Source organism: Gymnogyps californianus, chromosome 8, assembly GCF_018139145.2.
Source record: "Gymnogyps californianus isolate 813 chromosome 8, ASM1813914v2, whole genome shotgun sequence".
Classification (NCBI taxonomy): Eukaryota; Metazoa; Chordata; class Aves; order Accipitriformes; family Cathartidae; genus Gymnogyps; species Gymnogyps californianus.
Genome location: NC_059478.1, coordinates 34,873,035 through 35,015,489, shown reverse-complemented (window position 1 = coordinate 35,015,489; position 142,455 = coordinate 34,873,035). Strand labels below are relative to the sequence as shown.

At 47.4% G+C, this 142,455-nt stretch overlaps 5 protein-coding genes across 6 annotated transcripts in view; 2 read left to right on the top strand and 3 right to left on the bottom strand.

Annotated features, from left to right (window-relative positions):
• Positions 1–39,786, bottom strand: part of MIER1 (MIER1 transcriptional regulator) — a 42,360-nt gene extending 2,574 nt beyond the window's left edge. The window contains exons 1-13 of one of the 2 annotated variants that reach the window (XM_050901470.1): positions 39,763–39,786; positions 22,018–22,042; positions 20,291–20,436; positions 14,880–15,047; positions 12,363–12,495; positions 10,114–10,178; positions 9,721–9,793; positions 6,243–6,394; positions 5,587–5,668; positions 4,129–4,223; positions 3,474–3,601; positions 1,649–1,788; positions 1–800 (exon numbers count right to left, since the gene is read on the bottom strand). The exon at positions 1–800 is cut by the window's left edge and continues 2,574 nt beyond it. In XM_050901470.1, coding sequence (XP_050757427.1) covers positions 475–800; positions 1,649–1,788; positions 3,474–3,601; positions 4,129–4,223; positions 5,587–5,668; positions 6,243–6,394; positions 9,721–9,793; positions 10,114–10,178; positions 12,363–12,495; positions 14,880–15,047; positions 20,291–20,389 — 1,461 coding nt within the window. In that variant the 5' untranslated portion in view covers positions 20,390–20,436; positions 22,018–22,042; positions 39,763–39,786 and the 3' untranslated portion in view covers positions 1–474. Of the gene's footprint in view, positions 801–1,648; positions 1,789–3,473; positions 3,602–4,128; positions 4,224–5,586; positions 5,669–6,242; positions 6,395–9,720; positions 9,794–10,113; positions 10,179–12,362; positions 12,496–14,879; positions 15,048–20,290; positions 20,437–22,017; positions 22,043–39,273; positions 39,344–39,762 lie in introns of those variants that run through there. The other variant, XM_050901469.1, reaches the window with a different exon arrangement.
• A 1,134-nt stretch (positions 39,787–40,920) lies between these two features.
• On the top strand, positions 40,921–61,897 carry DNAI4 (dynein axonemal intermediate chain 4). The gene is made up of 18 exons (XM_050901078.1): positions 40,921–40,967; positions 41,568–41,730; positions 42,607–42,730; positions 42,874–42,877; positions 45,690–45,787; positions 46,012–46,168; positions 47,637–47,776; positions 48,965–49,123; positions 50,209–50,400; positions 51,684–51,934; positions 53,310–53,396; positions 55,685–55,836; positions 56,912–57,069; positions 57,269–57,390; positions 58,097–58,195; positions 58,853–59,079; positions 59,875–60,028; positions 61,853–61,897. Exons 1-18 carry the CDS (start codon positions 40,921–40,923, stop codon positions 61,895–61,897), a joined length of 2,379 nt encoding a protein of 792 aa, XP_050757035.1.
• A 2,757-nt stretch (positions 61,898–64,654) lies between these two features.
• On the top strand, positions 64,655–66,505 carry INSL5 (insulin like 5). Its single transcript, XM_050901471.1, has 2 exons — positions 64,655–64,829; positions 66,198–66,505. Exons 1-2 carry the CDS (start codon positions 64,655–64,657, stop codon positions 66,434–66,436), a joined length of 414 nt encoding a protein of 137 aa, XP_050757428.1. The 3' UTR covers positions 66,437–66,505.
• DYNLT5 (dynein light chain Tctex-type family member 5) lies at positions 66,432–69,280 on the bottom strand. Its single transcript, XM_050901077.1, has 3 exons — positions 69,248–69,280; positions 68,991–69,116; positions 66,432–68,138 (listed from the first exon to the last, which is right to left on the bottom strand). The coding sequence occupies exons 1-3, from the start codon at positions 69,278–69,280 to the stop codon at positions 67,935–67,937; spliced, it is 363 nt and encodes a 120-aa protein (XP_050757034.1). The 3' UTR covers positions 66,432–67,934.
• Positions 69,281–76,068: 6,788 nt separating this feature from the next.
• Positions 76,069–133,239, bottom strand: SGIP1 (SH3GL interacting endocytic adaptor 1). Its single transcript, XM_050900650.1, has 26 exons — positions 133,149–133,239; positions 132,702–132,746; positions 113,854–113,917; positions 110,910–110,934; positions 108,180–108,236; positions 107,569–107,623; positions 106,474–106,649; positions 103,346–103,357; positions 102,602–102,613; positions 101,757–101,781; positions 101,268–101,319; positions 100,073–100,158; positions 97,972–98,064; positions 96,005–96,079; positions 93,487–93,942; positions 90,191–90,312; positions 89,166–89,292; positions 86,440–86,499; positions 85,526–85,585; positions 79,885–79,996; positions 79,311–79,466; positions 78,712–78,844; positions 78,217–78,419; positions 77,555–77,619; positions 76,802–76,966; positions 76,069–76,346 (listed from the first exon to the last, which is right to left on the bottom strand). Exons 2-26 carry the CDS (start codon positions 132,709–132,711, stop codon positions 76,324–76,326), a joined length of 2,424 nt encoding a protein of 807 aa, XP_050756607.1. The 5' UTR covers positions 132,712–132,746; positions 133,149–133,239; the 3' UTR covers positions 76,069–76,323.
• Between the last annotated feature and the right edge of the window lie 9,216 nt (positions 133,240–142,455).

Sequence of the window (142,455 nt, the reverse complement as noted above, 5' to 3'; positions counted from 1 at the left end):
TGACACTTTCCTCTCGCTAGCATGAGTGGAAGTCTCTGTGCCTACTCTGACGCGTGTCTTGGCATTCTGTATTTCATTTTAACTTCCTGCAACATTTGAACCAGCCCCCTGCGTCAAACAGGATGCTTTGTTCACTGGTACAATGCTTAAATAGTGTGTTACACGCAGAAGTTTCATTAATGTGTTAGGCTGGGAGTATTTTTGCAGAAACTCACTGATTTGTTTCTCAAATATTTTTAAGAGCCTTAGAGTTCCCAGAACTACAGTTGCCAGCTCTGAGAAACGGAATATTCTCCTACTGCTTTTCAGCACTGAAAAAAACAAATAATCAGATCTTAAGAGCCAACTAGAAAGTACTAGGAAAAAATCTCAGCAGATTGTTTTGCGGAACTGGATTTTGTAAGGTAACCCATCAACCCTGAAAATTTCAGACACCCAAAATTTACTCCAAGGAATAAAATCAGCTCCTAGTATTCAGTCATCCAAAGTTTCTAGTTCTTCAAGCTTCCCATGTGAGTTTGCTTCTTGGAAGAACTCTGAAGAACCTGGACTCTCTTTTCCATTGCTGTTAATTCTTCTTCTTTTTAGAGGTCTTTCATTTTTTTCTTCAAGATCATTTTCGTTTCTTGAAGCTGAATGAGCAAGTTTTGGGTCAATGGAAAGGTTTTCAGTTTCATACCCATTTGTATCCAGATCCGTGTGAGGTGTTTTCTTGCCACTGGTAGGTCCATTTACATGCAATCCTTCAATTTTTGCTTCATCTTTATTTGGTATCTCACCTGGCCCATTAGCAGACACCCCTGCGTTACAGAGACATACCATAAGAAAGAGACTAGAAGCGTCAGCAGTAACAGAACAATCTGTGATAGGTCAATAAAGCAGAAGTCTAACTAGTCCCATTGAACTAAAAAGCCAATATTGTTCTCCGTATCCTCACGGTGTGATGAACAAGTGATTTATTTGCATACAAATGACAGACTTACCACGACAGAGTTTATGGAAGCCCTTACAAGCAACAGCAGCCAAGAATATGTCCTGGAATCCCATAACTGTACAAGCTGCAGGTGGCCTGTCCTCACCTGGGCAGGTTCTGTAGCTTCCACTCGATTTTCACAACGGGATTCAGCCCCCAAGCTCCTCCCTCCTCTTGCTACTGCTTTCACTTCAGCTCCTTCGGAACGGCTGTCCCTTGCTTTTGAGGTTTTCTTCCTTCGTGAGTGATCGTGCCCTGGCTCTTCTACCATTCCTAATTGCCCTTCAATGCCCCACGTCTGGTAAGAATAGCTAATGGTGTTCCTGAGGCAAGCACCGGAGAAGCGCTAGCGTGCTACACAAGAGCCCAGTTCCCATCTCAGTTGTTTTAAATATCCTGCACGGGACACCTCACAAAGTTAGCATTACACATCTACACTAGCTTGGGGAAGACAAGAACAGATTAATTACATTTGAAAGGAAGATTCTAATGGAGATTTATCTTCAATATGTGACCACTGGCTAAATGCAAACGTAGCTTTTTAAAAAAACATTTTTAACTTAAAGCTGCTAACACCTTGGAAAATACTTAAAACTAAAAAAGATCTTTCTCATTTGGCTTGTCATCTGCAATGATTTGGCACCTCTCGTTAGGAGGGACAGGGCATGCACTTACCGTTCTGATTACTGTTGCTGGTTGTGCTGTCTTCCCTTTCGGACTGGCTGGTGCTGCTGTTGGAAGTTGTGGGAGGAGGGGACGGAGCTCTACTGGAAGCAGCACTTTCACTTTCATCCAGGAGACGGTCCATATAATCTCTACACAACAGAAACAGCACGTTCAGCATTGCCCTTGCTGTGTAAAGTATTGGTGTTATTTGTACACAAATATTCACTGCACATACTGCGAGTGTGACCAGTTCACATTTTACATCTTTTGAAATGCACAGACTTATCTTGCAAAGTTAACAACTTTAAGATCTCCTGTGTTAACTGGCCCACGTATGGTTTGCCCACAGCAACTATGTATTTGTTGACCAGTCACTGCAGCCAGCTTCTATAAATTCAGCCTGTGCTTATGCTAAGTCCCATAAGATCATGTACAGGCAGAAACTTCAATATGCTGTGATGTTGTGGACTCTGTTTTCAAGGTGATGCGCTCAGGCAGGTTCCTACTAAGCTCTTGCAATTTGCTGTGGCAGCGATAACTATACCATTAAAGTAAGTTTTGTGCACATACAACCTCAAAAGGGGTACAGTTAAAAGCAAATGAAAAACTTCAGAGTTAAAGACATTCCAACATCTGAAATCTATTACAGTCCTACAATTTAGGTCACTAATAGTAAATCTCTTATGAAAGATTTAAACAAACAAAGCTGGTTGGTAAAGCCCTTGTATGTATGGTATTAGTCTGGATTAACTCCAGAAACAGCATATCCTCACACATAATTATTCTGGAACTGATACTGCACCCTAAATTCTCACATCTATCTGCAAAATCATTTAAGAATAGACAAGTACAATCCTTAACGACACTTCTTTCGATTACCGTATGCAGTCAACTGCAAAAGAATCAGAGAATGTTTTAAGTGATTAACAACCAAAAATGTCTACTAATTTGGCAAAAATGAAAAAAAAAAAAACCCAGCAGATGGAAAAGAGGGGGGGACAGACAGTCCCTGACAATTGGTTAAGAAAATCCAGCAGCTCTGGGTGCTTTTCTGTAACAGTCTACTTTACAAAGCCACAGACAGCAACTCTTAATGTCATACTGCAAGTTCACTTCAGTGGTCCAACACACAGTTCTAAAATGTTTAAAGAAACAATAATATTAAAAAGAAGGATCAATACAGAAGTCAGGAACAAATGAGAAATAAAAATAATAGTAAAAAGACTTGGAAAAAGTCAGCGGAGAGCGAGATACTAAAATCATAGCATTGGAATGAAGGGCAGAAGAGTATGTTGGCTCACTTGCTCAGATTTGAGGGAGGAGAATACGCAGTTATTCACAGACATTGCCCTCTTTGCCTAGCAGAGATGTGAATGGGGAAAGGAGCTATGTACACCCAAAAAAGCCCTACTACGGGCTACTGTGTTGGCCAGAATACATTTCAATACATTTCAAGAGTATACTACAGCACGTACCACAAATCCCACCTGAAACTTGTGACTAATGCCTTTGTATAAAACATGTATTTAAAGTAAAACAAGCATTTAAAAAACCCCACATAGTTGCAGAAATGTTACATTTGTGAAACATTTAAACAGAAAACAAACTAAATTAAATAGCTGTTCAATGCAAATTGTTGGCCTTATTCCAAATAAATGTATTTTAGAAATTACAGTATACACACTAGTAAGCTTTTCTTACACCTTGGCTGTTTTCCTGCTGCAAATTGGGACTATGGAATCCCTCGGTTGTCATACCATTTCAGATTAGAGCAGTATAAAATAAGGATTTAGATCTAACACGTAAAAGCACATAAAAATAATGCACATCTTACGTTACACCAGGATGAAGATTGTATTTCTTCTTTCCAAATCGGGTCTGCTGCGCAAAGAAATCATAACGCTCTGATTTCTTCCACATGTAATAAAATGCTACACACTCACCAACTGATCTTGTTCGTACCTAGGAAATACGCGCCATGCAAATTTTGATGAATTTAAATACATTTTTGGCAAAAAGCTACCATTTAAATCAAAAGGTGCGAAATTCAAAGTCAATGCTTCTTTATACAACATAGGAAATAGTGGAAACTATTGACTCAAAATTTCAGAGGCCCAGAAACTGAAATGCAAAGTTTAATAGGGTTTCTAAGAATACTGAAGATATCGTGAGGTGCTGCAAGCAACAGCTTCAGGAGAAATATTCAAGTCTGTTTCACCAGTCTATTCAAGACCAGAGTGAGACTCTAGGGATGCAGATCTTCCCGTATGTATGCACAGCAGGATTTTTGCACTTTTCTGAACTTTGGGTTCACAGCCGCAGTTACAGAGGATTCTGGACTTTGAGAAACCAATTTGGACATGTATGTAGTGAAAATCAGAAGTAGTAAATATAGTAATTTGTGAAGGAAATTGAGGATAAGAATTCATTTACAATTACATTGCTTTAAAAAAAAAAAAGTGAGAACTACACTTAAAATCAGTGTTTACCTTATTTGCCTGAATCACATGAAAATCCTTGCCATAGACTTTCAGCCCTTGTTCAAAGTTCCTACATTCTTCTTCTGTCCAAACAGATAATTCTTCTATAGCAAGAAAATGCAATAAAGAAAATACTTAATAGAAAAGCATACGGCCAATAAAAGAAAACTTAAGTGACAGAAAACATACGTGGTATTCAAGTTCCTTACACCATCTGCTGACTAAATGAGAACCACCTCCAGAAATTTCACTTACTAGTACAAAAATGAAAATTCTCCCTTCTAGTGAGTAGGTGGGAAATTTGGCTGCCTTAAGCAGCTAGTCGGTAGGGACCGTTATAAACGGTCCGTAACTCCAGCCCTACCACATGGGGAAAATAAACAGGCAGCAGAAAGAGGAAGAAGGGCTCAGAAACCTGGTCTCACCATTCTGCCCCTAGAACCACAGGAAGCAGGTATCCTTCAAGGCAGGACACAGCACAAAGGAGTTCATGCTATGGACTCAAACTGGTTGCTGGTATTTGGAAGAAGCAGGGGAAAAGGAATGAGGAGCAAGATCTCCTTTACTGCTGGCAAGAGCCAGCAATGATAGACTGTTAATTCCAGTCAGGCAGGATAAGCAACTGTGCTGCTCACACTACTGGGTGGGAAATCTTGGTCCCACTGAAGCCAGAATAAACCCCTAATAACTTTCAGCAACACTTCCAAGAACTTAATACAATTTGGCCTTATTGATTCTTAAGGTCACGAATAAATAAGGTTTAAAATAGTGGGGGAACAGACTAATCTTCTCTATTTGATCCTTCTTGTCTTGTGATTTGCACAGTAAACTCTGAAGAAGCCACGGGTTTGAAAGCAGAACCAACAGATCAATGGGCAAGAAAAATAACTTGTGCCTTCTCTTAGTTTCTTGTTCCTTTGAGTATAAAGATCAATACCAAACCAGGAAATGCTTAAGGCTCCAAAAGTGTCTTTAAGACCAGGGTCTTTTTATTGTTATACTTTGTTAAATAAAAGGTTTAGATGCTTATTCCCCTTTATTCAGAATTGTGAATTATTTCATTTTATATTTCATGTTTGTTCCATTAACTTTGACGACTGAAAAGGTCTAGAAGAACAAAGAATAAAATGCCCGAGAAATGCACAATTCAGTTGCCAAGAAGTGATTTTAAATTTTAACTTGTTATTAAAGTCACAGATACAAATATCAAGCTCTATTGACAGGAAGGTAATTTACACGCCCTCTTTGAGCATGTGCCTGGTTATACTACATCTGCTAATTTCATTCTCTCAGAGAGCAACAAGAGATTCACTGAAGGTTGCATTTAAATGGGCACTGATATGTACCGCTTACATGCAGTCAAGCTCTAATAAAATTTCTCAGTCCGCTGACAGCAAAACCCAATACCTGTGTAACAAATAAAATGAGAGTTCAACAACATAAACTTAACTTTCAGTGTATGCTCACCTCTGGCTGCTTTTACGTTAAATCTCAGCCTTCGTAATGATTCTTCAGTATCAAAATTGCACTTAACCAGTTCATACAATGCCTGGAAAGATGGAAAGACACACATTTAACATTCTACGTACCACTCAATTTATGTTGTGCCACAGAAGCATACTTAGTAAATCACTAATACCTATTAAGAAAAGATTAAAAATAAACTCTTTGAATGAATGTAATATAATCTAAGACAGCACAAAGACGTATTTCCTCTGTTTACATTTCCAAATCTCTAATTACATAACCAAGAATATATCCAGGCAAAGTATTCTAACATTTTCATCCACTGCATACATTTGTAAAATTGATGGGGGTTTTTTGTATGAAGAAAAAAATAAGTATGCATTCATATAGCTTTAAAGAAATCTGTAACTGAAATAACAGAACTCATTCATACACAATTGTTTATGTATAAAATAATGCACTGATGCATAAAGCAACGTTAAGCCTAAGTTAACAGTTTAATATTTGTTGAGAGGTAAAAAACCCATCATATTTCTATTTCCACAAGGAATAATAAAGCTGTTTCAAACACAATTTTAATTCTTGGGAGTAGAATAAAATAAAGGGATAATTCATTCTGTAATATTAAACTACAAATCCTAATTATTCTTATATACCTGCTCATTGTCTTTAATATGGGATCCTTCAGGAATTGCATCTAGGCCTTTCTCATCACCCGTACGCCTTGATGCTTCATTTAGGAACTCGATCACTTTATCTTCTGGTAAGAAGTCAGGATTCCACAGCAGCTGGTCATCATTTTCATACACTGAATTAACGACAGGAAAAAGACAAGCAAGCTAAAACAACAATATAGAAGTTTATTCTCTCTTATAAAGCTAGTGATTATGAACCCTTGGAAGATCATTAGAGCACCAATATTAATCCAGAACGCACATAAGGACAGGTAAAAGACAGTCTCATGAACGCAGTGATCCAAATGACTAGGATACTATACCTTATATTGTCTTCAAATCTCTGGCATAATCTGTGCTCCAGATTCTAGGACTCATTTACGAAACTCCAGATATTCCACCTTCCCCATCCTCCTCCTGAAACCACTTAAATCACGAGGTAGCAGCACTACCCGACACAGTGCCTGAACGATCCATCCAGCATGCCTTTTCCCTAAGCAGCACAGTTTTGCTGATGGCGGCCAGCAGGCATGGAAAACTATTTCAGAAACTAATTATATCTGTTTTCTTGCAAGACAATTAGGATCAGTCACATAAAACCAAAAAGCACACCGCCAAAAACGGTGCTAAAAACACTACCAGGTGTCTGGACCACTAAATATAAAAGTCTCAGCTAACATGGCTGGCAAAAGCCAGCAACAAGGTCCACTGCTTCTCCAGGGAAGATGACACCCAGACGCCAGATGTTCTGAAGTCAAACAGCTCCTGAAAGGAAACTTTGCTAAGACCCTCATACTACTTCCAAGAAATACTTTCTAAAACAGAATCATTCAGGTAAAGATCACTCAATTTTAACACTACCAAATCTCTACTGTTTTTTCAGAGCTTTTGCACGAGCTTTCAGACCAGGGAAGCCATAGGAAACTGAAATTAATGGCAGAAACATGGCCAAATGATATATCCTCCGAATTATCTCCCATTTTTATTTTTGAAGAGCCTACAAGCTTTGCAGGATTAAAATACTAGTACAGCAAAATAAAGTAAAATTCAGGTTATTAAAAAACTAGAATCAGGTAAGTATCCAGACCTTGCTTGTGGCCCAGTCTTCAATGAAAGATAACCTTACAAAAACCAGCAAGAAAGTAACTTTAACATTGATTCCATTAGCTGGGTGAGCACCTTTGAGAAGAGAAAGGAGCGAACACTTGGGAAACCATGGTCACTACAGGAAGGGAAGATACAGTAGCATTCTGTGCAGATGGAAAAGTCAGAGTGGTGGCTAGATGCATCTCTACTTGAAAAAAATTATTTTTAACGTGAAAGTAGACTACAAATAAAAAAACAAAATGGGTAAGGAAAATTATTAAGTGTCTTGCAAAGAAAGACAGCTTCATTTCACAAATGACACACTCTTTGGAAACAGCTCCCAGCAACTTTCTGGGACCTTTTTGTTTCAAAGGCTAGTCCTCATCTGGTGTTTGGCTGCTCATTTAAGAAAAAGATTCTAGGTATCTTGGGATACAAACTCCAGTAGAAGCAACAATTCTTTTCAGGAGATAACTGATAATCGGTTCTAAGCCACCCTTAATGATGCAAGCTAAGTACACTGCAATGTTTATGAATGACAGCGGTCAGTAAGTCTCAAAGCAGCTTCAGCACCTTTCAGTTCTCAGAGCTCTCCTTCGATTTTTCAAGTCTAAGCCTTCTGAAAACGTATCTTTTAATTTTGTAGATTTTTCATAACCTGAAATTGTTTAGTAGCAGCTAATTTGGTCTCCAGGCATACTTCTCAGAGAACCAGTCCACTGTAATTAGCTTAGTGTAGATTACATGGTCGTTCTTTCCTCGCAACAGCATGTCAGAACACATTCCGAAAAGCAATGTGTTTATTCTTAAGAGGTCTAGCATTTTTGTGCTTTTGCTTACAGGACTGGATATGAAAGGACTAGCCTTCTTAGCGTTCGGGAATTTTACAATTAGAATTTCCCCTTCATTAGAGAACAACTAAGATGATGGGATATGTACATGAAAGTACTAAATACATAGTCTCAGACATTTATTTTTCAACTTTTTAAGCTTCATTAATATTCCAGTTGGAGTCCTGTCAAAGATTACATCCAAAACACAGCACAAAGGAAAGAAGTGGCAGAAGATATAAAACCCTGCTGGTATATAAAACTAGAATAGCCCTAGCTCTATTAGTGAAAATTTCACTTTTCCCCCTCAACGGTTTTTGCCCACGACGTAGGTTCTCTGTTGTGCAGAGTAGCGTGCAAGACTATGAAAAACTGTTTTATATAGGTTACTGCAATGCACAAAGCAGCCAGATCTTTTTTATTATTGGAGGCCAGAAGCCATTTAGAGCTGAGTAAATACCAGGAAAAGCAGGTGACCAGTAAAGCGTAATTTACTGCATCTCAGGCAAATAGTTCAAGCTCTATTTTCAGACAGAAGCAGGAAAGCATGCAAAGAGCAACTTCTTCACAGCTAAAAAGCAGATATTTTCTAATTTGCCGTTTTCTATTTTTAATGGAAGCTCCCGACTTCTCCCATAGTTCTAAATTACATTCTCTTCAACCTCTCTGCCTACGAAGTCCAGAGCTGACAGAACGTGTCAGCTTCAGTGTGAGCCTGCTCTAAGTCAATAGCAGGACTGATGCTCTTTTTAGACAGTTTCTACTCAGATCAGGCTACAGCGTAGCTACTGCAACCTGGAGCTCGAAGCAAGACAACTTCTACTACTTGAGTATATATTCAGATTCTACGAAGGCACTGAGTTTTGTGCTCGCTAGTTTAAAAACTAACTTACACAAAACTACAAAAGAGGCAGTCTCAAACTGACCTGCGGTGTAAACAAATTCTTAGTAATGGGCTGAATGAGCAGGAAAATGGGCTTCTTCTAAGCTCACAGCTGGGTTTAAACTGGGTCTACCCTTCCTGACTTGATTATATTGACAGCATACAGCCAAAGGCTCTGGTTGTGAGGGGGGGGAAAAGTTCCTGGAAAAAAACCCCAAAAGTAGAACAAGAGGTTCTTTAATACTGATTGAAGAGTTATATAAGGTGAAAATCAAAGCTGCTGTACCATTTTGCCTCTTTTAACCTGTTAATCCAATTCCAGCAACACAATTTCTTTATTATCTATTTTGTTTTACATAAACTAAATATACTAGGTGAAGAGGTTAACATAAGCTACATAGAAAGCTTGTGTACATTACCAAATTAGAATACAAGGGTTCAATAGGCAATAGGCCAGCAATATATTCTTTCTTTTCCCCTTCCAAGACTCAAGCTCTGATGGTGAAGTACAGGATGAACTATAGTTCGAGACGATAGTTCTGTTTTTCACTTGAAGGAGCTCTCTTATTTTGCAAGACACTTGACATCAATCAAATCTTTTATTTCTCCCCATTAGAAAATAATCTCAAACATAGCGATAATGGTAATAGTGCTGTCTCACCTTTTTCATTCTCTTTGTATTTGCATGTGCCAGCTGGAATTTCAGCTTGAAACATAGACCCCACCATGATTTCCTGTTTTGAGATAACAGAAACAAGAAGTTAAGCAACCATAGCTGTAAAGGTTTTTGTTAGCAAAGAGAATGACCACATCTTTTTTTACCCCTTAATATTTTCATTGTTCAAAATCTAAAAATACACTTAGCAGGCACTATATGGAAATGGATTTTTCACTATTTGGGGAGGTCATTAACACTTCTTACTATCAAAACTCTTTTATTTATGGGGGAAAACTGGAGAGGATTTGGGTCATCTATAAAGCTCAGAGTTATAAGGTAACAGATCAACTCACTATTCATGAAATACAGGCTTTTTTAACAGCCCTTAGTATTTACCTTTTTCCAGTCTTCTGAGGGAATATAATCTTCATCTTCTTCAGATTCCTCTTCTATTTCACTATCTACAATAAATTGTTCAAACATTTACACAAAATGAGCTGTGATGGGGCCCGTGCATGCCAACGCCAGCCTCCAGCAAAGGAGGCTGAGCAAGGGGGCCTGGGACGTCAGAGCCAGCTCCTGGGAGCACCGCAGCAAGGGTGATGGGGGGACACGAGCCCAGCCTCTCATCCCACCAGCCTCCAGCCGCACAGCAGCCCTGCTCTGCCTCACTGCCATCTTACCCAACACCACCCAAGTGCAAATGGCAGTTCTAGTGACAATACGAAATGTTTCAGTATTGACAACTTTAAAAAATGACCCACCCAATGTTCACATTTAGAATGGATTAAGATACACAACAGGCTCTGAAAAGCGAAGGCACAAATGAAGACATCCATCAATTTTACTACTACCTAATTAAAATTTCCTTTCCTTCACCCAGCTTTGAAGCAGTTAAGATGATCTACATCCAAATTTACTACAAGCAGTTACTTTCCGAAAGTATTTTTATGTGGATGTTCGGCATCCACATGTGGGTTTCGACACCATTTTCAATGAGCTCCCAGCTTAGTTACTGCTGTTCTTTTTCCCTTACAGCAGCTGTCACTGAATTTAAGGTAGACTATACGGCACAAGGTGCGAGAAATCTGCAAGTGTGCTTTTCTCAGTCTTACTGGGATTTAGTAGGCTTGGATGTACTGCTCAGAGATGCACAGCGGCATTTAAAATAGGTTATTTTGGATAAGGACTGACAAAAATTTTAAGCTCTTTGTGATACAGCCTAGTTGCCTTTCAGAATGTGCTGAAAGCAACTGCACTATCTGGTTTATGTATAGCATGTGATAATAGCAGTACTAAAATTATTTGTACATTAAATTACAGTTTATACACAGCTGAACATTGTAACAACCCAAAACCTAATGCAATACCCTTGCATTATGCTAATGCTATGTTTAAAAAACAGAGTTCATTTAAGATATTTGCAACCCTCTGCACAGCTACATGCTGAGGTTCCTTGGCATTTTTGGATTAAAATAAACTACAGATTAGAAAATTGCATTTCTACAATGTCATGGCTAGTAAGTATCAAGTATAAGGTATTGTGAGGAACCTTTGCTCTATCTTTTGTTTGTTAAAACACAGAACAGTGGGAATTCAAACATCGGCAACAGTCACTTCCATCAAAGAAAGGTAAAATATGTGTTGTCCAAATAGCCCTGCTGATAGCTCGATACTAAAAGGTCCAGATCCCATTAAGTAAGATTGCCACCAAAATAAGAGTTGTCTAAAGGGACAGCTACATAACACCAGCTCAACAGTCTCAAACGGATGCAAAACCAATTTTTAAACAAAACAAGAGAGAAAATAATCAGTCCACAATGCTGGCAACAGTATCAAATGTGGAATTCTTGAAGCAAATTTTCTTCATCATTATCTCCCCCTTCATTATTTCAGGTTTAACAATCTATTGTCCTTTTTCAGATTTCATTGCTTTTTTCTCTATTAGCAATCTTGAAGAAATCTGAGGTTCTATTTCCAGTAAACTTTTACTTTTTCCTTCAGTTGCACTCTCACCTTCTTTGAATGAGCACATAACCTGGTGTCAGCAGGCCCTGTCATGATAATCACGCACTGTGCAGCAATTACCTAGTTGGAACAGTGCATTTCCTACTTGCAAATATTTTTACCTATGTCCTTAGTGTGAACTGGCAGCTGAAACTATGATGGTAAGGTAATACCATACTAAACAGTCATCTACTGCACCTGGACTCCATGTACAAGAAAATTTTTCTGAAGGGCACACCTATACAAACCAGTTTGCAGGATCATAAACTGGACGGTTACAACACTCGGAGTAGTGTCACAAAAGGATTTACACTGTCCGAGAGCCTGCTTTTTCAAAACTGTAGAAATTTAAATTTTTCCACAAATCTAATCCTTTTTAAGAAGAGAGACTATGTATCGTCCTTATACAGAGTCCCTTATCTGCAGAGAAGATTCAGCATTCAGCTAAAACCAGGACTTTTTTGCCTATTATTTTGAGCATAATGATAATCACGAGCAGTGTTATGAAAAGAACAAACAAATGTTTATAGGTATCAACATGTGTATTTCAGAAACAGAATACTATGGTAACTAGAGCTGTTCTTAACCAAAGGTCAATCATACTGAGATTACTGTGCTTAGTACTAAACTGTACATACTTGTATCAAAATATTTACATCGACGAGGGCGAATTATCTCTTGTGGATCTTGAGAAGCAACAGATGGTGCTGGGTCATCATTAGATGACTGTGTCTCATCTTCCTGACCTGATGAATCTTTTATGGTCTCCTCCTTAAATATAAAAAAATCAAACAGGAGATCAGCTATCCCTTGTATGTGACAAACCCTATTCTGGCAATATTTTTTCCAAAATTGTCAATATATCAAACCCAAATATCTTTTATCTGACTTGAAGTGACTGTATAGATTGTAGTCTGCCCAGACTGAGCCACAACAAATGTGTAAACACATCATATTATTTATTGGCCAGGATTTTAAGCAGATCAATTTAACACTCAGACTCTAACATACAAATCAGAAATATGAACCACAATGAAATATCACGCCTAGTTTTTTTAAGTCAGTCAAGCAAATCTTTGCAGTTTTCATTTAATTTCGTTTAACTTTAAATTTTACTTTGGTCTTTAAAACCCTTCCTTATGAATTTTCAATTAAAAGGGGAGGAATTATTTACTGGCTATACTTTTCTCAATCAAATGGAAATGGTACCTTCCATAAAAATTAATGTCAATAGTGTGGTTCAACCCCACAGGAATAGCATATCAGTAGACTCGAGCACGTACATTGAGTCATTAAAAGATCAAAAATTAGAACAAGTTCCTTTATTAGAAGAAGATAAACCACTCATACTTGCTAGTTCTAACACAGAAGCATTAAGCACAGCACATGTTTATGTGTACCTTTACCAGCAACCAGAGTATTATCACATGTGCAGCTTAAAGTAGATTAAAAATAGAAAATAGCTAAGTGCAGTATAGCACTTGCAGAGAAAGCTTGAATGATTTATAAAATTATTCCACCCCCACAGATGCATTTTACTGCCTCTCTGCTAAGAGCATGCAAGCACTTCAGAGCTCTCATTCTTGTACCCTGAGGCAAACAATCATAACAGGTTAGCTCGCTCTCTCTGTGCCCAGTCCTCCCCACCACCTTTGTTCCAATCCTATCAAAACTGGGGTAGAATAGGTGAACACGTACTTCCAATTCAACCACAGCGCCAAGTCTGCCATTAGGCTAAACCACTGGCTGGGTATACTGTGCCAGACCACGAACCATTGCTGCTGATGGGCAGGAACGCACTTGCTTCTGCAGCACGCTACAAAGGGTTAGTGCTCTACAGAGGGACAAAGATGACTCCTCTTGCTGCTAACAGCAGTGACAGACACTGAGATTTTATCCATTTAAGAGAAAAGATAGGCAGTATCTTAAATCAGCTAGTAACAGAACTGGAGAACTACAGAGGAGGTCATGAGAACACAAAAGATGGCAGTTGTGTCAGGAAGTAATTAAGAAGCAAGGACACAAGAAGAAAGTGAGACTTCAGGAACACCACCATGCACAACAAAACAAAACACTTGTGTGTCTTATTTTAATTTTGCATACTTCATGTTATGTAAGCTTCTCCCCCTCTCCAGCTTCCTGAACCTTTTCCAATGTGATATAACTATGTATCTTTCTTCTTTTTGAACTATTCAACCCATACAAACAGCAATCTTTTGCAGCATCTGTCAAGGGAGTTTGTAAATCCTAAGAACTTCATTTTCTGAATCAGACATATCATTCCTTATCTCTGTGTCGCATTCCAGAGATTCTAAAATGGGTGAGATATCAAAAAACCAAAATACATCCTTTTTAAAGCCAGATTAGGTAATGCAGCTTCCATTAATGCCTAAGCTTTTTTGTTACTGACAATACAAAGGGTTTCATATTTTAACGGAATTCAGGATGCAACTCTGAATGCCACCAGTAATGGAGAAGTTACAGCTGTGCCCATGACAGGGCAGGGTTGTTACAAATATGTATGACATACACAAGTAGAAAAGACTCTTCTAAAATCAGAAAATTTATTTTAAGAGCACACAGAACAGGATTTTAAAGATGCTAAGTTCAAAACTATACATTTTGCAAAGATACTTGAAGCATTAGACTCAGTTAACAATTTAAGTACAACCAGGGCTGCCAGGCTGAAAAAATACAATTTAAAATGCCAAAGCTAGAAAACTTGCAGCAATCTCCAATACTCAGGGACACATTTAATTCAATTTCACACTTGACTGTTCAGTTTCAGTAGATCAGCTTTTCATCTTGAAACAAGTATTCAGCCATATCTATAAAGGTATCTTCAGGCATTTAAAACTTCAGTTTTGAAGTCAGACTACTCCTGAAGGACAATTACAATCCCTTCTTACATGATGGGATATGTATACATGTACTCTAATTTGCCTCAGCAACAGTTTGGAATGATACAGATGAAATTAAGAGCAATGAAGAGAAATACAGACGGGTAATTAAGAATAAACATTAGAGTTCAGTACACAAAGCATCTGAAATCAACTATATTACGGATTACTTCTGCCACGATCTGGCATCTTGAGTGGTTGTCTAGTACAGAATGGCTGTACGAAAATCAGTTTCAAATTAGTGTAAACACTTACTTTGTTTTCACCACTACAGCCACTGTTGTCATCATTATCAACATCATCATCATCTTCTCCCTCCTCCTCTTCCTCTTCATCATCTTCATCGTCATCATCTTCTTGGAGTGGAATGGTACCATCATAGCCATAACGGCTAAGTAGCTCCTGGATTGGCATATCACTTTCCTGATAAACATCCAAACAAAGTTTGAGATTTTAACAAAAATATTTCACATCCCACATCTGCTCGACAGCTTAAAGGTGTGCACTTTAAACATAACACAGCAAAAACAGATAGATGATGATCACATATACTAAGAATGGCCACTCCAAAACAAACGGACAGTCAAAATTTGAAGTTTCGGCTCCTAAGAAAAATGTGTGGGTTTTTTATGCAGCGGAACTTTTTTATTTCCCAATCCTTTATAAATTTACAGCAGACCTCACGTACCAACAATCTCTCAAAGGGGCCATAAAGCTCATTAAAAAGGCACCAAAGGGCAGTATGACCCATCCCTCCCTTGGTACTTTTCTACTACCATTTTACTAGAACACAAGCACTGCAATGTGGCAGGTTACATCTGGTTACATCATTCCCCTTCAGTACACAGAGTGAACACACTCCTTATTGGAATACATATTGGTATTCCCTTTACTGCCCAAAATCTACCTGAAAAAATTGAGGTATTTTGTACACATTTGTGGAAAAAACAGATAAAATGTGTGTCAGCAGCAACTGCTTCACACAGACAGCTAAGATACTGACAGTTTTTGCAGGCAGGAACTCGTCCTAGTGCAAGGCAGTGATTTCTGCAGTGTCTCCAAGAATTCAGCAGAATAAGGACCAGAACTTGCAGTATCCGGCTTGAATATGGAATTAAATCTTCAGTTGGGGAGTTGTGCTATGGGGACAATTCCACACAGTTCTACAACCCTGGCTTTGAATACAAAATTACACCAAAAATGCACCTCTCCGTCTCTCTGTACCTCTCCCCCTTCTGGGCAAAACAAAAAATGAGGGGTTGGATGGGGGTGAGGGATCACTTTATATTCAGGATCACCTGATATCCAGGTAAAGACAGTAGTAATGTTTATAGATTCATACACATTTTAAGCTAGTTGTCTACAAAACCATCTACAGTTGGAAGCAAATCTGCTAAATATGTGCACATTTAAAAATCTTTATATTTAGAATGCTGGTCCGCTCTGAAGAGACATTTCAAACAATACTGTTGGTTCTCAAATTCAGTGGCTCCCAAACTGTTATCAATTGCATTCACTTTTTATTAATAAAAGTTATTAATTGCCAGGTCTGCAAATTACTTTATTACTTTTAATACCGCAGTATCCAGCCTTCAGGGGCAGTATATGGCATCCCTAACGAGATTTTTCAGAGCAGAAACTTTCAGAGAGCATTTTAAAATTATCTCTCTCACAAGATTAAATCCTTTGTTTATTATTTAGAGGTGTCTGCTTGCTCCAAATATTTCTTCTTAGTATGTAATGTACATCTCAGCTGTTAATCAGATTTTTTTTAGTTATCGGCTGCCCTTAGACTTCCTCCAATGAACTGCTTTCCTAAGGGCCTTCACTGATCAACACAGTGAAGTTTCTGGAAACATACTAACAATACCAATTACAAAAGGCAAGTGTAGTTAGTTCTGCTGTGTAAAAATAAGAGTAACAAAGGGTTCCCAGTACTCTTTTGTCTGTGTATTTTATTTCAAAGAACTAAGCCATTCTGCCACTTATCGGTCTACTCTTTGGTTAAGCTACAGTATAGGCAGACCATGTGGACCTAAACGTCCTCACCTTCCCTCTTGACTTCTTGGTCCCTATGGTATCGTTTTATGGAAAGAACTCTTAGAAGTGGGGAACTGATATTCTACTGACACAGACAACATGACAGGACTGTGATCTTAATTAAAACCTGTACAGCTATCAGAAAAATCCTATTCATAATTATCCAAACAAATGTTCTCCAGTACCGTTTTGGAAAGTAATATACTTTTATTAAGCACTCCTCACCACTATCCCATTTGTAGATACAGACTGAGAATTAAAAAGAACTTTTACTGCAATTCGTAGGTATGTGTGAACTATGTAACAGGTATTTACTTACTATATGCTACCTAGGAAAGTGGTATTTTATTTACAACATTTTTCTTAGGTAGAGCCTCTTAACTTCAAATAGTCCATTACAATTCAAAAAGCTCCAAGGGCCAGCAACTCTCCAAGATAAAATACAAATTGTGATTTCTGTATTGCTTCAGGATATTGCAAAAATAGAAAAGGTTAAAAAAGTAACAAGGATTATCAAAGACATAGACATTTCTTATGTGGAAGATGCTCGGTAACAAGAAATGGATTATAACTCATGCTTCTGGAGTAGAGGTAAGTGAGGGGGAGTGATATAACAGACAACTATCATAAGCAGCACAGAGAAGGTAAATATAAATGACTGTACACTCTTCTAATTGAAGAGCTGAGGGGCAACCACTGAAATGAACACAGAATAGGTCGGAAAAACCAAATGTTTCTCACACTAAATGAACTGTGCAACATTGCCACATATCTCGTGGACACTAAGTTTACAGCGGTTAAAAATCAAATGGACAAATCCACGGGAGGAGGAAAAATAAGACTGACAGGCATTACAGACAAAGAAACAACATCTTTTTCATACGTGCCTGAACTGCACCCTGCTAGGAGAGTATTTGGGAGAAACACTGCATGCTTCCATGTACGGTTCTCTCGTTTAAAGACAAGAGGATGCTGGTGCATAACCCTAAGAAAACCCAAGAGCCCTCCCTGAAAAGGGGGACCCCAAAAGGAGAAACCAAGTGATTATATGGAACAACAAATGGAAAAAGGGAGGGAGTCAAAGGCTTAAAAATCTGTACGTAATGCAGGGAGGCACCACACACAGCACCCTGGCAATGCTCACCACTTCCTAGCGGCACCCAGGAAGCCAGCATACACCACCCAGTAGTGCTCTGCCCATAGTCAGGGCAGCACAAAGGTAAAGAACGTGGCCTCACGCTCGTCAAATCCTCCATGTCACACTCCCTCCAGCTGATGCTTTGTACAGTCAGCTTAGCTAAGAGTAGGAGGAAGTTGAGTTTCTGCAACTTGCTGGGGCCTGGTCATTTATTATTTCCAAGACAGAGTGTGAATGCAGTTTCCTACTACCAAAATTATGCTGCCCAGTTTCCTGCGTTTTGGAAAACTGCAGCGTCAGCATATGCGCAGGACGCCGAGAGATGTGCCTCATCCCAGGCACACCTTCCTGAGCACTGTCTCTCGGGCTGCTGAAGAAGGAATACTGGTTAGCCAGGACTTTGGTCAGATCTGGTACAGATGCTCCTACACACGAAAACAGTATTACAGAAGTCATGTCTGGATATGGTCTGGATATCTGCTGCACCACCTCACAGACAGCTTTCCTGCCCAAGAAAAATTCTTACCTTTCAAGAAATACCACTAAGAACCACCAAATCCAATACTTCTGATTCCCTTCAAGTACTGTTCTGCTCTCAGGAAACTGTATTTTTTCCTGCACTAGAGCAGCATAGAGGGTGACTTCAGGTCTCTAGACACAGATATGCTACTGCCATTTAGACAAAAACGTATACACGTACTTGCACAGACAAATGCAGGATGCTGCTCAACCTCAAGTACTAATGCATTACAGATTCACCAGAGTTTCAACCAATGAGTAGAAAAGATCCTCATCCTCAGAGGAAGGTGCAATTTTTATGACACTCAGGAGTTAAACCATTAAGGTTCAAAAACGCTTTTGCAAAACCTGACTGCCACCTCGTCTCTGAAGGAGCTGAACTAGTAAATCAGGCACATCACAGCCTGGGGCAAATCTGAAATAATATGTGTAAATGTCGGGGGAAAGAAAAAGACAGGATAGCACTTGTCTTGACAATAGTTTTGAGATTTAGATTGGCTATCATCCATGACTAAAAAAAAAAACCAGGTAAAAGTAAGCCTTGATGTGTGGCCTGCTATCCCACAACTAGCAGTAGCCACAGGTCTCTAGCAAGATCCTGCTGGCATGGAAGCACCTGAAACTCAGTAAAAGCCCGACCTGCAATACACGTACAAACTGAGCACAAGATTCTCTGCCAGTCTGTAAAAGCATCCTGCAGAGAAGAGTAGCACACGGAGCAATGTGACTCTAAGTTATACCATTGCTCACTGTCCTGATCACAAAAGAGCTGTCACATGGAGAAATCATAAACTTGCAGCCTGACAACCAAGATATGAGGGAATAAACTGATGGCTGAAATACAGTTATAAACGAAGCATTGTAATGCGGTGATAGAATTACACAACCAGAGGTTGACTCTTCACAAAATACGAGGGGGAAAAAACCCCATATTTTCAACTTAAAAACCACATGACATACATGTGGAGCTCCATTTCTCATTAATCTAGATGAAGAATATTTAGATTCACAAACTATTTGTTTATCTTTATGTTTACCATTTAATATCAAACCTGAAATTACCAGAAAGAAATTATCATTTACACCCGAAATGTAGATTAAATGCACTAAATTAATTTAAAGTCATATTGGCATAATCGCTTATACTAAATAGGATTTGTACATCAAATATGCATCTGAGAACCATTAATGATCTGTTCTGGAAGCCTTTTCAGCCAATGAGGTCACAGACAGAATCTAAATTACTTTGCGTTTATAATGAACCTAGTTTGTAATTTAAGAATATTATTCCTGCCTGAGAAGTAATTTAAGACAATACATAGGTGACAGCATAACCTCAAAATGCCAAATAAATTTTATATGCAATTATTTCAGAAGAGAGACATTTTAAGATTTATTTATCACTATTAACAATAATTGTGAGTTCTGATCCCAGCTCTGCTGACAACTCTTTGCTTTGAGCAAATCATTTCATCTGCATCTCCATTTCGTCTGTCTTAAAAATGAAGATACTCTTATATGCTCCACTAAAGTATTATATGAATGTTCGTATAAAAATGCAAAAGAAATGTAAAATTATGGGATTTTTTAAAAAATCAAAATCTATATGCACTAATCAAGTGCAAGTGCTTTAGAAAATAACAACATTGGAATATACAAGTTTAGTCAGAGCGCACTTTAATTTATATTAGCTCTAGAATGCAAATCCTACACCAGCACATATATGCAAAAAGAAACTAAACAAGCACAGCGTTATACATTATTAAGTATTTATGTACCAGTTTCCTTTTCCCAACTTTTGAGAACTGCAAATTTAGCTCAGTGCCTTTCCCCCATCTATATTATTTGCCTATTAGTGTTTTCGGGGTGTTTTTTTTTTAAATTCCAAATATAAGGGAAAAAACCTGCATATGTTTTGTGCAAGACTGTGGGCTGCGGTTATGTTTTATGACTACTTAAGGCTACCTACCCTGTTAAGATCCTCTATTTCAGAACTGAAGTTTGTTTCTCCTTCCATCATTTCCTCCTCTTCTAATGTCCGTTCATCATCAAAGTCATGCACCAGCATATCAGCTGATGGATCAAATTCATGGTCATCAGATGTTGCTGAACCTCCTGATAGAAAACATTTTAAAGAATGTTTTTAGTTAGATCATGGCCTCACAGAGTTTAATTTTTTATTTTGGTGACATTTTAATACTCAAATTATACTCAGAAATTAAAATATCTTCAAAATCCCTCAATCATTTATCTTAGGGAAAGCAAATCTCGTTATTCAGAGGACAGTGAAAGCTGTCCTTTGGGTAGTAAGAGATCACGGAAAAAGGAACCAGGAGATACTGTTTAACCAGCCAGTTCTCAAAGTACTATATATCTGGACATTGGGCCCCTAGTTAAATGTTTGTAAAATGTTCAGTTTTTGAAGACTTAATTCTTAAATAATCATAAACCTGCCTGAATCAAGAGTTCTACTGGGAGCAGAAATACTTATAAAATATAAACGCAGGGCAGTTGTTTCCTTTATACTTTGGAAGCTTTCTTGTTTACAACTACAAAGACAGTCTAATGACTTTTGCAAAATTTCAACTTAAAGTAAGCTTCACAGTTATGCAGATTTTATTTATGATGCAGAATCCTTAGTTATTTTTCCCCATGCCTTTTTTTTTCCACAGTTCTTTGTAGAGAAGCCTGGTTATATTTTGTGATAATGAAAAATAAATGAATGGATGAATGGTTTGGCAGATGCAGCATTTTTATGTAATTCAGCAATACTTGATTTCTAATTCTAACCCTGTTAACATTTTTCCACTTGTCTCCATGGACAATTTAAATTTCATTTTCCAAAGCTTGAAGAGTGTACCCAGGCTAAGGGTGCAAGAGGGAGGGGTTGAGTATAAGGGTTAACTGTACTTTGTAGTTTGAAGTGTTAAAGCAATCGATTGTTTCTCTGAAAGGAGTAAGAGCTCAAGAGACAACGGCAGTCCAGCTAAAGTAACTACTGGAAAGCTTTTCCACTGGTAGGATGCCAAAAACCTTGGAAATAAATAACACTAAGTACAGTGGTACTACAGTGAACAAAAAAACCTCCAGATATTCATAATTTACACTTAGGCTGACTACTAGATAGCCAGTAGCTCTGCGATACTGGAATATCAGAAAATAACCAGCTTTAAAAACAGAAGTCATGAAACCCCTCATTTTTAGTAATCCAATGAGGCAAAAAATACTGCTTTTCTTGCTGCTTTTGTTCTTGATGCTATTATGCGTAAAAACATACAGCAACGGTATATCTATTAATTGAGAGCACACAGTGCCTTAACTTTTGACTCTGTATTTAACTCTAACACCAACGGGTAGCCATGCCTAGAGGGACGGTAATCATATCGCTGGGTGAAGTAGTCTCTTCCATGCCCCCAGCACTCACTCACACCATGCTCCTTAGGACGTCAGTATTCCCGAACACATGTTCGTGCAGCTTTTGCAAAGACAAGAATCATATATCCCCAGCATATTTTACCATTTAGAAACTTGTGCTGGTACAGACTGGAAGAAAGCAGTGACTACTTAAACCAGTGCTGCCACCAACCTATTCATCAAATTATATCCTTAGTATACTAACTGGAAGAGACGAGCAAAAATCATTTTTCAAGGGTGCCCTCTTCCCTCACAAGTTTAGGAAATATTAAAAATATTTACCTGGGCTTGAAGACTCAACAGAAGGCTAAAAAAGAAAACACAGGAAATTATTTTTTCTATGTTGAACCTGTACAAACTCAATTCAATAATTCATCTGATACAAAGCAAGTCACTGCAAATAATATATTTACAAATAAAGTACCACAAACATGCTGAAGCAATTTGAGGTAAACAGTATTCATTTTCTCCTTTATGTATCAATATTGCTACACTATTTCAGCAGGAATAATTGGAAGAACCGTCCACTTCGCGATGCAATAATTGCGTTGATGAAAGTATAAAATAAAGCAAAACAATTCATTCTGAAAATAGTATTACAACTCCACAATCAGGTTAGTATGGCATAAATCAGTGCTAGTGCCAGATGGGGCAACGCTCCTTTCCCTCCATCTCTATCTGCTCATTTCCAATTCTTCCTTCATGCCAATACAAAACTGAAAACTAGCAGTACTGACAGGTTAGTTTTTAATAGATCCAGCTCTGATCTAACTCCATGTACTAAATCCCCTTTTCCACAACCAAGCGCTATACCAGATTACACTGACAGCGGAAGCACAGTTTAAGAGAAATTATTCTTCCTATTTGAAACTGCATGCTATGCAATACACAAATTCCCTGTTCTATTTAATTTAAGGTACACACTTTTAAAATGTAATCACAAATCACAATGAGAATTCCTTATAGAACAAAAGGAAAAAGCAATTTAATCTTAATCTCTAACCCACCTGTGAGGGAAAAAAAAACCCCGAAAACCAACAAAACCTATTTTGCAAGCCAGACTTTCGTCCCAAGTACATTTATAACACAAATTAATATGATCACAGACTACAAAACAAATATGTTTTTTGAAATACAGAAAAAATTGAGACTTCCACAACAATCTTTACGTAACAGAGACATCCTTTGGCCTACCATATTTGGTATCCTTACGTTTATAATCAGAACAAATGCCTTCTTTCATAAAATTCTGCTTTCCCTTGCTTCTAACTTTGTCAGCCTTTAGCCTCCTCAGATGAAATCTGCATGTCAGACATGTAAACCTCATTTGTTTTGAAAATTCAAGCAAATGTTTCAACTATTTTCAGGAACAGACCTAATGAAGTGGTTTTTTTCAAAGTTAGGAAGACTGACTTTTTACTTCAGAGAGCTGCAGTACCTCTTTCCCTGCCACCTTCTGGAAACTGAGATATTGTTTGGTATCATGGATATTGTTGTATTACGTAATATACAATACTGTCTTCACGAAAAACTGCCCGCATTTGGCCAAGAAATAATTTGGAAAACTTCAATTTGCACGTTCACGATAGATACTTGTGCATATATGTAATACTATATCTAGACTGTACTCCTACTAGGATTGCAAAATCTGTACACCCAGAATTATATACAAAATTAAAACAAGATATTATGTTAGAAACTGGTAAATTTAAACTCAAGTAAAAACTGGTACTATTATTCCAAGATTTCCTAAAGCATTTTCCTTCTCCTTGACTTCATCTCGTAAGGCCAGTCACTTGCACAAGCCACTTCCACCCAAAACACCTGGCCTAGCTATGTAGCGAAGCAAAGACTAAAATTTAAAAAATTCTGTGTAATTATAAAGTTCTTTTAGATTAACAGCTCTTTAAAGTGAGCAGAAATATGCCTTCTTAAGAATCAATGACCAAAATTCACTTACGTGTCTGCCTACGTTTTATGAGAGTCTACAATGTACAAAAGAAAACTCAAAATATATTTGCCTGTGTCAAGCAGAAAGCGGTATGTAGAGGTAAAAACACATCTTGAATATTTGCCTGAAGGGTGGTGGATAGAAGACACAATAGACCAGAAGTTTTGCTCTCCTAACATTGCACAGCCTAAAGAAACTACAGAATATACACAGTCTTCGGGTGGAGACACTACAGTCTATTTTTCCCATACTTACTAACATCCAAATATGTTTTTAGTTTATGTGCAGTATCACTGCTGACTTGCAAGAAATAGCTTTTTAGGCAGTATTAGCTTTAAAAGGCAGTACTGCACAAAAAAGCCAAGAGAAATCATAACTGCGCCATTAAGTAGACTGAAACCCATGTTGAGTGGGTAAGCACTAAAAACATTTTTGCAAAATGTTGCACAATGCCATAGGAAGTTTCGCTAATGACTACAGTTTAAAAATCTTTCTTTGCAAAGATTATCTTAACAAATTCCAGTGTACAGTATTACTAGCATATACTGAGCTAAAGCTGAATATCAAAATCAGCCAGCAATGACTGATCTCTATTTGGTATGATCTGTTTGTCTGATAAACTTGCAAAACTGGGTAATTGATAATATGTAATACACAATTATTACTGCAGATTAACAAAGTCTTAGCGTATTCATTGCAGCAATCACAAGTGGGAAACCAAACAAATTCAAACTATTTCTGGCAGACAATACTGTATGTTCAGTGCAAGGAAAAAATAAGGGAAAGACAAGCATCACTAAGTAGTATCTTAGTTTTAAAATAAAGACTAAGTCTTCCTTAAAGACTAAGTCTTCCTTAATAATCTTCTCAACAAATATGGAAGAAATGAGCATTGCAAATGGAGATTGTAGCCACCACCAACAGCAAGAGAACCTTTATCACCCAAAGAGGGCATAGCAGAAACACAACTGAAGCTGAACTGCTCATATTAACTGCAACAATCTAGCAAATGCAAAACAGCAAGGGTAAGCAATTCAGCAGGGCAGCGCAGAGCCGCTGCTGTACGGTCTGTAGGTTGTGCAGAAGTCAAGGTGCAGCTTTCCCATCCTCGTTACACGGCAGGCCCTGCCAGAGTATGAAGTCCCTTGCAAACACATCCAGCCTCAACCGAGACCACGAAGCGAGCTGTGGAGACCCCATCCTCACGCAAGGGTCCCTGGAATCCCAGCGTCCCCTTTTAAGAAAGTATTGACCTAGTACAGCAGTATTGGTGTACTTTGCAGAAGGGTAGTATCAGTATACTTTGCATCCAAATAATGACTCATCACTACAACATAGACTGCTCTCACCAAAATCAAGTGACTTGAATACCGAGTTGCTCTGAGATGGAAAAAGGAAAGCAGAACCAGGGCTGGTAAAGATATGAAGGGAAAAAGTATCCCCGTGACTTATGATGAAAGATTATTCCAGAAATGATTCTGCTCTCATAGGAACAGAGAGCTGGATTTAATGTCCGAGAAAGCCCTGAAGATAATCTATTCTGAGGGATAAAACATGTTACTGAGTAAACAATAAATTCTGCAAATGCCATCTTAAAACTGTTATTTCTGCCCAACCATTAAAACGCATCGTTATTGGAAGGCTTTTGCACAAGCTAACACTCCTGCTGACAAAAAAACCCCTCCTTCCAAGATACAACCTGCACTTACTCATGGCCAGTTTCTCTCTAACCTAGTACTAAGACTATTATTAAGGCTAAATAACCACTCCCCGCCTCCCTGGTTATTTTTTGATGTAACAGAGGCATTTCAAGGGGGGTCTCAGTTGGGAAACGGTTTACGTATTTATGGATCAGTAGTGCTAGTCTCGTCTTTGCAGCGGTAATCCACTGGGGAATTCTGGCTGGCCCATGCATGGGGCAGGTGGAGCCTCTCCTTCCTGATTCACCTGCTTTACCCCAGGCCCAGCCTGGGAAGGAAAGTTCTGGGGGAAGACCTCAAGTCAGAAGGAAAGGAAAGAAGAAAAAAAGAGCATATAAACCAGGGATAACAGGAGCGTCACGGAGCCGTGCCTCCAAAACTGAATAAATCAGGATGGTCAGTGAGAAGAGGCACATGGTATAATTATGTTTGTCTCCGGAAAAATAACTGTGACTCAAAGCACAAGAGCACTTGCGGAAAAGCAAAAATAGCTGAGACTCTGTTTTCTTTAAAACACCACCAGATAGAGTAGGGCTTCTGAGGGAAAGGTAGCATTCACTTTACTGTGAATTAAGAATAGCATGAGTTCAAGCAAACAGAACCTAGCATGGTGTAATGGCAGCAGTTCTGCCCTCACTGGGAAAAAAAAAACCCAACCCCAAAAGCACAGCTTTGCTTTCAGTCACTGCTAAGGGTTTGCCAACAGCCAGAAAGACCTGTAGGCGGCCTCTTGGTCCATGAGCCTTGCGTGAAGGGGAACAACCAACTCCTCACCTCAATTCGCAAGAGCAATCCATGCTGAAATCCTCAACAAGCAGAACATGGTCTGCCCTAGCCTCTGCCCTGAAGCCATGCAGCACCCTTCGGATTCATATATACCTTGCATTGGTTTTATGTACGTGTGCACGTGCATAGATTTTTATGTGATTTATATATGTGTTGGAGCCTGTTGTTTCAGTCCCACTTGAAGTTTCTGCCACCCTTTACACGTTTTCAGGATGGAAAAGACATAATTCCCCTCTTCAAGGATAAGCATCCAGAGAACTACAGGCTGGACAGCCTCACCCCCACCCCCAGGCAGGTGATGGAGCAAACACAAAGGAAGACAAGGAGGTGATGGGAGCAGTCAGCGTGGATTTACAAAAGGGAAATTATGCCTGACCAGCCCGAGAGCCTTTCTCGATGAGAAGACTGGCATGGTGGATGAAGGGAGTGCAGGGGACGCTGCTTGTCTTCACTTCAGCAAGGCTTTCCATGCCATCTCCCATAACACCCTCACAGACAAACTGATGAAGCACAGCCTGGACCAGGAGGGACGTGGATGGAAAACTGGCTGAACAGCCCAGCTCAAAGGGTTGTGACAAGCAGCAAAGTCCAGCTGGAGGTCAGTGACAGGGGGCAGAGCCCAGGGGGTGAGGCTGGGCCTAATACCGTCCAGCATCTTCATTAGGGACCTGGACAACGGGACAGAGCGCACCCTTGGCCTGTTTGCAGCCAACACGACATTGGGAGGAAGGGTGGATACAGCAGATGAGTGCGCTGCCAGTCAGAGGGATCTCAACAGGCTGCAGAAAACAGGCCAGCAGAAACCTCATGAAGTTCAACACAGAAAGGCAAAGTTCTTCATGCCTGGAGGAATCACCTCCTACCACAGGCACCAGTACAGGCTGGGTTCCAACCAGTTGGAAAGTAGTTTTGTAGAGAATGACCTGGAGGTCCTGGTGGACACTTGAGTTGAACACAAGCCAGCAATGTGCCCTTGTGACAAAGAAGGCCAACAGCATCCTGTGTCGCATTAAGAAAAGCAACCAGCACTGGTGAAACCACATCTGGAATACAATACTTCTAAAACAGCGGGGGTTGCAAGGCATGCCTGGAGATTGTCTAAGTTCAGCCCTGTGCTCAAAGCAGGGTCACCTATAACAGGCTGCTCAGGATCTCATCCAGTCAGGTTTTGTATACTGCCAGGGGTAGAGACTCCCCAACCTCCCTGGACAGCCTGATCTAGTTTCTGATCAACCTTAAAATAAAAAAAAAGTTTTTTCTTACGTTTAACTGGAATTTCCTGATTTTCAATGTGAGCCCATTGTCTCTTGTCCTACCCCTGGGCACCACTGAGAGCAGTCAGTCTGGCTCCCTCATCTCTACTCCCCCATCAGACATCTATACCCAAGGATAAGATCCCCCCCGAACCCCCCCTCCTCTCCAGGCTGCACAGCCCCAGCTCTCCCAGCCCTTCCTCACATCTCAGGTGCTCCAGACCCTCAGGCATCTTTGCAGCCTTTGCTGGACTCACTCCAGTCTGTCCCTGTCTCTCTTGTCTCCGGGGGGAGCCCAGCCCTGGACCCAGCGCTCCAGATGTGCCTCCCCAGGGCTGAGCAGAGGGGCAGGATCACCTCCCTTGACCCCCTGGCAGTGCTCTGAACGCAGCCCAGGGTGCTGGGGGACTTCTTTGTGTCAGAGGAGCACATGGCTGGCTCACGGCCAACTCTGTGTCCACCAGGACCCCCAGGTCCTTCTCTGCAGAGCTGTACTGCGCCCAGTGCTGGGCTCTCCAATTTCAAGAGAGACACGGACAGAATGAAGCAACTCCAGCAAGGGGCCACAAAGGTGACTGAGGGACTGGATCATCTGACACGGGGGGAGAGGCTGAGAGAGCCTGGGCTGTTCAGCCTGGAGAAGAGATGGCTCAGGAGGATCTGATCCATGTGCATAAATATCTGATGGAAGGGTGTACAGAAGACTGAGCCAGTCTCTTCTAAATGGCATCCAGTGACAAGGGTCAATGGGCACAAACTAAAACATTTAAACATAAGGACAAGCTTTTTTCACTCTAAGTGATGAAACACGGGAACACGCTGCCCCAAGAGGTTGCAGTGCCTGCACTAGAGGTATACAAAACCAGACTGGCAATGGTCCTGGGCAACCTGCTCTAGCTGACCCAGCTCTGAGCAATGGGTTGGTCTTGATTATCTCCAGATGTCCCTTCCAACTTCAACAATTCTGCAGCTAAATGCTCCAATGTAGATTGCAATGGAGCCTACCACAACAAAGCATTTTCCTGTTGAGAGTGGACACAAAACCGTACTGGGGCATAAAAAGATCTCATAAAAGTCAAGCACACTTTAAGAAACAAAGTTCAGCTTCCAGTATTCTGAAATAGTATGGAGAAGGCACGACAGCTCAAGCAAGCAAATGGCCTTCCCTATAGGCTGAAATACTGCTAAAGCAATCACCTCCTTCACAGCTTCAAAAGCATTGCTAAAATACCGCAATGCCTCTAGAGTTCAGAATGACCCCCGTGACTTTTAAACAACTCCAAAATATATAGCCAGTACAATCCTAGTCTATGGAAGGAAAAAATACAAACCCCAAACCAGAAAATCTGCAAAAACCCAATCACCTCCAGAAACATTAAGCCCATTTCAGGCTACCTCACAGAATGCATACATCCCTTGAGAGGTTCTAGTTCATTCTTTGCCACAGACTTCATAGGCAGCTTTTAGGAGAACAGCCTCTGGGCCTCTACTCCTTTCTTCTAAGCTTTGCCTGCCTACCTACCTAGTCTGTCCTAGTTTGTGGACTATCACCTCTCTACTTCATATGTTTCTAGTCTAAGCGATGCACTGCCAATCATTTTCTGCCTTCTATTTCTAGCTAGATGCAGTGTCACATTACATCTCATCTATATTAATGGCCAGCTGCTGCCAAAAGTAGTAGTCTGACCTCTTCCCACCACTCCATGTGCTTCTGCCACTTGTGCCAGGTCTAGCAATCAGGAAGCTGCAACATGTGCTGGCTCAGCAAACCAGTCTCAAAGAAAACCAAGACCAGTTTTCCATCCTATCAGTGAGCCAAAGTACTTCATCTTGGGCCTCTGCAATTGCCAGACATGCTGCAAACAACCTAGAGCATGAGTTTGAAGCTAGGCACATGCAGAAGGGTGTGTGGCAGGAGATGAGGAATAACTCTTTCAGTGACAATCTGTTAGCATTACACATAAGGTGAAAGAGCATCCTATGATTAAAGAGTTGTTTCAAGACAATTACTGCAATGCTTGATTATTCAGTCCTATTTCCTTGCCTCCAAGTGATCACGACTCTGGACAGGGTAGAACAGACGGCTTTGAGGGCATTTGCTTATGAAAATTTCCTGGTAGTATTTAAAGATCATATGGCTACATTGGTATCATCAGATCTTAAGTCCTAAGCTATGGTACGTCAATATAACAGGAATTCCTGTGGAAAAGGATACCCCTGTACTTCAGTGGCTTTTCATTTTCTGCTGCAGCAATTCGCAGAGAAGTACAAAGGCCTTTTTTTTGGTAAAAAAGTACTTTTTTGCCTCAAAGGCACTCATGGGAACAAAGAGCTGCTACCTACAAAAAGATAACGGTATCCAAGGCCCAGTAGAGGAAAAACTATAGGATACTTACAATATACAGGTTGAGAGACTTAAATTGTTCTATGCATAGCACCATCAGAAAAGATAACAGCAAACATTTATTGTGGGTTCAAAAGAACAAAAAATCATTCATGAACTCCTAACTCAGTTAGGAGGAAACAGGACAACAAGGAAAAACTCAAGCGACCAAGGGAGTTCTGTATGGATACACCGTTGAGCACATTTGTTAATGCTCCAGACAAGCAACTCGAAGGAAATACCAGTTCTGAGATATGAAGAATACAAACCTCATGGTACAGAGAAAAAGAAAAGACACCGAGGAACGAAACATCAGGCTTGGGTGGCACTAAAAGAATCTGTCACTGTTTTTATTCCATGTGTATTTATTTTTAGGGAAAGACACGCAGAGTAGGTGTTTTCAGAAGGTTAGCGACACTTGCAGCAACAACCCAGCCAAAAGATCATATCCAATACATTCTCCAGTATACGGATATGGGAATAAATGGAACTGAAGTTGGCCAGTCTCTTTCAGACACCTTTGGACTGTCAAGTGATGAACCTAGCAGCCACATATCAGACACAGAAAAATACCTAGATCTGTAGTGTTACTCTGACAACAAAAAGTCGCTGGGCTTTGGGATGTCTGTATTACTGTAATTTGTGATGGAAGTTAAATGGTAAAAGTAAAACTGAATTGGTATCATGACAGGTTTATTTAATGCAAACAGCCTTCTGGAGACATCAGTTTTGCACAGCTTATTTTTGAACCCACTACTTCAGAAGCAGAGGTATGCTTCCAGGCAATGCCCGTTTCTGCACGCTGGCAGATTTTCGTGTCTTATTCCAATGCTTCATAGCTGCTTGGACTGGAATGTGATACTCCAAAACGTGAAAGCTGTGGAAGTAATGCACTGAGTTTTCTCTCTTTACATTTCTCGTACAGCCTGCAAAGAAACACCTTAACAGAACTGACAGGACACTACACAGTTTCACTTCTACCCACAAAACTACTGTTGTATTTGCTAACATCTCTCATGCTGTTTAATATAATTTATTAATAGCGAAACATCTTAAAATTAGCAGTATCTGTAGTCTCTATAAGACAATGACAAATATATATCCTGTTCAAATTCACTCCGTTATCTTTAATAGCTCTTTAAGTGTTACATAAAACAGTTAGAAACTAAAATTAAATTTTGTCTATATTGATAGCAATAAGCCTGACAAATTCATCAAGCAGATGCTCAGGTCTTTTGAACTCTGCTACAGGAAAACACCAAAGTTAACTTCTGGGTTGCAGTGGCTTGCTTTAGCAACACTTGGGGCACAGAAAACTTCAGTGTTAACTGGCAACCAAATCTTAAAATGCAGCAGCGTTGCCTCTTATATAACAAAATAAAGAATGAAGCGTGAGCAGTGGGTAGAGGGTACATGTAATTACCTCACAAGTATACATGTATGTGGCTTCAACACCACTAAAGCTACATTTCACTAAGCAGACTAATTAAAAGTAAATTACTGATCTGCAAGTAGTAATATGCATTCTGTTCATAACAATACACATTTATTCCCAAAATGCAGATATACAGTTACATGAATAATATTCAAAGACTGCATGAAAACTGAAGTTTTGAATACACATGGTTTAGACACTAACCCTGCAGTTCAAATTGAGAACAGGAGCTCGCAGCTAAAACAAGTGTGTAAGACCCATGCCTGAACTGTTGAAGTCGTAAGAAGTGACTGTTGCAGCCATTTAATAAACTCTCCAGTGAGCTAAGCTAAATGATGGCCTGGAGAAAACGACTAGTTTAAATGGCAAAGAACATCCTTTACTCAAGAGGGCACCTTTTCATAAACAGGTATTTCAGTGGAAGGCTCACAGTTCCAGCCTGTCCCTCTCTCCCTGTGTTGTATATCAAAATAACCTAAGTGTCAGAGAATGGTTTGCCTCATTTTTACCTTGGGAAGAAAACAGCAACATATTGAAGCAAGAAAAAAAAAAAATACTGCTGCCCCTCATTTAATAGTTTTACAGGTGAACACTTCTACAGCCAAAACTACAGTGACATCCAAGCCCTTCTGCACATGAAATGGAAGCCTTTATATACATGGATTTTTACTTTTTTTAGTTTGGTTGCTAAATGAGAAAATTCTTATATTTCCAGAACACAAAGATCAAGTGCAATGTTTCAACTCACAGATCTCAAACATGTACATCTAAGCGTTGAAACTACCACCTTAGCAAAGGTCCCCTGACTTGGCCATTCCCTTCCCAGACTTGATTCCACTTAAGAGTTTATAAAGACAACACTTTCTCCCATGAGGACAGCCAAGCATTAGAACAGGTTGCCCAGTCTCTTTCCTTGGAGGTTTTCAAGACCAGACTGGAGACAGCCCTGAGCAAGCTGGTCAGACCTCAGAATAGACCCTGCTGTGAGCAGAAGGTTGGACCAGAGACCTCCAGAGGTCCCTTCCACCCCAAATTATCTCATAATCCTGAGTTTTGAGATTTTGCGGGTAGCCCTGCAAAACTACTTATTTGCTCACTTCCCTCTCCCCGCCTGCTCCTTCTGAGAAAAGTATTGGGTAACATTCGGTTCTGTTCATTACTACATAATTAAAAAAAAAAAACCAACACACTAAAAAAATTCAGCCTCAATTTTTCCTGGAGAAACTGCCTGATCAGCTTCAGAGTGCCTAACTGGCAAGAACCACAGGTTGAGTTTTAATGCAGCTGACTCAGTCCTGTATCAATCTACCTAAATCTCTTCACCAGGAAAAGACTGGAAATGGGAAGCAGACGATACACAGTATTTCACAGGGGATATTGTTAACATGGATCTTTCAGACATTTGGTTTGCAACATGGCTCCCTAAATCTGCAGTGCCACACCTGAGGGGAAGCAAACTGCAGCCTTTCTTAAGTAGCCTTTTTAAGTCAGTTTTGCCAGTGAAGTCCCTGTATCACCTGGGGACATCTTCAATATTGTAAATACTAGTGAAAATTCTTAAATAGAAAGGTATTCCAACTGCACCGCTAACAAAAGTAGCAGCTGCTACTTTTTAAAAAAAAAAAAAAGCAAGCAGTGATTCAGGGGAACACAGAAGGCTGAAGGATGTCAGGCGATTGACTCTCCCTGGGGAGATTTAACTTTCTCCAGCCTGCTATCTGCTCCACACTTCTGTCAGAGGTTATCATGCCACAGCAGGAGCAATAAAGCGAAGGTGCACCCAAAGCGAATCTGTACGAACTTACAGGCTGCCAAAGAGTGACGCTGTCATGCCTTCCTTCTTGCTGTAGAAGGAGCAGCCTCCAGCAAGAGGAAATAGCACCTTGAAAGTCTGGGGGGACAACATGGCAGGACAGACAGATGACAATGACATAAGACTGTCAGGGCAGCTTCCAACCACCCTTTCGATCTCTGAATTAGAGGGACTAACTACCTAGCCAGCCTGAACACTCACACCCAAGGTGAGCACGGACCTCTGCAAGAAGTACTGAAGAGCAGATGTAGCTACATTTTTCGGGGCTCCAAGTCAAAAGAAGAGATTGCACACTCCAGGGTGGTAAAAGCAGCTTCTGTCCAATGGCTCATGATCATGCTGCTGCTGAATCATCTCCTGAAATCACACACTGACTTAACATATTTACAATAAAGTGGAACTGATCCTCCTTCTCCTTTGAGCAGAGTAGACGACTGGAACCAGGAACCACCAATTGTATCCCAGGGTAGTCACCCCTGCTCAAGAACCAATGTGCAGTGATTTACCTAAGGACTGAGTCATCAGAAAAACGAGATAAGCGCTGCTGCTATAAGGCTAACTGAGGAAGGTTGCTAGATGGAGGAAGCTGCAGCCAAAGGGGAATGCCTTGCTTGACAGGACATTATACTCACTAGAACTTCACCAAGACAACTTCCATTTTCAAGGAGTATTACGAAACACGACCACAACAGTTAATCAGAATACCATCTCTCTCATCTGAAGCACACACTTTTCAATGGACATTTTCTAACTATTTATTGTTCATTTCCATTACAAAATACAGCATCAGCCTCAACTTCTTGCAATATTCTGAAATTTCTTGCTAAGAAAAATTGGAAGTCTATGGAGTGACCATATCCTAATATAGGATTTCAGATGAAACCAGATAGTCACATGCCAAGCACCACGAGAAAACATTCTTACGCACAATTTGTGACATGAATGGATTAGTAGTGAAATATTAATACAGACTGGGGCGTCTGGCCAGGAAAAAGCTCAAAAAGAAACTGAACTTTTCAACAATTCCACTGTCTACCTAAAATCCCTCCGCTGTATTAGAAAGAACTCTAAGTCCAGAGCAGTAAGCCCACAAACATCAATATTCTATCACACACAAAAAAGTCCACAAAACTCTTCTATTAAGACAGAAAAAAACCACACTCTTTTCCAAGATTAGAAATGCAGAACGCTAAATGCTATTGTTTTCCCTTCAATAGCTTGTCAGAAAAACTGAGGGAATACAATCAGTGACTATAACCAGCCACTCTGGAGTTTATACTCTCACCAAGGAAGTGAGAAAACAGAATTCCCTCATCTACATTAGGTTCACAGATCTCTCTCTGAAGTATTCTACAAAAACTGCTCCAAAATGAAACAAAGAAACAAAGATAATTAGTTACAGCTAAGATCAAATGAGGGGAAAAAAAAATAATTGTGCTCAACAAGATGGACTGATGCGAATCACCAATTTTAATCATGATTTAGATCAGTCAGCAGGAAACCCTGATTTAATCTATTTTGACCTTATTTTGTATCCAGGCGTTACTGAAAAGCTCTGTCCTCCCCGACTGTTAAAACATCTCAATTTGCAGCCACATTAGTGATCGTGTTAACTTTACTACCGCTTCCTACAGGGGAAGCTATTACACATTTATGCATATTGTTTTAAAGTAATAGCATAGCTTAATAAAAATACAAAGACTAAGAATGTAAAAAAGGTTATTAGGAATGGTTATCAGATCACGTATTTCTTAAACATTATGTCCTGAAGTTGTTTCAAGCTGCATACGAAAACTAGAATTCGGTTACATTCACAAAGTTTAAGACTCTTCAACTGAAAGCAGCGTAACATTCACAAAAAAAGGAAAACTTTACCAGACATTATGAATTTAAAGATGATTTATTAAAGCACTACCACACAGTGTCAATAAACTGGTTTTCTGGTCAAAAGCAACTAAACTTTCAGAAATCCAACCAACATTAAAGTGCACTCAAAGAAGTCAGGCTGAGTCAGTTTAACCATCCACTGACACCAGAAGAGAAGTGGTCCTGCTCCTCTCCAAGACACACACGCTCCTGCTTCTTCCCATACTTGCCTGACACCTTAGGTCGCCAATTCAAATTTTTAACCCCACAGAAATTCACTCTGCAGAAAGAAAAACTTAGGTTCTTATTCCAGCAGGTCAGAAAGCTGAATAACCTCACTGAGGGGCAAGAAACACTAGGAGCTGGCATGAAGGTGGTCAGCTGCCTGCTCAAGAGTTGGGAGAAACAGGACCATATTTTTCAGCAACAGTAAACATCAATAGCTTCCTGCTATCAGAGTCAGAGCTGCACAAGACAAGGATACTGGCTGAGGAGAAGCTGAGTCAATCTCATAGCTTGACATTTTTGGAAGGAGGAATACATCATCCTCCCGCGGATCCCCACAACTGGTTCTGCTGCCCCACGCCATCCCTCACACCAGCTCTACTCTCTGTTGGATCTTTCCATTAGCTGATACAACCAGTTACCCTGCAGGGAGCTTTTCACTTCTTTCTAAACTAGCAAGCCGAATCAACCCACAGTAGAAGTTCAGGGAGCATCTATGCAGAAGCAGCAGGAGCAGGATCTCCCCTTTCAGGCAGCTAGGAGCTGTTAGACCACCTCAGCTGTTGTCCATCCCCCCTCAACCCATAATTAAAATCAGCTTGAAATTTAAACCAAGCTATGCCAATCAAAACCAGGGATACGACATCCCTACCTCTCTAACCCCACCTCTGACCAAACATGACCACCCTCTTTCCCATGCAGCAGCCCCGGTACCACTTTTATTCTTCAGCGAGTTAGTAAAAAACAAAACAAAAACAAAACAAAAAACCCAAAAAACAAAAAAACCAACACAAAAAAACCAACACAAACCCTCATCATTTTCCCATCAGTTTTGCCTGTTCAGTAGCCTGGCAAGTGCCTGTTGCAACCTGACTGGTGCATCCTATCATGGAACAAAATAAAACAACAGCAGCAACTCAGCACTTCTGGAAATTACAGTAGGTATTTAGCTGCCTATCTTTTCAACACAAAAGTCTGACTCCAAACAAAAAAACATTCTCTTTCAACTACTAATCAAGCTTTTCAGTCAAAAATCTTTTCTTCTCAATAGACATTAAACTACTCGTATTTTGAAAAAATATGTATCAGCACTCACTCCACCACAAAGACTAAATAAGCAGCTTAATGTACGATACGGTAATATTCACAAAGCTTGAGCTCATCTTAAGTTAGAGATGTTTTCTTTCTGATTTACGACTAGAACAATCTTCTAACATGTTGGAATATTAGGACTCAAACCAATCACGCTGAGCATGCTTCAAAGTAAAATAAAACCCTAACACAGGTTATTAATCCCAAATCTAAAACCAGTTTAATATATATTCAAATCCTTTTTTTTCCTTGCCTGTCCTGTATTCAAACTGGTAAGCTTCTACAAAAGTGAAACAGCATTTTTTAAGTTAGTTTCACTTTCTGGAGTCATTTACTTACTAACCAGGCTCAGAGCTCCTGTCTGAAGAGCCTTCCTGTCATATTCAAAAAGTTTCATATTTATATTGTTTATTTTTTGAGGTTTATATCTCTAGCATTAAAGCCTGGCTGATTCTCCAGAACGCAACATTTTAGGATCCTTCCTGACTGAAGGATGAGTTCCTGTGCATTCCTTCAGAAGAGTCAGCACAAGATTTTCCACTGGGGAGGGATGGGGGGAAGAGGGCAAGAGGCACAACAGCAGTCTTACTTTCCACCCACATTTTCAAACCCAGGCCGGTCCCAGGCCCTCATCTGCTGAGACAGGCAAGTCTTAGGGCTGCCTGAATTATCAGTCTTCCCTCGCTTGCTCTCAACATAGCATTATGCAGCGCATTACTTTCCTAACACACTCCTCCTCCAGCAGACCTAGCACACCACCATGTAGCGGCAGTCATCTTCAGTTCCTCTAGGCAGATGGTTGATACCAGAGCTTCGGTGGCAATGCCGTGCTAAGGAGACTTCCCATCCTATCCCCTATATATTTCCTACATTGTGCTAGGAACCATATTCAGGACATTGCTTCTAGCTTAAATCACTGAAAGAAAGTATTATTTTTTTAAAATTCTGATTGTTTCCTGATCCAGAACGCAGTGCAGTCATGCAAACAGTCGTGTGCACAATTCAACGGCTGTGAAAGAATGTCAGCCAAGCCTACGTTGCTGCCGTCACCCCTGTGCTACTGAACTCATCCCACAGGTGCATCAAAGCTTTCACAGCCCCTTTAGGCTGCTCTGGCCCCTTAACCTGAAATAAAGAAGCCAAAATAGGACAAAGAATTCATCTTAGCTTTTCTTCAAAAAAGCAAAAAGCTGAGGGGGAAAAAAGCCCTCTTCCTTTCTCAGTAAAATATCAAGACCAACAGGTAATAAAAGCCTTACCCATTGGAATAACACCCATAAAGTGAAAAACAAAACCTGCCTGACCTCCATAACCCACTGACTTTTTATTGCTCTCCGCAGCACAAATCCCCTACAAGTCTCAATGCTATCACTGCTGTAACGCCAATATAAGTACGTGACAATACAGAATAGGAAGTAATTCAGCATACTGCCTGTGGCTCTTGAGCAATATGGCGAACTTCAGCTCCCACCAGAAGAGAGCCAGCACGAATATTTCACAATAATGCTGTGTTTAATTAACAAAACTTACAAGCAATTGGTGAAACTTGAGACAAAGATCCTGAATACTGTGATGCCTAGATCGGCATGGGCCCCAATATGTCTCTCCAACTTTACAGATGACAGGAGTTTAATAGCCACATTTTTTCGGCCAAGAAATTACGCAGGGATCAGACCCGTGATTCTCTGCCCCTCAAGATACAGAAAAAACCAGACAGGCAGATTCTTTTAACTTCTAAGATTAGATTAGTACATTTCGTACCAATAACAGGAAGAACGCTTCATTACAGTTTTCATTTGGGAGTAAAAGATAAAATAAATTTAAGTAAAAATTCACACATATTCAGGAATTTCAAGGGAAGAGGGAAGAAAGCTCATCTGTAAAATATTCTAATCCTGATACCTCCAAATCCCCCCAGTCTGGCTGCAAGAAACGCCTGTCCTACAGAAGAGATTTTTTTTTTTTAATAGCATACCTTTCAAATAAGCATTTCCAATGCATTTGTCAACACTGTTCAAGCAGCAAATTACCTTAAGATTGGAATCTTAGGATAATTTGAAGAAAACTTAATGAAATATCTATTCATCTGTCCTAACTTGCCTCCTAACAAGCAAAAGAGCTGCTCTTCCAGATCCCGTCGTGATGGACAAATCCACACCTCGATAATCAAACACGTATCTCAGCCTGCCTCCCACAGAAGAAAAGAGGTCAATAAGCCTTCTCCCATTTCCTGCAACTCCCCTGAATAGTCCTTCTCCCTTTTTCAGGGGAAAGGTCTCCCTCCCAGGAGGCTGGAAGGGCTGTCCTTCTATCTATAAAAGGAATTCCCCTTTACCTTAACGACTACAAAAAGATATTTAAAGAAAATAAATACATGTTTTATCCTCGAGCAATGGTGCTCCGATCAAAGCTCGGGAGAAACGATTCTTTCACGTTGGGACAGAGACAGACGGTAGGAGCTGGCAAGAAGCGCATCCCTCTCCACCCCGAAGGGATTACACTCCCCCGTGCCACAGCAGGTAGGGCTACCCCACTTTCCACCCCCCACCCCCCGCAAAGATGAACCCCGTCCCAAGGAAGGCACAGGCCCTGCTCCACCGCCCTCTCCCCCGCCCTCGCTGCTCAGGAGCAGGGCCCCATCCCCCGCTGAGCCGAGGACTCCTGCCGGTAAAGCCTCGGCTCCCCGGCCCCCAGACCCTTGCCCGGCGCCGACCACCTCCCGGTGCCGCCCTCGGGCGGGAGGTGCCGCTTCCAGGTCCCCGGCCCGCCCGCCCGGGCCGCGCTCGGGTCCCGCCCGCGCCCCACCGCCACCGCCGCGGCGGGCCCGGCGCCCCGGAGCGAGGCTCCCCGTCCCGGGGCAGTAGGCCCCGGAAAGAAGCGAAGAGGGGCGCCGGGGCTGCGGGCGCGGGGCGGCGCCCCGGGGCCCGGTACGGCCTCCTCGGCCCCACAACTTAACTTGTGGGACGCTCCGCCCGGCCGCGGCCCCGCGCAACAAGTTCCCGGGCAGGCCCCCGCCCCGCCGCCGCGCTCTCACCTCCGCCATGTTCGCTGCGCGGGCGGGCCGGCCGGCGGGCGGGCGGGCGGCGGGCGGGGAGGACCGGGGAGGGGTCACATCGCCGCCGCGGCGGAGGAAGCAGCGCCGGCGGGTCACGGTCTGCGCGGCGGCGGGGGGCCGGGGAGCGGCGGGAGGGGGCGGGCAGAGGGAGGGGGCACGCCACGCACTACGTCACCGCGCACAGCTCCTCCGCCACCACCCCCCCTCCCCGCGGCGCGCGGGAAGCCTGCTGGGCGGACCCCCTCCCTCCGCCTGTCACTCATGGCGCAGGCTCCGCCCCCCCCCGGCCGCCCTGTCAGCGGTGAGGCGGCGGGCCGCGCTCCGCTCCGTTCCCCCTCACGGCCCCGGGAGCAACGGCGGGCATTTACTCCTTGGCAGGACCGGCTTTAAAATCAGATGCCCGGCGCCGCACGTCGGTCTCGGTGCCGCTCCCTCCCACCTGGCTCCTGACCCGGCAGTCGTACTCACGGGGTGAGCCGCACAGGCGTGGAAGCTGTCTCACCGACGACGGAGCATACGGTGAGGTCCTCGGGGAACAGCTCTTGGCCTGCTCCCGCTGTGTGTGGTGACACTCTTGGGTGAGATAATGCCAACAACGCTAGGTTGGTCCTACGTAAAGGAAAAAAAAAAAACAAAACCAAAAAAACAGACGTCCAGTCCTAATTCTGCCTCTTTTCCCTAAAACCTTCCCCGGCTGTCTCACCTGCCCAGGTTCAGTTCTGTCCTAGGGCTGGTAGACGGACACGCACAGTCCTGCAAGGCAAAGGGGAGAGCTGCTGATCCCGAAGTCCGGCATTACAGCGGCTCTTAAAAGCGAGGACACGTACGGTCTGTTAAATACTTTGGAAAAGCCTGCCTGCCCCCGCCTCGGGGAGGGGGGGGGGGAAGCCTGCTCTTCCCCCGGCTTCAAGTCCCTGCTGGCCTGGGGCGGGGGGCTGCCGGCTCCTGCTCGTCCCCCTATTTTAAGAGGGGCACAGATCATTTACGATCTGCAGTTCTCTCACGAGCCGCTCCTCTGCCACCGGTCTTCCCAACGAAACGCATTTTAAATCCTCAAAAATGGTCCCCGTAGGGGCGACGCTGGAAGGAAAGCACCCACGCATGCAACTTTGCTGACTCAAGCAAACGGGGGGGGGGGGGGAACCCCACAACAAAAAAACCGAACCCCTAAGCCTCCCCCAAAAAGTCCAGACCTGCCCCGATCCCCGCCACCGGGGCCCAGTTTTACGGCGGGGCGGAGGGAGCTCCCGTCTCCCCAGGCCGCCGAGGACCTTTGTGCTTCAGTGACAAAGGGGGAGCGGGGGCTGCCGCGGCCCTGACGGCAGGGGAGGAGCCCCGGGCTGGGCAGGGGGCGGGCGCCCCAGGGTGAGGCGAGGCGAGGCGGGCGCTCGGCGGCCCAGCCCCGCCAGGCACGGAGAGGGGCCCCGGGGACGGGGAGGCCGCAGCCCCGCGGTGAGGCGCGGAGTCCCTCCTCAAGACGGGCGGACGCGGGGGAGAACGCGACCCGCGCGCCGCGGCCCGACCTATCGGCGGCGCCGTCCTTAAGCAGCCAATCCCCGCGCCGCGTCTTGGGTCTCGCTGCCATGGTTACCGCGCGACGCGCTGTCCCGGCCGAGCGTGGTCGCCATGCAGGGCTCCGGCGGCGGCGGCGGCGGCGGCCGGCGGCCTCCCCCGTGAGTGGCCGCTGGCCGGCGGTGCGGGGGGTTCCCCGGCAGCGCTTTCCCCGCGGGTAGCCCGCGAAAAGGCTGTCCCAGCTCGGGGCCTGGGGCGCGGCCTTCCCTCAGGCGGCTCCAGGCACGGCGGGCCGGCGGGCAGGGGCAGGCCGGGAGGGAGGGAGGGAGGGACGGGCTCCCGCCGGTGTCCCGGTCTGAGCGGGCAGCCGGCGGCGGTGCGCCACAGCGTGCCTGTGTAACCGGCCCCACACGCACGTAGCCACAGGCTGCATCTCTTGCCCCTTTCTTGCCGCATCAGTTCCCGTTTGTAAGCTTAGCCCCAGAAAACCAAATACCAGTAAAATGTCTTTTAGGCTTTTATTTTACAGCAGGCGTTGCCCCCGGCCCTGTCCACCTTGCTCCTCCTATCACCGCTTAAAAAAGCCGCCTTAGAGGCCAAACGGAGATTTGCTGAAGGAATTACATTATTTCAGGCTTATCATCCTGAATGGCTTAAATCTTTTAAACCAGTCATGAAAGTTAAAGGACAAGTAACATGGTGCTTGTATTTGGTTGTTTGTATTTTGTTGATTGAAACAGAACTTCTACGGCTGATTTCAGGGTAAGGCAAGGATCAGGAGCAAGTTCTGGCAGCCAAAGACGAGTGAGCATCGCAAGTGGCATCTATGCAAACAGAGCAGCAAGTTGCAGAAGCCAGTCCACGACTTCCGATGGCAAAGCTGTGGACAGGGGGTCTCTCGCGGGCAGCAAGTATGCCGTACGGGTGAGAAGCCATTTACACTATTACTAAAAAGTTTCAAATGTGAGTTATTGCCAATGTTAAAAAGTTGTCAGGAAGGATGTGGGAGAGGGAGGAGGAAAGAAAAGGCATGTCTGAAGTTGAAGAGCTGTGGAGAAAGAAAATGATCCAAGAGTTTAATCCATTCTGAAATGAAGATGATTAGTGTCCAAAAACAATCTGCAAGTATAATAATAAAAAAAAAATTAGAGCAACAGTTCTCCTCCTAATCTGAGAACTACTTGCTTTCAAATCTGTGAGATACATTGACTGTAGCACCTGTATGTCTTTACCTAAAAACCAGAAGACTCCCATAACATAAACTAAGAGTCGTTTAAAGACCTTACTGAATACCTTCTTACAATAAAATATTTTGAGCAGTATAATAAAAAAAGATGCATAATTGTTTCCCTCGTTGCTTTTGCTGTACGGTTAATTTGACATGAATAGTTATAGTCAATAAGCCACTCTTGGTGTTCATTACAGAATAAGCAAGCCAGAAAAGGCAACAGGGTTGACCAAGAAGGAGAATTGGCTCCGATAGTGAGACGAACATAGTTTTTCCAGATATTTTGCAGCCATTTCTATAGAGAATTCCAAAGAAGTCCCAGGCAAAGGTGACAGCCCTCTCAAGGCTGAGCCTTTCTCAGGGGAAAGCAGGAATGCAAACCCCCTCGCCCCTGTCCTGGTGTATATTAGGCATCATTTGCAGAGAAGGGTTACCTATCTGTTCTGTCAGGCTCCTGCTTGGATCAGTGTCTTCTTTTTATTCCAGGTGAGATAAAATGTTGCAAGTGTCATCACTGTCGCTTGTTTTGGGAACACAGTGAAACTATTACCATTATTTCAATATTTCTTCAGGTTTTTGATGATGAAGGAAAGGATGTGACACCCCATCCACTCTTCCATTCAGATCCAAATACTGTTGTACCCAGGCAGGGCAAGATCTTAGCATCAAGTGCTTACTTCGGGGCCACAGGATCTGGTTCTCTCTTTTCTTTCTCCATGCATCAGACATCAGGAGTGAATGCTAGTTTAGGTTTGTTCTCAAGGTAAGTCAATATGCTGGCTCTTAAATCCTGTCTCATGGGGTACCTACTCTGCAGCGGCCACACGTCTGCTCTTCAGAGAGGTTGGGAGCTGGAATAATTGTGCAGGGCTAATAATTATACTCTTGTTGTCAAAATACAGAAACATACCTGTCACAGTCGTCATTTAAAATTTGAGGAGTAGTAACAAATAGAATAAATGGAATTTGTCAGTACTCGTGACTGACTACGTCAGAACTACAGCTGAAATGCTAATACATACAGGTGAAAGCAGACTGCAGCACACACTCCTGTTTCTGATTTTAGTCAAATTCTCCTTCCTAAAACACATATTTTTTATGTAACATAGCAGAATGGACCATTTTTAGAGATGGTGCTGAGTACCTCACAGTTCAAAAATGCAGACATCCAAACTGCAGGTCTTGTAATGGTTAGGCCTGCATACAAAGTTATGGTGGAACCTATACACGTGTGACAAAACACTATCGTAAAGGTAGAGGAGGTTGTGTTCTGGTTGTCTGAGCAAGGCTGTACAGCTGAGAAGGGGCATTTGCAGCTCCTTAATATACTCCCTTTAGCTACTTCAGATGCTCTCTGCCTTCCCCAAGCAGTGTTTTTTCAAAAACTGGAATATATCAATACCTGTTTAGCTGTGGGTATGGAAAAATGCTCTGGAAACAAAAGGTCTGGTTTCACTGAAGAGTTACACATTTATTTGAAAGTATTTTGTCAGTTTCAATGATACTTATTCAGTACAGACAACCCTTTTTAAAAACTTGACTCTTTCAGTTAAAATATCAAAATATTGTTAACATAATAACATAACAAGGCCAAGTGCAAGGTCCTGCACATGGGTCGGGGCAATCCCAAGCACAAATACAGGCTGGGCCATGAGTGGATTGAGAGCAGCCCTGCGGAGAAGCACTTGGGGGTATTAGTGGATGAAAAATTTAATATGACCCAGCAACGTGCGCTCGCAGCCCAGAAAGCCAACCACATCCTGGGCTGCATCAAAAGCAGCGTGGCCAGCAGGGCGAGGGAGGGGATTCTGCCCCTCTACTCCGCTCTGGTGAGACCCCACCTGCAGTACTGCGTTCAGCTCTGGGGCCCCCAACATAAGAAGGACGTGGACCTGTTGGAGCGGGTCCAGAGGAGGCCAGGAAGACGATCAGAGGGCTGGAGCACCTCTCCTATGAAGTCAGGCTGAGGGAGCTGGGGTTGTTCAGCCTGGAGAAGAGGCGGCTCCGGGGAGACCTTCCAGCAGCCTTCCAGTACCTAAAGGGGCCTACAGGAAAGCTGGAGAGGGACTTTGTACAAGGGCAGGTAGTGACAGGACAAGGGCTAATGGCTTTAAACAGAAAGAGGGGAGATTTAGATTGGCTGTAAGGAAGAAGTTCTTCGCTGTGAGGGCGATGAGGCACTGGCACAGGTTGCCCAGAGAGGCTGTGGATGCCCCATCCCTGGAAGTGTTCAATGCCGGGCTGGACGGGGCTTTGAGCAACCTGGTCTAGTGGAAGGTGTCCCTGCCCATGGCAGGGGGGTTGGAACCAGGTGATCTTGAAGGTCCCTTCCAACCCAAACCATTCTGTGATTCTATAATAAGAATTCTGTCTTTTAAACTAATTTAAGCAAGTTACCTCTGTGTGCATATGTGCATCCATTTCAAAAAATGTTCTTCTACAAAAACTTTTGAGTTAAAACTGCTAAATTACGTGTTTCGCTACTTACTAGCTTTCATTTACAAACCTTCAGTACAGAGGGAATAAACAAAGTCAATGGACTTGAGCTGTTTTATCTTCAGGCTGACAAATTCAATTAAGTCATGCAAAAGAAGGTAAATAACTATTTGTGTTTAAAATGAAAAATAATGAACCACATCACTTTATCCAATGGTGTGTACACATTCAAATTGTATGGAGTGGAGATGCTATTTATTTAATCAAAAGGACTAAAAGACTAGTAAAGTCAGCACTGGGAAAAAATACAAGTTAAAGAAAAGCATTATTTACAGTTTTCTTTGCCAAAGTTAATGCCATTGTGATTTCTGAGAAAAAGAGATTGCTCTTTGAGAACTCTCTTTTTGTCATGTTTCCTAGGGTAGCTATCATAAGGAATAATCCTAGAGGTAGGGATATTAACCAGGAGCAAATATACACCAAAAAAATGACTTAAAAATACAAGGTATCTCCTGAAAAATAAATGCATCCTTTTTGGAGACAAGAGCTCTTCATTTAAAAAAACAAAATGACATGATTTAACTTTAGGTTTAAATACAAATCTTAAAAATTGTCTTTTTCAAATGCCTTTTGTATATGTATAATTGGTCACGCTTAGCTTTTGAGGAAGAGAAAATCTGCTGACAAACCTCCCAACTGTACCTAAGTTTTGAGTTTTACTTCTAGTTATCACAGCTATCACCTCTATGAACATTATCTATTTTTGTTAACAAGCTCATCCCTTCGGATGAGTTTCTTGTGCTTTTCAAAGACATTTCAGCACATGCAAAGCACCAAAGGATCTGAATTCTGGTTGAGAACAGTGCTATCTGTGGGTACGCATTATCACACAGTAGGTAGCCAACACTTCACGTTATTATATGCTAAGAATGAATCTGAGAGCTCAACAGCTTCTTTTCCACCAGCTATTTAATGCCTCAGGATATGCTGTCAGAGGAATTCTTCCTTTTTAAGTCTTTTTCAAAGCATTTCATTATTTTCTTTCCTAAGCCTTCTGTGACTTCTTTTACAACACAAGCATCACTGTATGTGCTCTTACAGTTTTCTGTGGTTTATCCTGATAACAACACTGCTATTTTTGTAGTGCTTTGCTAACTGACGTCTGGACTTTCACATACTATTTCTGCTTATTTCTCTGTTACGGAAGGACATATGGAAGCAGCAGTACTTCTATATCAAACGCATCAACAACTGAGTCCATACTAGATGAAATAGTAGAACCTGGCTCTCGACGAGACACAACTGTTAGCTTATCTGGTAAAGAACATACACTATATAATTACAGACTTAAATTGTTCTTTGGAGCGCTGTGATTTGTGAGACACTGCAGTCGGTGGATGTGAGATGCCCAGCACTTCAAAGGAACTCAGTGCCTCACAAGTTTTGGCTCCTGATCATTAAAATACTTTTAGAATTAATTTGTCTTCTTTTAAATTTAGAGCAGAAAAGGCCTCGCTTGTTAACCTCATATAATTTTTCAGATGTGCAGGTGAGGCAAGAGGAGATAAAAGAAGAACTGACAAAAGAAGACTTAGATAGGAGAGTGGATATTTACCTCACAGAGACGGAAACTATCTGGATATTGGATATACCATCTGTTGTGGTGTCTGTAGAATCAGAAGATGCTGGAAGAGTTCTGTATGTATATTGGTAGTTGTGTACATGCATGTAGTATGCTCAGCACACCCAATTTCTGCTGATCGCAAAGTCCTGAACTGCTGCTCACACGTAGGTTCAGTGTTCTGACTACTACAATTTGTCATTTCACCTCTGTTTAAAGCCATATTGGGCTGGAGTCTCTCTTTTGACAAGACAGCCTAAATTCCTTACAGATCCATCCTGTTGATCAAATTCATACCCTCTTTCACTGATAAATTAAGGCAGACTAGCAAAAGCAGGGGATGGTGACAAGAGAACACCCAGGGGATGGGGGAAAGAGAAGATGGGGAAGTGTGGTATACATGAATTACACGATTTAATTTTAATGAAAGCAGTAAGAAACTGCAAACCTCTGCATTGATTCTTGTGTGTAGCATTACAGCTAATCATTTATTAATAACAAAGATATCAACAAACTAGGCAGGCCTTGGCTTCCTTTGAAGCTCTTCACGGTCCTTCTAGCTAGAAGAAACCTCACCCCACTGCAAGTGACCTTGCCTGTTAAAATATTGTGTCTCCCTTGAGTTGCATCTAGTGTGTTTCCACTTCAGAGTCTCCTCCCTGGACTACCATGAACTTTGGTAGGGAGTTAACCCAGAACACACAGTTTTTTTGGCTTACACCCAGGAGCTGACTGGGACAGAGTGCAGCAAACTTCTCCCTGTGACGGATGGCAGACTGATAGACTTGTCACACAGCTTCTGTAGACGTAAGCCCCAAAGCCTGAGATGCAGTGTACTGCAGTTGGCAAGTCAAACAACTTAGATAAGTGAGTTCTTTCTGCTAGTATACACACAAAGTTAACGGTAGGACTCCAGCCCCCACCGCCTGTGAATCACACTGGTGTGATTTTTGGGAAGAAGGAAGATGAAGAGCATCCTACGAATCAGACTTAGCTGGTGTACACAGCACGTACTGCCAACTGCATAGGAGCAGTGACTCTTCCTGAGCACAGCAACATGTTGGTGGGCTAAGGCGGGGTACAATCTATGTCTGCTGTTAGAATATTGAAACCAAAATAAGCAAGAAAGTTTCACAATTCCCACTGACCATTCCTACAGAACCTGAGGGCTGGACAAAATACAAACGTACTAGTTTCATTTTTGTCTCTTGGATGCACTGCCTTTCACTCCCAAGTGATGAGAGCTACATATTTCTGAACTCCTCTGAATTCCACCAAAGTGCAAAGGTAGATGGAGTAGGGATTTTTGTTGATGCCTACCTCTACAGGCCATTTCTGTTTTAGGACAGCATCACAAGGTCAGAAATACCTGCTGAAAGACGATACATAGAGTGAAATAAAGTCTAGCAATCCAAAAAAACCCGAGCAGTAAATTTATGAGATGGAGTATCCTTTCCTGTTCAACTTGTGGTTAAATACACTGAGAAGTTGAATGCAAATGTTTTTCAGAAAGTCAATACACACTATTTTTTTCTTTTTTCCAAGGGAGCGGAATAAGATTTATGTTGACATTTGCAAAAATAGACCTGGTAATGATCGCTTTGTAGAAAAAATGATGCAAACCATTAATGGAGCTGCAAAGAACAAGGAAGTACAATGTGACAAAATCATCATGGAAGACAAAGGTAAAGTTTCTGAGTACCATATAGGAAAGGGTATTTAATAAGAATGGGCCCTCATTTACTACATTGTACCCTTGGCAGTTGGGTGTATTATTACATTTAGTTTACTTATTAAATATTTATTTGGGAAAACTGCAGCATACAGCTAGATTGTGGGACCTCAGAAGACTCCCCGCACACAGGCAGGATACTGAGGAAAGGGTTTTTTTTCTTTCTTCCATCTCTAAGCAGGAGAAGATGCTTCCTCAGCTTTCACTTCCAGAGCTTTAAGTTCAGACAGACTAGTGTGATTTGTGGTGGCCTTTTCTGCCCCTCCTAAAACTTGACCATTGGCACTGGCACACTGTATCCATTGCAATAAAGTAGTCATTATGCTAGCTGAGAGCTGCTGTGTCCTGCCTGCCTCAGCACTTTGCAAGCAGAGCGTGCTTCTTAGGAGGCAGAACTTCACCTAATACTCAACTATGCTCTTGAAATATGAAAGGACACAGTTCCCTTTTTTCCCCTTAACTTTTCTGACGCTGCTTTCTGTTTCTATTTGCCATAATGCAAAGAAGAGAACCTCTGTTATGAGATTTAAAATCTTGGGGAAAGCAGAAAATCTTGGCAGTCTCACAAGATAGATGCAATTTTACAAAATGTTCAACCTCAATGCTCTAAAAAAAGAGGAATATCTAGGTTTTAGATGCACATGCTGAGCTTTGCCTCACTATGGACATTTTTTTTTGTGTAGGAGGCCAAAGAAAACTATGGGGAATGCTGTTCCAAACATTCTTCCTTTGTGTTCATTACTGTATGTAAAATGAGTGGAAAAAAAAAAAGGAGAAGTAAAATAGGTATTAATCTGATTTGAAAACCTATCTTCCCCTTTTTTGCGTGCTTTGAGCATCAGCAGGGCTCATTCCAACCCATGTTTGAAAAGCTGAGCACACAAAGGCAAGGTTACGGAGCATTGTTTCACTGGGAGATGGCCCTGCGGAAGGGAAGCCACACGCCCAGAAGACCCTGATGTAGCTGCTGCAATCACACAACAGCTACGGTCTTGTCCGACCCTCAGTTGGTTTCAAAGCCCCTCTGCCAAACAGTTGGGAGTGTAGTACAAAAAGTAAACCTTTGCTCAGCTGTACGGAGTCCTTTATAATAATGTACTGAAACAAGAGACTTGTATAATACAGTGTCATTCATTTCCAGGGATGACGGTCACTTCCTGGGACTTGTACGATTCATTTAATGTATCGGAAATAGAACCTACGTCAAAAGCAGAAGGCAGCAGAGCCACAACTGGGAAAAGCAGCAAACCTCATACAACTAAAGAGCACGATCAGCCTATGTCTGTCTCTTCCGACAGAGGTAATGTTTTTCCAGGTTTACATTTCTGCCATGTTTTCATCCTTCTAAACCATGCATATCACTATGTTCTGTGCTGAAAACTACAAGAAGAAAATGCTTGGTCTGCCTGTCTGGCACTTGAAAGAGAGTTTGCTGAAGAATCTTGGACAGGTCTGCACCGAGACCTTTTCTGTACAATGCTGTCGTAAATGATCTTAAATAAAGATAAATAGTCAGTGACAGAGTTTGCTGGCACTAACTTACTTAGGACAGTAGAAGCAAAACACCCAATTGCGAAAAATTCCAGAAGTATCTCATCATACTGAGTATCTGAGCAATAAAAGAAAACAAAATTAAAGCAAGAAAAAATTAATAGTGTGTCCTGGTTTCAGCTGGGATAGAGTTAATTTTCTTCTTAGTAGCTGGTACAGTGCTGTGTTTTGGATTTAGTCTGAGAATACTGTTGATAACACACTGATGGTTTAGTTGTTGCTAAGTAGCACTTATCTTAAGCCAAGGATTTTCAGTTTCCCATGCTCTGTCAGCAAGCAGGTGTGCAAGGAGCTGGGAGGGAGCATGGTCAGGAGAGCTGACCCGAACTAGCCAAAGGGATATTCCATACCATGGAATGTCATGCCCAGTATATAAACTGGGGGAGTTGGCCGGGAGGGGCAGATCGCTGCTGGGGCATCGGTCAGCGGGTGGTGAGCAATTGCATTGTGCATCACTGTTTTTTTTCCCTTGAGTTTTTTTTTCTTTTTTTTGTTATATTCCTTTTCATTACTATTATTATTATATCTCATTATTATTATTATTCTTAGTATTATATTTTACTTATTAAACCGTTCTTATCTCAACGCACGAGTTTTACCTTTTTTCCCTGATTCTCCTCCCCATCCCGCTGGGAGGGGGGAGTGAGGGAGCGGCTGCGTGGTGCTTAGCTGCTGGCTGGGGTTAAACCACGACATAATGTAAGTGGTTTTTGATCATGATAGATTCTTCTATGCTTTTTGCAGGTGGAGGAGGAGGAGACTTCTTACCCCGTTGATTTTTATATGCAAAGTATTATCATGTTAAAACTGTTTTCCCATATTATCTGTTGTCAGGCAGCACAACTTCTATAATGATTTCAGAAGGTGCTGTTCTTGCCAGAATCCATGAAGAGGAGGAATGCCATTCAGAAGCTATATTAACATCAGAAAACTTTCAGCAGGATTTGTTTTTCATGGAGAGGATTCTAATGGAGAATATTTTTCAACCCAAACTTGCAGCTTATCGGCAGTTTCCTGTCCTTACAGGTTTGTTTCTTGTTGCCTACCCTGTTTTCAGCACAAGGCTTTGAATGCTATTGAAAGTCATGGAGTTATGTCCCTCACTGAATGTCTTTCCAGACAACAAGTCATTTAAGAAATAGACAAAGGAAAGGAGAGTTTATGAGATGTCAACATGAACTTTGCAGTTTTACACTCACTTTAACAGACATCCCTACCATACTTGGTGGAAGAATTGAATAAATGAGTTCTGAGCTGGCTCATCTCCCCTTAGCACCAGAAACTGAGACTTACTTGAAATATTAGTCAAACTTGTTTCCTGACAGTTAAGATACAGATTAATTCTGCTACTTCTCCAACCGTTTTTTGCATTGGAATGTCTTTTACAGTTTTTTTTAATAAGGAGATTGACGGTAAACAAAAGTTTTAGACACCAAACTTCTATCAATCAGGCTAACATAAAGTACATTCATTGCAGACTGTAAGAGGCATTACCTGGACCCAAGTGCTAAGTAATATTTTACCTTTTACAGGCGTTCCAAGTTAACACAGGGATTAAAAAAAAAAAAAAGGGCAGATTCACACTGCTATTATTGTACTGTATGTCTTCGTGTCACAGAGAGTTTCAGTTTCTCAGGCAATGAACCTGTTATATTCTGTCACTCTTCAGGAACTAGCTACAGCTGGAGCACGATACTGGCCAGGAGGACTTTTGTTCTGGCAATATGGCAGTTATTGTGTTCTTATTTATTTTGTTAACAGCGATCTGAGATCAATTTATGATTTGCACATTACATAAAATAAAGGGGTGAGTAAACAAATACTTAGCAAACGCAGTCTAAAAATATGCTCTACACTTAATTTTCCCAAGAAATGAGCAACTTATTACAGCATCATGTAACTTAGCTACGGTGTTACAGCATTAATGCGTAAGTGTGGCTCTTTAAAATTGGGCATCTAACTTGAAAAAAATCCCTGTTTAAACAAATTTTTAAATACGAGAGATTAGAAACTTTCCTGGTGGGGGATGGACATAAATTCCTAACTTGTTGCTGGGTAACTAAATCCACACGTTAAACACCTGGAGCATAACCGGCACACTACAGCCTGATCCAGCCATCTTCTATGTCCCTATCACCATTTTAGCCACAGTTTTAGAAGTTAGGATGTCTTAATTCCTCAAACCTCCACTTCATTTTTTTTGCTGCAAAATACTTGCTGAAAGGGCAAATTTTTCTTCTGCTGTGAATGACTGGAGTTAGATAAGTGAAATGTTACTACTCAGGCTCTACTATATTTGTGCATTTTAGATCCCAATGTTACATCAGACACTAGTGGTACAGTAGCAGCCGTGAAAGAACCTAAACAGGAAGAGCATGACAAGGAAAAGAAGGATAAGGAAGAGCAGAAGGAAGCATTCATTGACCCATCAATTCTGTCAGATCTAAATAAAACCCCAGAAGAAATTGTACCTCCCAGACTGGAACGGCTGTGGTCATATAGATGTGATTTAACTAATGGTCACAGTGTGAGCAGTATGGCTTGGAGCAAAGTAAACCCCGTGAGTTAACAAATTGCTTCTTCTAAGCTGTTTACAAAATGGTATAAGCAATTGTTGGTGTAAATAAACTCCCGGTTTTGATGTACTTTGTTGGGAGCGATCTGAGAGAGATGGATTCATCCCTGCAGTCAGGTAGACTGTCTTTGCATCCCACCCTCTGTATTTCATCCTTCCATATAACAATATTGCTACATTATTCTACAAGTTGGACAGCTGCGCTAGGCTTTTCCTACAACTGTATCACGACAGCTTTAATTGGTCCAGAACTTAATTGGTCCAGTTTACCATGGGTGGTCACCTGAACAACAATGTTAAGATAATAGACTTGGTCTGTTACGGAATTGGAAGTTGAAATTTAAACCCCTACTACTAAACTTTATCACCATTGGTGGAGTTTATTCATGACAGTTTAGATACCACATCTTTGTTTCTAACAGTAATCTCCCAAGAAAGTGGCATTCATCAAACTTTAAGGATAAGATGCATAATAACAGGCACAGATTTCTGAGCAGCTGGCCCAAGTTTATTTAACTCAGTTTCAGTGGAGGTGAGAATGACTCAGACATCTCCACTTTCAGAGTAATGTAAGGCTCAGTTTTTCCAACAGAGCTCTCTTATGGCCACAACAAAAATAATGAATGGAAGGAAGGTAAAAAGTAGGTGAGGATGAGAAATATAAAACCAGTAAGATTGCCCCAAGGGGAAAAAAGAGAGAAAATAAATCCATTTCATACTGTTAGTACACCAGATCCCCAGATATTACAAAGTTGGACACATTTATAGACTTCAGTCTTAGAATTATAGGGCAAACAAATACCTCCTTTTAAAGCATCAGTTCCACAAACTACTTGTTGTGTGTAGGAAAAAAAAAAATAATGGAGTTGAAGACTAAAGTCTTGCTGCTGTTTCTTACTTCTACTTATGGAAAGGAATGAACGGAATTCATTGGACCCCACTGTAGAGAGCTAAAAGCTAGGAGTTTGAGGTGTTCACTGAAGCTGCTTTTACAGCTCATGTTGAGAGAGAAAAGTAGAAGTATTATTACATATTCCATTAAACACTGCACATTAAAATATGGTTATAGAATAATGTATATTCATCTCTGGAAAGGGACATGTTTTTATGATGGCCAGGGAGGGGGGACTGCAAACACAACTGATAGTGACTGTGAATGTACTTTTTGTTGAAGCAGTTTCCAGTATTCCAGAAATTCTGAAATTCTGTTCTTCTTGTGTGTTATTCTACTTGCATATGACATGAGCATTATTTTCCAGACTTTGCACTGGGGGTCACTGTTAGCAGAAAGTTGCCTTTTAAAAATATACAACCGAACTTCAAGTTAAACTGACATATATCTGTTAATCTGTGCTTTTAGGATCTTTTAGCTGTTGGTTACGGAGCGTTTGATTTTAAAGAACAGAAGAAAGGCTTGGCTTGCTGTTGGTCATTGAAGAACCCCATGGTAATGAGCAGCCAGTTTGTTTTCTTTCTTTTTCTTCAATGCATTTTTCTGCTATACTACTTCTGCTTTATTTATTTCCCTCTACCAGTTCCAAAAAGCAAGACCTAGCCAGCAAGGTTGAATTTGCTAGCCTAAGCCACACATTTCTGGAAAACTGATTCCAACTGCAGTACCTAGCAATGTGCTTAAATCTTGGCCCAAAGCAAGTGCCTGTAGGAAGCAGTTTAGTTTCTGTGCCTGTCCGTCCTCTCAATTGACACTTCCAACAGAGGTGCTGACTGTACTGGTGGTTTAGTAACATGGACATCTGTTCACAGGAACTAAACTCATTGCACACAGGCCACTGAACAACTAACAGATGGCTACAACTCTCAGGAAGTACCAGTCTATGCTAGGCAACTTAGCAATGCAGATCTCTGTATCCCATTTCCAATCCCTAGGGCGACCTACCCAAGACTGTAAATCTGCTTTGTTATTCCTGTGGGTAGACCCAGGTGTGTAGAAATTATTTTTTAGACTGGAAAAGTCTTGAGCACAGCAAATGTGAAAATAAATCAATTTACCTTTTGTTTTTCAAAATCTATAGACCATTTGTTCAATACTTCCAAAGTCTCATTACAGAGAACATCTCTATTTTAAATTTAAGGATTATCCTTTCTAGTCCATTTTCTGTTGTACCATGAAATTCTGTTAGGCTGAAGGAAAAAAAATTAAAAATATATAATTAGCTAATCTAACTTCTCATAATATTGTCAAAAAGACAGTAGATTTCATAGATGTAACATTTACATCTTTACATATTGTCGTGGTTTAACCCCAGCCAGCAGCTATGCACCATGCAGCCACTTCCTCACTCCCCCCCAGCTCCCAACGGGATGGGGAGGAGAATCGGGAAGAAAGGTAAAATTCGTGCGTTGAGATAAGCATGGTTTAATAACTAAAGTAAAATATAATACTAACAAAAACAATAATGAAATATTACTATAATAATAATAATAGTAATGAAAAAGAATATAACAAAAAAAAGAAGAGGGAAAAAAAGGAAAAAAAAACCCAGTGATGCACAATGCAATTCCTCACCACCCGCTGACCGATGCCCCAGCAGCGATCTGCCCCTCCCGGCCAACTCCCCCCTGTTTATATACTGGGCATGACGTTCCATGGTATGGAATATCCCTTTGGCTAGTTGGGGTCAGCTGCCCTGGCCATGCTCCCTCCCAGCTTCTTGCCCACCTGCTTGCTGGCAGAGCATGGGACACTGAAAATCCTTAAGATAAGCGCTACTTAGCAACAACTAAACCATCAGCGTGTTATCAACAGTATTCTCACACTCAATCCAAAACACAGCACTGTACCAGCTACTAAGAAGAAAATTAACTCTATCCCAGCCAAAACCAGGATACATATCCATCTGAAAAGTGATCCTTTTTAAACTAGCCATTTTTTTTTTAAATCTTGGAAATCTCGATTACAAAGTGACGCAGTAAAATCCATCTGATTGCCATCAAATTACACAACTTTAGTTTGATCTGTTCTACAAACTTCACTTGGCCAAAATTGTGTATTAGACTAATTTAAATCATGCAGAGTCAAGTCTTTCATGCATATTTATCACATCAACAATCAAATACTCTTGTGACTCCCTGATGTTACCATAGTCCTCAAGTCCCTAACATTAAGAAATAAGACCTGGCATGCACACTGAAATACAGTTCTTTGCAAACTAACACTCTGCTGTTTCCCATTTCAAGAGCTCGGTGCAGTGGCTTTAAGGATTTAATCTTATAACAGAGCTGAATCAGTTCTTTGGTTGCATGGAGAAATTACATGAAAATAGTGGTTTACAGATTACCTGAAGTACATTAGATTGCATTTTATCTTCAGCTAAGTTTCTGTAATTGGAAAGGTACTTACTTTCATATTTTAAGATAGAAAACAACTGGAGAAATTTTCCAAAATGCCAAGTTTGTTTTAAAAAGAAAAAAAACCCCAATCAAACAAAAACCTCACACTGTACTCACATAACTGAATCTTAGGGAACTTGATTTCTAGGTGTTTGGTTTGGAGTAGGCCCATCTAACTTATTTTTTCCTGATTTTATCAGTCGCAGCAAGAAATAAATTGAACCATTTACAATATAGTACCTAATTTCTGTCTAGAAGTAGTCACTATGGTCGTCAGCACTTGAGTTTTCCGGCAGAGCCTGCCAATTTGGTATCCAGTGTTGAGAAGACCGAGGTAAATTAAGAAACTAACTTAAAACATTCTTGTATTTTTCTACTGGTCAGTGGCCAGAGCGTATTTTCCGGTGTGAGCATGGTGTTACTGCTTTGGATTTTTCTATGGCAAGCCCGAATCTTTTAGCAGTTGGAATGTACAATGGTTCTGTCGCAATCTATAACGTACGGAGTTGTAACGATACCGCACTTTTGGACAGCAGGTAAGGCTATGATTTCCCACCTCCTCCCACCTTGGTCACGTCTTAGCAAATAACAAATAAGAGAATATCCACAACTGAGAAGCTGAGGGAATAGTAACAGTCTTGATAAGTAAGGCTTGTGAATGCTCAGGGATGTTGCACAATTTTTTCATTTCCAACTTTTGTCAGTACCTTCCAGTTTTGACTGGAAATGCCTACATAAACAATACTCTCAAATACTAGAAGTTTCTGGAGCAAAACTGCAGACACAAAAGTTTATGATAGTGCATAAATGCCAGGAAGGGCCAGCATGGGCCAACCAGACTTTTCCCATCCACCTATTCACACTGATATAGCCAAATCCTCAGACACTGCCATTCTCCCTCTGCACTGCCACCTTCTTCTATTCTTATTTCTGCCAATTAAGGCTTACATTAACACCACTGGTCCTTATTTGGGGTATGAAACTCTCTGCGCTGTTGCTGTGCATACAAAGCAAGTTCCCCACGCTGGAAAGGTGAAACAAATGAGTACTATGTTCTGACTTTTTAAGAAAATGCAGCAAGTTACCACCACGTATCATTTTATACTCCATGTACTAACTAACTAGGACAATCCTGCCTCAGATAATAAATCCTTGTGGGAGACCAGTGGTAGCTTTTGGTGTTTTCTCACTGATTCCACTTGCCAAAAATGGAGAGAACATCAGAATAGGTGAGGGATAAGCAGGAATTAAGATGAAAATGGGGGTGGGGGGTGGGGATCACGGAGACATTTGCCCTAAGGGCAGCTCCCCAGGGCTAGGGTGCTCTCCTACAAGGTGCAGATTGATTTCATGATTCAGATATCAATGAAAGGTGTCAGCACATAAACAGTGCCCTGAAACTAAATATCAAATGTGTTTGATAAAAGAAAAATTTTCCTGGAGAAAACAGCCAATGTTCAGATTTCTTTTTTTTTTTTTTTAAAGAAAAGCTAAACAACATTTCTGTCATAAGACTTGATGTTCATTACAAAAGGGAAGGTTACTTGTTTTTCAAATATATTGTCTTGTCTTTGTTCATATATGATTTATCATGTGCATCTTTTGTCCCAGTGAATCCTCAAATAAACATACAGGTCCTGTATGGCAACTGAGGTGGGTGGAACAGGACAGAGGTGCAACAGAAGATGGCAAAAAAGAGAGATTAATCTGTATCTCAGCAGATGGTCGAATAACCGAGTGGCTTATACAGAAAAGACTAGATTGCACTGGTAAGCATGTTCCCCTGCAGCTTTTCTGCAGAGGGATAATACCTGCAATTGCAATTGCTTCCTTTTATTTCAGGTGACATTCTTTATACCGGTTATCATACACAAAACACTTAAGAGCTGCTGAGCATTCCAAAGAAGCACAAGTTATTCATAGCACTGTCACATACCTGTTTGACAAAAACTCTTGCTATTTGCACAGATCTGATGAAAATAAAGCGAACAGAAAGTAAGAAGAAAAAATTACCAGGTGAGAAAGAAAGGAAAAGTGAAGCTCTGATATCTCAACAGGCAGCTGGAATGTGCTTTGACTTCCATCCAAAGGTAGGCTTAGAAAGTCCATCCTGGCTAAAGTATTATCCAGGAAAACTATGCAGCAGGGCTGAGATCCTCAGCTGGAGCTACTTTAATATGCACTAGCCTGGGACTTGGCACTGGTATTTAAAGCTTATTTAGTTCTGAAACAAATTGCTTCTTAGCTAATAACAGTTTTACCCAAAATGGATGATACGGTAAACCAAGCAAGTAATCCCTGTACGTGAACAACTATATCATTTCAGCCACGTTACTCACATTTGCTTTGGGCCAGATCCTAGGGTAGCTTTCCTCTGCGTGTTAGTCAAATCAGTGAGGATTTGACTGTTCAGCATCTCCCGAGTCTAAGACTTAGATGGCTGTGCTTCTCCTCTTTATCCAGCTGAATATTTTGTCCACAGAGCATTTGAAGAATTCATGCGTTTGCCCACGTGGATCGCAGAAAGTCCGAGATTTTCAGCAGTCAAAAATCACAGCATTTGTTCTGCACAGATGGAGAACACACATACCAAATCTGATACATCTGGCACCGCTATATCAACCGCGCATACACCTCTGCAGCACACATGCAAGCAGCCCAACACACAACATCCTGGCAACTCCACCTTAGTTCTTCAGAAGACTGTCACTGCCAAACTCATCCAGTCCTTTATAGATTTTTGGTTGAGTGATAAATAGGTTAATCCAACATAGGCTACTTTTACCTTTCTTTCAGGATACTAATTTTTATCTTGCTGGAACAGAAGAGGGTCATATCCACCAGTGTTCTTGTTCACGCAATGAGCAGTTTCTAGAGACATACAGAGGCCATAAGGTGAGTGATACGTAGAAAAAGTAATGACAGCAGAAACTGTTCAATTAAGTTCACAAATGTAATAGGTTCTTTGTTTATATTTACTAAACAAAACATCTGCAACAAAAGAAACCTAAACTTCTTTTCTTATATTAAGAATGAATTCCCATAGCTTAAAGCATCACAGTCTTACAGGATTACTGTATACACTATAAAGATCTTTTTTTTTTAAGTAATTTATTAAAACTTGTACTATAAACTGTTTTAAAGCTTTAGTTCTGGCTTTATTTTAAGAAAACAATCAGTAATCTGATTGTCCTGCAAACCACAGTTAAATAGTCTCACCTCTGAGAGAAAGATGGCAGAACTTGAACAGCACCTCTTTTTTTGAAAGTCTCTGCTTCATCCAAGGAGCTACCCTTTCAGCATCAGCTTCTCCTAACAACTGGTGAAGGGACAGCATCAGCTGAATGCTTTCTATTCCGAAGATCTCTCCTGTCTTATCACATCTGCTTCATCCTAATTTCCTACGGGTACACATAACACAATGCTGGTTTTGCTATTAAGGTCAAAGGACAGTCAAGGATTTCCATGAAAGGTCACTATTAAAAACCATCCTGTGAGTCGGCAGCTCTAGAATAACACAAAGTTCTTTTTTGTTTCTTCCCAAACACCAAGGGTCCTGTGTACAAAGTCGCTTGGAATCCATTCAGCACTGACATGTTCCTAAGCTGCTCTGCAGACTGGAGCATTATTTTATGGCACCAGGATTCACAGACGCCCATTTTAACTTTCAGTTCCACCACTGCTTTTGTTCATGACATTATGTGGTCTCCAAAATCAGCCTTCATATTTGCAGCAGTGAATGAAAGCAGAGTAGAAATCTGGGATCTTAGTGTCAGCACGTAAGTAATTACTTTTCTCGAAGAAGATGCCGAAACTTAATGCCACAAAGGCTACACATTATTGCCTAATCAGTATTGTTATCAGATCATGACAGCTCCATGCCATTTGCTTGCTTAGTTATTGAAAGTATTGCATTTTGAAATACTCATTTTGTAAAAGCAGATGGTAGTTACCAGAGAATTATAATTATAAGAGAAGGGGCTGGATGCCTCATGGAACTGATAAAGGGTAAAACTGCTTTTTTTTCTGCAGCAATCATAGATTCTACCACTGCCATAGTTAAAAGGAAAAATAACAAAACTGAGCTACTTTGGACCTTTGATAGAGATAAGATGGTCGGAAGTTCAGATACCTCTCACGTTTTCCCACTACTGTAAAGTAGGTGCACATCTCATGTGCAGCTTAGTTCATCTGGGGCCTTGTACTGCTGGTCTGTACTATTTAGTATTAATGACAGCACAAAGCCCGCAGTGGAGTAGGAGGCTTGCCAAATCTTGCGGTAGCAAAAAGCAAATTATTCGTATAATAAAAATATTAACCACCCCCCCCCCATATTACGCAATAGGACAGATTTTAGGCAACCAGGATATCTTAAGTTAATAGCAGCCGGGATTTTTGTTCTGGTAGAGAACAAACAAAACACTGCCTTGCTTCTTAGTTTTTGAGTTAATCTAGAACATAAAAAGTAAAACACGCAACATTTATCAGGCCTGCATTACTGTTAGACTTTACATGATAGTACGCTGAGGCAAATGCAACGTTACCCATTAATTCTTGCCTCTGCTGGGTTACAGCTTGAACCCTGTGATCTCTTGCCTTGCCAACCCCAGAGTGAAATTCACATCTGTACTCTTTGCTAAGAACACCGACTGCCTGCTCGTAGGAGACAGTAAAGGAGAAGTCGGCGTGTTTGAGCTGCAGAACCTGGCTGCTCCCAACAGTGATAAGGTACGATTCACTAGGAAAAGGTGGAGGTCCTCAGAGGCCTGCACGCGTGCCTGGTACTTCATTCCTCAGAAAGGGGTTTCTGTTAAAGGTCTAGCTAATAAATATTGAAATAAGTGGAATCAGATACAATGCCCTAACCAGGTTAAAACCCGAGGTGGTTCCTGCTCTTCTGCATTCCATACCACTAGAAACTTCAGGAACAGGTAAGTCAACATCGAACTTCAGGTTTCACTTGATGGCAAATCCAGAGGTTCGCCACAGCTGGATTTGGGAGGGACACTCGGGGCGAGGACGGGAAGGTGGCGCTTCCTCTAAATGCAGTCTGCAGGTGACTGTATTTGGCAGAATGCCCTTATCTGCTGACAACGCAGGAACGACGTGCCCTCTCCTGGCCGCCAACAAGATAGTCTCACTCTCTTGGTGTCGGCAAGCCCATTAGCCCTTTGGCTCTGTCTTGCCTTCACTCTTTGAGAAGCCACTACTTATCCCAGTGAGGGCTTTTCTGTCCTAGATGACATGCGAGAACTTGACTTGCCTTACAACTAGGTTCCTTTCCAATCGTACCATTGCATAGATTCTGTATCAGCAGCAGCGTCGTAAAAGCTCACTGATGTCAACTGTGAATCCCTTCCGTTCACTTTTGCATAAAGCAGCGCTAGTTTATACCGAAGCCTCACTGGGACCTCCTCGCCTGGTCCACGGTACAAAATTCTGATGCCACCCTGGGTACTGCAGCACCAGGTGGATCCCTCCTCCGGGATCTATCTGCAGGTGACCCGCAGCCCCGAACTGCGCGGCTCCCTTTGTCCCTTCAGCTCTGGGCAAGTAGCTTCGGCTTACTGGACCTGGGTTCCCCATTTGTAAAGTGGGACTGGTACTTTTTAAAATCCCTTCTGAGTTACATGGTGCAAAACACTAAACTTCAGTTGGAGAGAACGAAAATGCCGATGTTAATCTAACCTTCATTCTTAGGGTATTAAGCATTAATAATTCACAATTGTCAGTGTTGCATTTAGAAATTCTGGTAATTACCAGCCTCATTTGCCAAGTGCTGTAAACCACAGAGCAAAAAGATATTTCCCTTAACAACTAAAAGTGAGGCCATTGTTGTTAAACTTCTTAGAAAATAAAATTTGTGGGTTTTTTTCCTACAAATCACCACGAAGCAGCCCAAGTCCTCTGAGCAGAGAAGTTCTTCTGTTAATAAGAGTATAGGGATAATTTTCTGGGTATGTCACCAGAACAGGACTAAAAATAGCAGTGCTTAATTTCACAGACTTTGGGCGTGTGGCACAACTGGTCACTGAGTCACAGAGCCTCACTAGCCAGAGGGAGCCCCGCTTTCCAGCATCATCCATTTCTTTCACTCCCTTTTCTGATAACAGCAAGGTCTTCCTAGGCTTAGGTACGTACAAAGCTTAGCACGACAGGGTCCGTACTACAACTAACGCTAAAGGGAGGTAATTACTTCAGGGGCAATCACATCTAAGTACAACTACCATACATGTATCATCTTGGAAATTTCATTTCCTTTACAAACGAGATACGTGTTTGTATGCTGCTAAGTATGATGCTACAAATGCAATCCAAACAGGCCTGCCAAACCGTGCTATTTTCAAGGAGCGCTCTTAGAGGTAAGCACAGTATTAACAGAATTCCAAAGCAGAATCAGCTGACATAATACAAATTACCTTAGCCTGCTTTCTGGATGCTCATTGCACAAGCAATTCTGTTCTCAGTTCGTAAATAGCAATTTTGGATCACTGCATGTCTTATACTGCAATTACACTGTCAGACAGCTCTTTTTTTCCTCTTATTTTACAGGTTCATACCTTACATGACATAATTGGGCCTGCTGCAGCTATTTAACAGTAGCTAAATGATACCCCTTCTCAGTTGGTAAACAGCAAGAAAGACTTATTGTAGTACTAACATAAACCATTTATTCTTTTTTAATCATTAAAACTTCTCTTTGAAAACATATTGGTCAGAAACTTTTTTCAAAAGCTCTAAATTTTCCCCTGGAAGTCCCCCTCATTAGACAAACAGTATTAATACACAGATGGCCTTCCCTATGATACGGATAAGGTAATAGAAAGGTCTCTGTAAACTTTTCTCCTTGGGTTTTTTCTCCTTGGTTTTTTTCCTCCAAGGTCTTGGAGTTGCTCAAAAAGCAAAAATGCCAAAATCACCTCCTGTATAGGCCGCTCCATAATACAGCCTAAGTCCTTACCCGATGTAGTATCTATCTTCCCTGTGAAATCATACAGTAAATGAACGGACTTTTCATCAGATCCATCTTGTCTGTCACCCCATAAACCACCACTGAGGGTGAAAGCTGAGCTTGGAGTGGCATCAAGGTGCTCCTGCGAGCTGCAGATCATCCCACATCAGGCAAAAGCAGAGACCCACTTTTTCAACCCCTGACAAATTAGGATAATGTAAAATTGCGGGTTAAATTCACTCTGTTCCACAGTGACACTTTTCTGAAAGCTCCTCACACGAGATAACAGTGTGGTTCTGGAGCAATGATTGACTTTTGCAGCTCTGGAAGCCAGATCTGTGTTTTTTGAGATCTCGTCACCTTCCCTAGCCCAAGCCCAGCAGCTGGAGAGCCCAAAGCTGTTGGGAACGCTTGCTCAGGCCTGCATTGCTGGTTGGAAGCAGGCAGTGTTTGGCTGTCTAGGCTGTCTTTTTTGGGGGCAGATCAGAAGAAACAGAAAAAAAGCACCCAGCAAGCCACTGGCTGGACCGTGGTGTCTTAGAGGATTTTCAGAGACTGACTGCTCACCAAAAATATGGAACATCTCTACAGATGAGTAATTAAGATCTCTACAGCCCTACTGCCTGATCAGTGCGGCAGCAATCCCCCCGTCACAGGGGCGAGGCAATACAAAAGCTTGGCAGTAAAGCGCCCTGCCTGCCAACTGACGGAGGCAAATAGCTGCCTGCTCTTGAAAGCGTTATGTAGCGAGATGTGTATTTTATAGATACAGAACGTTCAGACTCTCTCATTAGCCTGACAATAAACGTCCAAGATTTAAACACATCACTGAAGTTTAAGGTCGTTTGTGATGCATTAACATTCACTTCCTTCTGCGTTCTGCACATTTTACAGTGACAATGCAAGCTTACCCTTGATATAAAATTAATCTTTGTGCATTTCAAAGAAAGACACCCATTAAGGTGAATCATGTGTTAATCATTATTACAATTCTGAACAAAATACACCATATATTTTCCATCGGTGGTCACGACTGTTTACTTACCGATGCTACTGGTAAAAACCGAGCTTTCTGTCAAGGCTGTAACACATCGTAATTCACCCTGCACATCGTGTAAACTAATTAACTGAAACATTATGGTGCTGGAAAACACTTGTGGTGCTAGGAAGTGCTAACGATCTCCAAAGTTCCTCATGTATTTTGTTCTTAAACATGGAATTTCTGACCTCGTAATTGCCAAATTTTCTCCTTAAGGCATTTTATTGTAAGAATTTTTTTATAGAAGCTTACAGCAACTGTAGCCAACATCCAAAGCAATAGGAAGGGACAGCTCTCATAACCAATCTACTAACCTCTGGTCCCAGAGCACAGTAACACTGCTCCACGCTGCTTTAGTGAACCCACTTCTGTCTTTCAGATATTACCAAAAGGAAAAGAACGGCTATTCTGTGCTTTCTTTAGAGCCTCTCCTTCTCTTTTCTATGCCTTTTTGGACAAGGGCCACATCCACAGGCCTCACTGCAGAGACACGCGAGCTGTGCAGCTGCAGCGGAGCTACTCCACTGCATGCGGGTATCCGCGGACGCAAGCTGTCAAACAACCACATTGCTCTGTACCGTTTGTTACAGCGAGTTCACTCTGCTCAAACGCTCCACGTGCTGCAGGATCGCGTCCTATCACTTAGCACGCTAGGAATCATAGTAAGGCATCTGCAGGCATGGATGCCTCCATCTGCCACAAAACCCCCTCTGTACCAGATTTTCTCATGAGTGACTGCCCGGCACCAGCAGGTTCCTCTGAAGCGTCTGCGGTTGCCAGCGTGACAAGGGGACGCTTGGCAAGAGAACAAGGCAGGGGTAACGAAGAGGTACACAACTGAGGACATCACTGGAAGAAGTTAACTCCCTTTTAGTTTGGGATAGCTAAGAGAAACAGACCTGACGTTGCTTAAACTGTGGTAACAGGCACGACTGGGCAACAGGCTGCGGTAGCACAGCTGTGTGGGAAACACACAGAGGAAAACCCATTATCTACAAATCATGCAATAAACACCCTCTCATTTTTGCAGAACATACACATTAACGGTATTGATCTAAGCCCGTACCCTATAAACATGTTATACTACACATGTTCCTGTAGTAAAGCAGTTATGTAGTCTTAAGAAGTCTTTAATACCTGACCAAAATCCCAGCACAAATCCCAAAGCACTTAAAACGTTACCGGAAACAAGTGATTAACTTGTTTTTAGCAAACATTAAGTCATCCTCGGAATGAGCCGTTACTCAGTGGAGCGGACGGGCCATCAGTATAAATGAGAGGGTTTCAGCAGAACTCCCCACCTCGGCCTGGCGCATCCCTTCCGCCCTGCCGACACCCAGCCTCGAAGCACGGCGTCTGCAGAATGAGGGGCACGGTGCTGGCGCTGGCCTTGCTCGCTCTCCTGATAGCGGCACGTGAAGGAAAAGGTGAAGGGAACACCGTGAAGCTCTGCGGGAGAGACTTTGTCAGAGCCATCGTCTTCACCTGCGGCGGCTCTCGGTGGAAAAGGGATTTGACTGATTATCGCTACCTGTTTGGTAAGTACTAATTAATGCATTAGAGGCTTAGCACCCCCTGCAAGGTGCTCCTACTTCCGAGGGGATTTGGAAGAACCAAATCACCTGCAGGCTGGACCGAAGGGCAGAGCTGCGTCCTCGGCTCCTGCTGCTCCCCTGAACAGGGGCATCTCACACGTGAACAGCACGGGCTTGGCTTTGAGACAGCGAGTGAGGTGGTGCAACTTCAGGTTTTTTGTTTCCTTGCAGCTTGCTCGGCTTAGCTTAGTGTGCTATTTTGCTAAATAAAAAACATTTAGATCAAGATTTTCCAAGTCAACCTGAGGAACCACGAGTTAAGCCCAAGGCTATCACTGAAAATCTCTATGCCATGACACTTTAAATGTCAGAGACAAGCTTTGCTGCAGTCAATGCAAGTTTTTTACCGTTGTCTTCAGTAGGACACACTGCTTTCCCCACTAGAAACCAGAAACTTTATTACAACTTCAAAATGTTATAATTAAAGTATGTTGAATATATACTGTGCAATTTAACTATCTTCACATGGTGTTGTATATATTTATATTTATTAGCACATTTTTAGATAGAGTTGGAAAATTCAGCCATTACATGCACTGCTAGAAATTTGCACTCTGATAGGTTAAAATAACTAGAAAAAAGAAAATAAATGAGGCAAATGACAGGAACAGAGGCTTTCTACGCTTTCCATGCAGTAACATCTGCCTTTTTTGAAAATTCTATTGTAGCAGCAGCTTTAAACAAACATAAAAAGCGATGCCACCTGCATCACCCTACCCAAGAGTCTGTTAAAGGAGAAGAAACCCCCACTGCTAAACTAAGCGAGATAACTACTATACCTTTATAAACTCCACAAGGCAGCGCCCAGTTGTACTGTGGTATTTAAAATGCACGTGAATCGCAAGCGTAATGTAAGTGGGAACATCCAGGAACTTTGAAATTGTGGGGTATCTGATGCCTTAACATAGTATCTGCATTTCGGAAAACCCACAAGCAGTTCCAGGTTAACGTGCTGGTCAAGTGGCACTGACACATCAAATCACGGTTTTACCCTTCGAAGCAAATATATCAGTGTAAGACTGATAAGGCAACTATTCCTACAAAGAACACTCTTCGATATAAATCCATAAATTACTGGGGTTTTAACACGTTAATCACAGAATGTGCACCCCGCATATCTATTTTAATACTGCCCTGGTGAGAAGTCAGTGATCTGGTACATCACCTCGGTTGTTCACATCAGAAACACGGAGGATAATACTTTCAGCTCCCTGGCTGTAGGCTGGTCTGTCTTTCTAGTAAAGATAAATATTGTAAACTACTCATGATTCCATGACTTCTAATTTTCAGCTTCTGATTTTTACGTGACAGAGAGTGAAAATCCCCTGCCTTTCTCACAAGAGAACAACAGTTATGCTGACGACTCGACGTACACGGACCAGAGGCTGGAGACTGACAGCGAAGAAATCCAGGTCAAGCCTGAGACAGAGCGAGCCTTACAACGCACCAGGAAAATGTCTATACTAAAAAAGCGCGAAGTAGCCAAGTTGCTTACCACATCCTGCTGCAGCATCGGCTGCAGTGAGAGAGATATCAGTTCCCTGTGCTAAAACGCAGCAGATGCTGATGAGGTTCATTCAATGTCACAGCTTTCACGTATTAAAATAACCATGACATAAACCACAATTATTTCAGTTGTATTCTTTAATTGTAGCTTTAGTCTTTGGAGTGCACTAGGGAGTAAAGACTGAATGTTAGATGTTGTAGTGCAAACCAGCAAATGGCTGCAATGACAGTTCAGGTTGGGTTGTCTGGATCCCACAAAGTGTTTACAGTGGTTTAGAGTTAAACTTTTAGTTGTAAGTACAAATATTTCTTCCCATCTAACTGCTGTTCTAGTTTCAGCTTCGCACATGAAATGTAATAAAATAAGCGATTTATTACATGCTTGTTCTCTTACTTACGAAAATCCAACAGCAGGTTTCAGCTGTGAAATACGGGTAGCAAGAAGTCTGTCTTCAGAATCAGAACAAAACCAAGGCGGTGCGGACAGCTCTGTGCAGCGCGTCACGCCGCGAGGCTCGTGCGTCAGACCTCCACCGCTGCCGGGGAACGGCCGCAGCAGAGGAGAGCTGTGAGCAGTCAGCACTGGCCCCTAACTGGGCAGGCAGTAGCTGTGGTTTATTTCCTATTCCAGCTGCTTCCAGTAACATCCACCCGAGGTCTTACCTCGTGGGCAGTTAATTTGCACCCAGGGAGACTGGCAATACACTTCTGAGCTCAGAGGGCTGTACTTCCCCTCTTATCTATAGGCAGGTATCAGCTGAGAACCCCAATTCAACTTTATTTTGCTAGATTCAAGCACCTTTAATAGAAGGCCCCAGAGATGTTAGATCTATGTACACTAAACATGATATAATTTGAAGACATTTTTCACTTGATTTCCAGCACTATGGGACAGAGCTAGTCTTCTCCAAGCAGAACTAACCACTTTCTCTAGGCCACCTTCTCAGCACTCAGGGCTTTTCTCAGAGCTCAGGGGCAGCCAGGCCAGCCCCCGGCAAGCAAAGCCCCCGACTCTCTCGCTCTCTGCTGCCCTCCCACCGCAGAGCCCACCCAGGGCACCTCTGGGCCCGGCAGGAAGGTTTGGGGGGATCCCTCCATCCCCCAGGCAGGGCAGGGTAACTTGCAGCAGCGTGTGCATGGAGCCGGGACCACGGGGCCTGGCACAGGCCTAACTGCCTGCAAATGCCATTTAATGGGGATAGTTTTAAAATGCTTTTGTTTTCCTTTCCAAAAATCCCTCTGTGGTTACTACTTGGGGATCACGTAGTGAGGGCAAATTCAGGGAGAAAAAAGTATCACAGGGATCCCCAGTTCTGAGAGCAGCTAGAATCAGGTGCAAAACAATCAGGTGTCACAAAGAATCACTTCCCAGAGAAAGCTCTGGGAAATACAGTTATCCCATTCACCACCGAAAGGCTTACGGTAACCACATTTCAGAACAGGTGAAAGTTGCCTTGGTCATTCACAACCGTTTTCAACAACAGAAACAGGAAGAGTTAGGCTGACTGTTCATTCCTCCTGCTGTTAAACTCAACTACCTCCTTATTCGAAATAGACAGCATAGACATTTGCAAGAGCAAACAGTGAAGTGTTCTTGAACACATATGACGAAAACGTATCGCTCACAGGATCCCACAGGCACCTGCTTCCGATGTGCATGCTCTGCTCATTCAGCTGCCCAATGTGCGTCACCACAACAATCTTGTACCTCGGTATCACAAGGTCTTTTACCCGAGCTTTAATAACCTGCAAGAGAAAAACACGTTTAGGCACAAGTGGCGAGCTCTCTTTACAGGGGACGCTCAGCGATTTGGTTTTCTGGGACAGACAAGTGCAAGCATTGCAGTACTGAGCCCTTGCAACAACCCTGATGACAATCTTTGAACTGCAGCATTGGAAACCTCTACCGCAAACTCCCCCAGCCCTGCGGACAGGTGGCACGCACGCTGCTGCGGTCGTTGCCCAAGAGAACCAACACTTCCATCTGCTAAAACCAGGCACGCCTTCCTGCTGGACTACAGAAATGCAAGCACAGATGTTAAGTAAGGGGTTACTGTATGTGAATACCACATTCTCCTCCATATGCATTCATAGTTACCCGCTGACTACGGGGGGGAAGGGAACAGCAGACGGTACCGCTTTTTTAATGCCGGTGAGCTCTTCTGGGCCAAATCAGCTGAAAGACTAAAGGGTCAGGACAGTCTTTTCTCAGCAGCAAGACAGGATTTAACCCACAAGGAACTTCAACACGTGTCACCGTGTGGAATTCAGCCACTACCATAACTGTCCTGTTTCGGAAAGGTCTGGTATATACTTAAAACTTATTAATGGCATTTCTGGACCGGGCAACCACAGCATGGAGTTTTTACTGAACCGTGTGCTTGGCCAGAGCCACCGCTGCTCGAACAAACCTCATCATTAACTCCTACAGGCCTGCACCCATCTCAGAGCAACCCTTGGTGCGTCTTGACGGCCTCCTCCATCCTTTGTTTTACGCTTCATATTTGGGGACCTCCCCGCCCCGACGGCCACCTCCCTGACACCCCATCGAGGCGTGAGGACAAAATGGCCACCTCGTGCCTCCAGCGCAGCCGGTACCTCAGCGATGTCCTTCGCCATGTCCCTGCACCGCGCCGGCTCGTAGGGCTGCTCCCTCAGGTAGCTCCCCAGCACATCCTTCAGGATATCATCCACCACCGCCACCGGGAAGCGCTTGGAGGGGACCTGAAGCGGGGGGGGGGGGGGCAAGCGGCGAGATTAAACTCGGGTTTTCTGAGGGAAAACCCACCGCGCTCAAAACAGAAGACGGCGCTGAACGGAGATCCCATTCGTCCCGCGTCGGTTCTAGGACCTACCCGAGCGGGGATGGCTGCCGCCCGCACCGCCATACGTCCCCGTATCCCTGCTGAGGGGAGGCGGAAGGGCGGGAGGGCGGCGGCCGGCGCCGCCCCGCGGCCGCCGGGAGCCGGGTCCGGCTCCCGGCGGCCGCGGGGCGGCGCCGGCCGCCGCCCTCCCGCCCTTCCGCCTTCCCGCCCAGCCTGAGGAGATGTCGCCGGCACACGCCGCCATATTGCCTCCCCCCCACCCGTGCTTCCTCCTCTGCGTGTCCCTACAGCCCCCACACCTCCCTTATGTCTTCATGGCTCCTGAGGGTCCTTGCAACCTCCACAGGTCCCCATGGCTCCCACAGCCCCTACATGGCCCCCGTGGGTTTCCAGGGCCCCCGTGGATCCCCACGGCGTCCACAGGTGCGTACAGCCCCTATGTGTCCTTACAGCCCTGACATGTCCCCATGGCCTCCATGGGTCCCCTCAATCCCCACAGCCACGGTCCCTCATGGCCTCACGGCTCCCATGCATCCCTTCAAGCTCCAGCCGTCCCCACGGTCCCTGTGGTCCCTGACATGTCCCCACATGCCAACCCCGACCTGTCCCCAAGCCGGGAAGCTGCGCACAGCTCCAGCAGCAACGATGTTTTAGCCCTGATACGTGTTCCCGCACGTGCAAGCAAAGCCCACTCTGAAAAAGTAGTGTTTTACAGGTTTTGTTTATTTTCAAGGGGGGAAAAAAAAAAATCACATTTAAATTGCAACTCAGTCGGGTATTTAATGCGGTTCTTATGTATAGAATTAATAAACTTTGTTCTGACGTGGGGATTTATTTGTTGCAACATGATGCATGGTAAATAATTGCATATTCAAGATTTTGTGAAATGGGTGACGGGGAGGATGGAGGAGAGACATTTATAAAAAAACATTATTTACAAAAATGATATCCACATAGTCGTATTCTAATCTATAAGGCAAGTAACATTTAAAATATGTTGTTTCATGATTATCTTCAACAAGTCAATACAACACATTCATATTACCAGTGGTCAAATACAAAGCTTTGCTGCAATAGTCTGTGTGCAACAAACCTGTACGTCTTTTACAGTTTTTTCTCTGAGAACAGTAGGTAAGCAGCAAAGTTTTCATCACAGACTAAGCAGTACCTAGGCCATCGTAGACTAAAGGTATCATATATCTCATTGCACGTTTAGGCAAAAAAGGCCAGCCATTAATTAACTTATTTAACTTAAATCTTAAAAATAGACCTGTGTATCTTAATCCACAAATATTTATAAACATTTTATACACGAGGGAGTTCATAAAATGATACAGGGCGATACCCGGGGAAATCCAATTCACTCCTGGGGCTTCCTCTGGGTTCAGAGGTGTCACGGCGAGGTTCTCCTGCACCCTGTGCCCTCCACCCACCAGCCCGTGGCCGCAGGACCGGAGCTTCAAACCACAACCCGACTCGATTCCTCTCTCAGACCACAACTAATGTCTCCGTACGGTTTATGCCGTCAAAGCAACCGGGTGATTTCATCAACCTGAGAACATTTTGGAGTGGGAAACCCCTCCTGCGTGGATTAGGAACCCAACAGCAGGACGGCATGTCCGCAGCGATTCTCCCTCTGTCCAGAAAGGGAGAGATTTCGAACGGAGGAATAAGATACTCTGAAGTATTGGGTTTTAGCCTCGCTAAAACCTGGCGTGTCTTGTCACATACTGCTTGGCCTGTAGTGAAGTCCTGCTTGTGTGCAAACCTCTGAAGAGCACCGCCACGCTAACGCTTGCGGTTTTAAGAACAATTGTTGGCAGCATTATCTGCGGTCCCTCCTAAAGTGATAGGGGAGGCCACGCAGGAGGTGGGGGGTATTTCTGCAGATCTTTTTCTGGCCCGGCAGTGAAATGAGAATTAAAATACTGGGGATCATAAAAACTCCCCGGCTCTGCAAGAATTACTTTCCCTGGGAAATTGTGAGAAAAAGAAGAAAAGAAGAATTCTGGCTATGAAATGAAATCTTTGAGACAGTAGTTTCTTACCGGGAAAGTACAATGTGATGATGTTACGTATTTTGGTCACGGTAAGCTTCAAAATTAAGTCTTTTAACCAAGACATTTTCACGTAAAAACAACAAAGGGTAGGGAAAAAATCACTCCGTATTGAGTGTATTGAAGTGGCTTTCTCAAGTAGATGTTGGGTGTTTGGGTAACAGACTCATGGGCCGTATTTCCAAAAAAACAGGTAAAATGGAGGAGGATTCCTCTGCGACGCAGAACTGCACCACGTGCCCGGTGGGCACAGGAACCACACTGCTGCCGAAGGAGACGGGGAACCGAGGGAGAGGTCTGAGGAGGGCTGAACGTTTTTAGTAAAAGATATTTGACTCTCTCTTAGGTCATTTAAAAATATGACACCTTTTCATTGCAGTCCAGCCGTTTAAAAATGCTTCTGCTGCAAGAAAGTGAAGTGGAGACTCTGTACCTGATGCTCGTGCTGCAGGAATCTCTGCAGCTGCGGTCTGACAGAGTGCCATCGCCGGCTGGTTTGAATCAGCCAGAATTAGGTAAATGAATACAAGTATGACTTGTGGCAGCGTGGGCAGCATGGCAAGGTCTCGGCAGGGACCTCAGTGGGAAAATAACCACCCGTGCAAGAGCTGACCAACTTTTTACAACTGGGCACTAAACAACTGCCCTGCGTCTCTGTGGTCACGTTAAAAGGAGAAGGCAGATGGGGCTCACCTGCAGGTATGCGTGGCTTCAAAATGATAAGTTTAAGCAGCGTATTTCTCTGGTGTTTCCCATGCAGCCCAAACCCTGGGCACTGCCGTGAGAGATACCCTGACAGCATCCGACAGCGAGGGTGTGACGGTGCCTGCAGCCTGCCTGGGAAACTGCCTTCCCTCCCCATCCCCTCCCTGCCTGGCCAAAACGGGATGTCATTTTAACATAAACTTTTTTTTTCCCACCTATGTTTTAAAAAACCTCTAATAAATAAATCCTGGAAGGGCATACTGAAGACAAAATTAATTTAACTGAAATACCGAATAACACCACTAACATCTTTAAGTCCAGCCTGCGTCGGGAGGAGCGTGCAGCTGTGTAACTTCCTCGGCACAAGATCGCGCTCGTGTGACAAAGCTTTTGCGAGTGAAGCCACACACGTACGCGCTGGGAACTCACACCAGCTGGGCAGGAATGGGAGTTTAATGGACAGTGGCCTTACAGCAAAAATAAGAAGCAGCTTTATAACAGGGGAGTGATATTTAAGAACAAACGCAAACACCAAATGAAAAGCTTATTATTTGGTAGTATTTCATACTATTGAGCAATGTCAAAGTTATTAAGGAATATTGTTAAAGTAGAAAATTGGTCTGAAACGTCTCCTGTGAGGAGGACCATAAGCTGGCTGAGAATCGTGAATATTTGCAACAAACAGAAGAAGGAAAGTTGCAAAAAAAGAGACTTCCTGCTCCTAACATCTAAAGACGCAAGTCTGCAGGTGTCCGTGGGGAAAAACACTCCCACTCCGTCAGCGGGCACCTTGCCCCTGCAGCCGTGGGCTGCTGGCAGCTACCGGGGACCCCAGAGGAAAACCCCTTGGGGGAGAGGTGCCTGAGGACAGAGTCTAAAGGGAAACGTCCACAGAAGTAACCAAGCTAAAGCCTTTCTGTGCATGCATCACACCTATTTATTATTTGAATGCCTCCTTTATTTATCCTTTTTTTAACTCAGATAGTTAGATCCGAGGGCTGCTGAGTGAAGGGGTGCCAGTGCTGGGCAGTGCTGGAGGGCTGAGCCCCCTTTTCAGCCCCAGCCTGACTTGGCAAAAGACCTGCTGGACCCCGTGCTCAGAAACAGAGCGCCGATGCTTAGCTCTAGAAATGCAGGTGACTTAGAGGCAACCGAATCGCCGTCTTTTCAACTCCCTGCTGACGTAGCTGCTCTCTGCTAGCAGGCAGGGAGTACCAAACAGATGCATTCCCTGAAGATACACAGTTTTTCCTGCCTAAAAGCGGAGGTGAAGCCTGCAGAGCTTGAGTGCCCTGAATGCAACAGGGCAGCGCATCCCCTGTGCCCTCTCCGGAGCCGAGGGCTCTCGCCGCTGCTACAGAAGCCAGAATTGGGAATACACATCCCTATATATGCCCCTATTTGGTGCTCTAAATTTAAGTCTGATGCGTCCCAAGCTGCTGCTCATAATCTTTTTTCTGCTGACACCTTCTCAAAGCCAGGTGGAAAGAAGACCAGGCTCCTGCACTTCAGACTTAGAAATGCAACTGGTCTGTTCCCCCTCCCCATGCCGGGTAATGCTGGGGTGCCATGCTCGTACGGCACGCGGGAAGACAAACACCCGACAAAATAAGCATCCCCGGGGCACTCTGCCACTCTTCCTGTCTGCTCAGACATCAAACAGGGCAGGAAAACTAAACCATCAAGGTGGACTGGCATCTCCTTGCAAAGGAGTCTAGAAGGGCCATCGTGCTGGGAAGGAAACCAGAGACATCCAGTTCAACGCTCCCGAGCAAACAAACGCCTAGTGAACCGAAATACTATGCGAAAAATTGGCAAAAGCAGTATGCAAAAAACCTGTCCCAAACCGCTGATTTTGGTCCCAGTGTCGCGGGCTGGGAATAGCTGTTTTGTGTCACCTGCCGGTGGCTGGAGGGGGGGGGGGCATGTCCCCGTGGGGCCGCAAGCGTGCCGGCACCCCAACTCGGGTCTGCCAGCCAATTCGCCCCAGAAAGGGTGCAGGACTTTCTCATCTCTCTACCCGGGCCACGGGGGCTGCATCCCAGCACTGCCACGCACCCACCAAGTATGAATGACCTCTGTTTTGTGGGGCAGCACAAGTGGGACAGGCTTGGGAGCTTTGGGTTATGGGTTTTTTTTTGTTTAAAAAGCATTTAAAAACCCAATGCTAATGTAAACACCTTGTCTCTCAAATGAAATATAAAGTAAAATATCTATGTTCTGGTAATATTTACATTATAAAATCCTTATTTTCAGGACTATGACATAGAGCTCTTTTGGAAGCATGAGTTTATAACAATTGTACACAGCATGAACCAATTATGCAAAAACTGATTCTTAGATTTTGCCCTATATTCCTAGGTCAGGAAGGGGTAGGTTACACAGTTTATACATATTTCCATTTCAGGGGAAAAATTATTAACCGAGTTGAACACTCCATCCAGGAGTACTGGCAAGTGTACTTTCAAAAACTGCAAAGATGTATGAAGTCGCATAACTGAATTGTGCTTTATCTTCTGTATTGATACCTTTTTGCAGCATGCACACAACTCAACCACCCTATCATACATATCTCAGCCTGGGAGTCATCTCAGAACTGAAATATCTCCAGATTTTCTTATTTTCTTTTAAGATTTCTGTTTTCTTACGTCACTCCAAACTGCTCTGTGAGCAAGCACTTCCCAACATGCACAGTCTAAGTTTTCCAACGCAAATGCACAAGCCTAATCCTGGCAACATTTGTGACTGTAAAATTAGCACTGTTTGTTATCTTACACATTTCTGATGTCCCCAGCACCCCATTCAGCGGATGCTGCTATGCTTCTCTGTGCATCTGAACAGCAACTGCATTTAATTTCGAAAAGATCCCTTCTTTTTTCCCCCTCTCGCCAAATTCTCCCATTAAAACAAGCTCTCCGTCTTGGCAGATGCCGCGCCATTAATGCCATGAACGCTGTCACCGTGTTGCCAGCAGTAGGCTGAGACTAACGTCAACTAGAAATCAAACGCAGTGCAGGAGCCCGGCTCCGAGCCTGTGTCAGCTCGGGGAAAACACAGAGGGACAATTTTTCCCCCGCACCTTCCAGTTTAGCACTTCTCTATGTTTTCCCATCTCCACGAGATAGCTGCTCCTGATGCCAGCGAGGCGGGCTCCTGCCCCCCAGGCTTTCGGCAGCCCCCCACCTTGCTCCTGCTCCCCCGTCCCCATCCCCAGCTGATGCTGGGTGTCCCACCAAGGGTCAGGCTTGGGCTGCATTTGTTTTCCAGTGTTTGTACATATATGCTTTCCTGCCTAAGTGGTAAAATGGAAAGGCATGGGCGGGGGGAGGGCTGCACGTCTTTAAAGCATTTTCTGAACCCATGGGGCTTTCAAAAATGGGGAAAAAAAACCAGAAAAAGCAAGCAAAGGAACGTAGAATTGCGACCGAAAATCTGGAGACTGCTCCGAAAACGCATCCTTAAAAACAGCAATAACATTTCCGGACAGTGCTGGAAGCTCAGATTTACTACCCAGCCTCTTTGCCTGCTTATTTCCTCATCTGCATCTCTGCAAAATGTAAGGACATGGGGCAAAGAGAAATGCTCGTCGCCTATGCACGCACTGCTGGGACTCCTGACGGTTCATCTGCGGCTGTAAGAGAACATGGGCATGTTCACGGAGGTTTCTTGTAATGGAAATTTGAAGTAAATACTCTTTGTAGAAGGGACTTTTTTTTCTGCATTTTGCTAGGAGACTGTGTTAGGAACCTCCACGTTTACAGCAAAATTTTTCTGGAGTTAAACCAGCTAAACCTGAAGATAGAGCTTTTTATTCATCACCGTGAGACATACTAAGGACTGAAGAAAAAGTAAATCAGCGTGTCGGTTCTACTTAACTCTCTTTTTATGAGGCACCCCCTTCATAACAGCTATCCGTATTGTATTTAAATCGTATATATTGACAAAATGTAATCTACCTCTGTAAGCATTGTGCCATTCAACAGTACTACTATTAAATTTATATACCACAGTTTAAATTACATCCATTTCATGAATGGTAAAATGCTAAAACTCAAGTGTCTAACTGCCAAAATACAGCCTTACTGGAATGAGTACAATTTACAAATACAATAATTACATTTTAAAACCATTAACAATGTTACATCTAGAAGTAAATACTGTAGGACTGGTCAAGACGGTGTTTTCCAAGGAAAAAAATGCTGAAAGTTGTCGACACTTCCAACAGAAATGTCCCGAGTGCAGGATTTAGTTCATTTTCCTTAAACTGTAATTAAAACCCGTTCCACGCACAGCAGTCCTTGGGTATTTTCCATATTATTTTCCATAGACTTGCATAAGCTTCCGTCAGTTATCGGCCAAGTATTTACCTAGAAATGGGATCACAAATCAGCTGCGGGGAGGGAGCAGCCCCGGTTCCCAGGGGATGGCCGCCCGCCTCCACCGGCCCCCACACCCACGGCCGCGCTGCTGCCACGCACGAGCGGCACACGGAAAAATATTTGTCTTTAAGAAAATTACGTGTCTTTCTCTGCAGCAATGGGGCAAAAGCTCTTCCTGGAGGTCCCCAGACCTTGCCTTTCATGCAGGACCCACGAACAGAAAAAAGCCCATGAAATTCAAGGCTTTCGTAAGCGGCAGCAGGATTTATTTCATGCAAGAGAGCTTTTGCCCTTCTGCCACCGGCCGTGGCAGTGGTGGGACCTCTGGGTTTGAACAGTCAACAAAATACACAGCGAGGGCAGTCCCAGGCATGCCAGCAGAGCTGGAGGGGACCGTCAGGGACACTGCCATCGCAACGAGGAGCCGCTGGCGAGGCACCTACCTGCCGCAAACCTCTTCTTGATGAGGGAGAAGCGGTAGCCGGCGCCGACGAGCTCGATGTCGCAGCTAGACAGCGTGCTCCCTTCGCTGGTGAACTGCACGGCCAAGGGGGCCGGGGCGCTCGGCCCCTCCGAGAGCTGGAATCGGGCCAGGAGAGAGCCCACACCTGCGATTTAAAAGTCCCGCACGAGACCCTTACAAGCCCGGAGAGGCACGCCGCGCATCCCAGGGCCAGATTTGCCAGCAAAGGCAATGAGATGCCTGAAGCGCTGCAAGTGAAGCCCGCTCCCATGGTTGTACCCGACCCCGCAGCATCCCCCGGGGCGGGGGGCTGGAGGCAAACCCCCTCATCCTCCCAGCAGATTTTTACTGTTCAGACATGCCAGCGATACGAAGCAGCTGAGCTGCGTGGGTGACGCGTGGAGAAGCAACCCGCGGGAGGCTGCGGTCCCCCCAACGGGGATGCAACGCGGGGCCTCAGCCTTCAAATGCAGAGGGTCAACGGAGCAAAGGACTTGGCAAACAACCGCATCCAAACCCGGTGTGTTAATACCCTTCTGTGACGCCAAAGCGGTTGGCAAAACGGCACGTAGCCCTGCTTTTCAAAGCTCTTTGCTCCTAGCTTTAAATAGCATCTTCCCCCAGCAAGCGCCAGCAGGAATCTGTGTGTCTGGACTTGTGTGCAGGCATGATAAACGGGTCAGTGTCTGATTTAAGTATTCAGAGTTAATAATGTGCACATTTGCAGGATTACCTCCGTTTTCTGACTTCTGAGAGATATCAGGGATCTTCCACAATATCCTTTGCTGTTCGGCATTCCTAAAAACACATGAAGCAGAGCATTTCTGTAGGAAACGAGAAGTTATGAAGGAGACATCTGAATTTTGCTAAAGGCCGTGTGGGCTGGGGGAGCAGCTCCAGTGCCGCTCTCCAGAGCTGCAATTCTGGGAGCTTGGCTTTGGGTTTGACCTGAGCAGGAAAACGCCGCTCTTGCATTGCACTGTCGCAGGTGAGCGATGGGCGAGAGGCAGCGGGGCCGTGCCGTGCCCTGCTTCCCCGCTGCAAACCTGCATGCCCGTGCCTACGGCAGCGACAGCCGTGCATCCCTCAGAGCCCCGGATAAAAGTAGCCAAAACACGAAATAAGGGTTATTATTCTGCTGCCTGCACGCATGCGTTCAGCTCTGACCCGCTTGCTTGTGGGAATGGCAAGGGAAAAAAAAAAAAAAAATCAGAGTGGGGTTGCACATTGCTTCCTGCAAGAACAGGTTTGGGTCCCCAGCGTGCCTGCAGCTCCCGCCCGCAGACACCTCCCGAGGGCGATCCCGCTCCTGCAGCCAGCAGGCAGGACGGCTATTTTAGGCAGGGACGTGGCAGAGACAGCGAACGAGCTCTTTGTCAGGTGAGCAATTCCTACCAGACAGCAGGAGGAAGCACAGCTTGAAGTTTGGTTACTCCTCCGTCGACGGGGACGAGGAACTGGACGTTGTTTAGAGCTACCGGTGTGGTCATTGCCTCTGTATTGTATTTGTAGTCAATGCGGAGGTCAGTGCTTGCAGGGTCACACCGCCAGCTCACTGCAAGGTTTAATGGAGTAGACTGAATACCCTGGGCAGATACCTTCCAAAATGACAGAAAAAACATTTAGTTTCCATAGGGGTGAAGGGAGAAATCCCATTTTACAGACGCGGTAATTGCATTTGGTTTCAGAGGAGACAATACCTTGTATTCTCATAGAAAGTTTGTACTGGGCTCAAAATCAGGCAATCTAGTGACATACAGAAGGGACTAGCGGGACAGCATGCCCTCAACTCACGTTATCTCCACTCTGCGCTAGGGAAATACCATCTTTTACGTCTACAAGTTAAGCACACATTTTTGGCACGGTTTTATCTTACAAAAAAACCCCTACCTGGTATTTGAGCATATCCACATTGTAATAGGTGGCTTGCGGTTTCTGTTCCGATACCTTCTTTAGGTGAGTCATCAGATTTGGCATGTTGACCCAGAACTCCTTTGTGTTGGCGTCACTCTGCGTGTTGTCACTGCACAGAGGGAGAATTAACCCTTCGCGTAAGCCGCCTCGGCGGAAGCAAGCTTCTCTACAAAGCATGCAGGGCAGCAGCGCCGGCCGCCAGCTGGGACCGCATTTAATCCCGCATTTAGAGAAATATTGCCTCCCTCCCGCGCATCTCTGGCTTGTCCTCAGATACCTCCGGGGAGGCACAGCAGATGCAACCTGTAGGTCATCTCATTTTGCAAACAGGAGGTCTAATGAGCAGAGCGAGGCACAAAAACATGCATCAAAGCGCTTGCTCGTCTCTGCTGACGCTCTTCTGCCTGGCAAAGGGGCTGCTCTCAGAGGGAGTACTCTGGCAAATATTTACAGGCTTGAGAGTTTCCTTCCCCAAATCTTCCAAGGAAGATACTTTGGGCCATGTGTTTTTGCAAAGCACCCTACTTTTCTGGAAACCCGCCTTCCTTTGGGATGCTGGCGAGGCGGGGGCTTACCAGCAGAGGAGCTGGGGGTTTGGCAGGACGTGCTCCAGCCTGTTGTAGTTCAGCACGCGGAAGGTGAGCACCGCCGGAGCGGGGTTGTTGGCAAAGTGTCGGGTGATACCCGCTGGAAACGACAGCACCATCTCCCCCGTGATCTTCACGATGCACCTGCAGCGCCGAACACAGAGACCGAGGGGGGAGGAAATGGGGCTCAAAACACAGCAGGAGGGGAGGGTTCGCACCAGGGACGGTGCGGTGACACCCCCCCGCTTCCCACCCGCCACGCCAGGGGAATGAGCCTCTCGTAGTCCTAAACCAGAGCGAGCTGAAATAGCAGCAAAGGCTGGCAGCCTGCTAGGGATGGGGACCGATGCTCATGGGGACGCCCCAGAAGCATCCTGACCCTGGACCCCCCGCCTGGTGCAGTGCATGGACACCCCAGCACGCACATGCCGAGCCCAGAGCACCTTCTTTCCTCCCTCCCCGTCCCTTGAGATGCTCACCAAAGCCTCGACAGCATCCCAAGCCTGTCCCGACTCCAGGACCCCCCCGTATCAACACCCAGACCCCGTCGGTCGGCACCTACTTGTTCGGGTCGGCCCCTTTGAAGTACGCGTTGACGGTTTCCGTGAAGGCGGCGGCGACGGGCAGGGTGTCCTGTGCCCCCATGGTGAGCGGGCTGGGTCCCCGCGACGAGCCTGCAACAGAGCAAACACCTCCACTTCTTACGTGCAGAGAGAAAGGGCACCGCTCCCCCCCTGGGCCGGGGCAAGGGGGTGCTCACCAACAGCCCCAGCCTAACTTTATGGGCAAATATTACGAAAAAGTCCCCCAGGCTTTGGATGAGGCTTTAAGAACATTTTAAAATTTTAATATTCCCCACCCAGCCACCCCCGCAAAAGCAAGCAAAGAAAATAACGGAGGAGCCCCAGCCACGAGCAGCATGCGGGGCAGCGGCACCCCCCCGGCACGGCTCCGGAGGGGCTGCCACACGGCAGGCTTTGCATGACAGTTTTTGCAGTAGGTTTCTGGGCCCCCTGCAAGAGGGGCTGGGGAATTTCGTTGTCCCTCGGCCAGAGAGCTCAGGCTGCCCGTGGGAAAGCGGGATGTCGGCCAGTCTCCCCCCCACCCCAACTCCTGCCTGTGGGAACCCCAACCTGCGGGGACCCCTGCGATCCCTGGCACGCTCCCCTCTCCTGCCCGGTGCGCCTGGCAACCCCCCCGCACGGCTGCTCACCCCGCAAAGCCCACGGTACGCTACGGCAAACCTGCGAATCATCAGCAATCTGGAACTACGGAGGAGAACGTGGGACTCTGGGTGCAAAAGCTAGAGCAATCAATCCGCGGTTTGTTTAGATGATTAAAAAAAAAGAGGAAAAGTTTGCTTCGGTCATGCTGTGCGTCCGTGGACGCTAGCCAGGCTCTAAAATAATTCAGCCCTGCATGATCACACGCAGGTTTCCCTTTGCTGGCCAGGAATGCCTGTCTCCGAAAAACATTTGAGGATGAAAGCATCACTGCAAGTGTACGCCAGAAGCCCCCGGCGTGCTGGAAACCTGGCGTGGGGGGCAATGTCCTGCTCCCTGCCCCCGCCACCAAGAGGAGAGCGAGCTGGGGCTGTTGGCACTGCAAAGCTCTTGCATCTCCCCTGGGGAAAGTGCCGAAAGATCAGCCCAGCGTTAGTGTCTGGTCGCCCACCCGATGTACAAGGCGCTGATCCCTTGGGCACCCAAAAAAGTCCTCGAGAGGCCACCACCCCTGCCCTGGCACTGCCAGTTCAGCCTTATCTATTTATCTGCAACGCACTGTTTTGGAACCTTTTTTTTTTATGTCATAGTCTGCACATTAGGTTAAGCACAAGGATTATTTTGCCCCAAACCAGCTAAAAAGGAATGGCAAAGGTCTCTGGAGGGGCAGCTTACCCGGGGACCCCGACACCCCGTTACTCTGTTACCTTCGCTTACAGGGTCCAAATCAGGCAGGTGAAACGGGCTATTAATTCAGCCCAGGGTTTTGTTTGGAGCATGCAAGCGTGTGCCAAGCTTCAGCCGAAGCCGTACAAGATTAAATGCCAGCCTGGGGAAGGGCAGCACCTCCGCAGGCAGTGGGGCGAGGGAAAAGCAAAGCGACTGAGCGAAATGCAGCGTGTTTCTGGTGAGCTCCTGCTTTTCTGCTTGCATTATCTTCAAAAGTAATCCCCTCCCTTCTTTATCTGCTGCTTCCCACCGCTGCCACGTTGCCCATTGCTTTTTGCCTCGCATCTAAGCAACCTGCCGTGGGTTTTGTGTGACGTACAGTAAGGTCCTGGCTTGCTGCTGCAAATTTTGTGCGAGTAAATAATAGAGTTTGGGGGCAGGAAATCAGGATTCGTAACGTCTCCTGGGGAAAGCACTTCTGTCACTTAAATCACGCTTTGAGTTTTGATATATTAATTGTGAAAAAACATGGCATCCGCAGACGAGGAGGATTCCTCGCGCCTTACAAATGCATCTGTGCAGGCAGTGCGTTAATGTATAAAACCAAAGTTGCTCTCTCCTAGAGGCACAGAGGAGCCTCTCCGGTGCTGGGATTTTCCTTTCAAATGTCTAATGTAGCCTAAAAGGGTGTAAAAAATTAATGTAGCCACGCGTCTCCTTCTCTTAAGAGACCCAGGGGAATAAATGATTTCAGCCACAGCCCGGAATAATGATGCTCAGTAAGCGCAGCGCATCCGGCTGGCCCAGCACATGGGACGGACAGACCGAGCATCTCACCCAGACACGACAGACCCATCTCACCCCCACACGACAGACCCATCTCACCCCCACACGACAGACCCCTCGCCACACACACATTAATTATCCTAATGACCCCAGGGAGGCAGCCTGTGTGCTGCGGCTCCCCGAGCCTTCCGCTTCTGAGGCCACAGCCCCAAGCTATGCGTCAATCAGGGACTCAGCAAACGTCCCGTTAAAAAGCAGACACTTCATGTCAGTGCCAACCGTGCGTGAAGGCACCGGCAGCTCCCCAAAACCACCGATTATCGCAGCCACGCTGCAATGCCTGGCTCTGTGGCAGAGGGGACATGCAGGGCCACGGGGCAGCACCGCGGACTGGTAGGGTAACATTTTTTAATAAATTCTTTCCATAGACACCACTGGTGGGTTATCAGAGAGCACAGAGCACATCCTTGCTCCCCACACCCACAGCAACGACCCCCCCAGCGCGTCAAATCCAGCCGAACGCGGTGGGATATTCTCGTCACATCCACCCAGAAATACAGATGAGATTCAAAAACATCAATGCAGACTGGCTATAGAGGGGTGAAAACTGGAGGTATCACCCAGCAGAGGAACATCAGGCTTATCTCGGCAGGGAAGGCGAGAGGAAGGTCTTTAGCCATCCAGCAGCAGCAAAGCCCGCGATCCTTGGCAATATAATCATTATTCTTTGGGAGAGAAAAAAACCCCACCTCTCAAACATACAGGCTCCGGCTGCAGCCGGGTTTAGCCTAGAGCCTGCACTGGAGCATCGAACGAGGGGTAGGCGTCTCTCATACCAACGTGCCCTTTCCCTGATTTTCAGTCTGTCATTTCTTCCACCGTTTCTCTGTGCATATATGAGATTTCTTCATTCTCCAGAATGAAAAATCATATGTGCAAGAATAAACCGGCTCGTCTCACATATCTCTGTTACCAGGCTCAGCTGGCCTTTGAAAATCTGAGTTCATCTGAACAGCAACAAAACATCCTCCACATTTCTAATCGGACTTTGAATAAAAATCCTGTGGATGTAATTGGCATTCAGGGTTCTTGGTTCCCTCCACTCTTCCCTCATGAACCTATATATTCTTCTCTTAATGGCTTCAGAGACTAAACAATTTTTTAAATAAAAACTTTAATGTAAAAAGAAAAGTAGAATCTATTTTAAGGCCTAGAATTCTTCTCCAGAAACTTGAGAGACAAGTCTAGTTACTGTGGCACGCCTCCACCAAAAATCTGGCTTCTCAGAGACTGCTTCAGAAGTCATTTTTAGAAACTTCATTTTGGCAAAGTAACCTGATAATACTGGAGAAAAAAAAAAAAAATCCACTTTATGGAGCTCTGGATCCAGCCATAAGCAGCGCACCAGGTTCATTTGCCTTACTTTTCCCTACACAAAGGTGGAAGATACAGATGTGGAGTAAGGAGAGCTGAGCACCAGTGATCCTGGTACACAGCTCTGCCCGTGTATCCGGGAGAGCATCACCAAAGCTGCATTGCGTCTTTTCGCACACGAACAAACTACCCCACGTTCTGCAAATACATGGATCTTAGCACAAAAAAACCCCAAACCCAGAAACAAAAGATAATTTCTTTTCTGGCATTTCATGCCCTGAGTGACAGATGCCAAACTCAGCAGATCTCCTTTCACCTCCCTGGAGATGAGCACTGAAGTTTAGCTTTTTTTTTTTTTTTTTAAAGTTGGAGTCAAAGATTTAGGGATAGATCAGGAAATCCAGTGTGTGGAAGTGAGATAGCTCCTTCCCGGGACATGAGATGAGCTTGGAGGCAGTGCCATGCTCTTGCAGCCCTGCTGCTGTGCCGGCCGGCCGGCATGCCCTGGACAAACCCGCTCCCCTGCTCCAGACCATTCACGCTGTCAGAACAAAGCACAGGAATTCAAATATACCATTCAAAACCATTAATACACAAAACCACAAGAAAACCCCCAAACGCTAGACGTGCTCGCAGTGCTGGTGCTAGACCGAGCGAGGGAGAGGAGGAAACACAGAGCAGGGGGTGTCGGTAGGGATGCGCAGTGCCGGGGTACACATCCTGAGGGATAACGCTCGGCGGCGGCTGCTTCGACCCAGCCATCGGCCGGCACAGCCCTCACCAGCCCCTGCCCTGCCGTGCTCAGCTCTTCCCGAAGCTCCGGGCAGGCGGTTGGCACTTGGGAAATGAAACCCAGGAAGGATTTTTTGCTGGAAACAGCAAAACTGCAGTGAGGATCGGGAGGAAGCCGTTCCTCCCCGGCCCCCTCCCAGGTCTAAGCCGGGGGCTGCCGTCGGCGTGGGGACCTCGGGGCCCGGCAGCTGTGGCCGATTCAGAGGCAAGCAGGCAGGAAAGAAGAAACCAACACCCCTGGTCCCCACCACCTCCATCCCTGCCTTCTGCTGCTGCTGCTGCTGCTGCTGCTACGGCATCACGCTCACCAAAATGGGGTTTGCTCCATAAACACCAACACCCTCCCCGTGCTCAGCGGCCAGGCAGCGCAATCCCGGGCCACTCGGCTGTTTGCTGGAGGGGACACGGATCACACGCTTCACAGAGAGCGAGACCCACGGGAACAGTGCTCCGGCATGCCCCGTGCCGGCAGCATCCCCCGGCTAGCCCCAGCCCAGCTCTGCCTGCAAGCACCACAACAGCTTCAAAGCGCTTCCTTCGGGTTTTAAAGCACCGATTCCTGCTGCTAGCAAACCTCCCCGCTTTGCTTTGCTTTTAAAGAAAAACGTTGGCACCGTGTCTGTGAGATGAGGCTTCCTCCAAAGCCTCGGGGCTCTCGGAGCAGAGCTGGCCGCCCAGGCACCCGTGCCTCTGCCCTCTCCGAGACGTGGTGATGCTCAGAGAAGCTGCCATCCGCCCCAAAACAAGCTCTTCTCCCCCTGCATCCTCCCCAACGTGCCTTCTCATCAACGAGGGACCCCCAAACCCACAACGCCTCGGACCAGCCGCCCTGGCAGCACAACCTGGTGGCATTTTGGCTATGCTTGCTGGCGGTGCCGGCACGCTCCCGACCCCTCGCCGTGGAAAAATCTGATGGGAGGTGGGGAGGGGACCCCAGCTTGGCAGAGAACCTGTCGCCCTTTGGTTTTTAATTAACTGCACTGTGCCACAGCCCGCTCAGGGTAACGAGCAGCTTGCGAGGGAGAGTAGAAAGAAGCCCTGGTTGACAGAGTCAAGTTCCTCGGCAGTGCAAGCGGTTTCGCTCTCTGGTTTTCACCGCAGTCTCGGTACGAGAATATTCTTTTGGGTTTTGGTTTGTTTGGGGTTGTTTTTTTTTTAATAAACAAACAGGGAAACAGATCATCAGGATAAATGGCACAAATCAAATCAAAATTATTCTGGTCGAACTTGCGATGTCATCTAAGTAGCCATAGCATTTCGCATGGAAAGCCGGACTGGAGCCTTTGAAGGAAACCCCGGGAGTCAGAGAGCAAGAGCAAGGGGAGCAAGTCGTTACCGGGTATGCTATGCACTACTTACCTTCGAAAGTCAAATAAAACTTTCCTCTGTCAAACCAAACGAGGGAAGGCTGTTCATTCTCTGTATGGCCAGGAGTTGAAGCGGGATGGGAAAGGTTAAGGAGAGGGAGAGAGAAGGACACAGTGTGAGTCACAGAGCAGGTCATTTATCTCGCTACGGGGAGGGGACGAGGCGCTGCAAGCCGTTCACGTGCAAGGAAAGGGGGGGCTTTTAAACTCTGGTTTTGGCTTAGGAAACAGAAAGCAGAAAGCAAAGCTATGGAAGCCCAGATGGAAGAGTATTTTTGCCTGCTTGGGAAGGATTAGGGGGGGAGGTTTTCTCTTTTTTTTGTCTAGAGTAGAAGAGGCTTCTCGGCTCATGCGCTCCGTTAGCATATTCTAACTGCGCTGATTTTGGCAAACATGCCTTATCCTCTTCACCTCCGGCGATGTCTCTGCCGTGCTACAACAGCAGCAGCGAGCGTTTCCCCGGCGAGATGCTGCAACCGCATGCCACACCGGTGCGCGAAAGAAGTGACAGTGAAACGTAGGTATTTTCTGGTGCATTTCAGGACATAAAACTTGCAGATAAACAGACACACACACACACAGAGCAGGAGATGCCTAGCTGGAACTTTTCCTTTCCCATTGCAACCACCAGCTCCCTGCGCTCACGCCGCCTCAAAAGCCACGTCAGACACCAGCTACTGTTGAAATAACTGGGGGTAGGGGGAAAAAAAACGGCTTCTTGAGCTGTTAAATTAACCCTTTTGAATTCAGGAGGTGACAGCCTTTCACCTCGCCGTCCTTCTTGTCACTGAGAAACTGTCATGCAAGGTGCTGCGAGCGGTGGGTGCCAGGGCTCGGGCACTCGGGGCGCCCGCAGCCGCCCGCTCCGAAGCCAGATGTCTCGAAAGCTCCCTGCTAGTACAGTACCTGCAGGCATTTCACAGCGCCTTTCAAACGCGGGCAGTTTGTCAATAAAAGCATCATCTTCTGATAACATAAGCAGAAGAAACGCAAAGGAAAGGAAAGGGAAAAAAAAAAAAAAAAGAATGAAAAAACGAATCCCAAATGAAATCAAGCAGCACACTGTATCAACGAAAAAAGACAGAGAAGGATTTTAACGAGAAAAATAACGGGAGGGGCGCTGACATAGAAATAACAGCTTCTTTCTTTGCAATAAATTATTCAGACTGCACATGCAACCACAACGAAAGCAAACCAGAACAGCACAGAGGACAAATAAATGAAATAACTCTTCCACATGCTCTTGGACAAACTCCGTCGGACTTTGCCACAGGAAACAAGAGACGGAGAGCGTGGTGGAGACGGACCCGGCGGCAAGCCGAGGGCTGTGGGCAGCCCCAGCCAGGTCAGGGATGTCCCAGCCCCGTGCCGGTCCCACGGGACCCCCAGTGATCCCCGACTCGCTGCCGTGCCCCCAGACCTGCCCGTCCCTGCCCACGCAGCCCTGCTCCTGGTCCCTCCTCTGCCCTGCACACCTTTCACCTTATCTTTTCCTCTTTCTGCATGACAAACCCAGGAATCAGAAGTGCTTTTGCAGCCCGGTGCAGCAAGGTGAACGCTGCCTGGATGCTCGCCCAGCGCCAGTGCCTACCCTCGCCCCTGGCCGCCTTGGTGGGGACAACAGGGAGATGCTTGGGCTTTCCCAGAGCAGCTCCCAAACCCTGCCTGCCCCTGCCTGCCCCCCGTCCGGCTTTTTCCAGGCCAAATCCTGGCAACGTGGCACCAGCTGCTTGGTTTGCGTGGAGCTGGAAGTGGCAAACCTGCAATCTGGGGGTGCTCCTCCTGGCTGCCCCGTTCAGTGTCCGCCTGCCGAGGGGTGACCCGAGAGCCCTGATTTCGGCTCTCTTTCAAGGAAAGCCCCCATGGAGGGGGTGGGAGCCGCTGGGGCCGGTGGGCACGGCTTCTCGCCCCCCGCAGCCACGTCAGCCCCTGCTGCTCGGGGCGGGTAGGTCATTAAAAACATCCAGCAGCAATTTTTGTTCACAAAAATATATGTGTTAGAGAGAAAAGAAATTAAATTTGAAAACGAGAGCCTAAGGGACCCATCGCCTGCTCAGCCTACAGGGCCAGCACGCAGCCCCCATTTCATAGCCACTTCTCCCAGCCTCCTGAAGCCCCCACGACCATCCCTGTCCTCAGCCTGGCTGCTCCCCTCCACCAAAATCATGTTTCCCACTGTAGCCCCAGGCGCCCCGCGGCCACCGTGCCCGCAGGCACCGGCCGAGGCCACCGCCAGCCCCACCGACGGCAACTTGCTGCCAAAGCTGCAGGAGAGCGGGCACAGACAGGACCAACAGCCAACACACCGGGGATGCTCGGGGCTGGCTGGCCCTTCGCTTGAGATGCATTTTTTTTTTTCCAGCAGCATGCTGTGACGGTGACCGACAGCCGGCGAACAGGTACAAGCATCTACGACACCTCGCGAGTGAAGCAAACAACAGGATGGAGACGCAGGTCAGAGACTCCAGCAAACCTACGGGGAGGGCTCGGGCGGGCACGCGTGGGCACCGGCACCACGGGGACGGCACCCGCCGCACGGCTCAGGCCATCCCATCGCCTTCCACCCATCAAAGATGCCGTTGGGGTGGCGATGCTGCCGCTCCCCGTGGCTCCTAAGGTGATAGCCGGTGGGAAACGCTGCAGCCAGGACCGTGGCTGAGCACACACGGACACCAGCCAGGTTTGGTTTTTCGGAGGGTTGGGGTTTCACCTCCCTCCGCAGAACCCATCTGCCAGCCTACGCCGGCGACGGCCTGCAAAGCTCCTTCCCCGCCGCGCAAACCAGGCGTGCTCATCACAAAAAAAACCACGGAAAGAGAAGAAAAAAGGAGGAAGGCGTTCCTGGGAGAAGATGGAGCTGTGGGAAGCAAGGGGCGGTGGGGCTGGCAGCCGGGTGGGATGGCAGGGATGGTGGAGGAGGGTGCGCCGGCAGCCGGGACGGAGAGGACGGAGGGGATGGAGGGGACGGAGGGGACGGAGGAGGGAGGCACGGGGGGACCCAGCGCATGGAGCCTGGGAGCTGCCAGCCAGACTTTATTTGCATTTCATGTCTCAGGCCCCGGAGGCACCTGGGGGGTTTGGCAAAACCCATGTTTTTCAGGACATTCCTCCAAAAGAAAACCGCAGCAACTTTGTTCTGGTCTAGGACGTGTCAAGCTAACGGTTTGGAAGAGCCTTTTCCAAGACCCCGTTTCCCACTACCACTTTAAGGGGAAGTATGAATTTAAGCATTCAAAGAGATTTAATATGAGTTGTCTCCTGGATCCCAAGGTCTGGCTTCCAGCCCCCCTCCCCGCCAGGTACAAGCATCCCCTGCAAAAAAAGCTTATTTGGACCAAATTTACAGACCACAAGCACATTTTATATTATATTTCACTTGGTGATAACCTCTACCTTCCCGCAACATTAATTTTTCACAACATTTGGAGCTGCCGCAAAGAAAGCTTCCCTAGCAGCATCACATTCATGATCCATCACACCCCCCTCAAATCCCTTTTTGCATTTAAAAACCTGATAAAAACTAATGAATGTGAACCCGAAGAACAATCTAGCAAATGAAAAGGTTTCAGGAATCTTTTAAGGACGTTCAGAGGTAGGAAAGGTGAAAGAACAGCAGTGCTGTATGTTTTTACCAACGGTGGGAGTGGTGGCTGCACTCAGGGAATTGGTGGAAGATATGGAAGAAGTACTTTCAGCACGGGCTAAAGGTGCTATCGGAGGAGGGCTGGATGAGTGAATAGGAGGGCTAAAAGGCCTGGACTGTAGAAAAACATAAAATAACAACAGGTTAAAGAAAATACGCACAGCGACATTTGCATCAAACAAACAGAAGCTTTTGCCTGAGGCCGTAACCCTCTGTACCTCCAGGCCAGCCGGCTCCGCTGGCGTCCCGGGGCAGCCCCGCTGCAGTAGTGCAAAACTGAACAACTTTAGTTCTTTTAGTGCCAATAGCATTTTAGTCTGGACCCAGAAAAATAGCAGACGATTCCCACCATCTTGTGGGTCTGGGCGTTTGAAATCCCCATCCGCACCGAGGACGGGAGCTCCAGGGGCCACGGGATGGGTTTAATACACCCGGTATTGGGAAGGGAGCGGTGCCCGCCACGCGCCAGCTCACTCGAGAGCAGCTCGTTGGGTCCTTATGGATCCTTTGGGGATAATTTTATATCCGTAACATCAATCCAAAAATTCTCTACAACTTACCTGAAGCAGCCCAGGGTGGCGGGGCAGAACCCGGCAGCCCAGCCGGTGCGGTACGGTGGTGGGCACCCCCCCCGCGCCCCAGCCAGACACCCTTCCGGGACAGCCAGACCCACACCGTTTCACCCCTGGGTGCCCGGGCACGGCCGGACCCTTCCCACGGGCACGCTCCCTTTTCACACCCATTTTCTGCCTTTACCGTAACCGCGAATCCCCGCTCGCCCGTGGTCGGCATCGCCGGCAGGCAGAGCAGGAGGCGTTCACAGCCATTTTTCCACGCCTAATTTGTCTGGGTGAACAAATTATAGAAAACTCTAACCAGCCCAGCCAGCGCCCGCTGGTTACTTGCTCTTAAATCACTTGCTCCGCTCCATTAATCGGTCTCACCGGCCTGCAAACGCAGACCCGCCGCCCCCCCCGGCAAGCGCCCGCATCCCGCTCGCAGCCGCGAACGTACCACGTCGGCGACGGCGGGCTTGCCGGGGGGCAGCTTGGGCCGGGAGGGGGGCCGGGGCGGCGGCGGTGGTGGGGTACCGCAGGCGGCCAGCGGCGTGCCGGGACGAGCCGGGGACGAGGAACCTGCAACAAACGGGAGCCGTGAGCGCGCCGCAGGCTGGGCCCCGCAGCCTGCCCACCCCCAGACCCCCCTGCCCACCCGTGCCCCGTCTCGAAGCAAAGGCTTCTCCCCCAGGGACCGGCGTGGGTGCCCGCGCGCGCCCTGCACGAGCTCCCCTTGACCATTGCTCCCCACCAGCCGCTTCGCATAGGAGAAGAGCTTTTCGGGATTGCTGATGCCGATGCGTTTCTCGCAGGGGCTGCCCATCTGCGCCGGGTACCCGGCTCCCTCGGCCAGGAGCGCTGTGCAAAATTATTATCGGAGTCTTCTTAACGGCTTTCTGGAAAACCAGATGTGGGCAGGAGAAAAACAATGCTTAACCCCTGCAGCAGCTGATGCCACAGCTCCCGGGGCTCCACGAGCTCCTGGGGCGGCACAGCCGGCGAGCAGGGTCAGATCCCCCACCACGGGAATGAGGGGTCCTGGTGAGAGGGGCAAAGCTTTGTCCGGGTGAAGAAGAGGAAGGGTGGAGGAGCAAGGTTATCCGATTTGCTGGGAGCGTAACGTGTTTCCCAGCCCTCCGGCAGAGTTTCAAAGAACAAGAGGGTGCTGTCGTCGGGGTTCGTGTGGTCCCCAGCGGCTGCTGCCTTGCTGCGAAGGGGGACTTTTTGCAATCATCAAATAGAAATTTAAACAGATGCTTAAGAGGATACCCAGCAAAGCGTTTTGCTCCACATACAGAAATTCCTTCCAGGGTGAGTTCGGCAATAACCGGTGCCGTACAGAGCGGTTGGAGATTGCACCAAGACGAGAGGGGCGGTGGGAGCGTGGCGGGGACACAGACCCCAGTTTGCAGGATGGCTGAACTGGCATTTGCTACCAACCTCCGTGGAGCACAGCAGCACGTTACAATCTGAAGAGCGGCGTGTTTTGCTCAGACTGACGATAAGATGATGTCTTTAGCTTTATTTTTCCCCGCTGACAAGAGAATCAGTTTACCAAGTTTTTTGGGTGATAGCTCAGATTAAGGAAATATCAAAGCTAGATCTATAGAAATGAGACTGAGAGGTAAATGACAGAAGGCTAAACCAAGAGATGGGCTTGTTTAAAGAGAGTAAATCCTGGCCATTCATTTGCGCAACTCCAAAATCCAAGCCATTTTTATTTAGAAGCCTAATTTGGGAACTGAAGTTTGAATTTTTCCTTCCTTATCCCAATAAAAGCCTGACAAAAGAGGAATTATTCAGGGAAAGTAACCTAGCAGCACTGAACGAGTGTCACAAGACAGAGACTTCGAGGGTGCCTTTTGCCCCGGCTCAGGAGCGGCCACCAGCTAGCCAAAGCCCTGCCAGACGTCAGCTTTCATCCAGAGAGGTTTATCCTTCAGGTATTTAAGGTCCCCGGGAGATTGGCGTACCTCTAGATATTTTCTACGACAAGAAACCGTGGCAGCACGTTGTAAAGCAGCATGAAATCAGAAGCCGACTGGGACGCCAGTCCCCAGCCCTGCCTCAGTGACACCCACCAGCCCGGGCTCCCATGGGATGCGAAGGCAGGAGGGTGTCCTGCCCCACGGCATCCGAAAGCCGGACACAGCAACAGGGGACTCGGAAAGGTGGAGAGGGCAGGAGCGGGAACGGTGCTGGATCCGCACCACGCACCCAGACCGGCTACCACGGGATGCAGCTTCCTGAAGATTTGTGTGATTTTTGTGCGCGTACTTCAACGCTCTGCGTTTTTACAGCTCGCTGTCCCGTGCTGAGGTAAGGCTGAGGTGTCAGCGGGCTGCAAAGCACGCCGAACTGAGACAGGAGGTAATTTCTGGGGAAGAGACGTGGATCTTCCCAAACAGGCAGCGCTGCCTCGCTGAGCGGGGTTTCTCCATCCATCCCCACGCGCGGAGCCACCGGCACGTCCCCATCCTGCGGGTCTCCGCTCACGCAAGGCAGTTGCTCAGTTGGCATCGGGGTGGAGAGCAGCGTAGGAAGAAGCTTGCTGTTTCCTGCTGCCAATCTCCCGGAGAAGTCCCAGCTCCGACCAGTGCCACCAGCAGCTGGATACTGCAGCCCCTGTGCGGACCCCCACCCACCCCCCCACCCACCCCGCAGCCACCTCACCGAGCCAGCACAGAAAAGCCACCACCACTGAAGCGAAGCCACACTCGCAGCAACAGCCACGCTCGGGGGGACCCCCCCAGGACCCCCCCCCCCCCAAAAAACCCCAAAGCAGATGGCACAGCTTTCAAGCTCACACGAGGCCAGTGACAGCGGTCGGGCACAGGGCTGGGGGAGCTGCGCACCCAACGCGCCCATCGTCCCCCACCGCTGCCTGCACGGGTGGAGGTGCCTGCGAGGCTCCGTGGGGGTAATGCTCTCAAAAATAATTTCTCGTGGATGCAGGAGGGCAGCACGGCGGCTGGTGGGGACGGGGATTTGCACGTCGTGGCTGCACCGGTACAGTAAGTGCCCTGGGGTCAGCCTCTAAAATAACACGATCAGGTTGCGCCTCCTCAAGCGCAGTGGGAGAGCTTGCGTAAGCTGACCTCCGACGAGCTCGTTTGCCCTAATGGGCACGCGGACATATATAATTAAGCAGGTGAGGCCAGGCAGCCAGCACATGCCAGACACACCTATCAGGTTCTGCCCTTGTGAGAGGTTCACCCTGGAAGCCGGTTCTCCAGACCCGGCTGGGAATCCACGCTCTCACAGCCGAGAGGGACCAAGCGCCATTCAGAGCTGGTGCCGCCTCTGAGCTGCGAGTTATTTGGTCTCGGCAGCCCTGGGGTGACGGTACGCAGCAACCTGTCTGTCTGCAACAGATTTAAACCCCCCTGGTTCTGAGGCTTGCTCAAATTCTTTGCCTGAAATGTTTCCACCTATATTCACTCTGAAGCCTACTGAGGACGGAGCAACGGCAATCCTATGCCAAATTTTGCGTCGGGGGGGTTATGCGCGTAGCAGAGGTGGGAAGGGCGGCTCGCAGGAGCTTTGGGGAAAGGCTGTCAGACCCATCCGACCATCAGACACGCAGCAAGGAGCAGGGGAGAGGACACAGGAGGCTGAGGGCAGACGCTGGACGTGGAAGCACGAGACGGCCGGGTGGGAGCGCGGGCGCTGGGCACAGGCACAACCGGGCGGGAGGGGACGGCGGATGCGGTCACGGCCACACCGAAGCACACCCAACGCCACGGGACGTACCGCTGGTGCTTCCCGTGCCGCTGCTGGCGCCCGGTCCGGGTGAGGAGACCACCGTCCGGTAGGTGGGCGGCGGGGGGGGTGGCGGGGTCGCTCTTTGTCCCAGCCCAAAATCTTTGGGAGAGGCGGCCGGCTCCAAGTTATCATCCTTAAGGTAGGGCTGCTCCGAAACCTTCTTGTGAACCTCTTCCAGGTGGAGCGGCGAAGGGAGAGGGCGAGAGGGCTCGGCCGCTGGAGCGTCGGCCGGGCTGCCCGCTGCCACCGGCGGGGACCCCGCTTTTTCCCGGGGCGTCAACTCCGGAGTCGCGTTTTCCGGGGATTGATCGGAAAAATTGACCCACTTGTCTTCTGCGTTAACAGCAGCAGACTTGGGGGATAGCACGGGGCCAAAAATGCTGTCCAAGTCATTGATGGACGGAAGTTTGTCACTTTTGAGCTCTGCTGCTGTCTGGTCCCCTCCTGTGGTCAAAGTAGTTTATTTTACACTTAGCATTAACCGAGAGAGCTGCAGTCGCGCTATTTTCTACGGGGCTCTACGTCAGCTACTTTCTAGAGGAGATGCTTTAAAAGCATGTTTTCTTATAAGCTGCCGGGGAATATAATTCATGTGCAAGAAAGTTTCTACGTCAGGTCATGCGCAACATATAGTGAACCACACTGGATTGAAATACATACACTGTATGAGAGAGAGCGTGTACCACGAGCCAAGCCCACCTCCTCCTCCTCCTCCATCACTTCATACACAACAGTCCCGTATCCTCCCAAAATTTGCAGCTGGCTCTCAGCCTTTGTTAAGTATCATCTAAGTAACATCGTTCTGTCATTACCATCACTCTGAATTATCAGCAGGTATTAAACTTATGCACCCAGCTCTCTTGCACACTCGACTATATATATTTATAAACACATATATATAAATATATATATTTAAAGATGCTGGTTTGACACGCTCAAGAACTGGTGCTGGGCATGCAGTACAGGAAAGCAGGCAGGGTGTATGTATTTCAGTTGCAAGCAGCAGCAGATATTTTAGGGTATTTTAGGGCTGTGCTCACTAAATGGCTACCACACGTCAATGTTTGTGTCTGACTTCATAACCAACACGGAGACAGGATTCATCAGCAAAATGTTACACATCCAGAGGAGGGATATCCTCCATCCTTCCCTTCGTGCCCTGTTTTCTTGCATTTCTCTTCCCCGAGGGCTGGAGCTTGGGGAGCTGGCAGCTCTCTAAGGCCAGGAACGCTGCCCAGGACTCGGTGACTCCGTTTTGCACAGGCTGAACGGAGGGATGAGGTGAGGACCAGGGCAGAGCGTGGCCGCAGCACCAGGGTAGCGCAGGAGCCCGTGGCCCCTGCTACAGCCACGTGCGTACGGCTAAAAACTAACCGTGCCCTCCGAGCTCCTCGCGTCAGCACCCCGCCCCTTGTTCCTGCATTTGGGGGAAGCCATCTGCCGTTCTACATTTAGGGGATAAAATATAGCTTTGCTAAAATGGAAAGAAAAATAGACCTCTGCCGCTTGCTTTACTTGATGCAGAGGCTGAAGCGTGCAGCAAGCCAGACCCCAGCACATAAACCGTCACATGCGGCTGGGCATTGCATTTGCTCTTGTTGATGAATCTACGTATGTAGGTGGACATTCTGCCAGTCTAGCTGCTTAGATAAATAGAAAAAGCAAGATACAGGAACATGAATGAAATATTGATGGATAGAGCAGTAAGCTCAGAGCAGGGGATTTCTTCATGGCGATGTTAATAACGCCCCGAGGTGCTCTGTGTGTGTGTGCGCAGCAAAAGGGCTGTCCCCATACAGTGCCCTGTCCAGAGACCAGGGACTGCCCTTCCTTCCTCAAAACCTGCACCTCCAACAGACAGCACCCTGCCAGCAACATGAATTATACGCTTATAAGCACTTTACGGCCTCTGGCTCGTTCAACGGCATCTTTTAATCCCTTCTTTCAGGCTGTCCTTTATTCCAGGCTCTGTTTCATTCTCTCTCCCCTGCTCCTCTGCATCCCCAGCTGCCAGGGCTGCGGGACTGGAGGGGCTTTTCCCACCTTCCCTGACAGCAGGAGGAATTTGGGAGGGCAGGACCAGCTCCCCTGACACAGGCAGGTGCCGCATGCCCCGTTATTTCATAAGCACAGACCGCGCAGTGCTGTTCCAGGCGGTAACAGTGCTCTATTTATTCCCAATTTCGAGCAGGACGTTAAGGCTAATGTTGCATTTCATTTCTAGAAGCGACCGATCCCAAAGGCGGGGGGGAAGGAGAGAGCATTAATTTCACCAGGGCGACACTGACTCGGGAGTCAAAGGCGTCTTTGCACCGCTTCTAAAGCATCACCCCGACTGCAGCATCCGCTGAAGCGCCACGAATGCAAAGGAAAGAGGATGCAGGAGGACCAAATCCGTGTCCGAAACGCAGCCACGGGGACCCGACCCCCCCAGTGCCGCCCCCGGATCAGTCTACCGGGGCTGAGCGAGGGCACGCGTGCGGAGGTGCGGCGCCGAGCTTTTTACCTATTCCCACCGTCAGAGGAGAGCCGGTACGCGGCGGCGTGGCCGGGATGTTTTTCGGTGGGAGCGGCGGAGGCGCTGCAAAACAGAGCAGAGAGAGGGAACAATTCAGTTGCGGTGCGTTCGGGAACGCGCACGGCTTCGCTGGGAAAGGGGGATCCGGCAGCGTGCTGCCGAGGTGCAAAGCAGGCAGCAGCAGCAGCAGCCCTGGGATGATTGCTGGGCGAGCAGGAGCATCCCCGCAGCCCGGGAGTTTACGCTCTTTCACCAAGTGAAAAGCAATCGCTGGTGGCCTTTTTTGTTGGGTTTTAGGTTTTTTTGGTTAGGTTTTTTTTTTTTCCCCATTTTAAAATCTTAGCTTGTACTCATGTTTGAAAAACCTGACTGTCGTGGTTTAACCCCAGCCGGCAGCTAAGCACCACGCAGCCGCTCGCTCACTGCCCCCCCACCCCTGGGATGGGGGAGAGAATCAGGAAAAAAACCTCGTGAGCTGAGATAAAGACAGATTAATAGGACAGAAAGGAATGAAAAACAATGATAATGATAATAATAATATGACAATAGTAATACTAAAAGAATTAAAATATACAAAGCAAGTGGTGCACAATGCAATTGCTCACCACTCGTTGACTGATGCCCAGTTAGTTCCTGAGCCGCGATCCCCCCTCCCAGCCAGCTCCCCCAGTTTATATACTGGGCATGATGTCATATGGTATGGAATATCCCTTTGGCCAGTTTGGGTCAGCTGTCCTGGCTCTGTCCCCTCCCAGCTTCTTGTGCCCCTCCAGCCTTCTTGCTGGCTGGGCATGAGAAGCTGAGAAATCCTTGACTTAGTAGAAAGACTACTTAGCAACAACTAAAAACATCAGTGTGTTATCAACATTATTTTCCTACTAAATCCAAAACACAGCACTATACCAGCTACTAGGAAGAAAATTAACTCTGTCCTAGCCGAAACCAGGACACTGACTTACCATTTTAATTAAAACCTGTAGCCTCGGAGGCACATATCTGCCTCCACATGCCCATCCCGCACGGATCTGGCATGCACACACGGGAGGAGGAACGCCACGGCTAATTAACCCAGCGCTGCTTTACAGGGGCATTTTTGCAAAGCAGATGCACGTAGCATCCGAGTCCAAACCTCCTGGAGGAGCAGCCCGGGAGGCACCGTGGCTGCTCTGGATGCGGTGCGGCACCATTAAGCAACCATTTCAGCCACGAGCGTCACAATCCCCTTGCAAGCTGGCGCTGTGGCCAGGGTTGCCTTCACCTCGGCACGGCAGCACCGGCCGGCCGGCAGCACCAGGGCTGGGGGTGGGTTTGGCATGAAATAGGTTGTGCTAATGGCTAGTAATGGGGGGGGGGGGGGGAAAGGAGCAGGGGAACAAGGAAAAAATGACTTTGCAGCCAGGGAGGAGGAAAAGCTGCCGTTCCCCGGCTGCCCCAGGCAACAGGGAAAGCTGCAACGAAAACCGGGGATTCGGGGCTGCGTTACCCTTCCTTACGTTAGCCCGGAGAAACCGGTGCTTCCGACCTTTCAAGCCAAATAACTGCATCGGTGACATGAACGATCGAGTACTCCTCCCTTCCGAGGGCAGGGGGGGTTTAACCGCTGGCTCCACGCAGGCCGTTTGTCCCGGCCGGAGATGTTTCACCTTGCAAATCCAGCGCCCACAGCAGAAGCACGTTTCCCCGGGGGAGGATACGCATCGTCTCTCCCCGCCTGGGTACCATCCATCCCATCCCTTATCAAACTCCCGTCCTTCCTCCACCCTAACGCACTGCAGCTAGAGTCAAGCCGGGGGGGGGGGGGGGGGGGGGAAAACAACCCCTCTAACTTGCTACATGATTAAAGTGTTACAGAATTGCACAGTACCAGGAGCCTGGATGAGGAAAAGTATAAGATTTGATTTGATTTCTGTATATATTCATTTGTTTTTGGTTGATAACCTGCACGGTCAACTTACTTCCAGTTGGAAAAGGTCTCGGTAGCTTTGGGGACTCTACGCTTGTGTTGACGGGCTGGACCGAACCCCATATCTCAGGCTGATCTAGAGTAGCTGAAAAAAATCAAAAATAAATAATTACACATGCAAAGGCAATGATAAAACCGACTATCTTTTTACAAATACTAAAACACACAGATGAGACGCGTTCATCTGAGGCTTGTAAAGAGAGGAAACTAAATAGTGGCAGAAACCTCTCATTAATTAAAGACAGGGTTTTTTCTGTAATGTTAGATAATTACAAGCTTGCCTGATTTTTAAACAGGACATGCAATTAGTTTGACACTCATGCTGCTTGACAAAGAAAACAATGCCATTTACATATTTGGAGGCTTACTACATTAAACGAAACATTGCATTAATTGCAGAAATTGTCTGGAATTTTAGGATACCCAGGAAAAAAAACCCCAGGTATTAAAATGAAAAGATCCCAATTATATTCACAGAGGTTGTAGGGGGAAAACCCTCTTCTAGATCTCATTTGAGCTTTTTGCACTTTTTTTTGGGGGGGTGCTATGTGTAGAGAACTGCATGCAACTGTAGTTTTGATTAAAAGAATTAACCGGAGTCATTAATGACAAGGCATAACTAGGCTACAAGTGGCAGCGGCCATTTCGCGATAGCCGAGCAGAGCCGGGAGGAGGAGACCTCTCCGGGAACAAACCGCTCCAGCGGGTGAATGGGGTTTTTCTGTTGGGGAGAACAAGCCTTGCAAGATTGCTGCGCTTTGGGAAAGCTGTTAAAAAAAAAAAAAAAAAAAAAAAAAAAAAAAAAAAAAGAAAAAAAAAAAGAAAAGAAGGAGGAAAGAAGGAGGAAAGAAGGAGGAAAGAAGGAGGAAAAGAAAAAGGAGGAAAGAAGGAGGAAAGAAGGAGGAAAGAAGGAGGAAAGAAGGAGGAAAGAAGGAGGAAAGAAGGAGGAAAGAAAAAAGAAAAAAAGAAAAAAAGAAAAAAGAAAAAAAGAAAAAAGAAAAAAAGAAAAAAGAAAAAAAAAAAAAAAAAAAAAAAAAAAAAAAAAAAAAAAAAAAAAAAAAAAAAAAAAAAAAAAAAAAAAAAAAAAAAAAAAAAAAAAAAAAAAAAAAAAAAAAAAAAAAAAAAAAAGAAAAAAAGAAAAAAGAAAAAAAAGAAAAAAAGAAAAAAGAAAAAAAGAAAAAAAAAAGAAAAAAAGAAAAAAAGAAAAAAAGAAAAAAGAAAAAAAGAAAAAAAGAAAAAAGAAAAAGAAAAAAGAAAAAAGAAAAAAAGAAAAAAAGAAAAAAGAAAAAAGAAAAAAAGAAAAAAGAAAAAAAGAAAAAGAAAAAAAGAAAAAAGAAAAAAAAGAAAAAAGAAAAAAGAAAAAAAGAAAAAAGAAAAAAAGAAAAAAGAAAAAAAGAAAAAAGAAAAAAAAAAAAAAAAGAAAAAAAAAAAAAAAAAAGAAAAAAAGGGAAAAAAAAGGAAAAAAGAAAAAAAAAAGGCTTCACGGGGGAGCAAAGTGTCCTTATATTCCTGTCCAGGGCAATGCTGTTTCCAGGGGGAAAAAAAAAGAACCAAATGACATTACTGAGATGACATCTTCAAGGGCACGGGGAGCTGTAAAGCACTGCCAGATAGCTGCGTTCATATCTTCCTTCGATTAAATTAGCGTGATGCTGACACGCCGCCGCGGTGTCGGAAGCTAACGGCCGCCGCTGTTAAACACACACGGCTTCGAGGTACATCGGCAGAGCCTGCTCAACAGGCAACATCGGGGTTTCGTTTGAAAGTCAGTATTTTTAATACTCGTTAGCTGCTCTCTTTCAGGATCTGTCCCGAGACCACATAATTAACTAATTGACTTAAACACTTGCTCCATTTCCATATAACCCATGTAAAACCCCAACCCCACGCTGCCTGTAATGCAACTACCTGCCCTTCGCCTTCTGCTTTAATTTTCTTTTTCCCCCCCTCCTTTAAGAGGAGGGCTGGGGGGGGGGTGTTGAGCCCCAGGGCTACCCTGCTTGCTGGCAGAGCTGGGTGCCGCGAGCCGTCCCCCGGGCACGGCACGGCCAGGGGGTCACTACCAGGAGACACGACCCGCGTCCCCGACCCACCGTCCAGCTTCTGCTCCTCGAACGCCGACTCCAAGGGGGGCCCGAAGAGCGGTGCCAGCGCGGCGGGGTCCTCCCCGGCTTTCTTGCTGCGGGACGAGACAAGCGCAGAGGAACCGTGAGGTTCGGGTTTGTGCTCAACCCTGGTGTTTGAGTGCAAATACGTATGTTTTCCAGGGAGTGTTTCTGCTCTAGGCTAACAGGCACCTGGCAAAACACAGGGTTTCAGGCAGAGAAAAAGGAAAGGAGAGCGGTAGCACCGGCCGTAGCACTACGGTGCAAACCCCGGAGCGCCCAAGCAGCCGCTGAGGCACCGGGGATTGTTTCAGGATTAGTCAGAGCTACGCCAGACCGCATGGAAAAGGAGAAAGAAAAAAAACCAAAGTAGTCAAGGTCTGGACCACACTCGGGTCCAACACACCTTGAGTTGAGCCCTGCAGCTCCACAGGGCACGCTCCTAGCGAGATTCGGCTTCACTCCGTACCAACCAGTCTGTTTGCTTTCCCAACTCAATATCTACCCACAGCACACACTTGCCAGCCCTCCCTATGGATCGGGCTCGAGGCGGCTTCCAGCAGCGGATGCCCTTGCTGCTGCTGCTGCTCCTGCGGGAGAGCGAGCACGGATGCCGTGCATCTGAAACCAGAGGGGCCGCTGCCATCAGCACCTCAATTCCGCACGTTTTGGTTCGGCCGTGCTCCGAGGGGATCCACCATCACCGCCTGGGCACCTGCCCTCATTTCGCATTTACTCGCACAGCATCTGAGCCAAGAGCCCGTGGGCCCAAAGCTCCCTGTGCCTCTTGCATCCTGCGGCGCGGAGCGTTTACTCAGCTTATTTAAAGACCAAACGCAAACGTTTGGCTGTCTCACGAGCCTAAAAAGTTATAAAAGTGGGGTTTCTGCAGTGGGGTCTTTGCTGAGCCCAATTGGGGCAGCTCAGCTAGGTGATGGGTAGGCAGTATTTGTGCGGCAGTAAATACCTGGTGAACTTGCTGCGTTATTCTGGGTTTGACCTGGCCAGGTATACATAAAAAAAAAAAAAAAAAAAATCAAAATCTGGAGGTGAAAATAGATGCTTCCCCTTGAGCAATGGTGATAATGTGCAATTGCCCATCCAAATGTTTAAAAATCACATCAGGATGATGTGCCTGAACGTAGCTGCTTTGGATAATTACACCGACAGACTCCGTACTGACCTGGCGGGGTCCGGCGTCGGCGTCGAGCGCCGGGGCCGCGCGATCTCCTCACCTGCGGCACAGGACGGACAGCGCGGGGTTAGAGCCGTTCCCCCATCCACCCCCCACACCCCCCCCGAGCATCACCCCCAGCCCGCCCGGACGCCGTGTCGGCAGGAGGGCTCTCGCCAGGCGTGCCACCAGCACGGCACGTGTCCCGTCCCACGCCTGCCACGGAGACGCTGGCAGAAAAAGGTGTGTTTTATTAATTCAGATTTTATTTCTGTCGAGAGCTAGATGAGGCAGCCGCACTGTTTCTATAGGGTACCCCAAGGATGTCCCATATGGCCTTCTTTAAGGAAGGCATTTGGATGCCATAATTTCTGCCAGGACAACTTTAAAGCCAACCTAACCTCCTCCGTTTTTTTTCCCCCCCCGCTCCCCCCTCCCCAAAATACCAGCACCACACTGCCATAACTACTGCTCTTAAAGGCTGCAGAACATACTTACTGGATAAATTCCTTTTAATCGTCCCCTGGAATTAGAAACACATGAGGTAAGCGGGATGCACAGGGACACGGGCGCATAGCAATTGTCACCCAAGGAGGGACACAGCAGGAGCAAAGCAGCCCAGCAGACGTGGCAGGAATTCCCTACCTAAGGTGATATTTACTGTGCACGGCTGAAATATGCCCAGCTGCACGTGTGCGTTGTAAAATCCCATTTGCTCCCAGCATACAGGGAGCAGGAAAAACCCTACCGAAAGGGTTTTGAGCCACGTAAAGCCATCACCTGGCAGTGCTGCCTTCGCAGCCGTCCTGACTGCCAGGGGCTTGGGGGGGTCACTGACACCCTCACCCCATTAGAAATGGCATAAACCCCCAAATCCTCACGTTTGACGGTAGCAAATCGATCTAAGCCAAATAATGTATTTTCAGCAATCTAAATCCTCGCTCTTGCCACACAACACACACGTGCCCGCGCACAGCAACAGCCAAACCCCCCCGTGCAGACCACGGGAGCTGGGGCTGCACGGCAGAGAGGGGAGCGGGAGCCCCACCGGAGGGGGACGGGCAGTGGGGGTACCCCGGGAGCGCAAGCAGGGTCTCCAGGAGATTTGCAAGGATGCAGGTCGAGCCGTGGAGGATGCCCATCATTGGGGACCCCTTTGCATCGGCGGGGTGGGGGACAAGGTCCCACCATCACCTGGGGTCACACAACGGGGAGGCTAACGGCACTGGCACCCCGCTCCCCTTCCCCTGCGCTCGCCGTGTAACCCCAGCACAGACTCGGACCCCGCCAGCACCCCCATTCCCAGAGCCGCAGGGGCAGAAGCAGCAGGCACGGGTGCTTACCGGGCTGCGCCGCTGCGGTCAGCGAGAAGGAAGAGAGAAGAGACACCTGGTCAGAGAGCGACAGGTCAGCGCCCCAAGTCCCCCAACGCCCATCGCCCCCCCTCCATCACGGCTTCACGGGCCGCATCGGCGCAGCGCCGGGTGGGTTTCCTCCTCCACGCAGCCCCCCCAGCCCTGGTACCCACTGCTGGGAACACAACGCCTTGCTCCCACGGGTTGGTGGGTCACCCTGGCCGTGGGGCACGAGGCTGGGGGAGAGCAGCGGCCGGAGAGACCCCAGAGGGAACCCAAACCCCATGGAAAGGGGGAATTTCCCCGTTTTGGGGGGCTCAGAACAGTCTGAAGCCCAGTCCTCTCGGGGAAGCCATCGCCATCGCACACGGCGGCACCAGAGGTCATCGACCACCGATGGGGTTTTTTTTCTGCTTTCTCATACCTTTTGATGTGCAGTGACGTACGTAAAAGATGCCCAGATAAAACCGTGCCCTTACACATCTTGTCCAAAACCACCGGCTTTGTCACCCAGACTACACCCCCAGACTATGTACGTTCAAAGCAAAGACAGCCTAGCTCTATTTTAAAATGCTCTAAGTTAAATAATAAACATCATGCCTTCCAAAATGGGAGGATTTGTTATTTGCATTTTACATTTCAGCTCTAGAGACATGCAAAACAGGGACTGCGCAAACAAGAGAACACAAGACTGAGTTAAAAAGTTATAAGAGAAAAAACTGTATTTCTTACCGGACTTTTCCTCTAAAAGAATGCAGAAAAATAAAAAAAGAAAATGAGAATATAAGATATTTTCTATAAAGGGATAGCAGAGAAATACAAGATTTGTATTATGACCAGAAGCATCAGGTGTATAACCGTTAAACATACAGCAAAGCAGAGTCGTGCGCGCGTCCAGCCAGGCTGTCATTCGTTCAGACAGAAGACTGGAGTGAGAGAGAGCATATAGAAATAAAAACCTGCCTCTGAGCCGTCTCACAGAAAGGATTCACATGCTTTGTCGTTAGCAGGCCCTGCTAGCTATAGCCAAAGGCCATTTCCCAACCTGTTTCGTTCCTTAGAAAGGTCCGTATGAGAGGAAAGTCAAAAGCACAATTTTACCCCTAAGCGCTTAAATTTAAGGCTATTCAGCTTTGCCCAGTGACTATTTTTTCAGACTGCTACAAAGCCTCAGCTCCTGGGGCTGAGTTTTCCGCGCTGCAACGAGCGAAGCGGGCAGGAGCTGCCGGGAGGAAGGAGCAGGGAAGAGGGTGGGAGGTCTGAAGATGCCGGGCTGTTGCCGGTACGGTACGTGGCACGGGCAGGTTGTCCCGCCATCTGCCTATTTCTTCTCAAGAAATGAGACCTGAGCTACTGGGCTTCAGACAGAGGATGCCGCTGACACCAATTTACAACAGCTTCTCTGGTTTTCTTGTCTTCAAGTTAAGGCATCATCATTTACACCCCAAAGGGATGGGGAGGATGGTGCCTATGGACACGGCATCTCCCATCCCGCTGCCCTCTTCCAGGAGAGGCCGGTGCGCAGGAGGGATGGGGTGCCGGAGCAGGGCTTTGCAGCTGCTTTTGGAGAGGAGACGAACCCAGGACAAGGGCAGGGACCCGGAGAGCAAAGCATGAAAATCCTGTGGATGCAAAACTCCTTCAGCCGGCTCCTGCCCAGGGCACTGGGGCTGCTTGTCAGGATCCAGTGTACTGGGGAGCACCCGGCCGCTCGGCAGCGGCACCGCTCACCTCCCCATCTGCGCCCTTTGGCTCCATACGCCAGATTTTGGACCCCAACGTGGGGAAGCAGCACGGTTCCTTCTGTCCAGCCTGGCACAGGGCTTTCCCCTGAGCCCTTCGGGTTGAGCAGAGCACGTCTGCACTGCTTTACAGGGAGGCATCGGCTCCAGCCCCGGGCTGTGCTCTGCCGGCGGTGGCTGGGGACAGGGATTTCCCCGAAGCAAAGCACAGAGCATCCCAACCCGAGGCCCAAAGGGCAGGATCCGGACCGCCCCATGCTGACACACAGAGGCATGCTCACCAGGGGCTAAATCCTTCCTAACTGACGGCAAAAATCCCCCCAACCTCGGCAGGAAAAACACCACGGAGAAGAGGAGACACAGAATCATATCTAGCAAAATACACTTTTAGTGGGGTTTTGTTTTCCTGGAAAAGGCGAGGTGCAGAAGAACTGCTGACCACGTCAGCCTAATCCTCGTATACCAGTGCAAAACTATTCAAGTATTTCATCAATAAGAATAAAAATAAACCAAGGAACTTCGGACTGCTAGGAGCTGAGTGTAACCGTTCAATAATTTCTCAACAGATCTTTATTTATCGCTGGAGACAACGTTGCTTTATATTTTTTTTGGCTAGATTCTCTGAAATCCCTACACCGCAGGCTGCAGTACGGAATCAATGAGCAGCTACTCCCCACCTCCGCCGCGGCTGTGCCAGAGCCACCAGCTACACCCCGGGATGGGCGAGTGCCCTGCGGCACCCGGAGCAGCAAAGCCCCGTGGCAGGGGCCTGCTGCCAGCAAGGGATGCAGAAATAAGAGCCGTGAGGGAAGGAGAAGATACCGAATATAGATTTGGTCCCTTAAATAAATTCTTAATGCTTTCCCTATCCCATTTTTAAAACGTTGCACTATTTCCTCTCTCCTCCCAAAATAAGGCTGTCTCCTACATTATATACGTATACACGCGCGTGCACCAAACTGCCGGGGCCGCCACTCCGCAAAGCCAAAATTAGCTTGGTTTTGCAATAAGAGATTCTGGGTTTTGTTTTTTTTCCTCTCTTGATCAACATTTATCCACCTATTTGACAAATAATTCCCAGTCTCCAAAACTCACCTCCCCCCCCTTTTTTTTTTGGCTTAATTTTGGTGAGGTTTTTTTTGTTGGTGGTTTTTGGGTTTTTTTCCTCTTTTTTCTTTTTTTTTTTTTGTTTTTTTTTTTTTTGTGCTTCCCAAAGCAGCCGACTGCAGTTTCTAACCCTTGAACGCTAACCACCAGAAACTCCCTGGTCACAGCGCAAAAAGCAAAAGGGACCAAGCATCGGGGGAAGCAGAGCCATGCCAGAGGGACTCGGTATTTCCAAGGACAGCGACCTGTCCCAGAAGCTTGCATTAAAATTGGCGACCTTGCATTAGTTTGGAAAGAAGAAATAAAACATTGTAATTTTATTTCCTCTTCACTTAGAGTTTGAGATTCATTCACACTTCAGAGATAGGCTATTTATAAATCATGGAAGGCTTCGTCTGAAAAGACACTATAGCCCACACTAAAGCCCACTGAAAGACAAAAATCAAATCTTTTCACGGCTGAACAGATTGGGATGAGACAACAGAAATCTTGACAAGCCTTAGGAAAACCAGAGGGTGATGGTGTTGGTACTGGGAGGGACTAAGGAGAGATGACTTTTCCTTCCAGGAACCCCGGATTCACCCCCGGGGTGAGGAATGTCCCTCTAACATCCCATCACAGCGCTGTGGAAAACCCCACAGATGCTTTCCCTGTCCCGGGAATCAGGGCAAGACCCATCCGATTTATGTCCTGAACGATGACCACATTGAAAAATGAGGGAAAAGGGGAAAAATAAGGGAATAGTATATTCTGATCTCAGTTGCCCTGTTGTAGGAGCAGGAAAGGGAATTTTTAAGACCTTTTTGAATCAAAAACATCACTGCAATACATCTGAGCTCTACCTGCAGTCACAGTATTGGCTCCACATAGACTAGACCCTGCAAATAAGGACACAAACGCAAATTTAACCACTGGCACCTAAGAGCGAGCCCCCTGCTCGCTCGGGATGAGCCCTGTGGAGCACCACTGCTTTTGCAACTGGGGGAAGAGATGGAAACACCGAGGACTCACCACGGGGGATGGAGAAAGTGCAATATTGCCTATGGAAGCCTTCAGCTCGTCCACCGTCGCCGCGCTCTTCAGGATGTCTTTAGCCTGCAAAGGCTTGATCTTAATGTTGAACTTCTTGTGCGCCTCCTCTTCCTCTTCGGATTCGCTCGAGGAGTAGAAGTGCTTTCCTTTGGTAGGTAGAGCACAGTTAAAGAAGATTTCCTTCTGCTGCGAGGGCAGAGCCTTGGCATTCAAAGGCTCAGGCTTCCCTGAAGAGTGGGAATTAAGTGTTCCCGAAACGCTTATCCCAAACGCCCGAGGGCAGGAGTGGTGTGGAGGGGCAAATCCTCCTGCCGTGCCTGCCACTGCTGTGATGTTTGACTGCTTTATCCACGTGCGGGCAGAGGACGTGGGAACTGGTGCTCACAGCGATCAAGCCAGCCCCGCTTTAGCCCAGCAGTGATTTGCATCGGTGTCCGGGTTTCCTCCCCATCGTGACCGCACTGGCTCATCGCCCACAGAAAACCTGCATTTTTCAGTAGCGGCAGAGGAAGAAATTCTGCTTTTCCACTGACCCTCCTTCCAGCTGCGAGGAGGAGGCTTAAAACCTGCTGCCAGCCTGCCAGCTCGGCGCGTGGACGGGCTCTGGCCATCAACGTCTCCTCGCCCCTTGGCGGGGCACGCTACGGGAGCCCGCAAATTGCTCTTTGCTCATTTTGCTTTCGCTGCCATGCAGATTGTTTCTGCCCCGAAACAGCACCCGCTGTGATGAAGCGCCGCACGGCCAGCACCCGCCCCAGATGGGATGGGACATGGGGGTCTCCATGGGGCACCCCACTGGGGTGCTCCCCGCGCTGCTCAGGCCTCCTCCTCCTCCTCCTCCTTCCACAAGCAGTGGATCAAAGGCAATTAAAATCACCTTCTGTTCTACTGCCTCAGGTAATTCCCTCTGGGAGCCATGCTTAGCTGTGGAGTGACAGCTCAAAAGGAAAATAAAAGGGGAAAATAAATAATAATAATAATGATAATAAATAAAAATAGTCAGTGGCCTGCCTGTGAACCCCATCTCATCTTACGGTTTGTAAGTCGAGAGGCAAAGCCAACAATAAAGGATATAGCCTGGTTCCTCGGGTCGGATGCTGTATCCCTCCTCATCAAGCTCAGGTGAATTCTGAATAGGGCACAAAAAAAACCCAAAAGTATTAGGAATGCTAATTCTCTTCCTGGAAAGCTGGAGCAGCTCTATTCCTCCTGCAGGAAGCAACACCCGGCAAAGCCCCGCGCAGCCCAAGCCCGCTGGTGGCCCCTGGGGCTGCACGGAGCAAACGGCACCCATGCCCTGGCACAGCACCCGCTGGGCTGTTCAGCGGGGGCTGAGCACCCAGCCGCGCTGCAGATCCGTTTTTTGCAACGCTCAATTTTTGTGGCAAGTTTTTTTTGCAATGCTTGGTTGCAACCCAGGGTTTTCTCCTGGTCACTGCAAGGCCCTGCAGGCGTGGGCAGCGCTCTCCTCACCTGCAGGGCACCCGGTATCAGAGCCACCCAGTTTCTGGGCAGTTTTACGCTATTTAATTCATGTGCAGATACAAAATACGTATCTGGACAACACCTAACCCCTGGACATCGCCCAAAATGGCCACGGCCACCCAGAAAGCCAAAAGGCAACGTGTGAGCGCAGCCCGGGTCCCCCGCTGCTGGAAGGAGAGGAGGCTCCGTGGGACACTTACGTATCTGTCCCAGTCGATCTCCGCATAAAATCCATTCGGGGCTCCATTCGTTTTCTTCTGCAACACATTGGAAAACAAAATTTCCGAGTTTTAAATTAAGGAAACAAGAACACAGCACACCTTCTGTGTGTGCATTGACAGAGCCGGGATGCCGCTGGGTGTTGCTGCAGCCGCCTGTGCAGGCACTACGGAGAGCCGCTCTGCACGTGCCCGTCAGCGATACACAACAGCGTGTCCCATTTCTGGAAGGTCTTCCATACCAGAGAGCTAAAAGGCTTTTTTTGAACATTCATTAGCTGAACATATAACATTTCTTAAGGAAGAGAAATGAAATGGCCATTTCTCTGCATGCCGGGGCGTTCCAGCCCATGGGGGGAGCTGGCAGCAGCGGAGGCTTGCGATGCCCACCGAGCACAGGTAACACCGCTATTTATCAGGAGATAAACACCTTCCCCAGAACACGCTGAAAGAAGGATTTGGTTTCTGTTATTCAGTCACCGAACCGCCCGCGGAGCAAGCCGGGTGTCATTGCTTCACCGCGTGGTGAAGCCAGGTTGCGGCAGTGAGAGGTGTCCGGGCTAACCCAGCTGGGATGCGGCGTTAGTGCACGTCACGACACACCAAGACACACACACACACACACAGGTTATTGCTGCTTTGGACCGAGGTGGGTCTGGTTTGAAAGGAGGCTTTGGGCACCCATCGTCTGCGGGACCCTTTGCTGCTCTGGGCATCCAAAAACCACCCAAAGCTCCCGCTGGCCACCACAGCCAGTGAGCAGTGCTGCAGGGCCAGCTTGGGGACTGAAGTTAGGCTGGGTTCTCAGTTTTGGGCACCTAAATTAGATAATCCGGTTCCTTTCAGCTGCCAGAGGTAGCACCCCCCACCCCAGCACCCTTGCCAAGGATCTCATGCACCATCCCGGGGCGGCAGCAGCACGGGGGCTGGATGAGGCCACCAGCACCCTCACCCTCCACGTTTCACCCGACGGTCCTCGCCATGCTGCCCAAGAACAGAGCAGCCTCGCTAGAGGTACGAGGGTAAAAAATCAGACTCGGGATGCAGTTATGTGGGACTTCTGCTGTTCCTCCAGCCCATTTGTATTTAACCCCATTTCTGTCCAACTCGTATACATCTACCTGACTGAACCTAAATGGTATTTTCCTACATTCTGGATTTCAAACCAAAAATTACTCACTGTTTTTAACCACCCTTTCATAGCTGTAAACCGAGCTCTGTTTTCCTTACCGAATTTTTTTTTCCTCCTTCACGCACACTCTCGGGTTTGCTATTGCAAGGTGGCTCATTGGGATGAGGGCTGGGCGGCTGGAAGGGATTGGGGTTTGGCAGAAAAACGGTTAAAATATCGGGTGGTTGGTTGGTTTCCTTTTTCTTTTTTTAAATGCAGAAAAAAAAGTTACAAGGAATTAGCAAACACGCTGCACAGTTTTACAAGAAAAGGAAGGCTCAGCTGTGGCTCCATCAGGAGTAAGCGTGGTTTTTACCGGGGGCAGGTAACAGGGCTCTACTCAGCAGTCGGAGGATTTACCTCTTGGCCACTCCAGTGGCTGCAAATGTTATGGTGAGAACACGTTGTAGGAGGAAAAGTTATACTAAATGTCTCCATCCTCCAATTCCCCGGCCTCCAAAACATTCAGTGGCTTCATTATAGCCCCCCAGAAATTGCATTTCTGCATCCTTCAGCTTGCCGGAGCACCGGAGACCCTGTCCTGCCCTGCACCGACCTTCAGCAGCAAGCCACCGGGAAAAATCACAAATAGGAGCCCGACTGAGAGGGCACCCGAGCTCGCCCAAGGTCCCCGCGCCTGGCACTTCTGCCGGCGGAGGGAACAGCTCCGGGCTGCTCCTTGCATTTTATTTATTTATTACTGCTGAATAGAGCCTTGGTTAAAGCGCTACCTGAGCTGCAGACTGATTTTTTTTTAATCGCTATTTCTTAACAAGCAGCTTACGAACACAGGGCGAGCCCAAAGCCAAGGATCTTGGGTCAGATGTGGAAAAAAAAAAAAATTATCTTTCTAAAGGAGCAATTTGGCACCCCGATTTTTATACGGCTTTGTAAAAGACACCCCAGCACCGCTCTCCCTGCCAAGCCTCCCAAAGGGCTCTCATTTTTATTTTAAGGTGAGCTTCTGACATCTGAATTTACTCAAGAAATAACGACCAGCACCATCCCAGTCTGAACCCAACATACTTATTTGCACACTTGATATCAAACGGCTAAAAGAGACGTGGTCTGTCTACTACCCAGATCTAGCAGGGGCATTTCTATCTATAACACCATAGATAAAAGCAGCAATAATTCAAAAAACAAGTATCTCCTTATATTCAGTTTAATATAGAAAATAAAAATAGATCTTGGAAACAGCTGTCCTGGCAATTTTCCCTTAACTCATCGTACAGCAAAGCTGACCCAAGCCAATTAGCGTGGAGTGGAAAGAAGGATGCGGCACCGGGGGTTTTAGCCGGGCACCTGGTCCCTCTGCCCACGGCGCTCGTCAGGTCGTTCTGGATTGTTATTTTCTTTACATTGATTTTGCAGAAAACCTGGAATACGTCATTATTTTAAACAGATAGCTTCTTCCTGAAGTTTATTTTCTATATTAAACGGAAAGGAAGAGACGGTTCACCAAATGCTGATGGAGGAATTAGCATTTAAGGGGCCGCGGGAGGAGAGGAAAGCGGGACCGGGGCCCGTGCAATACTTACGATGCCGTCCCTGTCTGGCGACCCTCTGCAAAGAACAGAAAGAAAGGTAGCCGTGTTAGCTCCCAGACTGCACCGTCGCCCGATTAACTTGTGGAAATGGTTTTCTTAATGAATCCACAGCAGCAATGGGTTTACTTATTGAATAGTCAGCAAATCTGAATTACCTGCCACGCGCTCCTCGTGAAACCCACATAAAGGTCTCGGTGCCATTGCTCTCATTTTATCAGATGACAAATTTTATATTTATCAGTAAATAAAGTGTTCCTGCCAATGATCACGCTCTCCCGGCCGAGGAGCCGGGCAGGCTCCTCCTTGCATCCATGCACTCATCCCGTGGCCACAGCCCTACCCTGGGCGTGCATCCTCTTGCAGAAGACAATAAATATTACATATAGAGTAATTTAGAGATTTTTCTTCTGCCAGAAGCAGTCAACTCTCTTTTGCACGGATTTGAAAATTGATGAGACTCCTCAGGGATCCTAATCCGCAACTGCTTATGGGATTTGGACCTCGGTCACAGCAAATGGCGTGGCAGGCTCAGCAGCCGTATTTAAACGCTGTCTAAGGATGCCAAGTTATTTAGTGAAAAGACAAATATGTTTATGAAAACCAGACGGGCTCCTCCACCTCCCACACGCTCCCGAGTTTTATGCATTGCCAGAGATTTGCTACCAATTAACGTCTGACTCAGGGCATCACAGAAACCCTGCAGGGAGCTGCTGCCCATCCGGCTCTGGTTTAACAGAGAATAACACCCTTCGTTCCACTTCTCCGATTCGTACGTGTCTGCCTCCCATCTCTCTCATCTCATGTTTAATCTCTTTGCTCAAAGATCTCTGAAATTCTTCCGAAGTAGCAGAGATCCCCTCTGCTTCTGTATTTCCCCCGCGCTGCATGAGCCCCGGGCGCAGGGGATGTCACCTCCTGCTCCAGAAATGGCTGCAGAGACCCTCGGCCGGCGGAGGGAAGGGGTGGCAGGTCCTTCGCCACCGCGCTGCAGCTCCACCGCATCCCGCATCTCTCCAGAGCCCAGGCGGCAGCTCCGGAGACCCCACACCACCCGTGCCCACCACCAGGTCCTGGGGCTGCGGTGGCCCAGCCATGGCAGAGGGTGACCAGAGGGTCTGTCCGAGCCCACCGCCCCTCGCCGCTCCTCCCGGCCCCGCGCCGGCTGCCGACGAAGGATTTAGAGCCCGCTCAAAGCCATTTGGGGAGATGACCGCGATGCGACCCCGCGACGTGCTAATCACTGCCGCTTGCTAATTGCAGCGTCTCCTCTACAGTGGCCTTTCTGCGAGCTCGTTACCATCACCAACGCCCCAGGATTCGTTATCTCCGCGTGCCACCAGCTTCCCCAGCCTCTAGGAAGAGCAGGCTGCTGCAAGCAAGCGTGGAAGTCACGGCGCTGGCTAAAGGCAGGACCTAGACCTGGCTCCATTGATTTTCCGTGAGCAGAAGAGGAAGATGCAAAGCAGCCTGTTTCCTGCCCATCCTTCTGATAAATTATAAATGGAGCGCCTGGCTGTCCGCAGCCTGCCTGGCTGGTGGATGGACAGCCATCATTGCCCCTCTGCCAGCAGGACAAGAGCTCAGTGCCGCACAGCCCTCTTCTGGGATGCGCTCCACGTCCCCCCGTATTTTTGGGCCCCCTTTTTGCAGCAGGCAGAGCCCCACAGGCGCTGGTGCAGCCGGGCTCACCACAGCCCTGGGAGCGTGGCCAGACCTGCAGAGGCTGTCCCTTCGCACGGGAAACCTCACCAACTGCTGCCAAGATACGAAATAGCTCAGGAAAACCAATGAAAAAGGAAAGAAAAAAAGAAAGAAAAAAGAAAAAAGAAAGAAAAAAAAAAAAAAAAAAGAAAAAAGAAAAGAAAAAAGAAAAAAGAAAAAAAGAAAAAAAAAAGAAAAAAAAAAAAAAAAAGAAAAAAGAAAAAAAAAAAAAGAAAAAAGAAAAAAGAAAAAAAAAAAAAAAGAAAAAAGAAAAAAAAAAAAAAAAAGAAAAAAGAAAAAAGAAAAAAAGAAAAAAAGAAAAAAGAAAAAAGAAAAAAGAAAAAAAGAAAAAAGAAAAAAGAAAAAAGAAAAAAAGAAAAAAGAAAAAAGAAAAAAGAAAAAAGAAAAAAGAAAAAAGAAAAAAAGAAAAAAAAAAAAAAAAGAAAGAAAAAAAAAACCCATAGGGTTTCTGCTGTGCCAGACATTAAGCACCTGGACGATGCTGCAGGTGTGGGAGCGGGGCTCCCCGCTGCCTTTCCTCCGCTCCGTGCCCAGCACACGGGCTGCACAGGCTCCTTTGGGACATCCACCCCAAAGCCACATCAGTGACAGCCGCGAGCCCTCCCCGGGCTGGGCTCAGCACCCCGCCAGCAGTTCTGCACCCGTGCACAGCATCCCCTGCCAGAATGTGGGGAGAACCCGTGCCAGATGTGGGGAAAAACCCCGCCAGATGTTTTCCCGGGAAGCAAAAGCACCTCTCGCAGCAAAGCCGAAGGAGCGTGCGCTCCGCGAGCCCCGTGCACCCTTGCCTGCCCCAACCACACAGCTCTTCACTCCACCAACAGCCCCGCTGCCTGCACAGGCATCTGTTTAAATTGAATTTGCATCTAAAAAGATCTCAGCAGACGGGCAAATCAGTAGTTTGGGCAAAGATTAATCTGCTGAAACTCTCAGAGGAGTAATTTTCTTCTGATCACCGCTAACTGTCACCATAAATTGCGAACACGTGGAGAACCGGCTTTATTATCTCTGCAGCACCACCGAGAAAATACCTTGTTTGTTGGCCACTGGATGTACAAGGGGAAACAGCTTAAATGCATTTGTTATTACAAGACTCGATCCAAGGATGACAAATGCCTGTGGTGCACTGACTTCCTTCCTGTCCTGGCACACTGGCATCAGCTTCTCCCCGGTATCATTATATATTAATGGGGTTTATATCTCATTGACTTACGTGGAATCAGTATCCTTTTCTTTCTTGCGTATACCAAAGGCCTTCCGTGTACGTTTTTTCAATCCTGGGGATAGAAGAAATATAAATAAGAATGCAATATTCGTATTACGCTTCAAATAAATCCTCCAAAAGTTTCCTCATTCCTTTGTCAGCTGTAATTCATGAATAAGGTTAAAAAAGACAGACCCAAACCCAAGAAACTGCCAGTAGGACTTTGCAGGTAGTGCCTACATTTACTTATGCCTTTTATTTGTTCACTTAACACTTATTACCTTGATCTCAGCATGTGTGACTACATATTTCACAGTTAATATTTCTAAGCTTACTGTCTTAATTATATATCCCTTTGCTGTGCTGCATGTGGGTACTAACACATGGTGGGAAAACCCTTCTTTGGTGTAAAAAACCCAGTTTAAACCATGAGGTTGGTTATCTTCTGCGCTGATTCTTGATCTGCACAGTGCTTAAAGCAATGCCTGGTACCAACGATGCTGGAGCCGGCTGGGAAGCGGGATGCCCAGGGAGCCCCGCCAGCCACGGAGCCCACTGGGGCAGTGGCCACCACCACACCACTTCTAAAAACAGATGGAGAGTGGGTTTCTATGAGTTTCTCCCTCTTTTCCAGCCTAAGAGCTATCCAGGAGAGGGGTTTTTAATAACCGCTCGCAGCAAGCACACCAAGGAAGGGATTTGGAGCATTTTAAACCACCCCATTTCACTTGGCTGGCTGGTTTTGATGCAGATGATTTTTCCGCCGGTGGCAGCCGTCCAGCCCGACCACTGAGACCTGGCTGCAGCTGGAAGCTGCTCTCGCGCTGGACACTGCCGGACACGCTTGTCATGCAATCGCTGTCAGTGGTACGATAGCAATTAATTTAGGTCACGGCGTAATTTAGAGATCCTGGTGGCCAAAAGAGCCAGTATAAACCATGGGCCTTGAGTCTAGAACAGCTATTTCTGGCCTCTTTTCCTTTCAGAGATCCTAGGAGTTTTGCCGTGGTCTGGCAAGTGGCTTGGTGAAGCACCGTGGGTTGGACACAGCTGCAAGGGTGCAGCGACGCTGTGAAGAGGCAAATGCAACGGCTCGCACCGATGCAAGGAGCTGGCCTGCAGCAAGCAGCCATATCAAGCGTGCAGGAACCACAGCAGGTCCCTGCTTGGCAGCGGCTCCTTCCCCAAAAACTCCCGGAAAGCAGAGTCAAGCCATCACCCAGCAAACAGGGACCGGCATTAACCCCAGCCCAGGGCCCGCCGGCGGGGACGGAGGGGAGGACAGGCAGGTCTGGCAGCACCCACGCTGCCCTCCTGCCTCCTCGCTGGGTGCCGAGCCAGCTCTGCAGGGAGCTCAGCCAAGAAGCCACGGGCACCTCCGCCGAGTCCAGCTGTGCAGCAAGGAGAGAGCTGTGGTGTGCGTTTGCAGGAAAGGTAAGCACGCTCATTAGGAGTCTCGTTAGCCGCCCGCCCGCCTGCACGGCCCTGCTGCTGCAAGCCTTCCTCTCCCCGATGCGGCGTGCAATGACTGTCCCCTCGCTTAACACTTCCGAAGGTGCAGACCAGGCTCAGCAGTACAAACTGGGGTTGCCGCAACTGGGATACAGCTTGCACAGCGTGCACCGTACCAGAAGTACACAGCTATACTTGTGTTAAAACCTGCTTTCTTAAAAAAAAAAAAAAAAAAAAAGAACCCAAACCTCAAGCTTCTACCTCAAGTGATGTGCTGAAAGAGTCAAATCTCCTGTAGCTCCCTTGAAACTGGCTCTGGACACCCCAGGAGCGCAGGAGCACTCGTCCTAGGAGCTGTCTGCTCCGGCGCAGTTCATTTCATTGGTGCTTTTGGGGGAGATTGGGTTTCTTTGGTCTGCCTCCTGCTTTGAACGTGTCCTTGAATTGAAATTCTTTTCCATTTTCCCAGGAATATCCTACTCTTCTGGGCACTGACTGAAACAAGCAACAAGCACTACAAATGCTAGCTTTCTGCAGCACATCAAAAAAAGCTGGATTTAAATATTATCAAAATACAGGGGGGTGCTTCAGGCTCTCAATACCCCATGGCTAGGTGGTTTTCGGGCCAACACTAGGACCAAGCCAGCCAGGGTAGGACCAGGAGAAGCTCCAGCAGGTCTCCTTGGTGTTGCTCATGGAGCTTTGGGTTGGACATTTCCCCCGTGAAGTGGGAAACAAAGGGACTGCTCCTGAAAAAAATCACACCCAGTGCACTTCCCTAGTCTGCCCAAAGCAAGCATTACACGGGTCAGGGATGAAGGAATCCCTTATGGGATCCCATACGCTCCCAAGTCTATGGGATCCATACGCCCCCAGCTGCTAAGGGCAGCACAAGCAGCTGGGAGCGATGCTGAACCCCGCGGGCTCATCCTGCAACCTTGCATGGACAGCTTTGTTTTTACTACATCGTGCCTTTCAGCTTTCCTGCAATTTCTTCAAGACTCAAGCGAGCTATTAATAACCGAGGAAGGTTTCCATTAATCTCACCCCCTAGAATAACTTCATCCTCCAAACTCAAAGTAGAACAGGGAGGGCCAAAAACCCCAGAAATGAGTTGTTGTTTAGTCTTATCTGAAGAAGCACCCGATTTGGCTAAATTTTGTAACGAAGCCTTCTGCTCCGTTATATAATAGGCCCACCATCTGCTGAAAATGGTAATGATTGAGGGGAACAAGGGATATTTAGGAAAGGCAGAACAAAAATGAAAGCCTCCTTTGGAGATGGCTGTCAAGAGCTGGTGGGAGCAGGTCCTCTGTCGAAGCCCACCACTCGCACCGAGGCGAGGCACTGGCTGCCTGTCCCTTGACGGTGCCACCAGAGACGTCTGCAGTTCGGTGGGGGACAACACGGTGATTTTGCAGGACAGCTCTGCTTTTGGGTGCCTGCAACTCAGAGGAGCTCATGTCTCCCTTGACGTGGTCAACCCCAGTGCAGAGAGCTGTTAAAAATACCCCATCTGAGGGTGCAGGGACAGAGCTGAGGGTTGTGCACGGAAGGGCACTGCACGCTCTGGTCCTCAGGTCTCATTTCAGTTGGTTTTAGGAGCCGAAGCACCATAAAACCTGTCTTGGCAAGAGTCATCCTTATAAAAAAAATAATAATAAGACCTTGTCCACAGAGGGAATGCTACATGGAAACACTACGGGTTCAGGGGAACCTCACAGGACAAGGCAGATTTACTGCTGGAAGATAAAAGGTGATGGTAAGTGGGAGAGAAAGCAGAGAAGAAGCAGTAGAAAGAAGGGCATGAAAGAAGAAAACAGCATATCCGTGTGGGGTATCAAGGGATGGCTCAGAGCCGGGAGGAGCTGAAATCACCGCTCGGGTGATGCTCTCTAAAGCAGCACCTAACATGGAGATCAAATCCCACCTCTTCCCATCAAGGAGCGCCGGGTACCGGATCCAAATCGCTCTCCAGCGGGAAGATCCAGAGAGCTGCATCGCCCCGTGATGGCAGTGCTGGGTGGCACCAGCACGAAGGGCTGTATGTGTCACCCGAAGACACAGCCCACTCCTTCAGCTGTCCCCACTCCCCACCCAGCACCTCTGGGGGCACCTGGGCAAGACACCCAGCTTCTCCTCACCCCTCCAGACCCATCCCCTTGCGGGTCTCCGGCTGGGGCTGGACGCCTACTTGCTGCTGAGCCTGGGAAGGATTTCCTAAAGCCCTGAGGCACCCCACCTCGCTGCACAGGTTGTACGGGGCACGCTAGGAACACGTCTCCTTTGACCCATACTAACTCTGCCTGGCATCGCCACAGCCTTCAGCCACCGAAATCCCATCAGCTACAGGGCTACCAGAGGTGTGCCAGGCCACTGTAAGTACCAGAGTGACAAAGATGGGTGTGATGTGGTACCCGGCTAACGTCAGCAACAGAGGAGAAGGATTTAAATCCCTGCAGCTGTAGCCTTCCTAGCCCTCTCTCCATCCATTCACCCTGGGGACCTCCTACCTTATGAGAATCCTAACAATTGTCAGAGGGGAGATGTTAACGCGCTCAAGTATACAACATTAAGAGTTACAGAAGTCCCTACCTCCATTCCCAAAGCCTTTTCCCTTTTGTCACATCCAAAATACATGGGAGGACCCACCTCTGCAAGCTGCCCAGCGCTGTGGGGCAGGCAGCACATCTCTCTTTTAATCTCAGCTTAAAACTGCTCTTTGAGTTGGACAAAGGCCAGGACAACGCTCGAGCTTTACTGCCCGTTTCATAGCACCGGAGAAGGGAGGCAGGCATGAATTCTGCCTTCCCGCTGGCAGCTCCGGCATTCCTCACCACTGTTTTAAAGATTAACAGCTGATTTCATTCTGCACAGTTATTACGTGGCTAAAGCAGAGGTGGGCTATCCCCGGTCTCCGAGCGGGAAAGGCCATATATTACTCTCAGCAGTGGTTTAGTTTATGCTCTTTGAAGGGGCACAGTCGCACCAGTAAGAGCCCCCACCACGCCAGGCCATCGCGTGCGTGAGCTGGAAAACACACCAGCAACGGCAGCACCAAATACCGCACCCACGCGTCCTGCTCAAGGGCCAGCGTGACATCCTTCTTCTGGAGGGGAGATTAGACTAAAAAGTTTGCGGACGGACGTATTTGACGTCTCTGCTGCCTCCTTCAGCAGGCTTTCCTCAACGAGCCTCGTGCACGACAGCCGACTCATTCGTGTGCTATTACCCGCGTGGCAGCAAGAATGCCCGAAACCACATCAATGGCCACAAAACCGGCCTTGCCCGCAGAGGCCGAACACGGGGAAAGCCACCGGGCCCCTCCAAGGTACAACTTCACATGCTGCAATTAGTCCTCAGCAAGCCAAATGGCTTCGAATGCTCTTACTCAAAGACTCGGAGTAGCCACAAGCCAAGGCTGAACTAACCGTTGTGTGCCAGGGATCTCATTTCAAACACAAATGGCTCTCTGAATCGGGGGGCATTATTCACCGTTTATTATCTTTTTCTTCCTGGTATACCTAAGAATTGGCATCTGAGAAAGAGGAATTAGTATTTAACACTATGAAGCTTTCCGTATTTTATTCTTAAGAACTACCAACATCATCTTTTCTACACCAAAGACTTAACACCTCTAGAAGAAAAACAACCCTGTTCCCCCAAACCCAGTCCCTCGCCCTCTGTCCCCAGGCGGTGGGAGCAGCTGCTGCTTCTGGACCCCCAAATATCGAGGGGGGTCCCCGGAGGAAGAGCTACTCGCTCGGGAGGATGGGCCTCATAAAAGCAACACACCTCTCAAACAGGAGACACATCAGTGACAATATCTTTGCCTTAAATAAAGTCATCTTTTGTGATGACTAAAGAAAAAAAAGATTGAAATCAGTTCTACTTAAGTCTGTGCATGAAGATAAACGTTATCTATTGCCATGCCAGAGACTCAAGACCAAAGTACCTATGGGGAGGGGGAAGAAGGAAGAAGGTGGAGAAACAGGGGGAAAATAAGAAATAATCACTATTAGGTTTGGTTTTTTTCTTTGTTTTGGTTGTGTAGGGGTTTTTTGCACATAGCTTGGAGCTGGATTTGAGCAACCTGCTTTCCCCGCTGCACACAAACCTGTGCGCTCTTACTGAATTACTTCGCTGGGTCCAAAGACGTGGAAACCTGCTGCTGTTCCATAGCCAAAGGACTCTGCATTTGTTTTTTGGCTTGCTTTACTAAAGAAATAATCATCCTCCCTTCGCTCAGCAAGACAAAAGCAAAGGCAAGACAAAACTACTGAAATCCTCTGAGTCATATCCAGAGGAAGAAGTCAAATGGTAAATTAAAGTTTAAGAAGTGAGGGTGTAACCACATCAAGCCCCAAATAAATAACCCAAACAGCAGTGTCTCAAACACGCCCTGCAAGCCAGCCCAGAAGTTTCCCCTGCTTTGACACAGCAGCAGCCCGCACCTACCTCGGGCCCAGCTGCCGCCCCGATGACATATTTTACATGAAAACGGGCATGTTTGGTCCATTGCAAAACCAGGGATTCTTGACTACTTCATCCTCGGTAGCAGAAAAGTCAAGTCTTAGTAACCACGCTGCTTCAGTCCACGTTATTTTTGGGTTTGCCCACTTCATACATAATTAAATCAGTATACGTCTCCATAACATTTAAAATTCTTTACCTAAACCAACCTTTGCATTAAAGCTCACTACCAGCCTTTCAGCAGGCTTAATAATGCAGCGAGGAACTGAGCCCTCCACACGCTACCTTGATACAGTCATTAATATTTTAACCGCCTTCATTTACAAGTCTAATCGCAGACGTTACTCCAGAGAAGAGAGAATGGACCACCAGCAAGCGGCAGTCGGGCAGCGATGGCACCGTTCCTGTCGGCAGCCCGAAGGGGCTCATTCTGCGGCAACCTGGCCCTGCAGACCATGGCCAGGGCTTGCAGCATGAATCTTTCAGGAGACAAGGTCTTCTGCTGCTCCCCTTTGCCCGGCGTGGAGCCACTGCAGGCACCAGGCTCCAGCCGCAAACCCATCACCATTAAAGGTCACCACAGGCAAGTAATAACAAACCGTTGCCTCCACCGTTACCGGGTTTCTTTCCCAATTTAAAATGGTGCATCTCATCTACCGCAGTAGACTTCAGTTTTAGTAAAGATTCACTTTTTAGCCAGCAGCACTCGTATTTCCCAGTCTCACGCCAGTCTCCAGCCCAGGCGAGGCTACGGGGCCTCACCAGGCTCCTGGTACTGAAAATAGTTTTGCGTTTGCTCTGCTGTGGTCACCCTCTATTTTCCCCCCTTCTCGAGGGTATTTATTTCTGGCGTTAACCTCCCATCCTCTGTGCAAAGTGACTTAAATAAGGCACGCCAGGTCTCTATCAAATGCCTGTCTTCTCAGTCAATAAATTACCCTTCTTATCCCCTTCAGGAAATAAATGTAAAACCCCTCTCTATTTCAAGTTGACTGGTTGTTCATTTTCCCCCTCAATTCTCAAGGTTTCCTTTCCTTAGCAGGAAAAATTTACACTATTTTACACTTTCCGACAACACATTCTCCAGCTCCCTGTCCCCAGCAAGCGCTGTGGTTCACTGCTCTCCCCCAGCCTCTCCTATGGGTCTGCCGGGGCCAGCCCGCTCAAGCGCTTTGCTCCACCAGCCAAGATGTCCCATCCTTCACAGCCCAGGGACATCCTCCAGGATCATAGCTCCCAGGAAAAAAACACAATGAAGATACTTCTACAAATTTAACCAAAAAAAAAAAAAAAAAAAAAAAAGCATTTCTTACAGCTCAGCTCCTCTTGTATCAAAAAACATACAAAATAACACAGAACTCCTTTCCAAAGAGGAATCCATCCTGAGGCCAGATCAGAAGTTTTTGCTTCAAGTTAGCTACAATAACTGCACGTTCACACTTGGACGAAGCCCTCATGGAAGGGGGAAGGTGCCATGGCAGCGGCTCAGGGAGCAGGAACAGCCCCTGGGCTTTAACAGCATCAGGTACAGTGGTTTTTGTCTCAAGTTCCACCGATGGAAACCACCACGCTCCGCTTGGGGAAGGGACCACCACCGGACCCTTGGAGATGGGGCCAAGGGACAGCTGTGCTTCCCAGCGAGAACAAAAATCCCCGGTGTGAGGGACATCTGACCTGTGCACAAGCCTCGGTTTCAAATGAGAAGGTTTACCTAGAAATGAAGATTTTTGATGATGATAATTTTGATTGATATTTGACTGGTGGGGGGCCAGAAACCAACTGCTCCCCAGGGTAAGGACTAGACTTAGTACTCGCCCTGCACAAGCAAAGTCTGTGTTTTAACCAGTCAGGAAACCTATTTTTCTGAAAATTTGCTGGAAAACCCCTTCAAAAAGGCTGGAGGAGTCACCCGCAGGAGCTTACTTGCTTTGCTACCTCAAAATACATAAAAAGTCATTTTTAAAACAAACGATTGATGCCCCTTCTGAAGACCCGCAGCGCTGTATGCACATCCAGCTCTGCCCAGCAGTCGCGTGACCTCGCTGTACTTAATATTTCATCCCAGTAAACCAATAGTTTCCAGTGCAACCTGTCACTAAACCACTACATTTAGCTTTGCCATGGGGGGGGCTAACAAAGCCATCTTTGATAACGAGCTAGCCGGGCGTTAAAGGTCCTTACTTTACCCTATTGGGCTTCCAAGGTACTGAAAAAAAATTATTATCTGGTTAGGAAAGTCCCACAGACATGTATTACAATCTTCCACATGCTTACAACAGTTTCTCCCTGTTAGAAAATAAAAAAAAAAAAAAAAAAAAAGAGGAAAAATGGAGAGTGGCCTCACTGCCACTTCTGTCGCTCTCTGCCAGAGCAGAACGTTGCTGGCTTCTTGCCTGTGGCTTTCAGGAAAGGAGATACTTGAAAACAAAAGTAAGCAACAACAGTTGTGGGCTTGGTTTTGGGTTGGTTTGGTTGGTTTTGTTTTTTTTTAAATAAAAGTAAATGCTGAGAAGTTTGATCCTTATCAGAAATTTCAGTTGGAAGACACTGAAGGCCTAACAATGTTTGAGAGCCTAAAACAAGATCGCAAATAAGTCTGAATAAAATAAAACATCGCAAGTTACTGGGATAATTTTCTCCTACAGTAGGAGCGGTTGTTCCTGGCTCAAGGTTGCAGGCTGTCGAGCCTTGTAAATAATGCTATTTTGAGATGCGGGGCACATCACCTTTCACTGGGGGGTCCAGCGATGATGCTCTCCTTGATGGTGGCCGAGAGCAAAAGTTTTGTACTAAAAACCAAGCCCCACCATCAAGCAGGGACGTGCCAGAGAGGAGCAGAGAGGTGGCATCACACCTGGGCTTGGTCCTGCTCAGCTTCTGCGCCCGACCCCAGCACCCAATGCTTCTGGAGTGACCCCAGAGCTGGCACACGGCTGATGGGAGAGCGGATCAGGGCGGCTGAAAGGCTGGAGGAGCAGGAGATGGGCACTTGCAGGAGCTTCGTCTGTTCGGCACAGCACCCAAACCGCGTCGGGAGCGGCTGTGTTGGGGTCCAAGCACCTACCCCGGGAATGGAAACGCGATGATGAAGGGATCTCCACTCCAACGGGCAGAGTTAATACAAGATCCCGCAGCTGATTCAGAAATACAGTCACGTTTCCCACCATGAGGGTAATTAAGTCTCTGAACAGGTTGCGGTGAACTCTGCCTAAGGAGATTTTGAATTAACATTCAACACCTTTCTAAAAATACACATCTTATTCCAGCTACTAGACGTGAAGAAGAAATTAGAGAAAGTTCTGTGGCCAAGCGGCCACCTCTGGGTTTGCGGCTGCTGACACACATATCCTGCCTGCCCCGGAGCCGCCACCACCGTGCCGGGCTCTGCTCCTGCCCCGGAGCAGTGAGCATCCACCCCTGCATACCTGGAGGGGTTTGGGCTCCCAGGACCTTCACATCTTTTCCCTTCCCTTTGGTCTGCACCTTTTGCAAACTGCCCAAATATTCATCGCAGCAGTCGGAGTCAGGAGTACAAAGGGCTGGGAAGCGGCACAGCCCTTGAGCTGAACCCCCCGCTTTGCACGCTCTCAGCACGGCGAGGGAGCACACACCGGCTTATTTAAATACACCCGGAGATAAAACCTGTGTCTGGGCGTTAGACTGGCCCCTTTGCTTTGCAGGCACAATTCAGTTCAAATAACTTCTGTGCCTGCAAGCACAGGGACGAGACCCCAGCCTTTAACTGCAGCCCCAGCATGTGGGAATACATTTATATTCCATATAAATACAGGTCCGGGCTCTCCCCATGGCAAGACCCAGTGCCAAAATCGGCATCGCTGCAGCCGGGTGCAGACAGGAGCCCAAACGTTTCCATCTCATCGCACAGACGCTCAGCGAACCCGCACCCAGCCCTCCTCCCACGCAGCGGGGCTGCCCAGCTCCGAGCAAGCCCCAACACCAAAGCAAAGCTTGGGGATCAGGCCTTAAAATAAAGGGCAGCATCAGCAGGATGCATCACAACACGCAGGGCATCAATTCATTCTTCTTCTGCAATGGAGCTGAGCATCTAAGGACCGACATCAGAAGGATGGAAATTGTTGCTCATCGGTTATTCACCAACCTCAGTAAAGCAGCTGCAGGAATCGCTCACCGCCTGCTTTCCCCAGAGATTAGATTTTTAATATCAGCTTTCAGAGACCCCGGGCGTGTGGCAACCGAGGGACGCGGGACACAAACGTCTCCACCAATATTCTCAGTACATTAAATCTGGATACAGTTGTGGCTTTCATTCGCGGCTGGCACACACACAAAAACACCAGATGCATTTCTAAAGGTTGCTGTGCTATTTAAGAAGTTGTCCAGGACAGGCTCTCCCTCCCAAATGACACTCAGATTTCTATTTTTAAGGGGTTTTAGGTTTTTGGTGTATCGGGAAAGGGAGACGACGGTGCTCCCCCGTGCCTCCCCTAGCACCAAGCAGCCGCAGGAGGGCATTGGGCTCGTTGGTGGGGCAGCTCCCTGCAGACAGCGCATCCAGGGGAAACACACGCACATTATATCCCCCATGCTGGTATTTCCTCCTCCCTCCAAAAATAAATAAATAAAAAAAACCATCCCACTGCAAACCTCTCCTTTTCTTAGCAAGGCTTTGCCATTACATCTCCTCCTCGGCTGGAGCCACGGCCAACAGCGGGTCCCATCTCACAGCCCTGTTTTAAAAGGCATCTCCTTAAAACCCATCGCCTCCATGCACACCACAGGCTCCCAGCGACTACTGTGACAATCTTCTACGAAAAACACACCAATTCTGCTGCCGTACTGTTTAGGCAGGATGTAAGGACTTATTAAAACCCACCAAAATACTTACCTAGGTGTGACACTGAGAAACAGCCTTCCATCCACCCCGTGACTTATTGCTCAAGGCCACCCCGCTGACGTCTGTGTGACCCTCCACGAACTCCCACTCCCGATTTCCCAGGTGGAGAAGGGGACACCTGGGCTGGCGGGGTGGGTTTGTCACCTGCGTGACGCAGGAGCCGCTTCCTTGGGGACAAGGTACAACTCTGGGCAAGCTGCCAGGGAAAAGCATCACTTGCTCTCAATTTGGTCATCCCCCCCCCCCAAAAAAAAAAATTTGCAATATTCACATTTGCCCGTGATGAAGATTTACAGCCAAAATAAAGCGTGACGAAACACTTCTTTCCAGTTCCTCTAACCGTCCTGTTCCTCCCACAGCCTGCTGTCAAACAGTCACTGCTTTAAAAATCAAGGTATTTGACCGTGGCGATAGCGTAACTAAAAATAAGAGCAGGAGACCTGGCCCGAAGAAAAGCTTCATTTCCAGGCAGCGTTTGACAAAACTGACGGAGCTTCTGCCACCCATCTCTCCCCCCGCAGAGGAACCGTGTGGCGTGAAGAAGCTCGAGGTCCCCAGGTGAAAGGAGCCAGGTAAACATGAAGCATAAATCACCTTATTATTAACAACTTATACAGCATAAATGACCTTATTGTTAACAACTTATACAGGCTTCTTTTGCATCTTCTGCACTAACACCAAAACCAGGCCAAACCCCTGCAAAACTCCAATAAACCATACAAAAAATTAAGTCTTCCTTTGACATTTGGAAGGACACCTTAAAAGCAACCTAAAAGTGCCCCAGATGAGCTCATCGTCAGGCATATTTACCAACGCCACCAGCTCCAAGCCAACCCCACCAGTAACGAGGTGGCTGCAGGACTGTTTCCAGCAGCACTGCATTTATTAATTGATTTGCTGACAGCAAAATACTTGGCGAAGTTTATTTTTAATCATGCCGCTCCCAGCAATCGTGAATCAAAAAAAAAAAAAATAGCCCCTCAAGAAGCACGCAGAGCTGGGTCTGCATCCATCCGCTCACCGTCCCAAGCCTAGTCCCGCGGAGGGGGTTCAGATCTTTAGGGATGATTTTGATACAGATTTTTCCCGTACTGTCTCATAATACCCAAGTTTTTGTTGGTTTTTTTTCTTTTTCATTTTCAGCTGATAAAAAAGCTTCTGGTTAAGCCATCAAAAAAAACTCATCCAGGCTGATGTTTTAAGACACGAGCTTGTTCTTGAAGCTGATGCTGCCTTTAACAGGAGCGGGGCACGGGACACAGCCCGTCTCACCTGCACCCGCCGGGCGATAGGTATGATGCTGGGCCGTATTTTAAGGGAAGCACAAAACAACCAAATGCCCACTGACACGCACACATGCATTTAAAAGCCTGACATCCATTGATTATTAATTGGCTCAACCAACAAGGTGCGTCTTTAATGATGTCTGTAGATCCAACTTTAGAAAACCAATATATTTGTGGGGCTGTATGAAATCCTCCAGGCACCCGAACCGGCATCTGCAGCCGGGTGATGAGGGCAGGCGGCGAAACCTGCCCGCAGCATCACCGCAGCTCCCGTCCTCCTCAGCTCAACCTATCCCAAACCTCCCTGCAAGATTATTTCCACGCATCCTACGCACGATGACTTTAATCTCAAGTTGATGTTTTAAATTCCCTGCAACATGTAGGTGAAGAATTTTAAGAGATCCCCCCCCCCCCGCCCCATAACTCTCCTAAAAAAAACAAAACAAAAAAACCACACGCACAAAAAAGTCATAATTTAAATGCAAAGAAAGATGTGCCAAAGTCAGGAATGCTTTTCCGAGGCTGGGATGGGTAAGGAACAGCTCTCAGATAATACGGGCTGCAAAGTATGATTTTCCAGTCCTGGTACCTCACTGCTTTCAAACAATATTATCATTGTCAGCACTAATCCACTGTAAATAGGGACGTGGTAGGGAATTTCCCCTTCCCACCTCTGCAGGGAACCCCACTGGCATGCCGGGGAGGAGATGGGGGTTTGGAGGACAGGGCAGGAGCTCCGTGCCTGTTCCCAAAGGACAGCCCTGAAATCCCATGCCTCTGGCTCCCAGGAAAGCATGCGCACCCCGGGCGGCTGTGCTGGCACCAGCGGCTGCCCGGTCACCATCTATGAAATTAAAAACCACCTAAAAACTAAACTGAAAATTCAAATAACTCATTCTGTGAGGCTGTAAGTGCAAAAAAACCAGCAGCTGTAACCACTGCAAGCCTTACTCCTCTTCCGTTCACACAGATAAAGCAAAAAACCTTCAAAAGCCCCCAGAAACATCAGCCTGCGACTGAACTTCTATTAAAAAACAAATAGCCGAGGCCATTCAATAGCTGGCAAGGCAAACAGGGCTACACTTTGTACTACTGCATTGCACACGAACAACCCACTCCGCTAGCAAACAAACTGCGCGGCAGCCAGGTGTTTGCCTTTTTCCTACTGAACCTGTAGAAACTCAAATATACTGTCTTAACGTTAAAAAAAAAAAAAAGAAAAAAAGGCTATATTGGGCCGGCACAGAAAATGGGAACGCCACCACACGCGAGCTTTCCTCGCAGCCCAGGCAGGGAGGCAGCCAGCATCGCACCCGCATCGACTTCCCAAAGGCAGATGGATCTTTAGTGAAAGTCTCTACCTAGAGCAAGTTTTGGGGCATCCAAATAGTTTAAGGTCGCTGGTTTGGGGAGGAGCTCTGCCTTCCCCTCCTTTCCACTTTTCCCTCCACGCTGCTCCCTCTCAGATCCCGGCGGTGGGTCGGGATCCCCGGCACAAGTGCTGGGTAAATCACATTTTATACCACCTACAGCTTAGCAGCCTCAACACCAGCATTTAGGGAAGGGTATGTCCACACACAACCATGTTTTTCCACCTTGAACTGCTTAAGACCCTGTGATGGAGGTTCAAGAAGAACAGACACCTGATTTAACCTGCAATTTTTTTCTAAAGTGTCTTTAAAATCTGAATAGGGCCAATGAATCACGCAGAAAGTTTCTGCCTTGGCAGAGAAACTCAAATTGCTGCGTTTGGGTGCCAGTTCGAGATGCCCAAGGGTACACTTTAAGCTGGGGCTCACTCCAAGGAGGCATCTCGCAGACCTGCATCACATGCAGTTGTTGATTTTCGCCATATTTTCTATCCTTTCTACCCAAAAACAAATCCTGTTTTGGTATTGCTTCAGCCGCTACATCCCATCGATCATTTGAGGTGCGAGGCAAACGTCAGGTTTTGCTGCCTCGCTCGTGTTTTGGTTTAAATCCTCAACGCCGCCGCTTCAGCCACCACGTTGGCACCGTATGGGTTTTAACTGGCAAGTACCACCAGCCCCAACCCAAGGCATTTCCCAAATTCCCAGGGTTTGGGTGGGGCCTTTTGCTCGGTGGTTGTTGGTTTTGAGCTAGAGCCATTTATCCCTTCCCTCCCTTAGCATAGAGAAACACGCTGCCAGTGGACTAGAGCTGGAAAAACCCAAACCAGCTCAGTGGGAAGGGCTTGAATGCCTGCAAAAAGGGATTTCCCCCCCCCCGATAGACTAGCTGAACCTGTTCAGCTGAACAAATTCAATCCATGTTGACGGGGATGCTCTTTGGGTCCAGTTTTGCCAGCCCAGCTCTAACCCGGAGTGCGTGAGATGTCGCTGGAAGCACCACGATGCAGCGTGGGAGCACGTTACCGTCCCCTGAGCAGCTCTGGGCCGGACGCACTAACAGCATCCCCTGCTTTTGAACCCACAAAACCAAGCTCTAAAGAGCTCCTTGCCATTTCTGTTGCAAACGCTTCGCTTCCCAAGCCCCCGTTTTCACATGCCTCATCCTCGGCAGCTCAAAACCTCAGTCTTCCCGTGCAGGCAGCGCCTGCGGGCAGGACCAGCCCTCCAAACACATCCCAAAAGGCTTTATGCATGTCTTCGGATTTGAGAAGCGGTGAAGTGTCCCCAGCCCTGCGCCCACCCTGGGCTATGAGGGGAGCCGAGCCGCCGGCTCAGGCACCGCATCGCCCTGTGCTGTGCAGGGCGTCTCAAACAATCTTCTCTTGCATTGATGAAAAAAACAGTTTCCTCACCAGTGTCAGCAGGTTAGGCAGCAGGTTCCAGCAGGTCTGAATGCAATCCCCCTTGCATCTCAGAGGACACGGCTGGAGATGCTCCTGCAAGCCAAAGCCCTGAGCCCCTTTGCAAGCCCGAGCTCGGTCATGAGTTACTGCTTAAACACCGTATTGGAAGGTACAGCTCCTAATTTAGTGTTATGGTCCTCACGTATTTCCTGGGATGGTTTTGCCATCCATGCCTGAATTTATGTTAATTGCCTCAAACCTGCTATTGGCTTTCTCAAATAAAAAACCTAAACGTTTCTACCAGGTCATTTCCTTGCCAAGTCACACGGCCAACACTAAGCACATTTAAATACACCATTTACGGAAACGAGACCACCTAAAATATAATAAAGCCAGTTTTCTTGCCTAATCAAGAAAAAGGCTTTTTTATGCGCTATTAGATGCCTCTGGTCCCAGTACTACCTGTTCAGCAGGATGAAAACATAAGGCCTGGAGACAACCATTGCTAAAAGATGATGCGAGAAAGTTTTTGCCACTTTGGATGCGACCAGTCACCCGTGGAAGTTCCCAGAGTGACCAAACTCCCCAGAAAGAGGGGCAAAAAAGCCTGGAGAAGAGAGTTACAGAGAAATTTCCGCTCCGAGAAAGCTTCTCCCCAGCAAACGCCTGGTTTGGGCTCTGGAGAAATGCAGGTAGTGTCTCCTGCGGAAGAAGGAACGACCTTCTCCAATGTAACCACGGCTGCTCCCATTAGCCGCACGGTTGTCTAATCTTTCCGAACATCACAGAGCTTCTGGATGAGTGACATGTTGCAGCAGTGATTTCAAAACTTAATTAAGCTGCCTAGAATACCTTCAGTACACTGGAGATGCAACAGATGGATTAAAAAAAAAAAAAGAAGATAAACTTGTTCTTGTGCACGGATGTTTACCTTAACGACATGCCCAGCGCATTTCTGGGTACTGGTGAGTTGTTTTACAATCAAAGGGAACATTTAAATACCTCTCATATCATGCAGAGACCTTTCCAGCATGTGGTGGGACCTTTCCAGCAGCGGTTTGGGTCCCAGGTCTAGCGCCGACACGCAGTACAGTTTTGCTGCAGGTTATTTTTATCGGTTCAAAGCTGGGGGGGGGGTTTAGTCCCCATCCCCAACACCTACTTGCCGCCTGTTTGAGCGAGGCCAAGCACAGCAAAACCATCCCCAACATGGATGGTGAGCAAGGGCAACGCTTGTGCACGCTGCACCCCTCCATGCCACAGAGGTGGAGGACCGTCCGCTTCTGGTGGTTGAGACACCGTGTTTGGTTCTCCTCCCAGCAAGGACTCGTTTCTTGAGACAGTGTCCATGCTTAGCTTTTTTTAGATATCATTGTGATTTTTTTTTAAGCATACAGTGAAAAATATGCATTTTTTTCTCCCCGTCTACCAGGAGGAAATATTCCATATTGGGTTCAGAACAAACTAGTACAAATCGCACATCCTGAATCATTCCCAAGGAGCCAAATTCTCTCGTTTCCAAAGAGGAGGATCCAAAACCATCAGCCAAGCCAGGTCCATCCCGCCAGCCATGGGTGATGCCGGGTGGCCCCGTGCTCTGCACCCCGGGGGTGCTGGAGCTGCTCGCGGGCACCAGCACGGGCCCGGCGGGCACAGCCCGGCTCCTCCCCGAGCTCCACCCTCAGCTTCCAGCACCGTGCCCAACATTTTGGTGAGATAAGTGATTTAAACAATAATGAGAAGAACCTTTTAACATGTTTACTGCAGGGAGCTGTATGTATTTTGTACGGGTTTAAGAGTTCCAGATCAAATAAAGCTAAGCACTTTCAAAAGCATTCTTATATTAAAATAAAGCATCTCTGCAAGGTGTCAGTGTTTCAGCAGGATATTGGACACAAAAGTTTCATTCTTCCACAAATAGAGCCAGTTTACAAGTGTTTAAAAATTCATCAAAAGCACTAATTATTTCTCCTAATTTTCTCGCTTCCATTCTAGGTTCCCGTACGCATTAGCTAGTTGGGGAACAACATGTTAAGCAGTTTAATAAGTCACAGATAATGGGGAAACTTTTTCTGGCTGGCATTGTTTTTCCATATTTATTTATTTATTTATTTTTAAATGCAAGACTGCTTCATGAAAGGCGATTCCGCCTCCGCCAGAGCCCGACGAGCCGGCTGCCCCAGCCCTGGCCGACCTCCCCAGTGCGGGGCAGGGTGCTCCCTGCCAGCTCCTTGCCTACACCCACTTGCCTCGGCCACGGCGGCCAAGGCTCCCGCACAGCGGCACACCATGGGCATTTCACAAGCGAGGCAAAAATCCTCAAGGAAAAAACAAAACAAAACGAAACAACCCCCAAAACCCAACCACCTTCCCTGCAACCAGCCTCAAAACTAGTTGAATAACCCAAACCAAGAATTAGAGCAGGCCAGCTTCGATTTATCTGCATTAATTCCTCCACAAATGTAGGCACTTTTGAAAGAAACGGCGTTGTTAATGACATCTTCTCTAAAATTACCTGTTCTTGCACAGGCTGTGTGCCTGGTTCCCAATGTGCCATGTATGTCAGCATGGTGCGATGAGTTTGATGTCATGGCCTAAAAATCAAAATCTCTTTTGTCTGTGACTTTATCATCAATATTAGAGAAGACATGGAAGGCATTTCCTCCTATCCAAAGACTACACCACTCATTCCCTTCACACCAAGGAATCAAAAAAGAGCAAGCAGCAATTCCTATGTGTTCACACATGGCCATTACAGCACCTGAATTTCCAAGGTTAGGCAAATATTTTAAGTCAATACAAGAAGTCCCGGTTACACGGAGCCTGAGGCCTTTCTAGGTTAATTTGGACAGGGTAGCAGACCGTGATTTACAGGAACACACTGAGAGGCAGCCCAATTTCTGCCTGTCATCTCGGGGAAGGCCAGGCAGCTGCCTGGTTAGCATGCCGGCAGCGCCGCGAGCCCGGCGCTGGATGCAGCTCCGCACAGCCCTCGCCGAGGCGGGCCCTTCTGCCTCGGCCAATGGGCCACTAAAAAAAAAAAAAAAAAGAAAAAGAATATTTTGATCTTGTTGGCCCTGAAGTATCTATTCTGCTAAAAAAAAAAATTTGGAAAGTCTTCCTTTCCCTGCATCTTACTCCAGAAGGCTTAAAAAAAAAAAAGCTTTACATATGGCCGAGACAAACGACACAGGTAAAAATTTCTTTAATGCCCAGAGGCTTTTCCCACACACAATCAGATGCACAGTCTCACAATGCTCCCTGAAGTATCTTGTGCCTGGAGCCCATATTCCATTCTCGTTTCCTTTTTTTATTCCAATAAGCCTCAATCCAACATCCCCTGCTCTCTTCCCCAGCGCCTGCATCTTCAAACCAGTGACACTACATGGCCAGAATTACCTCAAGTTCCAATAGCCTTGCTTCCTACCGAAGAGATGCTCATCCGTACAGCTACGCTGTAAAACCACAGAATCCTATCTAGCATCGACAGGCTTCACAGCCCCCGGTCTGTGCGTACAGATAACGCTTAAATTCATCCTCCGTGCATCACGTCAGGCTGAGAAAGTGGGTTTCCAAGCAGAGGATAAAAATAATGCTTAAAGGACCTCGATGCCGACCAGCCCACCCCGGCCTGGGCTCCCGCTGCCTGCCCAGGCTGCCGCCTCACCAGCCGGAGGAGCCGGCGGCTCTGCCGGGTAACCGGCCGTCTGCATACCCTGAACTGCCTGCGCAGGGCTGGGGATGGAATTGCAAATAATCTGATGGGCTTGATATTATATCACCATCCGCCAGCTTGCCAGCTCGCCGGCAGTGGGCAGGGTGCTTCGGTTTGATCGGGATTAGGGGGAGGGGAGGATTTTATTTTTATTATTATTATTTTCATTTTTTTTTTTAAAAAAGGATTCACACACACAGGTTCAGTGCATCCTCCTTCCTCCACCATTGCTTTTAAAACTCTAGCGATCCCGAAAGACATGCTCGGATCATCACCTACCTTCCATCATGGTGGCAGAATTGCATTCCTCAATTTCCAAGGAGCCTGAAAAAATACAGGAGAATACGATCCCAGTTACCAGATGCTTAACGTAAGCCCTTCAATCAAACGCCTCCGATCCCCGGCTCGCTTAGCTGCCGGAATAACAAGGAGGGGGGGAAAAAAAAAAAAAAAAAAAAAAAAAAGAAGTGCTGAGGCTAACGGCAGGCCATGGATGCTGCTGTGCCTGTATCACCTCCAGGATCACCGGAGGATGCTGAGAGAAAGGGAGGACGAGCCGGGCTCGGCTCCGGCGCAGCCAGTCCCTCCCGCCCCGCACCTCCTCACATGCGCGCTCGCTCCCGACACGCATCCCCCCCCCCACCCCCCCAGGAACACACCAACCTATTTCCCATTTTTCCTTTCCCCCCCCCTCACTTTCACCAAAAGCATAACCCTTCTTCGTACCTCGTGACGCACTTCCCCTCCCTCTAATCCTATTGCAGCGGCTGGGGGAGCCAGATTAATTACCAGGCGCTGTCAGATTAGGAGCGTGCGGGGAGACCGGCTGGGAAGGGAGAGGAAAATAAAAAAAATAAAAAAAAAAAATAAAATAAAACCAGCCCGGATAAGGCAGCGGAGCTCGCTCCGGTAGCACCGGGTGCGAGCTTCGGCGCGCTCGGCGAGCAGAAGGGCTGCGAGCTCGGGTGCACATCCGCGGGCGCCGGGCCCTCCTCGCCTCTCCCGCAGCCATTCAAGAGAGAAATCCATCGGGCTGACGTCACATCACCAGCAATTAGCCCCGAAAGGATGATGCGGGAGAAATTTCTCCCCGACTGCCTTCCAAGAGCACCTGGGAATTAATTTCGCGTGAAGAGCGGCCGAAGCATCGCCGGAGCAGGGAACAAAAGAGGCTGGGGAGGGAGTGGGGGGGGGGGGCTGCAAGAGCTGACCCCCAGCCTCTGCCTGGGACACCCCCCCCGTCTCCCATCACCGCGGCCAGCAGGAGCTGGTGCCACCGCTCCCTGTGAGATGCCACCCGAGGCAGAGGCTACGAGCCTGTCCCAGCACGCTGCCACGTCCCCCCATCTCCCTCTGCCAGCCACAGCATCCAGCCCCCCTGGCACAGAGCCTCGCCTCCCCCCGGCCAGCCCCCCCGACGGGGCGTGCGACCCTCGCCGCCTTGAAAACCATTTCTCAGAGCTGCTACAAGGGCAGGGGGGAGGTTGGCTGGAGGTGACAGGCAATGCCAACGTAGGAGTTATGGGGTTAGGATTACCCCAGTAAATATGCGAGATGCAAAATCGGTTCTGGCAAATTTGGCTTTAACCAGCTCCAAAAGTTCGGTTACGCTATTTTTTTGCTGGCAGGAAAGATGCTTTAAAATCCCTTACGCTTGCACTGAAGTAGCCCCCACACACGGCTGCGAGAACAGGACCCGCGTCCCTGGCGTGCTCATCTGAAACAGCACCCACCGCTGCAAGGGACAGCCCCGTCCCAGGGGCAGAGGACACCCAGGCCGGGGGCACACGTGGGTCTGTCCCCAAGGCCACCGCCGCAGCTCAGCGCCCAGCGAAGACGGGGATTATGACCACCGGCACCAACCTGCGTGGGCAGAGGAGCTGCCTCCCCCCCACCTCCGCTCCCCGCCGGGTTTTAAGCACAACCAGCCCGTTTCGGCGCTCGCAAAATGCGGCTTTTCAGCGTGACCTTGCATCTGTGATGGAAACTTAACTTCTACCTCTCGCCCTGCATCACCATCTTTAGGACCACCCCAGCCAGCCACACGCATTTCTCAGGACTTCACCCTGCTCGCAAGCGGGGAGAGGAATACCTGCAGCTTTTTTCCCATTTAAAAAAAAAAAAAAAAAAAAAATCCTTCCCCCCCCCCCCCTTAAAAAAAAAATATCCCCTTTTTCCCATTAAAAAAAACCCCAAAAGCCAAGTACCTCCGAGGGTTTGGATACACCAGTGGGGAAATGAGCTTCAACGCCACAACAGAGCCTCCGGCATTGAGCGTCCCCAGCCCCAAAGCATCCCCGGCCGCAGCCCTCACCCATCCCAGCCGGCCCGAAACAGCACCGCACGCTCCGGCAGAGGGACGGGATTATTTAACAGATGGTTTGTTTAATCCCCGCAAGGAGCTCCTGCGACCTGCCTCGGCTGCCTGCGCTTTCAGCACGGGCAGCAGGGTCGCAGGGCAGGGTGCCCAGCGCCTTCGGGAAATCCGTTTGTAATCCCGAGGCGAGCGCAGCGCGCTGAACATCGCTCCGCTGTCGTCCCCCCCCACCCCAGACCAGCCCCAAAACACCCCGAGGAACCAGGCTGGCACCCATGGCAGGATACCCAGGTGACGGGCACGCATCTGCCGTGTCCAAATCCCTCCCGGACACACCAAAATAACGCTTATCCTCTGAAATTCATATAGCTGTTGCACAGCAGGGCACGGTGCTGCTGGAGCCTTCCCGCATCCCAGCGGCTCCGCTTCCAGCCGGGACAGACCCGACAAGCCCACCTCCCACAGCTCTTGTGATGCTTCTCGGCAGGGCTTAATATTCCTTAAACAAGCGAGAAGAGCTGTAACCTCCCCTGCGAACCCCCTCCCAAGCTGGGCAACGGGTAAATAAGTTATCTTCACCAAATTCCTCCATTTCAGTGCTGAGTTATGGCAGCCTCCACATTGCACCGGCAGATACCGCATTAGCCCAGGTGGGAAACCCATGGATCATTGCTAAGCGCAGCCCAGCTCCAGCTTCGGTCGGCTCTGCGGGGTGCCTCAACCTTATGAAATAATTCCCGCCATGTGGCAAGACCGAAACTCGTCTTCCCGAGAGCAAAATTAACCCCGCGCTAACGACACCACGAACCTGCTCCCTGCACCGGCTCTTCTCAAAGCCAAGAGGCGCAGGGAGAGCCGGGTCGTTGCTGGAGCACACCCGTCTCCCCCGGGAGGGCAGCGTGCCGCCAAGCCCCTCTCATTTCAAGGTAAAATTGGTATTTACGGATTTCCAAACGATTTCCAACCACGCTAGCGGACACATGGACATTTCTCAGCAAAAGCGCTGGAAATCTCAGGCAGCTCCTGAAGGATACGCATTAGGAGGCTGCAAGTAAACATCAACAGACGAAGTCAACGGCCTTATAAAAAAAAGAAAAAAAAAAAAAAGGGCAGAAAATGAGTCACCGGAGTGCATTACTCATACCCAAGCAGAGTCATGCTTTAGGTACATGTGACAGGCACCGCGGGAGCGGAGGAGCCCGGCTCGTCCCCTGGCCGGCCGGGGACACGGTGGCCCCGGGCGGGTGAGGAACGTGGGGCACAGCGCGGACGGGGATTTGCTAAATAAAGCCCAAATCCGCCAGCCTCATCCCCGCGCAGGATCTGGCCCTGGCAAATCCCCCGGCATTAACGGGGAGCCGGTGGATTGTTTACAACTCCGCATACATGGCTCCACAACCCTTTCGCTAAACCGTAATTAAACCTTGACTAAAAACAAGCTCATCCTTTATCTGTTCCTGGTGGAAACACAGCGGATGAGGCCAGACCCCCTGGCAGCCACATTACCGATGGCTCCCATCACCACACGCACGCTGGGGATTTCTCCCCCATCACCTGCAAAATAGACTTTCCGACAAAGTTCAACCATTTGCCTCTTCCCCTAAAAAATTAGTGGCTTCCCTGCAGGCCGCTGGAGGTCGGTGAGCCTTTGCTGGAGGTTATAAATCCCGGGATGCAGGAGTCTCACTGCGAACGTTTGTGCTTTGCTGTAGGACGGCTAAAGACAAACGCAAACCCTCGCACGGGCTGCCGTTCGGGCTCTGGTAAAGGGACATATTTACAAGATTCCTTGCTTAAAATGCTTCTCCCTACCAGCCCCCGGCTCATCCCTTCCTGCCCGTCACGGGGAGCTCATTGCCACCACCCCGGCTAGGAGCACCAGGGACCACGGGCCGCCCAGGGCTGGAAGGAGGAGAAGAGCAGCGCCCGCCCGCATCCCCGGGCACGGGGCCCCTTTCAGGACGCAGCTGCTCCTCGCTCCACAATAAAGCCCGTTACCTTCTGCTCTATTAGTTTTTTTGCTCTATTCATCCCGGGTTTTCCCATGCACAAAGAGCCGCCGAGCCCTTTCCATCTCAGCGAGCTGCTCCGAGGAGAGAGGCGGGAGCGAGCCCTCGCCCGCAGTGCCATAGCCCTTCGGGGATGCGTGCTCAGAGAGGCGGGAGAGCCGGACGGGGTGCCTGCTTTCCCAACAGCGCCGGGGAAAAAACGTGCTTATTCTGCGTTTAAAGGGAGCCTCAATGCACTAGGCTATCCAGAGGCAGTTTATCCATGCAAAACTTCAGCGTGGAAGAAGCTCACCGGGGAAAGCAAGAGGAGCGGGGCACGGCACAGGCACATGCTGCACTCCTGCCTCTTGCCTTCACCCGGCACTCGGCCCCACCACCACGCAGGGAAACAGCCCCGATGTGTGTGTGGGGGGGCATGCAATCGCGGCTGGCCCCCGAGGAGCGCCCTGCAAAACGCTCTGCACCCCCCAAAGCACCCAGCCCAGGCTGAGAACCAGCACAGCAGCATCCCACAGGGCCCCAAACCACCCTCGGCGCGAGCAACCCCTCTAATCACGACCGCGGCACAAGTCACAACAGGGTTGGAAACGGGCAGCGGTTGCCCTGAAACCGAACACGGCGTCTCGTAGCACCGACCGCCTCCAGCACCAGGACGGGGGGCACGGAGGGCGGCGTGCACCCACGCACCGGAGCCGGCAGCCCTGCTCGGTGCCCCCAAAAACTCACATTTTGCCGAGCAGGGCCCCTCCGCCAAGCAGCGGCCGGGTGCCCCTGTGGCACGGAACTGTTGGCAGAGCAGAGGCGCAACGTGCTCGCTCAAGGAGCGATTTAACGCTGCCGGAGCCAACTCTGCCTTATTTAATAGCTATCATGTAAGCAGAGGTAATTAGGCTACGCCCTGGGGCGTAAAGGCAGGATGGGAGCCCCACGCACGCCCTGCGAGCTGCTCCTGCCAGCGCGGCTGGGATTCCTGCTCCGTATCGCTGCAAATCGCACCGCAAAGAAGTGCCGCGTTCAGAAATACCCATTTACCAGCACCGCTGGTGGAGCAGCAACCGAAACCCACCTCCACCCAGCCGGGAAAGCCACCTTCTGCATGCACCGCACTGAAGCCTACCTGCCTCTGCTCCCTCTTCCTCTCAGCAACCTCCCCTGCACCCAGAGCTCCTCCTGGCCCCCACCCCACACCCCTGCTAATCAAGGCCAAATGAGGTTAATCACTGCCCCAGCACCCCGGTCCCACACCCCGCCGGGGATGAGGCACAGCTGAGGGCTGCCCTGAGGATGCTCCAGCCCTGCCGTCCTTCCGCACGGGATGGGGACAGGGCTCGGAGCCGAAACCCCGGCCCCTGGCACCTCTGCAGCCCCGCGCCCAGCCAGGTTGTCACCGTTTCTGGGCCTGAAAGGGACAAACCGCCCAACTGTTCAGAAAAGAGGTGGCAGAGGGAATATTGTTAATTGCTTTTTTTTTTTTGGCTAGAAAGAGGGCATTCAGGAACACCGAAAAAATCCTCGTGTGCCCCACAGGCATGGGGGTTTGCAGCCAGCAGCCCCGCTTCACACCGCACGCCTGGTCCTAAATATTATGAAGCCCATTTTGGATTTCATCAGCGAGGGCTTCGGCCTCGAGCACGCTTCCAGGATGGGAATGGGCCTCCCCGTGTGGCCCCGAGCCCGGGTGGGGGGTCAGCGCTGCACCCCGGCTCCCAACACCTCGCCGGGCTGGGGGGCACCCCACCACCCCGCATCGCAGTGTATTGGGCACGCACGCAGAGAGCCCCAAAAATACCGTTTCATCCAATTCTGCCCAAAGAGGCGTTCATTTAATTTGTAATGCTGCACCCCAAGGGTGGAAGGGGAGGCTCAGCAGCACGCGGGGGGGTGTTGAAGCAGGCGTCAGCTTTGAAATGTAAAATAAACTCTATAGGAACGGTTGTCGGCTGTGGGTATTTCAAAGAAACTTCATGTGTTTGGACACTGTTCCCTCGTTAGACATGAGAACAAATAAAAGCAGGCTCTGAGCTCCTGCGCTGTTCCACTCTTCCCCGTAGTTTAAGCGTTAGCTTAATTAGAGTATCAATTAGCAAGGGGGAAAAAATTCAAAGAACAAGGCCGGGATTACCTACGATCCGCAGCAAAACAAAATAAATGGAGCCGAAGATGCACTGCCTAGCACCCGGTTTCTGCTCCGGCGCCGGCTTGGGGGGCTTCTCCCCGCGGTGCCGGGGGGAGCGGGTGAGCACAGCCCTGGGTGCCCCTGGGTGCCCCGCGTGCTGCCTGCCTGCCCGCTGCCCCCAGCGCCTGCCTGCGCACGCTGCGAGACGTAGCCACGCTGCCCCGCTGCCCACGATGGGGAGCCCGGGTGGAAGATGATGAACCGGGAATTTTTACGCTGGTCCAAATCCAACAACATTTCAAACTGGTTTTTTCCCCTCTAGGCGCGATGGCTTATTAACGTTAAGTAGTTTTTAAAAAACCCAACCGCCTTGACCATGCGGGAGCAAACGCGCGCTCCCTGGGAGCTACAGGGCTCTGCTGCATCCTCACGGGAGCCGAACCGGCACAACCCACAACCCGGGTCCAGCAAAACCCGGTGCAAGCTGGAGCCCTCGCTTGCTGCACGGGTGGGTGCAGCTCGGCCGGAGATGCGGCTGGCATGGGCACCCTCGGGGAGCACGTCCCGCTCCCCCCCCCTCCGCCGCTGCAGCCGGGCACCCCCCACTCACGCTGCCGCTTTCTGACAGTTGCCTGCCTCAGGCTGATTTTTTTTGGGGGGGGGGAAGGTTTCAACTCAAATAGCTCAGCTGAGAATGAGGTTATGGAAAAAATATGTTATTTTAACGCGGAAAATATTCTTACCACCGTTCTGCTGCTCCTACCTCTGCTCCCCCAGCCCTAAGAGCGTGCTTTGGGGCTGCTGCAAGGATTTGCCTGTATTTTGCTGCGGAAAGGGCCGTTGCTCAGGCATCGGGGTGCTCCTATGGGTGATCGCCCCGGCTGCTGCATAGGCACGGCACCCAGCCTGCCCAAGAGCCAGGCGCAGGGTCTGCAGGGCCACAGGTAGCCCTGAGGCAGAGGGTGCTGTTAACGAAGACCTGCGGTGCCCTGGGCAGGCAGGAGGGAAAGCGTTTGCCCCCACTGGTTTCCAAAGCCCCGAGAAGATGCTCTCCAACCCCCTGCAAAGGGCCTGGTCCTTCCCAGTGTCTCCTTCACCCTTCGAGGGTGTTTCCAGATGTCTGCTGCAGGCTGGGTGAGAGCACGCTTCGTGGAGAGATGATGGCCAGCCTGGTTCAAGGCAAATGGAAGTCAAACGCTCGAGCTTATTGCTGCTGCGGTGTTTAACCTCGAGCCTCGTGACTCCCCACCTTTGATGTGATGGCAATGTCACGTTCGGTCGAGCACCCGTCAATGCACTTCACGTGACTGCGTCCTCCAGCCACCAGCAATGCGGCCCACATTGCCAGGGAAGAAACCTTTATCCCTCCCTGGTAAAAAAAATGATTTTTCTGCAAGATCCATGTAGGAAGACCCTGTGAAAAAAGTGCGGGAGCCGAAGGCGGTGTGCGTTAGATGGGAGGGACAGAAGGTGGGAGACAAAGAAGCGGGGCCGTGGCTGGGCGATGGGTCCGACGGGTCTGTTTGGGTCCGGCCAGCTGCACTCGCACATCAGCACGGCGGATGCGAAACCGTGAGCTGCTACGGAGCACGAGGGAGCGATGCTGGGGCGCGTCGGAGCGGGGAGAGGGCAGGGGCTCGTGCTGGGAAACATCTGTGCGACGTGGCAGGGAAGGCAGAGAGATCCCCAAAGGTGAGCACCCCAAAGCAGGCCTGGAGTCACTGCCTCCAGCTGTGCGGGGTTCCAGATGTGCGGGGATCCAGCTGTGCATGGCTCCAGCTGTGCATGGCTCCAGCTGTGCGGGGATCCAGCTGTGCAGGAATCCAGCTGTGCATGGCTCCAGCTGTGCGGGGATCCAGCTGTGCTCAAGCACCAGCTGTGCTCAAGCTCCAGCTGTGCAGGGATCCAGCTGTGCAGGGATCCAGCTGTGCGGGGGGGGCCCAGCCGTGCACCCCTCCAGCAGTACACGGTCCCAGCTGTGCACCGCTCCAGCTGTGCACGGCCCTGGCTGCGTGCGACTGCAGCCGGACCTGTCTCCAGCTGTTTGGGGCCCTGCCATGAAGCGTTCCAGCTGCCTGCGTCTCCAGCTGTGCATGGCTCCAGCTGTGCTGGACCCCGACCGCCTCTGTGTCCCCGCGGCGCATGTCCCTGCCGTGCGTGTCCAAGCTGTGTCCCCGCAGTGGACGTCCCCGCTGCGCACATCCCGGCTGTGCGGCGTCCCGCAGCATGCGCTGCGCTGTGCAGTGGTCTGGGGCCTCGGCAGATGGAGCTGTACAGCTGTGCAGGCAGCCGAGTGCGGGCAGGATGGGAGCTGTACAGCTGTGCAGGCAGCCGAGTGCGGGCAGGATGGGAGCTGTACAGCTGTGCAGGCAGCCGAGTGCGGGCAGGATGGGAGCTGTACAGCTGTGCAGGCAGCCGCGTGCGGGCAGGATGGGAGCTGTACAGCTGTGCAGGCAGCCGCGCGCGGGCAGGATGGGAGCTGTACAGCTGTGCAGGCAGCCGCGCGCGGGCAGGATGGGGCTGGCAGTGGGCGCTGCGGTGGGCTGAGCCCCGCGCCGTGGGGACCCGCGCTCCCTGGGGACGGCTCCCCGGCCCCGCTGTTGTCACAGGCTGCAATCTGTCGGCAGCGTGGCGGTGACCCCCTCCCCAGGCCGGCCAGTCAGCCCCGAAATGCGGCGCGGTGCACCCTGAACTGCAGCGTGCTGCACCCCAACACGTGCCGTGCTGCACCCCAAGCCACCGCGGGGTGCACCCTGAAGCATGGTGCGATGCCCGGCCAGAGCAGGGCCGCTCGCAGGGCCCATCCCAGGCAGCGCGGTGGGAGGGTGGCAAAGACAAAAGAAGAAATAAAACAAAACTATTTCGTGTAAACAAAATCCTCTGCTTGGGCCCATCCGAAACTGCTTCGAACACCAGCAACGGGGGCCGGGGGGACCCAGGGGAGCTGGGGACCCAGTGTGGGACCCGCGGCAGGACCCGCCGCCAGCAACCACCCCCTCCTGCAGGGAAATCTCTTCTGCAATATATATATATTTTTTTTTAATTGCAGCAATCTTGTCTCTGCAATGAGAAGCTTGCCGTGGGGATGAGGATGTCCCCAGGCTGGTCCTGCTGTCCCCCATGGGTCAGCCCTTCACCAGCACCTTGGGGGACCTTGGGGACAGGGAGCCCTCAGGGACGTGCTCCTTGTGTCACCCTAAAAGGGACGTTTGGGAGAACTAAAACACCAAAACGCATCTTGAATCGCATCAGCTGGGCCACAACCTGCCCTGTCCTTCCCGGCCAGCCCTGGGATCCCAGCCGGCGTCCTCGCTGCCAGACCGGGAGACCCACCTCCCCTTCACACGGAGGCTACTGGTGCTGTGGGCCCTCAGGCTCCGTTCCAGCGCCGCAGGCTCGATAAAATCTGTGCTTTGTGCACCAGCCCCCAGCTCCTTCCTGTTTTTGACTACGAAACTGTCAGCGCTTCGGATTTTCATTTCTTATTTTTCATCTGTAGGACTTTTAGGTGAACTCTAAGCCAGTGGCACCTCAATCTCCTCGGTTAGCAAACCGCTTCCAGCACTTTGCAAATCCTTAGGGTTGGATTAT

Coding starts and splice junctions, on each gene's coding strand:
- INSL5 (XM_050901471.1), top strand. CDS start 64,655: ATGAGGGGCACGGTGCTGGCGCTGGCCTTGCTCGCTCTCCTGATAGCG. Junction 64,830..66,197: donor TGATTATCGCTACCTGTTTG/GTAAGTACTAAT, acceptor TTTACGTGACAG/AGAGTGAAAATCCCCTGCCT.
- SGIP1 (XM_050900650.1), bottom strand. Junction 79,997..85,525: donor GTTTTATTTGACTTTCGAAG/GTAAGTAGTGCA, acceptor GCTCTGTTGCAG/GCTCGTCGCGGGGACCCAGC. Junction 77,620..78,216: donor GTGCTTCCTCCTGCTGTCTG/GTAGGAATTGCT, acceptor ATGTGTTTTTAG/GAATGCCGAACAGCAAAGGA.
- DYNLT5 (XM_050901077.1), bottom strand. CDS start 69,280: ATGGCGGTGCGGGCGGCAGCCATCCCCGCTCGG. Junction 69,117..69,247: donor CGGCAGCCATCCCCGCTCGG/GTAGGTCCTAGA, acceptor CCCCCGCTTCAG/GTCCCCTCCAAGCGCTTCCC. Junction 68,139..68,990: donor TGGCGAAGGACATCGCTGAG/GTACCGGCTGCG, acceptor TTTCTCTTGCAG/GTTATTAAAGCTCGGGTAAA.
- DNAI4 (XM_050901078.1), top strand. CDS start 40,921: ATGCAGGGCTCCGGCGGCGGCGGCGGCGGCGGCCGGCGGCCTCCCCC. Junction 46,169..47,636: donor GAAGATGCTGGAAGAGTTCT/GTATGTATATTG, acceptor CTTTTTTCCAAG/GGAGCGGAATAAGATTTATG. Junction 47,777..48,964: donor AATCATCATGGAAGACAAAG/GTAAAGTTTCTG, acceptor ATTCATTTCCAG/GGATGACGGTCACTTCCTGG.